This window comes from Eleutherodactylus coqui, chromosome 13 (assembly GCF_035609145.1).
Source record: "Eleutherodactylus coqui strain aEleCoq1 chromosome 13, aEleCoq1.hap1, whole genome shotgun sequence".
NCBI lineage: Eukaryota > Metazoa > Chordata > Amphibia > Anura > Eleutherodactylidae > Eleutherodactylus > Eleutherodactylus coqui.
In genome coordinates this window covers 58,951,331-59,095,509 of record NC_089849.1, presented here as the reverse complement: position 1 = coordinate 59,095,509, position 144,179 = coordinate 58,951,331, and the positions used below count along the sequence as shown (strand labels likewise).

General features: G+C 42.8%; 2 protein-coding genes across 3 annotated transcripts; one reads left to right on the top strand and one right to left on the bottom strand.

Annotated features, from left to right (window-relative positions):
* The first annotated feature begins 43,837 nt into the window (after nucleotides 1-43,837).
* On the top strand, nucleotides 43,838-92,316 carry MYH7B (myosin heavy chain 7B). Of its 2 annotated transcripts, none has more exons than XM_066587678.1 (43): nucleotides 43,838-43,897; nucleotides 49,538-49,700; nucleotides 50,033-50,136; nucleotides 51,809-51,952; nucleotides 53,540-53,696; nucleotides 54,523-54,550; nucleotides 58,047-58,143; nucleotides 60,097-60,120; nucleotides 61,459-61,551; nucleotides 61,819-61,882; nucleotides 62,162-62,260; nucleotides 62,464-62,567; nucleotides 63,971-64,109; nucleotides 65,189-65,307; nucleotides 66,356-66,505; nucleotides 67,809-67,979; nucleotides 69,431-69,610; nucleotides 70,256-70,388; nucleotides 71,188-71,264; nucleotides 73,644-73,731; nucleotides 74,852-74,969; nucleotides 75,198-75,321; nucleotides 76,681-76,817; nucleotides 76,907-77,162; nucleotides 77,356-77,598; nucleotides 77,689-77,865; nucleotides 78,234-78,379; nucleotides 79,060-79,150; nucleotides 79,709-80,098; nucleotides 80,206-80,332; nucleotides 81,528-81,646; nucleotides 81,739-81,935; nucleotides 82,025-82,374; nucleotides 82,746-82,870; nucleotides 82,986-83,101; nucleotides 83,825-84,017; nucleotides 84,180-84,383; nucleotides 84,646-84,771; nucleotides 84,987-85,157; nucleotides 86,171-86,275; nucleotides 87,599-87,694; nucleotides 87,837-87,974; nucleotides 92,173-92,316. In XM_066587678.1, the coding sequence occupies exons 2-43, from the start codon at nucleotides 49,601-49,603 to the stop codon at nucleotides 92,203-92,205; spliced, it is 5,853 nt and encodes a 1,950-aa protein (XP_066443775.1). In that variant the 5' UTR covers nucleotides 43,838-43,897; nucleotides 49,538-49,600; the 3' UTR covers nucleotides 92,206-92,316. The 2 variants fall into 2 exon arrangements, with proteins under 2 accessions (XP_066443775.1, XP_066443776.1); XM_066587679.1 differs by lacking the exon at nucleotides 92,173-92,316 and adding an exon at nucleotides 89,334-89,519.
* On the bottom strand, nucleotides 90,513-129,945 carry TRPC4AP (transient receptor potential cation channel subfamily C member 4 associated protein). The gene is made up of 19 exons (XM_066587681.1): nucleotides 129,766-129,945; nucleotides 123,848-123,976; nucleotides 122,231-122,347; nucleotides 120,535-120,592; nucleotides 115,293-115,348; nucleotides 111,787-111,915; nucleotides 111,104-111,305; nucleotides 109,354-109,542; nucleotides 109,124-109,266; nucleotides 106,854-106,985; nucleotides 106,611-106,669; nucleotides 104,279-104,380; nucleotides 100,577-100,660; nucleotides 97,328-97,418; nucleotides 96,983-97,123; nucleotides 95,177-95,288; nucleotides 94,922-95,034; nucleotides 93,199-93,405; nucleotides 90,513-93,122 (listed from the first exon to the last, which is right to left on the bottom strand). Exons 1-19 carry the CDS (start codon nucleotides 129,871-129,873, stop codon nucleotides 92,985-92,987), a joined length of 2,310 nt encoding a protein of 769 aa, XP_066443778.1. The 5' UTR covers nucleotides 129,874-129,945; the 3' UTR covers nucleotides 90,513-92,984.
* Between the last annotated feature and the right edge of the window lie 14,234 nt (nucleotides 129,946-144,179).

Here is a 144,179-nt window from a genome sequence, read left to right as displayed (position 1 = left end):
ACAGCATGCAAAGGAAGTGATATCACACTTTCCACCATGTGAAGGCCCTGTGGATGCGAAGCGTTTTAATGTTAAAACAGCCTTGCATCGCTGCGGGGAATCCCTTCAGCCCACTGGTTTTAATGGGTGGCAGCAGCGCTGGCCTAATTGAAAGCAATGGGAGAACTCCGCGATCCTCAGCGAAAGCAGCGACAGAGGATTCCTTCATCACCACGGGGAAATCCCTTCACCCCCACCGCGTCTGGAAGGATTTCCTAGCCACGTCTGTAGGGATTCCCCACACGGATGAAGGAATCCCCTGCCGCTGCTGTCCCCTGCGGCAGAGGATCACGAAGTTCTCCCATTGCTTTCAATGGGGCCGGTGCTGCTGCTGGCCCCATTAACTACAATGGGCGATATCACAGGAAGATAGAAAATGCTGCAGTGTGTTTCCCGCATAGCATTGCATCGCGGTGCCATGCAGGAAAACATCACTCATGTGTATAACCCCATTCAAATGAACGGGGCTCATATTTGTGTGTCTCGCAGCGCACAAATCTTGCACGATTTTGTTGCCCGTGTGAAACCAGCCTTACAATGATATGTGTGTAATGTCATTATTCCCAAAAAGTCTTATCTTGGGATGATTTTCCTTTGTCTTCATATATGAGCTTTGCTCATTTATTGATGACAACACAGAGGCCAGTACCTAGATTTCTAAGCATTTTTTAACCCCTTAATGACCAGCTTTTCCTTTTTTTATTCTTCTGTCGGCATGAGTTTTTGTTTTTTTGCAGGACAAGTTCTATTTTTAATATAATGTATTAAAAAAACTTTTAATCCAAGTGGGTTGTAATGGGGGGAAAACACAAAGTTGCAGCATTAGTTTTGGAGTTTTCCTGTAAGGGCGATAACAGTGCTGCAAAAATGACATGTCAACTTTATTCCATAAATCAGTACAAATGCCAAATTTATACAGTTTGTTTTATTACTTTTATGGAATATGAAACATCATTTCTTTAATTTCCTGACTCCATAAGGTTGCTCTTCATCCAAGGGAGTGGGCTCACTCACAATTTTGCTCAAGAACATTGCAGGAATAAATAATGGAATCTAAACATCCTCCTGAAACAATTTAGGGCCCATTTACACGGGATGAATGTCAGGCAGACTACGTCCGACACTCGTCCCCGCAATATACTCGATCTCGTGCTGCTGTACAGGAGCTAGTATCGCTGGCTCACAGAGGGGAGGTTGCAGGAGATTTCACTCCTCTCGCTCCCCCGCCCCTCTCCATTGACTTAACATTGTGGAGGCTGCTATTTACTCTGCTATTAATACTGAACAGCTGCTGTGTGAAGTCAATGTAGAGGGGTGGGGGAGCGCAAGGGGAGAAATCTCCTGCAGCCTCCCAGTTCCCCTGCTGGCGGTCCTGTGAGCGAACCAGCGCTACTAGCCCTTGTGCAACAGCATGGGAACGCGGACACACAGCGATGAGTGTTGGGCATTGTTTACCCTACATTCGTCCCGTGTAAATGGGTCTTTAGTGATGAACAATGCTTTTTCCTGCACCATGTCACAAGGCAAAAGGGATAACTAAGTAGCTCAGTGAACAAATCTTTACATTTTGGGTCCACGGGCCAGGATACTCCCTAGATCTCAATCCCATTGAGCACCTGTGGTCAAATCTCAAAAAGTGGGTAGATAATCAAAAAGAAAGAAATTCTAATAAGCTCCAAGCAATGATTAGGCAAGAATGGGTTACCATATGAGGATATCAGCTTCTGGACCAAATCCTGAATGATGGTAACTAGAGATGAGCGAGCACGCTCGTTTAAGGCTGATGCTCGAGAAAGCATCGGTCTTTTCGAGTAACTGCTTACTCGTCTGAGCACCATGCGGGGGGGGGGGGGAGAGAGAGATCTGTCACTCTCTTCCTTCCCACCCCCACTTCCTCCCGCCACCCCCTCACTCCCCGCATGGTGCTCGGACGAGTAAGCAGTTACTTGAAAAGATCGATGCTCTCTCGAGCATCAGCCTTAAACGAGCATGCTCGCTCATCTCTAGTTACCATCAGTCAGGATTTGGCCCAGAAGCTGATATCCCACATGCCAGAGCGAAATGCAGAAGTTTAACCTCTTAATGGTATAGGATGTACATTTACATCCTGAAGCGTCGGGGCATGTATAAAGGAAGATCGCGGGCGCCAGCTGTTTATTATAATTGACACCCGGCTGCAACAGCTCCGATAAGCCACGCTGGATTTTGGGTGAGGAAAAGCTATGGATTTTTCTGCGGAATTTTCCACTGTGAAAAATCTGAAGCATTTCGGCTGTGTGTGAACATACCCATAAAGATCTTAAACACTGAAGCCGCAAACTTTAGTGAATCTGTCTGAAAACTTTTAGCCACGACTGTACAGCACAGTGCGCTAAAGCGGTTTCCCTCTATATTTAGCATTTTCCCAAAATGATTAGTAGAGCACTTTCTTAGTTTGTTTCTTAGTTGCTGTTTCATTGATAAAGGAGGACACCGGACCAGATTCCTTTTATAGGCACTAGCATGATTACAGTCATCAACTGTAATCTTACTGAGCATACCCATATGTAAGTTTTTAGATTTGGTAAAGTACTATCATTAAACATTTTTATCCAGATTAAACCAGATTTTATCTCTTATTTAAGAGGGTTTGTGTACTAAGAAGACATAGGCCTGGTGGCCTCTTGTCATTTCACCTCTAATAATTCTGATCCTTGTTGATGAGACACAATAGGAGCCCGAATGTACGTCACCATTGGAGGTGTTCCGTAAACCACTTACCTTGATGGAACGATCATCCTCCTTTCATCTTTTTGTGAAGGACGCATCCTAATATGGTCCTCTAATCTTTATTGGGTGACATCCATCCCCAATGGTGACTGAAAAAGAGTGCATTAGAGTGTCTCACGTTGCAGGATACTTCTGCATTGTAATAGAGGTGTCAATTGCATGTATTTTCTCTGGTCCTTTTCCAGGGTTTAAAATTCTTGCTCTGTGTTTGTTAGTTCCAGTTTGTCTGTTTTTTGTGAGGCCCAATCATTTTATATTTATTGATTAATAAAAGTTATATTTTAAGGGATATACCCAGTAAACATATGTAAGTTTTTAGATTTGGTAAAGTACTATCATTAAACATTTTATAGAACTGATACTCTAATTTCATATGTCATTGCAGGTCCTCATTGATTGGAAACCATCATTTGTGCAGTGCCGATGATGTCCAGAAGGCGGTCTGCAGAGCAAAAAAATAGTGCCTTTTTATGTGCTTTAATGGTAAGTGAAATGAGTGTTTTATAAAAGTTCTTACTGTCATACAATATTTTATATGTTCAAAAACGGAAAACATTTTGCCTTTTGAATTGAAAGCAAATTGAATCATTTGTTATTCTAAACGAGCATCTGTCCATGCTTTATTCCGTGCTATCTTATAACATATTCTCTGGGGGGTTCTCAGTTACATTATGTCTCTCAGTCTTGGTTCATATAACATTTGGGCATTATGTTAAGCGGGACTGCCTGGAACGTTTCGCCAATTGTATGCTGCAGACATATTCAACTATGTCCTTCATCTCTGATATAGATACTATTTATGCAGAATCTTTAAAATTGAAATCTAGACTTGCAGCACGAGGATATTCCAACTTGCCTCTTGAGAGAGCTTTTAAGTGGTCTGAGGGGTTACATTGTAGAAACTTTGGAACTGATAATAGAGGGTTAAAGAGTAACAAAAAGAAAGATAATCAAGTTGCATAGGTACCAGTTTAATAGCATTAGGCAGATTCTTTTTAAATACATTCCACCCTGAGGGATGGGATTGACCTTTAGGGTCATTTCTATCTCCTACTCTGTATATGGATAGAGGTTTCAAAATTGGGGCTCTCGGTATGTGGCTGCTATAGGTGTGGTCACAAGAAATGCACAGTACCTGGGTTCAAATCTGTGTTCTTTCACCCGTTATTAATGGATCAATATTTTTTTCTATTCAAAACAAAAGCAAAGAAAAAACAAATGTGTTAGGGCAGTGGAGGCGAACCTATGGCACACATGCCATAGGGGGCACTGAGAGCCCTCTCTGTTGGCACGTGCTGTGTTCGTTACTAGTACTACTAGAATAAAGTGACCAGATGTCCCAATGTAGGTGGGACAGCTCCATTGTGGGACCCTGTGTCCTGCTGCCCCCAAGGTCCCCAAGCAGGACAGCCCTTTTCCCACTTTTGGACACTTTGAAAATAAGGAGGAAGTAAGCATATCGGTTTTAAGGGGGCGCAATTACTACTGCAACTACTGTGGGTATCACTATTACTACTGGGGCCAGCATAGGGGACACTATTATTAGTAAGCGTCCCCTATATCAGCCCTAGTAGTAATAGTATTACTACTTTGGCAAATATAGGAAACACCATTACTACTGAGACCACTGTGGGGGACACTATTACTACTGGGGCCGATATAGGGGACATTATTACTACTGAGGCCAGTCTGCACGTGGCAGCATACCTCGATCTAACTTAGACCGCTTTCACACAGCCGTAAAAATCGCACAGGATTTGTGCATTGCAAGACTTTTGAATGGGGTCATATACAAGAGCGATTTTTTTTTTTTCCCTCTACAATAAAAAAAATTGCAGCATGTCCTATCTTTGGGCGTTCTTTCGGAACGAGCATTGAGCATTGTTTTGCAATGGAACAAGAAAACACATTACACGGCATGTGATGTACAAACGAGTGCGATGGGATGTTTCCCATTGAAAACAATGGGAAACACTTGCTGAACCTCACCGAAGTGATGGGAGGCATTTTTCTCAGAAAAACGTCTTGCATCTGCCGGTACATTGCATGTGCACAAACCCAATATTGCTCTGCCTCAGTATTCAAGTTAAATTTCCGCGTTCGCACCTTGCAATAAACAAGTGGGTTTTGGGTTGCAATTTCGGCACTCAGTCTCTAAGAGGTTCATCATCCCTGTCCTAGGGTATATTCACACAGGCAATTTTTCAGTCCGATTGTCGGACCGAAAACATTTGTCCAAAATCAGACAGAAATATGAATATTAAACAGTTTGAGTAAAAAAATTACAGCATGTGCTATTTTCATGTGATTAGTTTGATTTTCAAGTCTATGGGTGTACTTAAAGAAAAAGTGTGATCCACTTTAAACACATGCAAGCATGGCAACCAAAAATGCAAAAAAAAAAAAGAGAAATAGGAAGCTTTTTCTTATACACGCATGAAAACAACAAGCAAAATTGGATTGCTTTTTACAGATCAAATTTGTAAATGTCCATGTGAATATACATTAAAGGGGTTGTCCCGTGGAAATACTATTAATGACCTATCCTCAGGATAGGTCATCAATAGTTGATCAGCCAGGGTCTGTCGCTCGGGACCCTGACCGATCATCTGTGCAGGCGCATGCTGTCAGCGCCGCAATAACAGAGGTCAGAGCGGAAGCTTCCGCGCCGTCCTCCCATGTAGTGGCCGGCGCTTGTAAGGGCAGGCACGGCTCTCATTGAAATCAATGGGGATATTACTGGATCAGTTTTTTTCACTTTTTCCTTTCTTAGGACAAAACAGGAAAATGAAAACAAAACACTAATTTGAACCCAGCCTAGGTCTGTGCAAGCAGGTGAATGATGATTCTGATTTTGTTACTAATAAACGGTACAGAATACATAGTTACATTAATTGCAGCACCTCTTATGGTATTTATATGGACACATATAAAAGCTGTTGTGTTTCAATAGCTATAAGCATACTAATTCTTGAAGCTCCTTCTTATGTTATGTCATGTATACATTTACATTTCACTTGTTAGGTCAGGGCATGTGTTTTTAAGTGATGAGATTGCTGACTTCCAGCAGGCGATGAGTAAGGCAACATGTCGAAACACGTAAGCCGGACGGGCTGTTCTCTGCATACAGAATTTAATATTGTTACAGTAAAAACTTGTTACTCTTCCATTCCGTACCTGGTGTTGGATTCCTTTTTTTCTATTCATTTCAATGACATGTGATGTGTTAAATATCACATTAAAGTTTGCTATATCTGCACATTGACATAAATTCCCATAAAATTAAAATTATACTGGCAATATATTTTTTATACAATAGTCAGTTACACAATACCAGTTCAATGCATGTAAAACGGACACTCTTATTGACATGTGTGTTGGGACAATTTCCTAGGATATTTGCAGAACATTGAGGCTGAGCTCATATGAGCGGGTCGGATTCCGCATTGCGTGAGGCCCGCAGAGGATTCCATCTGACAGCTCGGCCGGTGACCCTGCGTACGGCAATACCTGCATTACGCATGGAGGCTCGCAGACGGCCATGCGCAGTACAAGTTTTGGGGTTTTTAAATTTGTATTTCCCGCATCGTCGCTTAGTGATGACATGAGTACCCGCAGCCCATACGCAATATCAACTGCATATGAGCTGCGGGTCGGACGCCTCCATTGACATCAATGGAGGTCGTCCATATGAAATCCACGGTAAAATATAGCATGCTGTGATTTTTCTTCCAATTGCGAGTATTCATGAGTGTGAAGAAAAAAAATGGCAAAATACATGCCTTTCACTCCCCGCGTTTTACCGCGGATTGTCCGCAATTCAAATCTGCTTGTGTGAACCTAGGCTTTTAATAGTTTATTTAGTGTTTAGTTTTGCCATATTCTCAGGAATCTCTGGGTTTTCTCTAGCTGATGTAACTAGTAGACTTATTCTGTAATGGCTTTGACCAATTATGTTCATTTTTACCCAGCAGATCATATGATAGCAAATTAGCTGTCTTTTTCTCATAGAAGGACATAGAGCAATGGTCACACATGCTACCACCGCTGTATTTAAAAGGGGGATTCGGAGTGCAATATTCTCGTGAGTCCTTTGGCTCCCAACAGTTGGACCCTAGTGAGCTGACATGTATCACCTATCTTGTGGATAAGCAATAAATGTCTTTAGTGGGAAACTTCTTTAAGAAGGTTCTTGAAAGAGGGACCCGATTACAACTGTTACCAATTTACCAATAGCTATGTAATCCTTTGGTTCAGTCTGTTTGGTACTTTTTGAATAAGGAGCAAAGGATGTTGTAATTTTAGGTGAAAAACCTGTAAAATGTTGTGCATTCCTCAGTCATTCACGTTTGGATTAATTAGCAATCGCACAAACCAGAAGTAATGGCGTGTGACCATGAGTACACCGCTACATCTTCATTAATGATTACCACTTGGACAGAGCCGTTCACAGGATCACTGGTACAGAATCTTGTTTCAACTATATTATAAACAGCATTCACACCTGCAGGCAGAAGCGCAGGTTTGCACATGCAATATTGGTACTGGCAGTGCTGTGACTTCCTGGCTAGTGGCGCTGGTCCGGGGTGATGTGACAATATCAGCCCTGTACCACATGATGGTGCAGGCACAGTGTGATGTAGCGCTAGATACCAGGGACTTAACATCTCTCTTTGGTTTCAGTGATGTTAGGCTGGCTTGGCTGTCATTTAGCCCAGCCAGTCTATTGGGTTCTTTGTTAGGGTATTTTAACCATCTCCTTTGTGCAAAGGATGCTGACTATTCAAGAGACTATACTTCTTGTCTTCTGGCCAGTGCACTGTGTACCTGCGGTTAGCATTTTTTATACTGAGTGAACCAGTACTTAGAGGTTCTATTCTCAGCGGTTCTGTATAAATTAGTTTAGTGCTCGGTTTCCCTACATTTAGTGCCTTTAGTACTCCAGTACACTCTGGCTTGGTGTTCCATAGTCAGTGCTGCTTGTTTATCTCAGACCTGGACTCAGCTTTTTTTCAGCAGTGGGGTCAACCTTCCACTGGAGGGCTGGGTCCTGTTTAATCTACTGTCTATTTGCATTTTCTACATCTAAAATCCAAATCGGGGTCCCATTGACGCTCTCCTCTTCCGGATATCCATGTGACCAGGGCAGGTTGATCCAAATACCTATAGACTATTAAATTGCCTACAGGGACTTTAGGCGTGATGGACTGCCCCATCCTAGGTAGCCTGATGACACCAGGTAAGTCACCTTTATTATAATCTAATATAAAAACAATCAGAAAAAACTTTTTCTTACAGCTGCGCTACACCACCGGCCCTTTAGATGATAAGGGAATAAGCTTCTAGAAACCGCAGTTAATAGCAAGCTAATTTTATTCCCCAAAATAACCATACACATAGAATAGTAAAAGCAATACTATTCTATGTGTATGGTTATTTTGGGGAATAAAATTAGCTTGCTATTAACTGCGGTTTCTAGAAGCTTATTCCCTTATCATCTAAAGGGCCGGTGGTGTAGCGCAGCTGTAAGAAAAAGTTATTTCTGATTCTTTTTATATTACGTTTTCCCCATCTGTTTGTTAGAACTTTTGGAGTACTTTTTTAAGCTGCTGCTCTCCAGGACAGCATCGATGTGTATTATTAGATACACATATATATGTTTTTCTGGATAATACCAGCGACCCTCCAACAAAGAAACCTCTGAAAGGTGAACTCGGATTCCTGGTGCAGGCGGGACACAAAAAGTTTTTTTGTTGCTCCGCCTGACACCTGGTAAGTAGAATTCTCTACAGTTATTTTCTTTCCCCATGGCTATGGCGCTCTCCCTAACTTGTGTTTTTATTATAATCTAAACACTTATATACTTCTTCAACCCAGAAGCATTGCCTTTGTTGTCTATCTTTTGACCTTTTCAATACGGCTGCTCCTGTTGAGTGGCTGATCCAGTTTGGGCAGTTCAGGTGATACAATTCATCCGTCCTCCAGTTTGGCCCTGTGCTTATCTCTGGAATTATTTCTCTTCAGTTGCACCAGGTTTAGTCATATGTGATGTCAATATTTCTTGTCTGTGCTCTTGAATTGTTACAGTTTATCATAAAGACTAAAATCAGCTTCCACATCAATTTTCATATGTCGACTGGCTTAAACAACAGCAGTGATGTGGAGACAAAAATACTTTTGTTTTTTTACATTTTTGTTTTATGCTTTTTATGCTTTTTACATGGCATTTATGGTTCTTCTCTTTCAATTCCTGATCAAGCACCTGCACAGTCTATAATGAAGCATGGCATGTGCACATGTCAAACGAACATCATAATGTCACTGCAGCAATTCCTGGCATGTGTTCTTTAGTTCTCAGTTGTTCTATAGTTTTGATTCGCTCCCAAAGCTTTTCTAAGCGATAAGGTCCTTGTTATAGGTCAGTTTTTATAGCCCCATCTAGTAATGGAAAAAAACAAGAGCTACAAAAGATGCCAGCACTTTGGCCCTTGCCAGATTTTATACAGTGTAATCCCAAGTGATCAGAGTCACATAGGTTGTCTATTACCAGGATTTAAATACACCATCAAGTGAGATTTAGGGATTGGTGGATAAAGAGTTTGACAGGTGAAGTACAACAGCTGAATGGGTGACGTACACTGATTGTCTTTCTAGTTAGAGTAAGCCCCATCCCACTATGGACATGATGATACTTCATCCTGAATATGTAACCTGTGCAGTCAGCATCCATGTATAAATACAGGAAGAAAGGCGATTTAAAGGGAGGACCTAACTTTTGGTCCAAGCTGGTCTTCACTGCTGGAGACTACACTACTGTCCTGTAGTGTGTTAACCAACCATATAGAAATTGCATATACACAACTATATTAATGCTGTTAGCTGTATCAAATACCAAATGTTTATTTATCAGTCCCAAGTTTATCCTGCTTGATTATTTCTGGGGCAAGCTAAAGCAAGATAAAAGATGATTTGTGCTTTCAAATGGCTGAGTCAGAGCCCTGACCTCAAACCAGTCATGATGCTGTGGCATCACCCGAACATGGTTATGCACACAAGGCATCTCAGAAAATATTGATGAACTGAAATACATTTGCAGGGTAGAATGGTTCAAAATTTCTCCTTAATGTTGTACAGCTCTAGTCGTGCTGGCAAGTTTGTAAACCCTTTAGAACTTTCCATATTTCCGCTTATATTTCACCTAAAACTACATCCGATTTTTAAACAAGTCCTTAGAAGTAGATAAAGAGAACCAAATCAAATAAATGAGTCAAAAATATTAGACTTAATCATTTATTTATTGAGTAAAATGATCCATTTTCACATGTCTGTGAGTGGCACAAGTATGTGAATCTTATGGATTTCCGCCCGTCTGCAGGCGGCCTTAGTTGGGTGTTTTCCATCAATGGGAACTTGGAGAAGTGTATCATGGCATGAATAAATGAGATTTCTGAGGACCTCAGAAGAGTTGTTGATGGTTACAAAACCATCTCTAAAGGCCTTTTTACACGCAATGATTATCACTCAAAATTAGTTCCAACGCCCGAAAGTGAACAATAATTGTTACATGTAAACGCAGACAGTCGTGCATTATTTATTCTATTGTTGTTTAGAGATGGTTTTTAGCTGACATAAAAACCATTCCTTGGCTGTTCAAAACATTTTCTTAACTGTGTACTCATAGTGTTTGTTTAGCATACATAATGACTACACTGTTTACTTTGCCAGGAGGAGAACAATGGAATCTGCTGGACAAATGTTTGCTCAGCTGGGTGTGTATTTATATGATAAGCATCGCATAAACACACGCCCAGCTGAGCAAACAACTCATTGAGAAAAATGCAGATGATTAAAGCCATTAACTACACATGTAATTTTATTCAAAAATATCGGCAGTTCGTTCAGTCATGTGGTTGTTGAAGTAATAATCGTAGCTTGTAAAAGGGCCTTAAAGAGTTTGAACTCCATCAATCCACAGTCATGTAAATTGTATACAAAAGGAGGAAATTGAAAGCCATTATTACCCTCCCCAGGAGTCATCCACCAGCAAAGATTACATCAAGAGCAAGGTGTTTAATAGTCTGTGAGGTCAGAAAAGAACCCAAGGTAACTTTAAAGCAACTGAAGGCCTTTTTCACATTAGCGAATATTAATGTTCATGAGTCCACTATCAGGACACTTGATAACAATGGTGTGCATGGCAGGATTGCAAGAAAAAAAGCCACTACTCAAAAAAAACATTGCTGTCCGTCTGTAGTTTGCTAAAGATTACCTGGACAAGCCAGAAGGCTATTGGGACAATGTTATGTAGACGGAGGAGACCAAAATAGGGCTTCTTGACTCACATGAGAAGTTTTATGTTTGGAGAAAGAAAACCGCTGTATTCCAGCATAATAACTCATACCATGTGTGAAACACAATGCTGGTAGGAAGGCTTATGATCATTGATGGAACAATGAATTCTGAATTATACCAGTAAATTCTAAAGGAAAATGTCAGGACATCTGTCCATGAGCTGAATCTCAAGAGAACATGGGTCAGGCAGTAAGACAATGACCCAACGCACATAAGTCAGTCCAGAAAAGAATGGTTAAAGAAAAATAAAGTTGTGCAATGGTCAAATCAAAGTCCTTCTCTTAACCTATAGAAATTTGACTTGATTTGATTTTGGTTCTCTTTATGTATTATTATGACGTGTATAAAACTCTGATGTAGTTTTAGGTCAAATATAAGCAAAACTATAGAACGTTCTGAAAGGTTCGCAAACTTTCAAGCAGGACTGTACATGAAATCTCTGATGGAGATGATTGCTGCTGCAGGCAGATCTACGGGTTAAATTGAAGGGTTCATTTACTTTTTCTTACTGCACTATGGATGTTTACATAATGTATTGAATAAAAGAGATGAACATTAACTGTTTGTAATTGGTTTCGTTAGATTGAGATTGACTATAATTCTAACCTCAATAACAATGAGACCACATTTTATTAGTAATCAATGCTGAAATCCAGGTAATTCCAAAGGGTTCACTTACTTTTTCTTGCAACTGTAGCTAAGCAAATTTGCTTCATGGGAAATGTAGCACATTGCAGTTTCAGATACTGTTATGCATGTGAATAGAGTATTGAGATAGGCATGATTATAGTAAAAATTGGCCAAAAGTTGTAAATATGACTTATACCGACATATATCAGTCACTGACGTTTAATGCTTATATACCAAAGTATTAGATATTATTGTGTCAGAAAGATCTGTGCAGAGAAATATATGAAGTTAGCACTGTTCCTTTGTTTGCCGACCCTGCAGGGAAAGTGTCATTGGAACAAGATGAAGGATTGAAATATGATATGTCTCATTGTCAGCAAAAATCCATGTGCTGGTACAATAGAGGGCTCTCTGGAAGCCACAGTGCCATGTTCTAGATGACTGTCATAGCATTCTCAGTTAGTACCTTTGCAAACTTGTCTGTAGTTCAATGCTCCCATTGTAGTACCATTAAACCCCTGTCTACACTAAGATCCTAGAGTGACCTTTGTATAAGGTCAGAATCATCTTGCCTTTTCTCTACATTTCCATCCACTTGCATCTTCTGTTATAGTTACAGTTGAATGTGCAGTTTTTTTATGAACATCACAAAATCAAAGGGGTTCTATAACAAAAACAAGTTATCTGATAACTTGCTGATTAGTGTAGGTCTGACCACTGGGATCCTCACCGATTTTGAGACCAGGGCTCCGGAGCACTCTTGCATAAAAGGAGCAGTAGTTGCGTTTGAGAGCACCTACAAGGTGAGTGAGTGAGGTATTGTTCCATGTCCCTTTTTTGCATATTACCCAGAGGAGCATGAATGGCTTTATAAGTCTCCTCACTCACTCACCTTCTTGGTGCTCTCCCTGAGGAGAAAAGATAGCGTTCCTAACCCACATCAGAGCCTCTCGCTAGCCAAGCCAGAAACCTACTGCACACTGATGAGCGGCAACACCCCAAAACAGCTGTCTGTGTATGGATTCTGGCTTGGTTTTCAATTCCCAGTCACTGTTACAAGGCTTGTATAAAGAGTCTAACATTGACTTGCAGGAATGCTGCCTTCCAATAGGTGGTGCTGCAGAGCTATTGTTCCATCTCCCTTATTTGCATATTATCCAGAAGAGCATGAATGGCCTTATAAGCCTCCTCATTCACTCAACTTCTATGTGCCCTCCCTAAGGAGAAAAGATACCATTCCTGACCGGCAGTGCTGTATGAAATTTATGTGTGATTGCATGTATCAGAGCTGTGTGTGTGTTGTGAGCATGTACAATGTGCATGCAGCAGTGCTGTGTATGTATATAATGGGAACTTATGTGCTTGCACTATTGACTGAATGGAAACTCTAGGTTTGATAGAAGCTGATTGTTCATTGTTAACCCCCTTTTCCATACTAGAACACCAAAGTTAATGATGGTAGCCCCTCCAATTTGTTAGACACTCAGCCACGTTTAAATTGGTATGAAATATTTTTTCTTGTTTTCTGCTGTCTAAACCTGGAGTGTATGTTTCATAGCCTAAAAATAGGGTACATACAATTACTTTAAAGAGGATCTGTGATGGATAAAGTCAGTTGGCCTCGATATACCTCTGCATCCGCAACCCCGCCGACCCATTTTATTTTATTTTTTCATACTCGCCTCTCTCTGCCCAGACAGGCACTTGTTAGGTCCAGCTTCTGTCACGTTGTCAGTGTGACAGGTGAGGGGTCTCGACCACTCTCTCTTAGCGCCGGATCTAAGAAAAGCCCGTCCGGGTGAGTATGAAAAAAAAAGAGATCTAAAATCAATGGAGCCGAGGCTGTAGAGCCATATAGCTAGCCCCACTGACTTTATCGCATGACAGCCAACTTTAAGTAAAGGCTGTTTTATAAAACCCTAATATAGAGACTAAAATGTCCCAGACAAAATATACTGCTGGAGGCAGGGAAAGCCACCTAAGATCATATTACAACCATATTATGTTACTGCATCTATGTCTATGATGGGCATGGTGGAACTCTTTTACAGTGGATCAGTCTTTATATCATTGTACTGTGTATTTTTGGAAATGACCCAGAAATGGCACAGCATGACATCACAGTCATATTGTTAATATAGCTATGTCATAGCTCATCAACCATTCGATGCAAACTCTGGTTTGTAAATAGCCTATTTGTAGCAAGAGACAATTGAAGATTATATGTGAATCTTTAAATAGTCAACCAGCTGGTCCCGTCTGTAGAGACAATGCTATTGTCTATTTTCTTATTTCACTTCTGGTTTTGCTGCATATCAGAGCAACCAGCTGAAAATATTTTAAAAAAATAATTTTTGTATGGTTTCTGTCAACATGAAATTTTTCATGTAAAAATATAAATCAGTATATCCTGATTCTGTATACCTACCATGTAGCAGAATTATGGTTTTGCAGTTAATTTAAAATACTATGAAAAGTCAAGAAGGGAAACCACTGCTATGTCTATCGGGTATTATTTTATCTTGCCACCACCGGAAGCTAGGGGTTTGACAGCCCTTACATGGAGGAACACCCCTGTCATGCCCCTAACTCCCGATTGGCTGTATTGTTGTCCGGCTGGCCGGGAAGATACTTGTTCGGGAGGGGAAGATACACCTCGCCGCTGCTTCCAACACTGTCCTCCCCCATGCTGTAGTATTGGGGTGACCCCAACGCCGCCGGCCATGCTGTAGCTCCAGTATGCGGCCGCTGAGGGCTACTCCGCTCCCCATCTGCCTCTGAGCAGCGGCGCCAGTGCCAGCTGCTGAAGGGAGAGGAGGCAGGGGAGCGGAGAAGCCGTCAGTGGACGGATCCCAACACTGTAGGCCGGCAGCCCTGTCAATCTCCTCCCTGCTCTGTTGCCACGCTCACACCTCTGTCATCCCAAAGCTCTCCGCGGTCTGTCCCTCCATTGTACAGCCACCCCCACCAACAGTGAAGCAGGGAGTGCACTGGTGGCGGCGGCGGGGGCCACAGTGAGAGCGGCAACAGCAGCACAGAGAGCGCTGACAGCAGCCCTGAGGGCAGGGGTAGTGGCTACACTGACACCGCAGTCGGGAGCAAGCAGAACAGTGGGGGATCTCCTGCCTCAAGGTCTGTAGATGGGAGGCAATCGCTCACTTCCACGCCGCGGAGACTGAGGACCACAGCACATCGCCGATAGGATAGTAGGGCCTGCACAGACCCCCATATACCAGGGCAGGTTCAGGGACAGTGAGCAACTGCATTAGCCAATCAGCTCCTAGGGGTGTCACCGGCCTGTCAAGCAGCCTAAATCTTGTCTCTACCCCACCTCCCTTCCGGTGGTGACAAGATACAATAGTACCTGTCTACCGGCCACCCAGCTGGAGCCTACAGAAAGAGCTGAGCACTCTTTACATGGGCTCTGTTAGTTACGAAAACAGCGTGGCACACTATACTGTGCTATTTCCATAGTTCGCATTCATTTCAACGAGAGCTATGGATGAAAACCTTTTCCAGTATTCATAATAAAAAAATCCAAATGAAGAAAACCAAAACCTATTTAGTATCCCCGCAACCAAAGGTCCAATGTATCAATATGCTGCATTATTTATACCACATGGTGAATGTCAGCAAAAGAAAAATACACAACACCAGAATTGGGCATTTTTTTGCCACCCCATGTCAAATAAATAAATAGATAAAAAGCGAAAAAAAGTTGCATGTACTCTAAAGTGGTATCAATAGAAACCACAGGTCATCGTGCAAAGAACAAGTACTCACACAATCCATCGATGGAAATATAAAAAAGTCAAAATATATATATTTTTTTAAAAGATATTTTATTTTTTAAGAGGAGCAAAGCGATAAAAAATGAAATAAATTTGGTATTGTCATGATGCTACTGACCCACAGAATAAAGTTATCGTGTCATTTTTGCCTCAGTGTGCATGCCATAAAAACGTGACCTACAAAAGATGGTGAAATTACATTTTTTTTCCATTTCAATCTACTTTTGAAATTTTTAATAGTTCTTCAGTACATTACATAGTACCATTGAAAAATACAACTTGTCCTGCAGAAAACAAGCCCTCAGATAATTAGTTTGACAGAAAAATAAGAGTAATGATTTTTTGAAAGTGGGTAGGAGGAACTGAAAATTAAGAAGAAAAAAATGTTTCCGTCCTTAAGGGGTTATGAGGGCTGTCACATGAAACATATTGTTTATAGTTAAATCCAGCCCATAATTATAAACCTCATTTGTATTTACACTTATGGAAAGCAATGTTTCTATTCACAACAGATATTCCAGTACTAAGGTAAGAATAGTTTTACCTGCTGTTTCTATTGAAGAACCTTTCTGTGTCTTGTCCAACTCAGCCAATGTTCTAAGGTGGTCGCACATGCTCAGTCTTGTAGATGATCGCACATGCTCAGTCTTGTAGATGATCGCACATGCTCAGTCTTGTAGATGATCGCACATGCTCAGTCTTGTAGATGATCGCACATGCTCAGTCTTGTAGATGATCGCACATGCTCAGTCTTGCTCCTCTCTCTGCACCATTGGGTTTGTGGAGAGTTTCCTGACATGGTAAGCGGCTGCTTTTGAAGTTGTTGCATCTTCTCTGATGTCAGAAGAGATGCTGAGCAAGCGATAAGAGAATGAGACAGCATTACTGCAGAGAAGCAATACTGAGTAAAACCCTTTATGAAGGTGAACCTGGCACAGAAAATAATTGTAAAAAAGTGTGCATAATTATGGTGTTAATTTAACTGGAAACATTTTTTTTTGTGGGGCAACCCCTTTACCAAAACCTCCTAGTTCTCTATGAATTTTAATGAGTTTGAAGATTTATGAGGATGCTTTATAGTAATGAGAACAATGTGAATCTTTGTTATTCATATTAAAAAACTTAATCCATGGTCACCCAAAAATTGTCTATTCGGAGGATTCTTAGAAAAACCAAGGATATTTTTGGCTGTTTGTTTTTTGCTCTTTTATGATAAAAACCACCTTTTCTGGCTTTTCTGAATGTTTGATTAGCTGCTTGTTGTCGTTTTTTTAAGTAAGACTGACTTCACAAAATTTTGTGAAACCAGTGCTTTTTCTGTCCTGGCTTCTGTCCTCCATGTAAAAACTGCATGGTGAAAGAACCTGAACAGAACCATTGTTTTCCGTCTCACATAGTTTCCATCTCGATCAATCAGGATGTCATCCTTGGCGCATTTCTAGTCAGTGTAAGGGTACTTTTAGATGGAATTATTATCATTCAAAACATCATTCAAATGAGAGAAAGTAAATGATAATCATTCGGTGTAAAAGTGAGTCAACGACGAATGAGAATCATTCACTTCTCACCCATAGTTCATTTTATGCAGACATAAAAATCATCGTTGGCTCGTTCACTTCTTGTTCGGTTTAAACACTGATCGTTTAGGGTTTCACATAGCAAATGTGAAACACTGAATGATACTGAACGATTCTCGTTCAATGAGTCAACAATCAATTTGTCTCTCTAAACATGCTGCATGAGAGCGAACAAGCTAGTGATAACATCACTCGCTCTTTCACTCATGCAAATGAAAATCATCCAGTGTAAAAGCACCCTAAAAGACTGACAGGGATATGATTACAGTACTGTCCAAACATTTTAAAACAGGCATGGAAAAAATGCTGAAAAGTTAGTTAGTTTTTTCAAAAAGTTGTGTGATGTGCTGTGTGTGTAATGTGTGGGGTCAGGATGGATGTAATAGAGCTGTGTGTGTGATATGTGGGGATCATAATGGATGTACCATGTAGCACAGGTGTATGGTGCATTGTGCCACCAGAAACACTGGTACTATAATTTCCTAATAATTACTAGTCTAGTTATAATAAGGGACTGGTTCTGTTCACTCAGTGGCAGATAGAAGTACCTTCAGGAACTCCCTCCCTATTTTAGGATAGTGAGTAGGTGCGCACTGTTGATCCACAATGTGTATAAATGAAATGTGTAAGGAATATACAGTATACCTTAAGGAATTTTTCCACAATGAGTTTTAGACATCTATCAGGTGATTTTTGACTGTTCTGCTGACAGTCAGCGCTTTTTCAAAACACGAAAAAGTAGAAAAGGCGCTGTTTGAAACCAGATATTTGCAGATAAATTGACCTGCCATATTGCTATTTTTGGGTTTGTTGGGGATTGCAGTCTGCAGTATATTTGGAAAATTGTTTGTGGCACTGCCAGATGTGGATCGCCAGGTATTGCTCAAATACAGGATGGCATGGGTCTACAAACAGCCTAAGTTACAGAACACTTATACTGTCAGCAATTTATAGTGTTATGGTATTCTCATCCTGAATACTGACCTTCTCAGACCAATAGATAGTGACAAATCGTTTAGAAAGTGGCAGCGATAATCTGCAATTATATGTTCCAATACGTTGTTTTTTAACTTTATTTTTTTTGTCCCAATTCACTTTGCAATTGGTTTTGACTAAAAATGTCCTTGCAAACTTATGTATATCCATGGCAACCAAAAACTTTTTCCTTATAGTCTGATCCTGAAGTTTTACTCTCTTCCATCTGCCCCTACTTCTTTCTAGGGCTGGGTTTCCATATGTCTGGCCCTCTAGCTTTGTCTTTTAACCTCTGGTATTATAGTGAAATGTCGTAGAGAAACTGATACTAGAATTGATCCCATAGTTCAAGGACGCTGGTGCATCGGTTTTGATACCAGATAATTCCTTACGCTGGACAGAAAAATGTTGTATGCAGTGTTTTTTGTCCATATATTTCCATCTATGAATGCCAAACCAATGCAAAAAGTGAACCAAAGTTGCATTTGTTATGTCCAGTGTAAAAACACTGGCCAGATACAACTAATATATGTGAATCCAGCCTAAAGGTATCTTTACACAGACTGATAGTCGCCGGAATAATCGCTCAAATGAGCGATTTCAGGTGACTATTGGCCCGTGTATATATGGCGGAAGACAGGACACTGAGCGAGAAGTCACTCAGTTGTTGCTAGTCGTTCCTTTTCAGCTCACTGACACAGAACGACTGCTGAGCAGCTTCTTGCTCAGTGTAAATAACAGTCGCTTAATGTTTGAGCAACTGCCTGTTTACAGTGAATGGAAGCAGGCGGGCTGGAATGACCCCTGGCTCGCCCAGCCATCATGTACTTGAGTGACTATCGCTCCTTTCTAATCCAGAAGTGAGAGTCGCTGGATCGGCTTTTTGCGACTTAACACTTTCCAATCCAATTTGTATACTGGTTTTCCTACGGGGCTTACTCTTTTTCTGCTGTTATATAACGGCGCTATATGCTGGCTAAAGCCAGTACTGCATGAGGTGACACATTGGATAGGCTCCGACAGCAGGCAGGCTGGCAATATACAGTAAGAGAACCCCGACGGACGTCTTCCAACATCGGAGCTGTACAGCCTTTAGATGTCAGACAGTGGATTGGAGAGGGTTAATTTGCCGGCAGTTGTCCGGTGTAAAGGGGCCTTGACCTACCAAATGCAGATTAGCATAAAGTTAGGAAACATTTGAAGAAGGAATTATAACTGCACAATCGGGCTACCCAGGGTTTATTATTTGCTGCCATGGAGATGTATAGGTCTGCATAGAAATAATGGGATATTTTTCATCAAGACCATTTGTTTTTCATTATAAAAGCATTGCAACAAAACAATTTGTTGCAACCTCAATTTTATTCCCACTTATGTACAGTAGTACATTATGAGTTGGCTCTTCTTGTGATTTCACGGTTGAATTAGAAATAAGGCATACCGTACAATGACTAAAGCTCAAAAGGCTACAAAGTGACGATGAGAGATCTCAACAGGCTTACAGGGAGTGGACATAATTAATGGATTATCCAGTTAGATTAGTGCTGGGCCACGTTCATTACGGTGCACTGACTGTAACTGAGAAACACATAAGCTATCACAGCCACATCTATAAACTTGCCTGCAATAGATTTATATGTGTGTGGATGTAAGGATTGATAAAAAGAAGTCATTTATAAAACATATAACTTCTATTTTAGCGCATTTTATTATCAATCTATAGAATGAAATGTTTATTACCAAAAATGAAGTTGTCATTATTATGATGTCTGATACTTCTGTATCTTCTATGTGTCTTGAGAGTAAGAGAACGACAAGACGCTGCCGCCTAATAATATCTTTATACATGTCTGAATCTATTTTAAGATAATCTGAAGAAAAACAGACCTAAACCGTCAGGATTAGAGTAACATTTTCCTTCACAATTAGCAGCACCTCTCTATCGGGCTCCCTGCTGGTATCCCATGCATGCTAATCTACAACAACTGACCCTTTTGTACTGATACGGCCACTGGCTTGTGGAATCTGGGCATGTGCTAATGCTCGTCAAAATAACTCCTGGGAGATGGCTGGGGATTTGACTCTTCTTAAACTGCCTCTGAAGAGTCCGTTCCGACCCTGTGTTAGATTTTGATCAAGGAGTGTGAAGGATTAGCTACGCAGTTATAGCCATGTCTGAAGTATGAAGAGACTGGGGGTCTTGTTTGCCTCATTGAGTTTGCACCTTACCATTTACACCTGCCGATCATCTGCCTACAGAGTCCAAATGACAGACTGCTCCAACAAGTAAAATTTATTTTTAGGGACTTGTTGGTTACTGGCTTCAAAAGTGGAGATTCATTTTAATGTTTGCAATTCCTACCAAAGCTTAGTGGGGTTGAGTTTGCTTGGAGGATCATTTGCTCCTAGAATATATTGCATTTAAAGGGGTTGTCTCGCGAAAACAAGTGGGGTTATACACTTCTGTATGGCCATATTAATGCACTTTGTAATATACATCGTGCATTAAATATGAGCCATACAGAAGTTATTCACTTACCTGCTCCGTTGCTAGCGTCCTCGTCTCCATGGCTCCGTCTAATTTCGCTGGCTTCTTGCTTTTTTAGACGCGCTTGCGCTGTGCGGTCTTCTGCCTGGTGAATGGGGCCGCTCGTGCCGGAGAGGTGCTCACCGCGTCGTCATCGTAGCTCCGCCCCGTCACGTGTGCCGATTCCAGCCAATCAGGAGGCTGGAATCGACAATGGAACGCAATGAAGGAGAAGAAAATCTACGGTGTACCATGGGAGAAGACCCACGGTGCACCGTGGGAGAAGACCAGCAGCGCCATCTTTAAAAGAAGAATAGAGGAAGCTGCAGAACGCTGATGCAGGTAAGTGCAATGTGCTTTTTAAAAACTAACCTATGCTTTCTTTTTAACAGGGCAGAATGCGGGGGTAAGTGAAAAAATTTTTTTTTCGCTTTCGCCGCGAGACAACCCCTTTAATTCTAAGTAATCTTCAACACAGTTTCACCGTGCTATGGAAAGAACACTGATCGATACGTGCTCATTTTATTTTTTATTTTACACTGGCTGAGAATTGGATTATGAGGGCAAATGATCATGACTATGATTGTTCGTCCCCATAGGTTGGCTCTGCATCTCTCTGTTCACACAGTAAGATGTACCGCCAATCAGCATTTTTATGCTCCCTGAAAATGAACGATCAGTCGACGAACAAGCCTTCTCTCGTTTGTCAGCTGATTGTTGGTCCCTTTACATGGCCTGATTGCTGGGCAAATGAGCATTTGGTAGAATGTTCAGATCCAATTATCGGTGTGCTAAAAGGAGCTTTACATGTCATAGGGCTGGTTGCACCAACCATGCTGTTGATCCAGGTTAGTTAAACTGTGATCAGCTGTTGAAGTTGGTTTAAGGAAAATTGTTACACCGACACTTTTTGAATTAAGTTTTGCAAAACCGAGTTCATTTGATCTGCTATTAAAAGTCGAGCCTAGAAGAAATGTATTGCACATGCATATCTCCCAACTTCACAGAGAAGGAAAGAGGAACAGGTTAGGTTCTGCCCACAACCAGATCCCTGCTGCCCACACCCAGTCCCCACCCTTGACCACGCCAAATCTATCAGGAGGATGTACCTTTAGGGGTGGGACTCATAATTTTAATAACATGTTCACTGCCTGGATGATTAAATTATGCATGTGAAATGCCCACGATGTAGCACGCCACAGAAAATTATCCCTAAACTAAGGCCTCCTTCCCACGAGCGTGACGGGCTCCGCCGCGTAATATTCCGCAGTGAAGCCTGTCACGGCGCCCCCCAGAGACCCCATACTTACCAGCGGAAGATAGCGTGAAGACGCTTCCCCGCCCACCGCCGTCGCGTCATGTGACACGCCCACCGCGTCACATGACGCGGCCGGCCGTGTCACGTGACGCGCCGGCCGCGTCATATGACGCGCGGCGGTAGGCGGGGAAGCGTTTTTTCACGCTATCTTCCGCTGGTTGCAGCGGTAGATAGCGTGAACGGACGGCTTCCATTGACTGCAATGGAAGCCGTCAGCGCGTACACACGCAGCAAATAGAACATGCTGCGGGTGAGAACGGGAGATTTCACGGTGCGTAATTCCACGGTGGAATTACGCATCGTGAGCATTGTGCTATTAGGTTCAATAGAACCTAATAGCAGGGGGCAACGCAGCGGATTTTTGCCGCGGATTTACGCGGCGTAAATCCGTTCGTGGGAAGGAGGCCTAATTGTCCAATAAACAGTTACAATACCCCAAACATATATTATTGTGATCATTAATAGTAGAACAATTCCTTACATAAATACAGCACCAGAACCAATATTGTAAGTACAGCACCAGAACCAAACTCAGTACATAAATACAACACCAAAACCAAGCTCCGTACATAAATACAACACCAAAACCAAGCTTCGTACATAAATACAACACCAAAACCAAGCTCCGTACATAAATACAACACCAAAACCAAGCTCCGTACATAAATACAACACCAAAACCAAGCTCCGTACATAAATACAACACCAAAACCAAGCTCAGTACATAAATACAGCACCAAAATCAAGGTCTATAAAGGAAAAAATGGTAAATATTCCGCCTTGTCGGTGGACAGGAGGCCTAAGGATGACATATCATGTATACGCAATACGCAATAAAAAGTAGTGAGGTTGAATATAAAACTAACTTGCTTGCAGACGACATCTTTCTCACTTTGTCCAAGCCTCTTAATTCCCTCCCTAACTAGACTCCTTCGCATTCATTTCGGGATTGGTGGTTAACTTGGGTAAAACAGAAGCCCTGCCAGGTCGTGAGGCCAGGGACAAGACCCTTAGAACTCTCTCCATTATCTCGAGGGCACAGAAATCCAGGGATCCCCTTAGCTTACTGACAGTGGATTCAGAAAAAGCTTTCGACAGGGTCCACTGGAGCTTCCTGGAGGCAACGTTATGAAAGATATGCTTGGGAATTAGGGCTAGAGAGTGGATTATGGCTACTTATAAAAATCCTTCGGCTAGAGTGACGGTCAATGGATCTCTTTCATAGCCCTTGGGAATAGGAAATGGGACCAGACAGGGGTGTCCATTGTCACCCACACTCTACATACTCATCATGAAATCCCTGGCAAATGCATCAGGGGATACAGGATGGAGACTTCAGCACAGAAACTAGCCTTGTTTGCTGATGACTTGCTAATTTTTATGACCAGCCCCAGAAGTCAGCCCCCCAATATTCTTAAGAATTTGAACAATTTTTCAGTAGAACCTAATAGCTGCGGGATAACGCTGCGGATTTATGACGCGTTTCACACGGCAGAAATCCATCCATGGGCATTTCCCCTTATGTAGTGGCCTGAAGTACATAGATCTGGCCCCTTCATAACTGTCATACATGTCACGTCTTTTATGTGGATGCTCTGTGCAAATTGTCTTGTCTTTATGTTTAATATGTTTTTCTTAAAGCTTTTATCAAATTTTTACAATAACAAAACAAATATAACAGGTAGCTAGTCTCGCAGGACTGCTGCATTAATATACAGGCTATAACAATGATAAGTCACACCAAAATGTGACCGGACTCGTAGTTGCTCGGTGCTCAACTGACACCCCTTTGGTATTCGTACTTTGGCAGCGAGTCCTTCGGTTACTGAACCCATGGTTACATGTAATCCAGGCGAACCGGAAAATAATAGAATGGAAAACAACATCCAGTTTTTAAATAGCTACGGCGACCAATAAAAAATAAAAAAAAAGGAAAAAACACATAGAAAAGAAGGACACAAGAAAACCTAGAGTACGCGCAGATAATGGGGGAGGGGTAGAGAAAGAGGAGGGAGAGGGGAAAAAGGAGGAGGAAGGGGGAGGTACCGGAAACAAAAAGACTGGAATGGAGAGGGTGCAAGGGCACCCAGTCCTTGTAGGTTAACAATCCAGGGCTCAGATCTGCGTCAAAACTTCCCGCAACCCTGGGGCAACTTGTCGCCTCACCACCCCGTAATATTCTGAAACTCAACTGAGTCACGGAATTCATTCCATACTGCCCATGCGCGCCTGCCCGAGCTCTCGGCTCCAGAGCCCTCATCCCCCAGCTCCTCCATGTACATCAGGTGATTTAGCTCTTGAATGAATTCTATAGTCGAGGGGGTGACGCCGCTTCGCCAGTGGCGTGGAATAACGGCCCTGGCTGCAGTGAGGAAATGTCGCAGAAGACCCTTCTTAATCGCAGCAAAGGGACCAGGGATGATTGAAAGCAGCGCCAGTTGTGGAGTAGCATCCACTGTGCTGCGTGACACCCCCTTGAATAATTCGAAGACCAACTTCCAAAATGGCTGTATAAGCGGACACTCCCACCAGATGTGCAGCATGGTTCCACGCCCAACCCCACATCTCCAACAGTCATCAGGCACCGATGGGAATATGCGGTGAATCAGATCTGGGCATCTGTACCACCTAGAGAGGAGCTTAAAGTTTTTCTCCTGCGCCACGCAGGCCAGGGGTAGTCTGTGTGCGAACGTGAATGCTCTCTCGCAATCAGAGTCCTGCACCTCCGAAGACAAGTCTCTCTCCCACCCCTTGGTGTAATGAGGAAGACCCTGTGTGAGCCTCCCTAATATAATGTTGTATATCTTTGAGAGGACTCGAGTGGGGGGGCTGGTTTGTAAGAATAGTTTTTCAATGGGTTCAGCGGGATCCCCGAGGCGATTTGACCCCATCCGGGCCCTCCAGAAGGAGGACAGTTGGAGGTACTCCAACCACTGTAGTTTCAGATCTGGTCGGGACGCCTGTAAGTCGCTGAATGATGGGAGGCCCGCTGGACCCGTTATCTGACAGCACCTTGTGTCCTCCTCCTCTCTCCAGCCAAGGAAGCTCTGCTTCTCCTGTCCCGGTGGGAATGCGGGGTTGTGGAATATGGGGGTCAGTGCCCCCCTGCGGATTGCAACGCCACCTCTAGCCGTCAGCCTATCCCACACGTCAAGGCAGTTTATGGTCAGGGGTGTATGGGGAAGAGCCTCGGGCCTATCCCCCAAGGAGATCCACGGCAGTATGTGTCAAATTGTCTTGTCTTTAGTTATGTGTATTGCACAGCTGCAGCATGTATGAGGTTAATGTCTGTGAATGTCTGGGATATGTCTGGAAATTGTAACCAATTATCCTGTCACGTGGGTATATAAGGTATAAATAGGAGTGTAAGGTGAGAGAGATGGAGGTCCATTTTCTTCAACAGTAGTGTGTGAAGGGAGAGTTCCGGCCACATGGAGCTACCTTCAACCCTCACGTAGTGAAGAATGGAAGAGAAAAAGAGGCTCCCGGATGACTTAATCCCAGGATCCCTATCCTAGGAGAGAAAAATAGAAGGCCTGCCCTGCAGTGTTCAGACACCTGTCTACAAGTGAGTGTCAGTGGAGTGTTGTATCCGCCTCCGGTGTGTGTGTCCAGGAGCGGAGTCATACAGATAACTTAGACTGTAGGTCCGGTGTCATCCTGTGTCATCCTGTGTCCCGGAGTGTGTGTTTTCCAGGAGCAGAGTCATACAGATAACTTAGACTGTAGGTCCAGTGTCCTCCTGTGTCCCGGAGTGTGTGTTTTCCAGGAGCAGAGTCATACAGATAACTTAGACTGTAGCCCGGTTTCATCCCATGTTCTCCTCCTTGACCTCTTTAACCTGTTCCTCCTGCTGTGGTGTGTGAAGTTATAATCTCTGAATGTAAAGTTACACTCTCTGACCATTTCCAGTGACTAAAGTTGTCAAATATCCGTGTGTGGGCTTTCTTACTTTTCCTGTCGGACATCCTACGGAGTAAGGAACAGTGATGTCACCCGTGACATCTTTATTCAAGCCCACTACACCATTTATTCAGGTAACCGCTGTCATAGCGATGCCTGTAAGAGGCCCTAGCGGTGCCCTGGCCGGGTTTGCATGCGTCCCTCAGGGGAGGAGTTTGGTAGTGCCACCGTGACAACCCTAACAATTACCCCCGCTATCTCCTCAGTGGTGTGCCTCGTGTCTCGGTCGCTGCGCTAACCATCTCCTTTTATTGACTGCACATTGAGGTCCACCTCAGATTTAAAGGGGTTCTGACATGAAGAAAAAAAAATTGTACTCACCTTGCCTGGCCTGGCCCGATCGCCAGGCATGTCCCCTCCAGCCGGCATCATCTTCTGTGCCTTTAAAGCAGAGCAGGAGCGGTCAAAAAGACCGCTTCCTGGCTCTGCTCCGTCCGTCAGGCACTTCCGAGGTCAACGGACGGACCGCTCACAGCAAGCACGTCACAAGCAGTGCTTGCTGTGGGCGGCCCGTCCGTCCGGCTGAACTCCGGAGTGCTGCGCATGCGCAGTGGAGACGCAGCCCGTCCTGACTCCTGTCAGAGGGCACCTCTCTACTGCGCATGCGCGCGATCCCGGAGCGGCGCGGCTGCTGGAGGAAGAAGACTGCCTGCCGGGAGCTGACCCCCCGATGTCAACAACAACAGAAGACAAGGTAAGTGTTATATTTTTATGCTTTAGCAGCCATTAAACCATGGGTTCCCTGGGTCCATTAGGCACACCAGGGGACAATGGCTGCTAAAGCATAAAAAAATTATTCATGTCAGAACCCCTTTAATGCTTTCTACATCTCTAAATTAGTTTGGTGCTTTGGTGTTTCTGTGGGCACCCTGAGCGCAGGAATCTTTTTTTCTTGTCACTGTCATTTTCTGTTTCAGATGGTCCCCATTGCCCCCCAGACGGTTTTTTCAAACAACTGCAAACAGCATTTACTCAATTTGTATGGGGAGGGAACCGTTGTAGGATAGGTTTTAGAACACTTACGAGACCTAGAGGAGATGGAGGAGCGGGTTTACCCAACCTAAGGATCTACCATTGGCCTCCATATTAATGCATTTGTTTGACTGGCATTTTCACAGGGAGTCCAAACAGTGGGTGAGCCTAGAAGAGGATTTGTTGGAACTGACAGTGGGGGGTTTGCCATGGTTGGCATAGACAGCAAGACCTAATACCTATAGAGTGTTCGTCTTTCACAAGAGATTTCCTGAAAATGTGGGATAAATCAGTGATAAGAAGTGGACTGTCCAATAAGAGGGGACCATTAACTTCATTTGGTAACCCAGATTTCCTTCCTGCTATGGTCAATATCCGTGGCGAAGGGCCGGCTCCTCTCTGCACATGCGCCAAGTGGGTGGCAGCCGTCACACAGCGCAGAGAGGAGATGCCAGGAGAGGGTAAGCTGCAGGGCTCTGCAGGGGCACAGGTCCGCATCCCGCTGCAAGAATTCTCGCAGCGAGATCCGACCCGACCGTCTGCAGGCGGCCTAAAGAGAATATTAAAAAATCTAATAGTGTAGATGTCCTCTGGCAAACTAAATTAAAAAATGAGGTAATACCACTAAAATAGTGTAGTTGCCAGGGTTAAAAGATTGTCTTTTATTCCATAAATAACAAAGGGGAGGGTTGGAAAATTAGAAGGGAATAGCTGGACTATATCTTTGGAGAGAAGAGGGGGTAGAAACCTGCTATGCCAGCACTCACCCAGTCGCATACAGCAGAGAAGAGGTCCGTAGACTGGTGTTCCTGATGTTAGAAAGAGCGGGCACGGACTTCACCAGTAGATCTCTCCTTCGACTGCAGCTGCACATATTTCTTTGACTGTCCGGGATCTCTAGTGATGAAGACGCCCACTCCAATTGTGGGGGCCCACTTTCCTAGTGTAAAGAGCGACCATATTCGCAGCAGCGCTCTCCTTCACAGATGTGCTCCTCAGGGACGCCAAGGTTCCTAACTGCCAGCACCACACTTTTTGGAGGTGTCCGTACTCCGTAGCCCTTTGCACCCTGTCTGGTGATGTTGTGTTGCCCTCTGTGTAGTGCTCCAGCTTTATTTTACCCTGCTATTGAGTCTTGCTCTGCATGTTGTGTCAAAAATATTGTGTTCTTCCTACAACAATAATTAATTATTTTGGAAGGCTATGTACAAATAACCTAGGTGCAAAACCACTTGCTAAATGTTATATTCATAGTGTGGTTCAGAAATGGTGCAAAATATGAGGAAACCGAGCCCTCCATTAGTCTTTATTCAGCATCCCATAAGGAGACCCCAGATACCTGACATACGTGGGGAGCTGGGAGGGTAAAGTGATGGCTTGTCATGGCGGCACTTACCAAACTCTTTCCAGTAGGGAACACGCGCAGCCACGGCCAGAGTATCACTGCAGGCCACCGGGGACATCCCTAGGATAGGAAGATACCCACTAAATAGGATAACAGGGGTTGTAGTTGTCACGGGTGATGCTACCATTCCTTCACACACTGGTATAACCCTCGGCAGAGAATAAATATAGCCACAGACAGTTCTTGCATACCACGGGTCTCTAGGAACAGTTAGAGCCCGAAATAAACTTTTCTTCAGAAAAACTTTAAACAGAATACAAGGTGATTCACTTAGAGTCTTTACAGTGCAGGCAAAGCAAAGTATTTAAGGTCAGGGAGGAAACTCAGGATGACACTGGTCCTGCAGTTCATGTTATCTGCTAGGAACCGCTCCTGGAAGGGGAACACTCCGGAGGAGGAAAGAAGTAGGGGTCACTCCACAGGCACTCTGACAGAAGTTAGCTTGAAGTACCTCCACCCAGCCTTGGGGACGCGTGGGTGTGACAATTAAAGGGTGTACCTCTACGCGGTGATCCTAGCTCTGGACGGCCGCGTAGAAAAACTTGAGGACATATTAGTACCTCGGTACTGGCCTTGAGAAGAAGTAGCTACTTACAAATGCTCTCTCTTACTCTTGGAGCTCACTCCACTAACATCCAGAACACAGGCAGCATGGGAGATCTCTCCTCCACTTCCATCTTCACCACAAGGAGACTAAAGGTGCCTCCATGTGGCTCTGTGCTTTAGACTCTCTCCCACACCCAAAAAATGGAACTCCTTTCCCGCTTTCAATCACTCCTATTTATACCTTCTCATACCACATGACATGACAGACTTGATGCATTTACATGCAGGCTTTGGATTTTATTAACAGTTAACCCTTCTAGCGCTGCAGCTGTGCAACATTCACACTGGAAATGACAAGACAGGCTTGCGCAGTGCATCCACATAAGGCAAACACATATGGCATTTATAGAGGAGACCAGAATGATGCACTCGGTCACTACATTTATGTCTTAAGCCATTTGTGGCATTCAGCAGTGAATTGCAAATAGCCCTCGAAAATCACTGTAAAGCCATCCCAGCAAGTTGGGGTATCACAAACAACATATTGATGACTGCTGAAATCTCAGAACCTGAAACCATACTGAATAACATGTGCAGGAACTGAAAGAGCCTAACAAAGCTAAACTTATATCACTGTACGTGGTTGCTGGCTGTGATAGCTTGAGAACGTCTAGACCCATTGCTGTACTTTATGATGGAAGAAGCATGGTTTCATTTATCAGGTCATGTGGATTCACAGAATACGAGGTACCAGTCTACTGAAAATCCCCACCTGACTCATACCACTGTACGACCAGAAAACAGACATTTGGTATGCAGGAACGCGAATAGTGAGCCAATTTTCTTCCAAACTGGGAATACCGCAGTTTATCTGGACATGGTTGAATAGTTTTGCAACCAACTATCACCAAAAGAATGTACTACCTTTCCAAACAAGATGGGACAACATGCCACACCTCCCTCACTGGCAATGGGTTCATGAAGTGTTTATGTAAGAACAAACTGTGAGCAAGGGGTTATGGTACCACGTTCCCTGGACTTGTCCACATGCGATTTTTATCTGTGAGGAAATTTAAAGCAGAAAGTGTATGCCAATAATCTACATACCCTAGAAAATCTCACAGAAAACATCACAAACACTTTCTGCAGCATTACTGTGGAAGAGCTGCAGCCAGTATCAGCCAACATTCTGTGACCTGCCCACAAGTGTATAGAAGTGAACAGGGACCACTTCAAGCATCTGTTATAACATGTGGGTAAATCACTAAAGCTGTGGGAAAAAACAATCCACTTGCTCTCTTTCTTTTGCAGTACACAGTACTGTCGGAGGTAGGCTAGAATTCCATGGCCCACCCTACATATTTTCCCATTCTCGCTTTAAGACTGTCCTATTTCATGACTCTCTAAAGGGGGAGAATTAGAAAGTGAACAGAGGCTCATGGTGATGTTTTTTTTTGTACTGTGTTGATAATATGATTAATTACTGGTTTCGCCTCCACTGTCCTGCAGTGCAGCAGTTTTGGAGAAAGTATTTCAGTCTGCTACATGAGACTATCCCTGTGCAGCAGATACATGAATGGTGTCAGGTTTAGGAATGCTTTGCAGTTGCAGTAACATAGACATTATTCAATAAAGCGAGTTAACAAGGACTTGGATCTGTTTGAATGACGTTTTCCTTTGTATAAAAATACAAAGCTGCACTTCATTTATCTCAACAAGCAGACAAGGACACGGCACCTGTCAAAGTGCGACAGCTACAAAAACATGATCTCACACAGCACAGAAATGTATTCCCTGCTGGCTAGCTGGCATTCTGAGGTGAAATGTGCTCACTTTACATCTTTCATTCTAAAAGAAACATCTGCAACTTACAGTAGGCTTAAGCAAGCCAGCTGTTTTGCTACTACAGATCTCTGCCAATGTGTCTGCCAATGCAGTTAGACTATGTCTCAGCTAAGTTGTTTCAGTATTGTACTATGTTTAATGTGACCTAGTAGGAGAAGTGTATGATGCTTCCAAAACATGCCTAGCTAGTCAGTGGCAGATACAATGGACCATAGATCCTGGGCTGTTGACACAACTTTGGCCTCCCATCCCCGATGGAATATTTTCTGACAAAGCATTTAAATAAGTAGCCCCTGCTTATAATAATAGCGCCCTTAATGTCAGCCGTCATAGTAATAGTGCCCCCAATGTGGCCCCTTATAATAATAATGCCCCCAATGTGGCCCCTTATAGTAATAGTGCCCCCAATGTGGCCCCTTATAGTAATAATGCCCCCAATGTGGGCCCTTATAGTAATAATGCCCCCAATGTGGGCCCTTATAGTAATAATGCCCCCAATGTGGGCCCTTATAGTAATAGTGCCCCCAATGTGGCCCCTTATAGTAATAGTGCCCCCAATGTGGCCCCTTATAGGCATAGTGCCCCAATGTGGCCTTTAAATAATAGTAATAGTGCCCCCAAATACGACCACTTACAGTACAGTGTGGTGACTAGCCAGCAGCGCTGTGTCACATCAAACTTCCTGAACTACACAAAAAATAATGGGTAAATGGCACAACTTTTTGAAGGCGGTATTCAACAGACCAATGAATAAGCCTGATTTCTCTTTAATAAATAACCAGCACATTAATGCATTTCGGAGATGAATCTGGCTGCTCTCTGATGAAATAACCTATACATCGGCAGCATCATGGATGTTTCCGGGCAGGTGGCTCTTTACAGCTTCAGTGCCAAACCCAATGAGTGGCATTCCACCCAGAATTTTTGAAAAAGGAGATGTGTGCTTGAAGCACGTTAATATGCTGATTTCCCCATGGCTTCCAGTATACAGACTACAGGAATGGTCATACTGATCAGTGGGTCCTCACGACTGACCATTTTGTTTGCTTCCTCAAAGCAGGCTAAAACAGCACACATGTCTTTAATCTGCAGCCACTCCAAGTGACTGACCTCCATACAACGCCTACTATGGCATACACTATCTGGTATTCCATGATCACTCTTTGCTGCTGGTTTAGCCTCTGCAATGTATGCAATATGGAATTCCACCGTGTAGATACGTCACACATAAGGCAGTTGTGTGGTAGCCTGATCTGTCACTGTACCTCCACCAGATTAGACACGGCTGGGTGTGAAAACTGAAAGTGCGAGCACAGTTTCCTGACCTTTCCTAGATGTAAACCTGGGTAATTGTTTGGGAATCAGTACTCTACCAGGTTCATCACATGGGCCAGGCGAGGTATGTGTGTGAGATTACCAAGACAAAGGGCTGACAGCAGGTTGGCCCCATTATCACACATGATCTTGCCTGGCTTTAGATTGTGCAGGGTCACTCATGAGTCAGCCTTGGCCTGCAGAGCCGTTGACAGCTCTTCGGCCATATGGCTATGCTCTCCAAGACATACAAATTTTAGGACAGCATTTGGAATTTACCTCGTGCACAATGTGGAGATTGGATTTTGTCACATACGGATATCCGTGCCAATGTGGAGGGTGTTTGAAAAGTTGTATGGTCGAGGTAGAGAAGGAGGTGGTTGAGGAAGGGACAGACTGGGATGAATGTCCCACCACTGTTGGGGGTACCATGAAATGTGGACCACCACTTTTGGCTTCATGCCCCACCTGCGGGCCATTGACCCAGTGCGCTGTTACGGATATGTAATGCCACATGCCATGCTTGCTGTACCATGTGTCCGTGGTCAGGTGCACCCTGCCACTGACAGCATTCTACACCGCATATTATCACTCCCATAGTGTTACAGAGCAGGGATAACTTTTTAGAAAAAGAAACGGCGGCTGGGCATCTGGTATTGTGGGTTAGCACTGAGCGTCATTCAATAAATCTCAATCACATGATGCAGAAAATATCCATGTTGAATTGACTTGCTGATTTTAAATTTGCGGCAAGTTAATTTATGCTATGGATTTTCAGAACACATTTCTTCTCTTCAAATGAGGGCATGAAATCTGTGTCAAAATCTGAACCAAAATGTAAATCAAAATCTCCATGTGACGTGCGATATTGACACAGATTTTAATGCAGATTTTGATGTAGATCAGCACCAAAATCTGCTGTAAATATAGCCTAAAGGGGTTTTAAACCTTTTATATGCGCTACCTTTGCCTTTGAACTAGAGCTATTCGGTTTATGGAGACTGGAATCATAGAATCATAGAATGGTAGAGCTGGAAGGGACCTCCAGGGATGTCAGGTTCAACCCCCTGCTCAATGCAGGATCACTAAATCATCCCAGAAAGATATTTGTCCAGCCTTTGTTTGAACACTTCCATTGAAGGAGAAATCGCCATCTCCTGTGGTAACCTGTTCCACTCATTGATCCCCCCACTGTCAGAAAGTTTTTTCTAATGTCGCATTTGAGTCGCCTCCCTTTCAGTTTTATCCCATTGCTTCTAGTCTTTCCTTGTACAAATGAGAATAGGGCTGATCCCTAGTGAGGAAGAAGTAGGTATGAAAAGAGGTCCTTCATGGAAGGGAAAACAATGTACGATATTTACCAGAATACTTGTATAACATGCGCTACATAATACCACAAAATCTAAATGCAGACAACTCCGTTATTTACATGCAGTCTTCTTTTTTTTTAACAGGCACACTTAAAAGAAAAAAGTTACATATCCTAGAGATGTGTCAGACATTTGGCTCATTGGACCTACAGGTGCTGAAACCCCCATGAATTGCTAAAATAAAGAGGGGGAAGCATTGGGCCGAGTGCTGTATCCCTTCAGCTTTCTCAACTAGATAAATGGAATGTCTGTAATCCCTACATAGCTAGGCTCTCTGTTCTGTAAATCTAGAACCACTAGTGAAAATAATTCTAATTTGCATCCTTTTATAAATAAATCCAGCACTTCTGATTACGAATTATATTATTGTACTGGGTACAATGTGGGTAAGGACAATTAGCTTTAATACAGCCTTAGAAGCTTTGAGCACTTTCTGAAGGGGGCAGGGATTCTTTCCCTATTCCCTATGATGGTGGCTGTTCTCTGGGCAGTGACACGCTATACGTGTCCTCGCCTATGTCACTGGGGGGGCAGTGCTCCATTTCAGTAGTGCTGAAGCACTCTACCTCCGCTCCCCTCTTACTGCCACTTCACTAGCAGGGCAGTGGGAACTCGAACTAGTGCTTTGAGCACCTCTACAACATGGTACTTGTACCCGGCGTTGGCTGAACTCGGTGGGGGCCAGGACTTCTCAGTGGCAGATTGATTGCTGTTACCAGCAACATAATCATCTGAATGGAAAAAAATAATCTATGATTTTATATAAAACCTGATGATTTGTGTTATCACAGCACAGTGCAAAATCACAAAAAGCTGCACATTTTCTTACATAATATGGTGTGCGCCAAAAGATGCAACTATTGTATGCAAATCTGCCCTATAGTAGTGGACTTATTCACAGAAGATAAAACAATATCACCACTGTTTATCGAGGGATCCTCTTAGTTTACGGGGTACTGTCTGCTGGAGCAGGTTATCAAATACACTCTGCTGGCGAAATTTATGAAAACCGTAGCAGATTGAGCTGTCCTTGTCTCCACTTTTCATGGATTTTAGCTCCTTAAAATAATGCCTCAGGGTGGTTTCACATCTGTGTTGGAACCTCCGGTCGGAAGCTCTGTCACAGATCCTCTGTGAATGCCTTTACATGCCGCAATCTAGATAGATCATGGCATGTAGAGGGTTAACTGCGAGGATCCGTTTTCTTATCTATCCCCACTGTTGCAGCGGGAGGCTAGTTATCAGTCACAGAAGTGAGCCCGTACCATGCGCAGGACATAAGTTGACATTGTGTTGCCTTAAGTACCATCCTGCCAGGACGTAAACGTACATCCTGTGGTGTTAAGGGGTTAAAGATAGTCTGCATGCCACCCTTACCAACCACCATGCATGATCTGCGAGGACGCATCATAGAAGCCTTTGCATCAGCCTATCATGATACGCTACAATGTGTATGGCAGGAACCTGACTATAGACTTGTCGAGTAACAAAGAGGGCTCACTTTGAACACCTGGGATTTGGGAGACGTGTTTGATGTTGTGCAACAAAACTTTTTAAATTTTTGCTTCCGAATTTATGTGTCTGACGGTCATTAAACTTGGGTTATGAGTGTTTCGAATCAGAAATTTGTAATACTCCTTCTGCTGCATCGTATCCTGAGTCTGCGTTGCAATAACCATCACCCACAACACACCTCAGTGTGAAGAGTTGCTAAGAGACACTGAAATGGACTAAATTTGCTGTGTTGAGTACCTGTGTTTTTTTTACTTATGTGGACTTTGTACATATGTGTACATGTGTGTGTGTCTGTGTGTGTGTGTGTATATGTATATATATAATCTGCATTCACATATACCATATATCTTTGTGCATATACAGCATATATGTGTGTGTACCAGTATATATAAAATGTATATAGAACAGAGCAGCAACAGCTGAGCTAAACCACGTGTTCCCATTTGCACAGTTGCAATGAGATTACATGGAGTCAGGATGGGGTTAAACATGTGCTGCTTGGTGTTCTTCAAAGGCACTTAAAGGCCGCATAGAGGAGTGAGGAGTACTGTAAGGAATGCAGATATTACACTTCTAATTAAGACCTGCTCGGGCCCCCCACAGGCTCCGGTATAGTGTTATTTTTTTTAGGAAACAACCTGCGTCAACCATCTGCAGTGCTCTGATTGTGAAGGTTTATGAATGAACAAACAAAATGAATACAAAATGGAAAAAAAGTATTTCTTCTTTTCCTGGAATTCCCATATGTAGTATACATCCTGGTATGCAACATAAATGCAGGCGGTTCACTTCAAACTGCTTGTCCAGATGACACTCATCAGGATTAATTCCAAAAATTCAGTATGGCGTTTTATCCCCTTGATCTTCTGAAGCGTTGATCTGCTGCATACTCCCAGTTTCAGATTGCTAAAGGTCCCAACTTTACACATTGCTCAGGACATTGAGTAGGAAGTAGCAGATAAATTATTCAGACTACTTTAAAAGAAATAAGAAAGTTATTTTTCTATGAAATGCAAGCATAGCCACTAAATAGCATTAACTCATGTTCTTTTGTCCTGTGTTCTTTCCTTTTCCTTATTTAGAACCAATAGAAATTGCTATTTTTTTTATTAAAGTAGTCCAATTAATGAACAATATTCCACGTATATCCGACTCATCTACCATTGAATGTTGAAAGAAAAAGTCCAAGTCAGACGAAGATTCTTGGGGGCCACCAGAGAAAATTTATGCGAGGGCACACCCTCCATGCACAGAGAATATGTGCTCATCCACTTTTAATTTCATCCTAGTATGTGAATCACCACATATGAAATGTACCCAAGTGGCAACTGATTGGCTCCAGATTTACATGGGAGCTTTGGCAACAGTCAGGGTGGTCCCCTTAGTTGTTATAAATCCCGCTCTACCCTAAGGAACTTTGTAAGCCCAATTCTATCCTTTTATTAATTAATTGGCGCTGCTGTGCCCGTTACTAATTTATAAGGTGCCACTATGCTCCCATTGTAATTTATAGGTCCCACTGTGTCCCCTGTGTCACTTATAGGCCTCATTGTGTCCAGATTTAAGATCTATTAGGATTATCAGTAAGTTTAAAAAATAACAGTTACACATAATACACTGATCTGCATGTAGTGCACTGAATTATGTAAGGACTAATGAATTGCATTTTAAACTTCTCTTGTGGGACTAATAAATGTAAAAAATAAAATTGTCCAAGTTTAAAAAAGAATTCAAGTATAGAATTTTTTTTTTTTTTTACCAATAAAAGCAGTTTATTATCTGAAACCCCAAGAACTCTAAAAGATGCGTGCACATAGCTCGATCGGTCAAAATATCGAAACGTTATGGCTCCCAATATAGGGTGACAAAATTTTGAAGAGAAAAAAAAAACATTGTTTGGGCAAAGGTTGTAAATAGAGATGAGCGAGCGTACTCGGATAAGCACTACTCGCTCAAGTAATTGGCTTTATCCGAGTATCGCTGTGCTCGGGGCTAAAGATTCGGGTGCCGGCACGGAGCGGGGAGCTGCAGGGGAGAGCGGGGAGGAACGGAGGTAAGATCTTTCTCTCCCTCTCTCCCGCCCGCTCTCCCCTGCTCCCCGCTGCGACTCACCTGTCAGCCGCAGCGGCACCCGAATCTTCAGGGACAAGCACAGCGATACTCGGATAAAGCAAATTACTCGAGCGAGTAGTGCCAATTACGCTCGCTCATCTCTAGTTGTAAAGCATACAAAAACTGTACCATGGTGAAATGGTAAACGCTATATCATCTAAAAAAACAATGTCAGAATTACTGGTTTTAATCATCCCACTCCCCAAACAAAGGGATAAAATGCATGAAATAGTTGTCTATACCTCAAAATTTTACTAATGAAGACATTAACTGATTTTTGCCAAAAATAAGCTCCCAGGCAGCTCTGTAGACAAAGTAAAAAACATAGCTTTCTCAATAGGGCAATGCAAAAGAAAAAATTCTACAAAAATGGCTTTTAATCAGCAAACTTAACAAAATATGACACAATAAGGTTAACATGTGAGTAAGCCACATGGTGAACAGTATATGAAAAGAAGTATAAAAAAAAACACTGTCAGGGATTTGGGGTTTTTTGTACAAGCCAACCTAAAAAAAAACACAATAAAAAGTGATCCAAAAGTTGTCTGTACTCTATAATGATGCCAGAGAAAAAGACAATGTATCCTGCAAAAAAAAAACAACAGAAAACAGCTTTGTACACAAAAAAATAAAAAGTATGGCTCTCTGAATATAGCAAAGAAAAATGCTTTTCTTTTCTTACAGTAGTAAAACGCAAACAAAATGAAACTTCTAAATGTGGTGTCTCTAACAGTACTGACCTGTGGAATAAGGTATATACTGTACAGATTAGGTATTCCACAGAGTCACTGCCATAAAAATGGAACCTATACAACAACGACAGGATCGTTGTTTTTGGCAGCCCCACTCAATAAAAATTATTATGCCATAATTGACTCTGCACAGTTTACATGTGCCCCAGATTATAAATTGTCACACGAGCAAAACCTCAAATAAAACCAACTTTTTAAAAAATCTTTTTTTATTTAAGATTTTTTTTGGTAGTGAACACATCCAAGTGCACATATAGACCTGGCAAACAAATCACATTATATCAAAATAAGTGTCTGTAAAAAAAAGTGCGAGTGTAGATATAGAAATCTTTAAATAGGGATACATAAACAAAACCGTTATTTATGAGATCTTAACCATCCACCACTACTAAAAGAGAAGGAAAGGGAAAGAAATTATCACTTTTTATACCCCTAGATGAAAATCCTAAGAGAGGTAGTTTGCAAAATGGGGTGACTTTTGGGGAGGTTCTGCTGTGCTGGTACTTCAGGGCCTCCACAAATGCAACACGGCTTCTGAAAATTACTCCAGCAAAACTTGCCCATCGTGAAAAGGAAAAATTTGGGATTAGGCCTGTATATTATTGGAAAAATTGCAATTCTTCATTTTGACAGCCTAATGTTAACAAAATTCACAAAACATCTGTGGGGTAAAACCACTCACTAGATGAATTCCATGAGGGGTGTAGTATACAAAACAGAGTCACTTTTAGAGAGTGCACACTGTACTCCTGTGTTTCCCTGAAAATAAGACACTGTCTTATTAATTTTTGCCTCAAAGAGGCACAGTGTCTTATTTTCAGGGGGTGACTAATAATGCTTACCTACCACCGGCAATTCGGTGCTCGTGCTAGTCTCCATTGCTGCTGCAGGCTGCCGAGTCCTCCTTCAAGCCGACAGGGCAGTTCGAGAACCGGAATGCTGGTGGTAGGTGAGTATTGTTTTCTTTTTTTACATGCAGCCTAGCTAGGGCTTATTTTCGGGGGGCTTATTTAGGGGAGGTCTTATCGGGGAAACACAGTTGTACCTCAGGGGCCTCTGAAATGGTACCTGGAAAAAGTCCTAATAAAAGGGAGACCCCAAAATCCACAAGAAGCTTCTTCATTTCTAAGGCATGTGTATTAATCATCTAAAAACTGTGGATCCAGGGTAATAAATAATACATTTTGTTTGTGTTATTGAAGATATTTGTTTAAAATTGATTTTTTTCATTCATGATTAGCCATCTTCCAGTGTGTGTATGTGTATGCAATATATATATATATATATGTATGTGTGTGTGTGTGTGTGTGTGTGTATCAAACTACTAACAACCACTTGTCTGTGAGTATGTATGTGTGTGTGTGATTCTTATGCTCCATCCCTGGTGATACTATCGCTCCACCCCCTGGTAATGTCATTGAAGGTCCTACATCATATGTAAAATACAGAGTCTGACCAACAGAAGAACAACACAGTTAGGGCTCTTGAAAAGGGGAGGAAAAAAATAACAAAATGAGAATACAACTAAACTGCTATTATATCAGACACAACTCAGCAGTCCTGACAGAACACACTGGCCTAACTCCACTACAAAGATCCGGTGGGCTGAAGGACCTGTGGTGATGTCACTGTGGGAGGAGCCAAGCTGTTTGTATCTTGTGTAGTAATTAAGCTACTGTGTGTGTGATGTGTGGGGATCGTAATGCATGTACCATGTAGCAGGGCTGGGTGGCCCATTGTGCCACCAGAAACACTGGTACTATTATTTCCTGCACAACTCAGCAGTCCTGACAGAAAACACTGACCTACCTCTACCACAGAGATCCAGTGGACTAAAGGACCTATGGTGATGTCACTGCTGTGGGAGGAGTCAAGCTGTGTTTGTCTTGTGTGGTAATCAAGCTACTGTGTGTGTGATGTGCCACCAGAAACACTGGTACTATAATGTCCTAATAATTACCAGTATACATATATAAATTACTATTCCCTTAATGAATTATTCCTATCTATCTTTTTCTTCAGATGCTGACCAGCTCAGATTTACTTGGGGTTATGTATTCAGTTATTAGTTTGTTTCTCCGGCTGTATGATGCTGTTACATGGACCTACCACAGAAATTGCTTAGAGGAGGAGACAGGCTCTCCTATCACAGTTACTGATGATGATCACACAGCTCTTGTCACACCGTTATAATAAAGGAGATCATAGCCCGGCCTCCTGACTGCATACTAATGGTCCGTAGATTCTTTAGGTGAATATAGAAGTTAAAACTTTGATGCTAATTTTTCCAAATGTTCTCTAAATTTTAGCTTTTTTTTCTAACAAATGAACACAAAATAAATTGACCATAATTTCCCACTAATATAAAATACAACATGTCATGAAAAAAACAATCTAAGAATCACTTGATAAGAAAAAGAGTTCCAAAGTTATGACCATATAGGGTGACAGGTCAGATTTCAAAAATTAGGACTACATTCTAAAGACCATAATATGCTGCATTCTTAGAATGTTAATGAAAGGAGTTAACAGAATAACACATCTCCATATGTCCTAATGTTGTAATGGAGACTTTTACAAAGGAGCTTCATTTGTTTAAATCCTGTAAGTGGAAGTAACTATAATTGTGTTCAATTGCCTGAGGGTTTAATTTGTTATAAACTCTGCAATCATTTGGGGTGTTATTTTTAATCTAGTTGCAGCAAATAAAATAATTTGTATGGAAATCAACATGACTGTGTAGCGGCACAGAAATAGAGCAAGTCGATCAGCCCTCATTTTATTTCATTTACATGTTTTAATTTGTGGGCCTTTTTTCATTCATTCTCCACCCCCCATCTTTCTCTCTTCATACAGTTTCCATTGCTGTTAGCAGCACATTCCCTGTTTACATAAGGGAATGTGATACCAATGAATGATGATTTATGGATGAGCGTAAATGATGTGAATTCCAGGATAAATACATTTTTCTTTTTAATTTTTTTATTTGGCATTTTCAATTCAGAAAATACCGATATTGCAAACTTGTACAATTCAAGGAAAATGGTACAATTCACCCAAAATTGTGCACACGAAAGTAACCCTTAAATTAAAAAAAAACTAAAGAAAAGAAAGGTCCCTTGTAGAGATGAGCGAACGTGCTCGTTTCGAGCAATTGCTTGAACGAGCATCACTTTTTTCGAGTAACTGCCTACTCGGGTGAAAAGATTCGGGGGGTATTAGGGTGGAGTGTGGGGAGGTAGCAGGGGGGAAAAGGGGGGAGCTCTCTCTCTCCCCACCGCTCCCCCCTGCTCTCCCCCAGCTCCCCCCGAATCTTTTCGCCCGATTAGGCAGATACTCGTTCGAGTAGTTGCTCTAAACGAGTACGTGCGCTCATCTCTAGTCCCTTGCTATACTTTCTGTTAGCACATCGGGACCCTTAAGCAAGTAGATACATACCCTCGTCAAATGTTTTAAGGGGTCCCAATGTTCATTTTAAAGATTCTGTGTAACACCATTAAGTATATGAGAATGGCATAGCTTTATGTTTAATTTCTTGTCTAGTTAGTAATAAGAAATTGCCCGCATTTGCAGGATTTGACAGTGTCATGTTCTTTGTGCTTCTCCATAACCAACCTGTCGATGGTCAGAAGGGTTTTCAATTGAAATATCAATTCAGAAATTTCTGGAATTTTAGGCTGCAACCACTTCCCAAATAGGCTGCACATTTATGTACTTTGAAGTCTGACTTGAAGCTTAGCTCTAAGTCACGCATGCGGGTTGTGCCAGCCTCTCCCTGCAGGCTGCATGCACTAAGTCACAGAGGTGGGCTTTACCAGCCACTTCCCGCCTTCAGCATGTAGATTGACAGTTTTATTCCTTATAGAAAGAGAGGGGTCAGTCAGCATGCTGCGGGTGGGAAGAAGGCGGAGCGACTCATCTTCATGACTCTGTTCTGACTCAAAAGTGTGTTTATTCAGATATGCTGCAGTGTTTCAGAATAAGCATCCACGGGGCAGTGTGCATACCTTTCCCAGGTTAATGCTATTGTTTGGGCAGCATAAACCTGGTGACAGAATCCCTTTAAGGAGGACTACAGTGATCAATTGTTGACTGGTTGGTTGATTTTTTTTTCCCCCCATTGATCAGTCATTTCTTTTGCTCTCATGCAGCATAACCTTTCCACAGTCACTGTTCCAGTGGAGAACATTTACTATAATAAGATCTATCTCACACAACAATCCTTTAAAAACATTGGAGAATAGTTTTCATAGGTTTCAGTTCCTATCTTTGATTGAACATAGTTATTTGTGTCACATGGATACTTAGCTATTATGGTTTTCTGAAATGTTTTACATAATTTTAAGACCTGAGCCCTGGTCTTCTTTGTATGGAGCAATTTGCATCAGTAGCAAAATTGTATAATTAGAAGTTTTTGTGAAAATAAATACTTAAAAGTCTAGACATCTAAAGTGATCGCAGAAATGTAACTGTGTTTTATTAGATACTTGGAGTCATATAAAATATATATGCAAGAAAAGATGATCTTGACACGTTTATCATTAGTGATAGGGCTCTACTGATTCGGTTTAAACTTTGCTAAAGGTTGGGTTCAGCATGAACCCGAATTGGGCTTTTTGCAAAGTTTTAGCCAAAACAGGGTTCTACTGGTTCAGTTCACTCAACACTAGTCCTGAATACTGGTGTGTAACTCAGAGTATTATTCAGGGCTTTTATGACCTTTATGAGAGAAAGATGAAAAAGGAGAGTGGAGCAAGACCCAGTGGGAATGGTGAAATAGTTCTGGAGTGCAAAGTGTTTCAAATGATGGAGGTGCTGCCAACCAGATGACGCTCCACCAATGTGGGCATGAGTATAGCGAAAAGAGTGGGGAAAAATACTGGTGTGAAGGCGGAACATTCTAAGCTACTAGAAGAGTAAGGTCCAATATGTGATAGTGAAAACACTACTTTTTATTATTTAGCAAAAAAAAAACAGCAAGTGAAAACGCGTTTCGGGGACAAGTCCCTTCGTCAGTTCGCCTAGATTAAACACGACAGGATGCCTGTGGGTGACACAATTCCAAAGATTTTTTGGTGTGCCAGAGGTCCTGTATGTGGCAGGGAGACAGGGGAGAAAGAGTGAACTGACGAGGGGCCTGTCCCCAAAATGCGTTTTCACTTGCTGGTTTTTATTTTACACCAGTATTTTTCCACACTCTTTTATGACTTTTAGACAGTGTTGTACACCAGTTTTAGAAGTTTTGGTAATCTTCCAGTTCGGTTCAAACTAATCTGGACCGAACCAAACTTTTTGCAAAAGTTCGGCTAACCGGCTGAACCAAACTTATCAAAAGTTCTTTCATCACTAATTATTAAAACTACGAAGAATAGAAAAGACATAGTTTTAAGTTGAAGAAACTTCATTTTTTTTTTTTCTTGATTTTTTTTTTTTTCTCCTTTTTATTCTTTTTGTTATTTCTTTAGTTATATCTATTAAACCTAAGAGCCATATTAACACTGTGGTTCTTAGGGAATTTTTCTGAACTTTCAATTCGGTTCAAACTAATTTGGACCGAACCAAGCCTTTTGCAAAAGCTTGGCAAACCAGCTGAACAAATATTTTTAAATGTTCGCTCATCACTGATTAGTAAAACAATGAAGAATAGAAAAGACATGGCTTTACGTTGAAGAAACTTCATATTTAAAATTTTTGTTTCCCTTTTAATCTCTAATTTTTTTTAGACTATTTATTAATCCTACAACCCATTACCTGAAACTATTGTCTTTGGTTCCATCAATAAAACCTGCTTCAAAACCACACAATGATATACAAAACCCTAAAACTAAAAGTGAAATTGTGTGTATGGACATTGTATACTGATCCATGAAGCAGTCACTCAGTGCAGTAGCTGCTGTAAAGTTTCCCCCCCAGTGACAATTTGTGAAGTAAAAATAACCTCCCTAAGCAGTGATAAGGTTGGGAGTTTGCCTTTTGTGTCCGTCTGAGCCGAGGGGCCAATGGAGCCGTACGTATCTGACACATGGGAATTTCTCACATATCTGCCCTCTACTGTGACCTTCAGCCACACAATAAAAAGAGGCTTCAGAGTATCTCTCCTGCAGCCTCTGGGTCCTGTAGCCAAGGTTGGTAGTAGTTTGCTTGTTTGTGTGAAGTATACTAACTGTCAAGTCTTGTGATCACTCCACTCTAATAGTACATCCACTAACCAGCACTGGCCTGCTCTCGAATACATTGTTTGACACGCATTAGACTATGTCTAATGCTTAAATAACTCACACATGGCATCTTTGACTATTCGTTTTACTGCATTTATTTTTTTGTCATAGGGATTGCTGATCTAAACAATAGAAATAGAACTCAGATTACTAGGATCATGAAAGTCTGAATTCTTTAGAATTGTAAGATTTGTTTTCTGTTCTCGACTCGAATTCCCAATTTTCTTTTATATAATTAGTCACTTCTTACCATAGCTAACATCAGCTACTTAGGTTATAATGTATGGATCAATATTACTACATTCAACACTTTGTAGCATACGTAATTTATGTCTCATTGGAACTGAAGTATATACCGGTACTTAAAGTAGCTAGACATTTTAGATTCTGCTATTCTGACACTTCAGACAAGAACTGTAAGAGTTTTTAGTTGTTGTGCATTGTAAATGATGAAATGTACAGCAGGTCTCGGCAGGTGAAACCTATTCCTCTAACAGCATGAGCGCTATTTATTTTATTTTATGTAGTTATTTGTATTATTATTATATCTCCCATAATTCTAATCCTTATGTATTATGCAAATATTTGTCTAATGCATGTTATTATGCTACTGTTCACATTGAAATGGCCTGTCTTTACACTTGTGTGTCTTGTAGCTTCTGTTTTTTACCAGAGCCATGACTGATATGATGGATATGATTTGTGAAGAATCCGACTGACTTATAATTGGTCATGTTTTTTAATTACTGGAAAGAATAATGATACATGCTACATTAATCTGGATGTGAAAACCTGATGCTCCAACTAGTCTCATTCTGTCGGGGTTTCATTGTAACCGACTACATTATACTTTTGCCAAAATGGACAAAAACCTGACAGACCTATTATAAGTCAATGGGATTTGTCAGGATTAGTTAGCATCCGTTTCACAATGAATCTATCAAACAGTTATGGCTCTGTTAACTCCGTCCACCTCTTTGACATACGTGTACATCACAGAAGTGAGGATTGAGTATGAAGCAGGCTCAGGACCCTCACCAGCTGCATATTTAGTGGGTGCCAGCTGTTTCAAACAGCTGACACCCGCTGCAAACAACCATGATCGGAGTTAGCTCAGTCCTGGCCGCGTCATGTAAGCAGTCGGTCGGCATGGTTGTGTGATGCGATCCTGGGATATCAATGGTTGGTAGCCTTGGGCCTAGTGAATGCTCCCAAGACTACCATGTATTTAACCATATTAAGCCCTACTTGTGGCCCGTGGCATGGTTTAATATGTGAATGTTAAAAATACAATATGTTGCAATACTGAAGTATTGCAGTAAACTGTAGAAGCAATCAAGTGATTGCAAGTTAAAGTCCCCTCTGGGAACTAAAAAGAATGTAAGAGTAAGTCAAACAAAATTGTTAAAAAATTATTTAAAAAAAAATACTTTCCCATTTCTCCCACATGCAATTTAAATAATAAAAAACATACCACCACCACTCAATGGAAAAAAGGGTTATGGGGCTCTAAATGACAACAAAAACCTTTTTTTTTTTTTTTTTTTTTTTTAATAAAAGGGTTTTAAAATTTTTAGTAAAGTAGTAAAATATTTAGAAAAAAGTCTATAAACATAGAATTGTTATAATGCTACTGACCCAGTGAATGAAGTTAACATGTAATTTTTACCGAACCAGGAATGCCACAAAATCTACACCCTCTGAAAAATGGCACAGTTGTGTTTTGTTTTTTTTTCATTTCACCCCACTTAAAAAGGTTAAAAGGTTTTCCAATACATTATATAGTGCATTAAATGGTACCATTAAATATTACAACGTTAACTTGACAATGCATTAAATATGCAGTTACTGCAACCTTTAAACTATGACTAAAAACAACAAAGCCATTGAAAAAAGCCAAATTAAAGCGATTGTCCAGAACCTTGGGCATTTTTTCTATTGATGATCCATCCTCAGGTTATTTCATCAATAGATGACTGACGGGGATCCACCGCTCAGGATCCACGCTGATCAGCTGATTCCCGACACCACTATCAGTACAGACATCGCAGGAAGTGGATTGTGCCGTCTGTTCCGCAGTGGTCCGGTTCGGTAGCGCAGGCCCAGCTCCCAATGAATTCAATAGGAGCTGCGTCTGCCATGTGTCTTGTGATGCAACAGCTACATATTGTATGGATGCCACTTGTTGGTGTGCATGCGTACCACACTTGACTAACGCACACCATTTTCATGTGAGAAAGGTCCCGAGTCAGTTTCATAATACGGTCGTGCATAAATTACAAGGCATGTGTTATATTTAGTGTCTATACCACATGACATGTTAACCTCAACCCTGCCAGCAGAATCACACTGATCCATTCCTCCTTTGTCAGCTGCATCACTTATGTGGACCTACAAAACACCTCTGTATGGAGACTTTTGGCTCACCCTTCAAGCACTTTCCCTTGAATCAGCCAGATATAGAAGTCATTGAGTTGTCCTCTTTTCTCAGTCTCTTAAAAAGTTTATTGGGTTGCTTTTTGTTGTTGTTTGTTTTGTTTGTCCCCCATCTTTCTTAGAGACCAACAGTATGGTGACCATATGCACAGCATACACTGTATACACAAATCTACCTTACTCTTCATTGATATAGGAGCTGTCTGCCACCCTGGAGGTTTTTTTTTTTTACATGTATTCTGAAAAAAATGTATGACGTAATTTGGCTGTAACTAAAGACTCAAGTTGTAGACAACTGACTGAAGTTGTTTTGGCTGTGCTATACCATAATGTACATAATTAGGATGGTGGTTCATGGGCACCTGTTGTGCAAAGGCACAGGGCACATTGTATATATATTTGACACGCAGAGATCAAGGTCGGGCATATGTTGTTTTGGACATAAACATTGAGTTTAACCTTAGATCACTGCTTGGTCTGCCTGGTGAATGTAGGATTATGTTACACAGTCAGGACCATGATAAGAAGTGGAGGTCTTGGATGGGCCTCAAGTGGCTTACTGTTTAAAATAATGTTTTTGTCGTGCTAGATTACCATAGCACAATGTTGCCATTAACCTCTGTGCCAACAGCTGCTGGAACTTTAGTATGGTAGCCCGGCATTGTACAGCCTGTTAGCTGAGACTCTAAAGATGGCAATAGATATTCGTTAACTACTAGCCAGACGTTGTTTAGCTGGCAGTTATCCCCCCATTATTTCTACTTGGACATACAAGTTTGGCTTGGCCAAGCTTGCGAATTACTTGTTTAGAAGGAAGAAAGAGCATTTTTTTGACACTTTTTGCACCAGTCAATTTGGTAATGAAACAATAAAGGGTCATCATGTAAAACATGTCAAAAGTATGCGGAAACCCCAATTTAATCAGTGAGTTTGGCCATGGGCCATGCAGTCCCTATAGACAGAGTCCTTATAAAGAGCTCAGGGACTTTTAATGTGATGCACTATGGTTTCAACAAGTCAGGGAATCAATAATGTCCCCTGCCAGTACTGTTCTGATCAACTGTAGTTGCTGGTTATATGAAGTGGAAATGTCTAAGAGAAACAATAGCTTTTCAGCAAACCGGTAGAATGTCCTTATACAAACTTCAAGAAGAGGACCATTACTTTTGGACTGCTTGGTGTATAACATTCTCTGTTCTCCTTGCAACACTATCAAAAACTGCATCTGGAAGCATAGTGTATGTTGTGAACTTCATGTGTAGCACTTCCATGGTTGGCTTAGTGCACTTATATGTGTAGCCTTTGATCACAACCAGAATCTTCTCCAGGAGGAAAAGATAACCATGCACAGGCAAATTGTTTCAGAGTTTTTGCCCCTTCTCAGTGGGTTGCTAGCTGGGTAAGAAGAGGTCTATGACTTGGGTCAGACAGACTAAAGTTTTTCCTTAGGGAGAGCAGCTAGTAAGTGTGAGAAGACTTATAAGGCCATGCATGCCCCTCTGGGAAATTCATGCAAATGAAAAGCTGGAACAATGCATCTGCAGCCTGAAATATGGGTATCTTTTAATTCTGGAGAAAACTCTGGTTTTGGCTTATATTTCCAGTCATTGTTAAAAGACCGGTTAAAAGGTCAGACATTAACTTGCTGGAATGCTACCTTTTAATAGGTGGACGTGTAGTTTAATGATTCCATCTTCCTATTTGCCTAACCTCACTAATGCTCTTATGTCGGAATGGATTTAAATTTAATTAAAGGTTGCTTCCAGAGAAACATGTAATTTTTTAATAATGTATGTAGCTATTTATATCTTGTTAGTGGAATTGTTCTTTAAAGGGGTTGTCAAGTTGTAAGCTATTGGTGGCATGTTTGTTGGATAGGCCATCAGTAGTAAATCAGCAGGTTTCTGATGGCCAGGATCCCGCCTTCAGATCAGTCATTCGTTGTGCACTAAACTGATTTCTGCAGGAAGCAGACAGCTCTGTTCCAACTGCAGTGGCCAGGCTTGGTATTGCAGGCTAAGTTATCATTGAAGTTAATGGGAGACACAGCCTGCTATACCTCGCCTGACCACTATAGTAGGAACGGAGCTGTCTGCTTCCTGCAGAAATCAACTCAGTGTAGGAGCACACCAGCTCCTGGTAAACAGATGATCAGTGGGGGGGTCCCAGGTAGCAATCTAACTGCTGATCTGCTTTTAATAGCTTTTTCTAAGACTAAACCTTAATAGCTTACAAATGGACAACCCCTTTTAAGTAAATCTCTTGACAGTTGCCAAAGGTGTTGCAGTGCTTTACCAAATAACATGACCTCTTCATTCATTGAAGTGGGGGGAGTATGTAGCTTACTGACCCCCCCACAAATGTTATTTTCAGATTGAATACCACTAGTTGCTTTTGTACCAATAAGAGAACAGTTTTTATGCATTCTTTTCTAAATGACTTGCTTAAAGAAATGAGACTAAGGCTGGGTTCACACAGGGCGGATATGCCGTGAAAATTCCGGCCGGAATTCTGCTATGGCTAAACCGCCTGCGGCCGCTAATCCCGGTGTTAGCCTGCCATGTGGACGAGATTTGTCAAAAATCTTGTCCACATGGGTTGGCCCATCCTTTGCAGCAAAGCCAGCGCTGCGGCGCGGATTTCCCGGCCGCAGCATGTCAATTTTTTTTTCCATTACGGCAGCACTCTCCTCTATGGGAGAGCCATCCGCAACGGAAAAGCATGCGGCCAAGCCGCTCCAAAACCTGCGGCTAAGTGCCGCGGGTTTTGAAGCAGCGCTTTCCCAGCAGAAATCTCGCAGCCTATGGGCTCCTACCCACTTGCATTTTTTTTTTAACGCTGCCATATCGCTGCGTTTTCTTTACCCCGATTGTTAATGGGACTTTCTAATGTTATAACCGCTTCGCAAGTTTGTGCTTTGCGATTTTTGTGCAATGCGTTAACATTATAAAGTCCCATTGACAATCATGTTAAAAAAAAATGCAGCGATATCGCAGCGTTAAAAAAAAAAATGGGTAAGAGCCCTTAGTGAGAAAGACATACAACAAGAATTTACCTTTTGGAGATTTAGCAGTGGTAGGACTTGTTCACATTTTTTTCTTCTTTTTCTAGGGGTGAGGAGCATCCCTGATATTCCTGTTTCTGCTGCCTTTCTTGCCTCAGTCTTAGTCCATCATGACATCGCTCCGGGATATGTCCGAGTTTGGGGAGGCCGCAGACTATTTGCGGAAAAGTGACGATGAACTCATGAAGCTACAGACGATCCCCTTTGATGGTAAATGCATATGATTTGTGTAATCTACATTTATGCCCAATGTAGTAGTTTACAGAACTATGTTATAGTGGTTATAGGGAGTACAGAACATGGAGTTATACTTTTGTCTCCTGTCCTTTTGGTGCCCACATGTGATTGACCGGACAGTGCTATCTTTCTGTACAAATAAATGTATTTTCATAGATGTGGAGACCATGGAAAGGAGACAAACGTCTCATACTGATGGTTTCTAATTAATGACAAGCATCCAAATGGCTGTTACTGATAATAATAATGGTGTCTTTGTAATTCTTAAACAATATGAACTTCTACATTTCCTTTTCATGCTATAGGTAAGAAGAAGGCATGGATTCCAGATGAAAAGGAAGCCTACATTGAAGTTGAAATAAAAGAGTCCTCTGGTGGCAAAGTCACAGTGGAAACCAAAGACAAGCGGGTATGCTTTATCTATTCTTTTATACCACATAGCTATTTAGATTTAACTTGACTTGTCTGGAAAATTACTTTTTTGCATGAAGCTTCTGCCATTCTTCAAAACTTTGTCATATTTCAACATAGTTTTTCTAGCATTGAAAAAGTCCCTATGCTCTTATGAAGAATTCAGTGAACCTCATGTCTTATTTTGTCTGCAGCTGATATAACACATTCCCTTTTTGATTCCAGTTGGTTTGCCTAGTTCCATGCATTCGGCACTTGCTTTCGAATGATGGGTGACAGAAAAATTGGAGCAAAAATAAGTGGAATGGTCAAAGTGGACAATTCCGCCTAATGTAAATTTGTCCAAATCTGTTTGATTCCAAATTTAGTGCAACGATGACAACTTGTGACTACATTATAAGGGACTAGAATCTGGCCTGTCTTTAGGATAGGAAATCAATTCATGATTGATGGAGGTCTGACTCTTGTAACCCTCCAGGGCTAAGCTGATTCAAGGGTCTGTGACACTCCACAATATACTTCATCTCCTACATTGTTTACATGGCACAGCTCTGTACTTTCAGTACTGGCTGCACCTGGTATTGCACTCAGTGCCATTCACTTGCTGAAAGTTGAACCCCGACTAATCTTAAAATTGATAGCATATTCTAAAGATGGGCCATCAATTTGCTAGTCTTGGAAAACCCCTTTAAGTGCATTAGAGTGCCATTAACAGCACTCTAATTGGGTGATGGTAAGGCAGGAAAATATATGAAAGAAAAAGAAGACAGTAGAGCATCCAGGAAGATCCAAATAGATAATGAGATAAAAGTGTATGCTCACATGTGAGAAGGTAAGGGCCCCTAAGGTACCAATCACCACCTACAAAGAAGAAAGGCATTGTGAGCCATCAATCTTAATCCAGATATATAGCCATAGGTATCAATCAATATATTTGTTTTATATGTTATTGTAATACGGTCCCCAAATGTTTGTGGGTTAGAGAAAGACAGCCCATACATACAGCATTCGTGGGTTTAATTGACCCACAGAAACCACTGTCATCTGTCTTGGCTATATTATTGGAGCACCTGGCTTACTGTGTGGCATCATCTGAATGCCACACACCCAGTGGGTGACCCCCTAAACTTTAAGGTAAGTTTATTTATCTACCATGGTGGCACAATTTGAGTTTTTGTTCATATAATTGTTGGTAAGGCAGGAAAACAAGGTCAATTTGAATTTCTCCAGCCCTTCACTAGATTCTTCCCCTTTCTATATAGCACTATAACTATAACAATATATGTTTTTTTTAATTCAGCTATGTCCATTTGACAAGTTTATGTTAATCTATAAGAATATGTTTAGGTGTTTTCACATGTGCAGCATTATTCTGCCAGGATGCAACACAAGACACAACTTAAGCTGCCGCTGCAACATTGTACGCCAGCAAGATCGGCCCTGCAAATTTTGGTCTGGAACTTACTGCTAGTTGTGGTGTGTCTTGTGGGCGAATTCCGCCCATGTGAAACCACCATTAATAGTGTTTCTGACTAAGAAGTAGGACTAAAAGAATTTAATCACATGTATTACATGGTATATATTATTGTAAGAGTCTTGAGAAGTCTAATTTTAATCCCTGCTGTACACTAAATTAATTGTAAATTTGTTTTATACTTGTCTCCTTTCAGACTTTAACTGTGAAGGAAGATGACATTCAGCAGATGAACCCTCCAAAATTTGACATGATTGAAGACATGGCAATGTTAACTCACCTCAATGAGGCATCCGTCCTTTCCAATATGAGACGTCGCTATGCCAACTGGATGATCTACGTAAGAGAGCCGAAACATCTTTTTCCAATATAAAGTTTCTTGCAAGTGCATGCCATTTGCATAAGATAGACATAATCTATGTAGTAAATTAACTAAAAGTGGCCACACACTAGAGATTCTATTGCTAAATAGGCCAATTTACATTATTTTCTGCCAACCATTGGCACCTTCTTGCAACCTGAACAAGCCTATCAGATGCCAACTGATGATATGTATCTAGCAACAGAAACATGTGCCTCAGCACTCATACATATTTAACATCAGAATAATATTGCACAACAGTCGTTTATACTAACTGCATAAAAATGCAAGGTTCTTAGCACATATTTTGATCAAAACATGTGGGCCCAGCTGCCACGTCCAGGAAAACCTTATTGGATAGGTGCCTAACTATAAAAAAAAACACCTCTCTTAGGCCAAAAGTCTCCAATGGGAAAGATGGGTGGATGGAGTGCAAAACAAAAGTGAGGGCAGCCATTCCCCTACCAATGCAATGCATACAAAAATACAAAAGCGGGCACTTCAAACAAATAAATTGAATGTGAAAGTGCACATAAGCCATGGATGCAGTAAATGAAACACTTTTCCTCAACATTCGTACACATTTAATATCTGAATAAAATTGCACAGCTGTTATTTATACTAACAGCATAAAAATGCTGGGTTCTTAGCTCATATTTTGATCAAAGCATGTGGGCCCATCCGTCACATCCAGGTGAACCTCATTGGACAGGTATGAGTGTCGAGACACATGTTTCTGTATGTGTTGCAGACATGGCTTGTGTGCACCTTTTTACATTTGATTTAATTGTTTGAACTGCCAACTTTTAGTTTTTTTTTTTTTTTTTATATGATGACATGTATCTGTTGTGTTGGATTTTTTCAGTCATTATTGGATGCTGAAGTTAAAAACATGATAAACAACAGATCTGCAACTCATTAATGAAACCTACACTAGGCCACAGATCACAACAGAGATCAATCCGCATTTTGTCACTTTAACATCTGGCATTGCCCAAAACTACAACCTTGCAAGTCCAACAATGTCATTTAGAAAAGTGGTGTCTGAAATCCCTTTAAGTGTGTCCAGTTTAAAGGTTATGAGCATAAACTAATGAATGATTACCTGTCGTTTCGATAACTTTAGTTTCTATCAGCAGTAGATTTAGTATAATGTTCATATGTGCTATAAAATGCTATATAAGCAACAGTAGCTGATTGGCTGTGATCAAATACTGAGAGACATGACAACAGGGGCTGGTAGTGGAAAATCTCTTTGACAGCACATAGCGTAATAAAAAATAATAGGGGTAATGTATCCTAAAAAAAATACCAATTCCAGTTAACGTGGAACAGTCATAACGAACTGTATTGATATTCCAGAGTCTTTATTTGGCAATGTGTAAAAAAAGAATGCTTGTTTCAACCTGTTTTCTGACAGATGATATCCTAACATGGTAGATATTTAATTTAATTAACCATGGAAAGAACTATTGAGGTTCTTGGAAGTGATCTGTGGGCACTTTGTAGTTTATGAGCACAGCTGTTGCATAGTTTAAGGATTTTTTTTTCTCTTTCTCTTCTCAGACCTACTCCGGGCTCTTCTGTGTAACTGTGAATCCATACAAATGGCTTCCTGTCTACACAGCCACTGTTGTAGCTGCTTACAAAGGCAAGAGACGATCGGAGGCTCCACCACATATTTACTCCATTGCTGATAACGCATACCACGACATGGTGCGAGGTGAGTATCCAAAAACTATTTTACCCCCTTCTGGGCAGATATAGGAAACATTTACAAGCCAAATAAGAAAAAAGACAGACAATAGGGGCAGCATTGATGTTTTTGATCTTTTCTTATCTATAGGAAATATGACATTGGTTATGCATTTTGCAAATGTTAATTCCTTTCAGGGAAGCTTCACCTTTTGAGCTTCTTGAAATTTTTTATATTAGAAAATTATATAAATCAGCATTTTATTAACATATATATCTATTACCCAAATTCTTGTCCTTACCAGCTGGAGCAATTTGGGAGATGACACACAGTCATGGTGAAATTGAAACCATGTTGCTACGATTCCATTACCATTCGCAGCGTACAGTTATTGTCACACACTGTCATGTATTGTCTGATTGAATAGAGAAATGTGTTAAAATAGGCTCCCCATGGGGCCTTTCACAGGTGCACACACCTAAAATGCACTTCGACACGGAGCGTAATCTGCTTAACCTGCATTTATACATACAGATTATGGTGTAGAATTGTCTGCATTTTTAGGTGAGTCTTGCAGAAAAATGTCACAAGTGTGAAAGGTCGCTACTCGGATACATGAAATTACCCCATAAATTGACAGCTGAGTGTAATGTCGAAAACTCCTAGAACCTGAAAATGAATATTCTAATAACTTTTACAATCCTCTGTAAAGGAACACAGAATATATACCACATCACTTTATAAAAATATCAGTAAAAAGTAGCAGAGAAAGCACAACTTGTGTTAAAAGTCAGGTAATTGTTTTACATGAATTGAACTTTTTCTGATTATTGTATTATTTGCTTATTTTTAGATCGTGAAAACCAATCCATGCTGATCACGTAAGTATAAATATGCATTTCCTGAATACTGACCACTAAGTATTTCATATTATCAACTGTGTTCAGTAGGGTTCATATCAATATCTGACCTCTAGGCATGTAGCACTTTATCATTCAGTATGGTTTTCTAATGTGTCCCTACAAAATGCTGTCTGTCTGATTTGTGGATAACTCGTCCAAGAAAACCAAAAAATTAGTTTGGCAACCCTGGATGTCACTATCTGGAATTTTAGATTCACACATGACATAATGGGGGAGATTTATTAATACTGTCTAACATAAACACAATTTAAAGATTTTTGGGGTTAAAAGCTATTTTCTGTGATTTGTAACGGAACGATTGCACTGACTATGTAAAGCTGACCAAGATATAGATGCATTAGTCCATCGCTTCCCGCTATTCACGTGACCATGGTGTGGTCACAGGATGATTGGTTATCATTGGCAATGAGAGTTAGTGCCTCACGTCACAGTACTGAACATGCCCTCAGGTGTCACATCATCATGCGACTGAAACCATTTCCCTCTGGCTTGTCAACCTCTGCTCCGTATCCCATCCAGTACAAGCAGAGGAATGTCGATTTGGCAAATCTTAATAGATATGTTAGACACTTATGTTGCAGTTTAGTTGGCTTACTTTAGGCCAGTATTTTGCACTACATTTGTAGCACACAACTTTAATAAATTCCGCACATTTTAGGACAGCCCTGCCCCCTTTTCTAGACGCTTTTGAAAACCATCTTGTGCAAAAACAGACTACAACACAATAAATCTGGTCCACAGAATGTACGCCAGTTTTCGGGTGCAGTTTTCCATTGCCAATCTGTCCCATTGTGTCTTTACAAAGTGGGTCAGTGACATCACAATTCCCTACTTTCGCCTGCTTTCCTTCAGTTTGCAGTTTTGGAAATCTGCTGTATGACCCATTTCTTACTTTATTCCCCTAACACGTACATTGACAATAGCACAGATCCGGTCATCTACCGGCTACGTAATTTCTTTTGTAAAATCTCAAACATCCAGTCATTCAGTAATTTAATGTCCCAGAATAGGTATGATCACTCTGAATATGGAAACTTGTGAGATAGTATTGTATTCCATTAAATCCCACTGCATTATGGACTATGAAGACTTCTGGTTTAAGCCACAAAATAGTCAACGTGAAGCCACAAAATAGTGATACCCTTTATATTATTTTTGACAGCCCAGTTTACAGTACCATTCAGACAATAGAACCGGATAGCTATGTGAATACAAATCGTACATATATAACAGGCATCAAAATTCTAAATTAAGAAGCATAAGAGCCCATCACTTCACTGGATGACACCATTGCCTAATTAGGTAAACCAGAGATCTGGTATTAAAATGCCTGGCTGTTCTCCTTCTGCAGCAATCCTGCTATCATTGTCTGTAGCTTTTGTTATCTGGGACTATAATGCCAGAAGGGCTATTCATAGCAATGAATCACTCCAGAACAATTGGTTGCTGCAGATATGGAGCATAAGTTTATCTTCATTGTTAGTTCCCGTAACCCTACACTACACAAACAGTGCTGTATTAGTGCACACACATCCAAGGGAAATTACATTGATATGACACAGATTAAGATATATAAATATAGTTGGTTATCTCTCTCGATAGATATTTGCATTTATTAATAGTTTTTTTAATAATAGCCGAGCATTAAATAACTCTGGGCATTTATTATTTGCCTTTCACTTATTGCATACAAAGGAGAGGTGGGCACCACCTAGCAATAAGATCTTGCATACCATATAATAAAAGTAATTAAAGCACAAAGAATCTAAGAACTATACAAATGTTTATTAACAATTATAAGCCAGACACCTCAATGCAGCGAACTATTTAAATGTCTCCATCACAAAAGCAAGCACTGAAGTCGATATGGCAGCTCCCATACTCAATAGATCATAACACCAATATAGATTTACAGGGTATATCAAAAGTCAAGGCCACCCATACTATTTTTTTTAAAGAAAAGACAAAAGGTCGAATACTTAGATGGGTGGGGAACATTTTTGGCACTATGGTAGTTCCGGACGGCCATCTTGGTGGCAGGCATCTTCGATTCAGCCCAAGAAACTGTTAGTGTCCAGAAGAAATCGAGAACTGGTCGTCTGAGCAGCATTTTCGATCCCCAGATGTCAACATCTGTGTTAGCTGTCTTCACGAAGTGTCAAAATAAAAGCACCAAGAGATTGGAGAATGGTGTCAAGTGTCAACCAACGGTCGTAAGAACCCATACAAACTGTAGCTGCAATAGAAGTTGTGTGAAGATGACAAGCTAAAGGATCCTTATGACAGTTGGTTGATTCATTCACACCAGTTCTTGACCAGTTTTCAGTTGGCTCAGTTTGTCCTGGATGCTACCAGTTTCCTTGAACTTCTGAATCAGTTTCCTGGCTATCTTTCTGGGTGTTCTAGATTGAAAGCCTCACCCACCTCTTGTGAACTTCTGTTACTGACCCATCAGTATGATCTAAATTCTGCCCTGGATTGTTAATGACATCTTCGGGTATCTGAAAAAAAGAGAGATTAATATTTTACATAGCACATAATTCAACATAACAACATTAACTCAAGATGACCTCATCCATAACTCAAAAATGGTTGCAAGTATTGTGAAAATGACTGCACCTATGACTTTCTGATGAAATTCTAACCTTAAATCATGTGTCGCATGGCCCAATTTCCGCTGTAGTTTCTTTGGCTTAATCCAAGATGGCTACCAATAAAATGGCTGACAGGCACCATCATATTGCCAAAAAGTTTCCCCCACCAATATGTGTTTACAAAGTTTTCTACTTCTATGTCTTTTTGTTCAGAACTTTTGAATCACTGTGTATAATGATTTGGGGGCTTTATTTTGACTGTCTTCCTCATGACTCTCTAAGTAGATTTTATTTAGTTCTCTGTGAGAGTTCAATTATCCAGAAATTTTGATAATCTGGCACCCCCGATCCCATTAATGCCAGATGAAAAGAATTTTACTGTAAATAAAGATGAGGATTCCAGCTTATAGTGATATTGAACGAAATGCCGCATTGCAAGTATATCTTTCCTATAAAAGTCTATGAAAATGAATCGAAAGAGTATAGAAAAATGAGATAGTATGTCAATCAATAATACTTCAATATCAATAGCATGAATCGATGTTATATTAATATAATGGGCAGTATTATTGTTTTTATTTAGTTTTTCTTGTTATAATCAGTTACCTTGGTCTTATATATTTTTTTTATGTTTTGTGTTTTGTCAAATTTTGACTTTACACACTTTATATTGATGATATTTTTCCTCGCTTGTACAAGATCAGAGAGTTGTTTTTTTTAAATAAAGAGCTCCTCTTATTGGTCAGAAGAATATACTATCCACTATTGGTTTCTGAAACAAGCCAAGTGTAATGTTGTATCTGTTTACCTCTAATCATTCTGCCTTCATTCATTGCTTCACATCTTTCTGTTGCCCTAAGCGGAGAATCTGGTGCAGGCAAAACTGTTAACACGAAACGTGTAATTCAGTACTTTGCTATTGTGGCTGCCCTTGGGGAAACGATCGGGAAGAAGAGCGTAAGATTGAGTTTCTTGGCAGAGCTCCCCTTGCCATTTTTTCCTCCTTTTTTCTTTTTTGCTTTTGTTTTTTTCTTTTTGCTTCTTGTCTATCCATTTACCTTTATTTCTACCAATAATACACTGTCATATGTGAGAATCAGTATTACCCCTTAGAACATAATTGGCTATACTGTGTTATAGGTGTGGTTGAGTACACGCTCAGCCCATAGAGGAGGTCCTCTACTTGTGAACCTCTGCTATTTGCCCTAGCTTAGAGTTCATTCATGTCCTAGAGTAGCTCTGGAGGATGGTTGGCAACCATTTAATAAATGTAAATCCACTGATTTCAGTGTTCTACTAGAATAAATATTTTATCTTAGTTTACTTTTACATGCGCCAACAGTTACTTAAGTAATTGCTAAAAAAGGGCGATTACAGGTGACCGTTGTCCTGTGTAAACAGAACACCAGACAGGGCAATTGAGTGACAATGACTCACTTGTTGGAGTCACTTGGTTTTTAGGTGAGCTGAAAACCAAGGGACTGTTGGCCCGTGAAAACAGGCAGTCATTGATCTATGACCAACTGCCTGTTTACTCTGAATAGAAGTGGGTAGCCGGAAGAGATCTCAGGCGCACTCTGCCTCCATTCAGTAAGCAATTATCACTCGAGTGGGAACGATGATCATTGGCTTAAGCACCCAAAGTAAATTTTTCAAACTATCTGGAGCTGAAACTTAAAATTTGCTTCATCATTCCACATTGATTTTATCCATTCCATGTAAATGGGATATAAAATACCCTATTTATTTGCATTACTTGGGGAAAGTGGTCGGATTCTGTCAGGATTTAATTAAAGCTCCCATACACATTAGACAAATACCATGTGAACTGCCCACTTTCGATGGCAGCAGATGTCACTTGATGTCAGGAGAAAGAAGCATCAGGCACGTTGAATTTTAACACCTGATCCTGTCTAGCAGTGGATTTCTCCATTTTGCTATTGAAAAGACATGAACAGCTGAACTGAGCGTTCATGCATATGGAGAAGTCAGGAGAAATAGTTCTCAGCCGAACAAGTGTTCGCCAACAGCTCTTGAAAATGTATGGTCACTTTAAGGTGTCTGAATGTGTGAACATAGCCTTCAAAATTCCTTGCTTTGGTAAATCCAGTGTTTCTGAGAGTTGTTTGTGACTGCTGATTACATGGCTAATTTTAAGGACATTATTAGCAGTGCTGGTGTCAGTATTATAGATAGGCGTTTAGGTGGTTCTGTCGCCCCAGTTCTAGTATTAATAGCCAAAATGATAAAGCAGGAGCAGTTATTTAGACCCATAATTATAGAGATAAGAGTTTACCTGTTAATCGTTTATAGAGTACCAGACAGTGAATAAAGTCTAAGGCCATTAATCTCTTTCTTTATTCTTCTTTTAATCCTTGCCTTCTTTATTTCCCAAACCACTAAATAATACTTTAAACATTCTTTCTGTAATTGCTTTCTTATTTTTTAATTGCTACTTTTTTGCAAATCCCAATTTCTTCCATTTTTTTGTCATTCCCTCAGTCTGTCGGGATTAACTGTTTTCACTCATATTTTAATCAATTTCGATTTAAACATTGAATTTTACTATTTTGATTTTTTTTTTAGCAGATTGAACTTTTTGGCATTTGCTTTACACTTTACAGTTTTTTTTTGGCTTTGTTCTTTTAACCCATTTTGATTTTCTTCTTCGCTTTTTCGCAATGTTTTTTGCTTTATTCTTTTACTTCTTATCTTTAGTGTTGTGTCAATCATCGATGTTATCATTTCCCATTCGTGGCAGCTTTATAAATTGCTTTACTATAACATTTTGGCTCTTCATTATTTTATTAAATGACAGCTTTATGCAGTTTGGAGTTATCTTTAAAAATCAGTTAACCATTCCTGTTACATTTCCTTTACGTTCATTATATTTGCACTCTTTGTTTTCAGCAAGCACCTGCCACCAAAACTGGGGTAAGTGTTAAATGTATTTTAAGTATGCTCTGCACTATAGATGAGCGAGTATACTCGCTAAAGGCAATTGCTCGAGTGAGCATTGCCTTAAGCGAGTATCTCCCCCGCTCGAGACTGCAGGTTCGGGTGCCGGCGGCGGGCACGGAGCTGCGGGGGAGAGCGGGGCGGAACGGAGGGGAGATCTCTCTCTCTCCCTCTCTTCCCCCCGGCTCCCTCCTGCTGATTGCCGCCACTCACCGCTTCCCCGCTGCCGGCACCCGAACCTTCAGTCTCGAGCTGGGGAGATACTCGCTAAAGGCAATGCTCGCTCGAGCAATTGCCTTTAGCGAGTATACTCGCTCATCTCTACTCTGCACCTAACACCATTTTTATTAATTAATGCATAACTTACATTGAGACTATTAAAGAGGGTTATGCCAGAATCCTGTTTTATCACCTATCAATGGGATTTCACTGCTGAGACCCCCAACTGCAGCTCCATTTAAGCTCCTCCTTATGGCAGAGTTGGCGGAGGACATGTGGTGAAGGGGACATGGGACCCTTTTCTCTGGATCAGTGGGGGTCTCTGCAGTGATAGTGATAAAAGTGATACTCGAATCAGTGTTTTATCACCTAGATAGGATAGGTTTGAATCATGATTCTGGGATAAGCCCTTTAAGGTAGTTTATAGGTTTATACATCCTTTTTTTAGCTTTTAATAGGTCTTATTATTTCAGGGGAAAAGAGAGATATACTGTTTATGGAAATAAAGCAGCCACATTTTTTAAAACTAATACAACCCCATTAAAAAAAGGAAAGTGAAGGCACTCAAGTCTTAAGATGCATGCTTAAGGCTGGAACCAAATAACATGAAAAACTGTGCCTCAATTGCATGTGTTTCTAACCCAAATGGGTTATCTACGATTAAAGAGACATCGATGAGGTGAGAAGGTGGAGAGAACTAGCAACGAGGAGCCATAAGGGTCAACCAGTGTGGGCGCCTGAGAGAGGGAAACATTAGGAAGAAGTCGGTTGGAGAAATGACCCTCACACACTCAGGCAGGGAGCCAAGATGGCTCAAGAAGCCAGCTCAGGGGGTGGGAGTTTGTAGTTTACAACCTTTTGTGGAGGAGCAGAGGGTCAAGCAAGGAGGCTGGCTAAGAGTAGGTCTTGCAGTAAAGGTGTAGAAAGTGGGTAGGCCCCATTTTGGACAGATAAAAGATAGGGGAGGTCAATCGGGCTTGGCTGTTTGCCTCACTTGTAACCATTTACTGTGTCAGACTCATTAGTTGCATGGAGAGATAGGCCTACCCATAGATAGATCTGTAAATTTATTATCAATGTTCTGTTCTTCTTTAGGGTACTCTTGAAGACCAAATCATAGAAGCTAACCCAGCAATGGAGTCCTTTGGCAACGCCAAGACCCTAAGAAATGACAATTCCTCCCGCTTTGTAAGTGACTAGTATTTGTGATATATTTTGAACACAGTTTCTTGAACTGAATTGCTTATTGACTGTATCTACTGTTATTCAAGTATACGATGGATTCAGATCCAGGTGCCCATATGCAAAAGCACTTTTCCAGTTCCTGAATTGTGTAGTAATGGTACTATATTGGTATATGGTGGCACACTTCATACAATACCCAACCTAGTTATTGTGTGAGTGATTACTAGTACTAAGCATATCTCTGCATCACAATTACTTTTGTTTGCCTAGGGGAAGTTTATTCGAATCCATTTTGGACCTACTGGAAAGTTGGCTTCTGCCGACATTGATATTTGTAAGTACATTTGCTCATAGAGATATATTGGATAAAGTATTGTATATAGAAGAGGGTACTTGTTGGTTGTTGGTGCATAATTAAAAAACTAAAATAGCAACCACACACAAACTAGACAGCATTTGGGATCTCTCGGCAATGTCATCTAGTTATCTAAGTAAGTAACACTTATGTTGCAGATTTTATAAATACTATTGGAATGAATAGATAGAATAAAACTCACATTCATCCCAGATTTTTTGAGAATTTTTATTTCTTTTTGTGTCTTTGTCTTGTAAGATCTCTTGGAAAAATCAAGAGTGATTTTCCAGCAGCCTGGAGAGAGAAGTTACCATATTTATTATCAGATTCTGTCTGGGAAGAAGCCAGAGCTTCAAGGTAACAAAAAGAAAAATGTGTTCTACGTGTTTATATCTGTATACACTAGAGTGCAACCACCATGTGAAAAAATGTCTCTGTGACAACTAACCACTACAGTGCAATTATATCTAAAATGTTTCAAGGTTTCCATCCTTACATATAAATGTTCTAATCCACTGTATATGTTCTGATCTTAATGATTTTGTTTTGCATTTTAATAGACATGCTGTTGCTCTCCACCAACCCCTACGATTACCACTTCTGCTTACAAGGCGTAACAACTGTGGACAACCTGGATGATGGAGAAGAACTCATGGCCACTGATGTATGTGAAATGAATAATTCCTATGTACAAAAATTATAAGCTTAGCTGGAAGAAATGAAGGTGACGACTTCCATTAAATAAAGTCTACTTTGTGGTTTATTGGCTTAGCAACAAGATACATATCGCAGACATACATCTCATAAAAATTGGGATTGTAGCAGGTTGCTGCACCAATAATTCACACTTTGGACTTTATTTTGTGAATGTTATTGTCTACGTTTCTTCAAGTTCATGTTGTAGATAATTTAGGCAGCTTTTCAAGCAAATTATTACAGCTAAACATGTGTGTATTGATGCAAGGTCCCTATCGTTTGGACATGGTTCAATAATTGACCAAAATGAACATTATTTAAAGGGAACCGGTTACATTGAACATGAAGTCTGATCTGTTATAGAGCAAAAGAAACTGAGCAGATTGATATTTAGTTTTGTGTGAAAATATCCAGTGTAATCTGTATTTACTTCATGCTAGTCCCTGCTCATTCTGAGTTTATGAGTCAAGTGGGTGGTGCTACTCACTGACAGCCCACTGGACTCCTAAGACCAGAGTAAGTAGTTATAAAAATGAATTAGTAACAAGTTATACTGACTCTTTCCCCACAGAACTATATATCAATCTGCTGAGCCTTTCCTTCTCTATAATAAATCAGACTGCATGTTCAATGTGACAGATTCCTTTTAAACTTATAGTGGCATTTGGTGGCAATGTTTTGCATCAATTGTATTTTCTTAGAAATTGTACCAGGGAGGGACATTGGACATTAATGAGATCCTTTTATTCATTCTTTGGACAACTTTTGTGATGCAACCTTGTTTCCTTATATAACGATAAACAGTGGAGGCAGCCATTTTCTTTGGTGCTGCATATCAATTCCGCTTACAGTGCGACAAGTGACATCACAAGTTTTATAAAGATTTAAAAAACTATAAATGTTCTCACTCCACTGGTTATTAAGCGCTGCGGAATAAGTTGGTGCTATACAAATAAAGATTATTATTATTATTATTATTATTCCTAACTAGTATTTTTCTCAATATGTGCAAAGTAGAGATGAGTGAGCATACTCGGTAAGGCGATATACTCGAGAGAGAGCATAGCTTTTTTCGAGTACCTGCTGGCTCGTCCTATAGATTCGGGGGGGGGGACGGGCGCGGGGGTGAGTGGGGGGTTGCAGAGAGGATCGGGAGGGAGAGAGAGGGATCTCTCTCACTCTCCTCCTCGCTCCCCCTAGGCTGCCCGCGCCACCCCCGACCCTTGCAGCCCCTGCGAATCTTTAGGGACAAGCCAGCAGGTACTCGAAAAAGGCGATGCTCTCTCAAGTATATCGCCTTACCGAATATGCTCGCTCATCTCTAGTACAAAGTATTTAATGTGTTTTGTTTGCTTGTGCTTTCTCATACAGCACGCCATGGATATTTTAGGCTTCAGTCAGGAGGAGAAGACAGGCAGCTATAAAATAGTTGGTGCTGTCATGCATTTTGGGAACATGAAGTTCAAGCAAAAGCAGAGAGAGGAGCAAGCAGAGGCCGATGGCACTGAAAGTGGGTACCTTGTCTGCTTCTATCATAAAAGTCCCTTGCACACAATGGAGAGCGCTGTGTTTTCAGTGAAACACCATATTTTTTCAATTTTCTCGCATAGACGCTAAGCTGAAAGTCTGAGAAGGTGTTTTATGTTATGTACATACTTTTACCAAATACAGCCTGTAATATCGGGGTCAGGTTTCACTGAATGAAGCACAAAAGCTTGGAATTAAAGCCAAGTGCACATACTGAATATTGCCATAGGCCTGCATTCACCTGTTGGAGGCTAAAAGAGAGTCCCTTTGGCCTCCATTGGGTAGTATATGTCAGCTAACGGCATACCTTTTTTTTTTTTACTGTATAGGAAAGAGCAGTAGACTGCGCTTTTATGAACAATGGCTCATCTCAAAAAACATACCTTTCAGTATACTTTTTCTTCTACCTTGCCAATGACGTACATATGGCACTGAATAGCTGTGCAATAGCATATATCAGAGAATAATCCTGATGTATAAACCTTAACAAAACATAATAAAATAATTCTCTATTTTATAACTTGCTGTTAAAGCTTTTTTTTTTTGGGGGGGGGGGGGGGGAAACTACTGAAGGGTCATCCTCTGGATCTGTCATCAATAGTTAATCACCCACTGATCAGGATCACCAGTAATCAGCTGATTGCCTGTCTCACTGTCAGTGGGGCCAGACATTATCATTGGGGTTGAAGGAGGAAGCAAGCGTCTTAGGGCGCTTTACTTCCATTGAAATCAAAGGGAGCACTGTCTCCTATTACACTACCACATACAATCCTGGTGTTGGGGCCGAAAATGTAATAGGAGGCTTCAGCTCCCGTTGATTTCATTGGGAGTGAAGCCCTCTATGATGTTTCTGGATCTGACCTTGCTGCACTGATTACCAGGGATCCCAAGCGGTGGGGGTACCCAACGGTTAATTATTGATTACCTATCCTGATCATAAGTCATCAATAGTGTTTGACCGGAAAACCCTGTTAAGCTATCGGGCTTATTCTTGAAGTTAGTGGACTACATATGGTAGAATTTTCAAATTCCTGATTGTTGTGCATCATTTCACTTATACAGGTGCTGACAAGGCAGCCTATCTGATGGGAATCAGTTCAGCTGATCTCATTAAAGGTTTGCTCCACCCTCGAGTGAAAGTTGGCAATGAATATGTGACCAAAGGTCAGAATGTGGAACAAGTAAGTATTTCTAAATTGTTGTTTATAACATATAGGCACAGGTCCTTCAAATCCAACCTACAATCTTACTGTGTTGATTCAGAAGAAAGCAAAAAAAAAAAAAATTCAGTGAGGCATATGCCTCTTAGTGCTGTATTGGAGGTTCCTTTCAGAGCCTCCAACCCAGATTTGCCATGAAATTCCATGCGAAATAGCTATGCTATTTTGTTTAAAATTTCTCCCTGTATGTCAGAAGCTAGTATCAAAAGCTAGTAATCAGAAGTTAGTATCTGTCCGGGTTAGGCATATGCTAAATTTGGGACTTCAGGTTTTCCTATTGTTCGGCTCCGTGGACGGAGCTAAACAATGGAAAATCAGTGACTGCAATGGGAACCTGACCTTATAGAAATTATATATAAATGTAACCTAATGTCCTGTAAGTCCATGGTAGCAAATGGCTAGACAAACCTCGATCAAGATAGTATTTCAAAGCAGTAACATTATAATTCTGTATCATCAGCAAATTATCTTGGCCAACTTTTACACTACATTGGGAGACTTAAGTGACACTTGCATACTAACTGATGTTGTAGTCTGTGCCATTTTTCTTAACATGGCTCATGCAGGTTGCATTCAAAAAGTTGCAGAAAATTGTCAAAGTGCATCTGTGAAGCCCTGACTATTTCTAAGCTTTGCATGTGGCAGCGATTGGCATGCAGACTTCAGAATTATGGCATTTGGCCATGCAAACTGGTTTAAATGCATTGATACATCTGTGTATTTTTATCTGACCAGAGGCGTAACTCGAAGCTGCTGGGCCCCAATGCAAAATCTGTAACAGGGCCCCCAACTATAACGCTTCAATTATATAACCGGTCTCCTTATATAGGGAAGAGAAACCTTAATGGTGCCTTAAGGCTCCAGGGGCCTGGTTGCAAAAGCATCATCTGCACCCAAAATAGTTACACTCCTGTCACTGACATGCAATATGTATGATGGTTAACCCAATAGATTTTCTATAATTTTAACATTTTCTACACTATTTTAATGTGTTTTTATTTATTTACAGGTGATCTTTGCTGTTGGTGCCCTCGCAAAAGCTACTTATGATAGAATGTTTAAGTGGCTTGTTAGTCGAATTAACAGGACATTGGACACCAAACTAGCCAGACAGTTCTTCATAGGAGTGCTGGACATTGCTGGCTTTGAGATATTTGAGGTAATTGGTTGCAGATAAAACTAGATATAAGCAGGCAAAGGGTTGAGAGGTACCGAAAAATAATCTTAATACAAAACATACAAGTATGGTTTCAAAAAGTGGTATTAGATGTTTCCAGAATAGAAAAAAACATAATTAATGCATCACCATACATCCATATACATATTCCCTATGGAGAGGGCTTAGCAAAAAGCAAGTGGGTTGAGCTCTAGAGGAAAGTCATAGTTGTCAGAGTCAAAATTATCTTTTCTAGTTGCCTCTATCCATTTGTGTCTACAGCTCCTATGCTGAGTTACATAAGGTAGATTAGCAAGAAATACCTAGTATGATTTTTCAGAATTTATGTGGATGCTTGAAATATAAGCCCTACTCAAAAAATGAGCCCTAGTTAGTTAATAAAAAAAAGTCAATTCAAATAGTGTCCAGGCAGCTATACATGGAAAAACAGATAGAAGAGAGTTGGGAGGGAGAATGGTTGAAGAGACATAGGTCTGTTTAGGAGCTATAGGGTAGTGTCATGGCTCACTGACAAATAATGACATCACGGTGTCAGCCTTGTTCCACGTGACCCTCATGCTTGCACATGCTCAGTCACTTCATCATTGGACACTGACGAGGACACTTCTCTGGTGTATGGACTAATTGATTGGCGGGGAGGTGGCGTTCCAGATGCCCAATCAGTCTTTAATTTGTGTAGATTTATTCCAGCTCCTCCTCACAGAGGAAGCTGATTATACTCTTCGTCTAAAGACATTTCTGGTCCTGTTGGCAGCTACTTGTCCTGACCTGCATTTCAATAAAAGTCTGCTGGATTCTCTTTAATTCATCGGGGATGTTTGACCTCTTGTTCCCTGTACTTTGCTGGTTCAATATTTATTGAGTGACCTTTTCCCTTGCCACTGTTCCTGTTATCATCTAGGGAAAGTCAGGGTCACCCTCATCAGGGTGAGCTCTCTGCTGATAGGTAGTGGCAGCTTCCCCCGTATTCCCCATTTTGTGTTTCCTTATACATTTTTGTGTTCTCCGCATTTATACTCAATATGTATATATTCATTCCTTAAGGACTCAGCTATATAGCCAGGTCGGGCATAATAGGTAATTTTAGTCCGGTTTTAAAGTTGCTTTATTTGGGGGTCTATAGATCTGTCTGGCATCTGTGCAATGGGAGCTTTCTTGGCGCATACCACACACAGTCACTGCAAAACACGGTGTGAAAGCAGCCTTAAGTTATGTGCAACTGTAGCTCAGTACGACTGCCATACACAAGTATTGTACTTATATTTATCTGTATTATCCCCTTCAGTATAACAGCTTGGAGCAGCTCTGCATCAACTTTACCAATGAGAAACTGCAACAGTTTTTCAATCACCACATGTTTGTCCTGGAGCAGGAAGAGTACAAGAAGGAAGGAATTGAATGGGTCTTCATTGATTTTGGACTTGACTTACAGGCTTGCATTGACCTTATAGAAAAGGTATTACTATATATGATGTATGATTAGTAATTGCCTATATTTCTTTAATGCTGCTGATATTTTAGGATATTGAGAAAGCTCCTGGTAAAATGGATAAGAGCTCTATATGGGTATGTTCAGATGATGTGATATTGTTGCAATGCAAAGGATCAAATCTGCTTCAAATCCGTATGCACACTGTCAGATTTTGCCATGGTGGAAAGCATCTGAAATCACCCTATAGCATACACAACTTCTAATGGAGGAGTATTTATTTACTGTACTATTCAGCGAGGTGGACCCCTGTTTAGTAGATCGTACTAGGTTTACCTGGCCACTTATAATTGAATATAGTGAACTAGCAAACTGCCCTAATGTTTAATATGGCTTCACCCATGACTGACTGCATCACAGCATTCTAGATCAGAAGGGTCATGCACTGCTGGCTTCGGTAATAATTTTGCCATTCTTATTACACAGGTCAATGCGATGTATATCTGAATGTAGTAAATCTGAAATAAACAGTAAAACACTTTGCCATCAAAAGTATTTGCGCAGCCCTATCAGTAAAATCGATTGTGTCTTATTAGCATGTCACGTGTTCTGAAGCATGCTGACCCCTGGAGGTGTCATCTATAGTTTGTGACGGGAACTGCACACTAGTGGATATATGGGTTATGCCGCTGCACACAAGCTGTGCACCATGAAGTGCAATGCATTGGACTTCATGGTACAAGGAGTATTCTTATTGGATAGTTGAGCAATGGAGTGACGAATCAAGCTACTCCATGTTCAAATCGGATGGATGTACCTGGTGTGGAGGATGCTTGAGGGACGTCTTTTGCCTGAGTGTGTTCTGCTAAGTACAGCAAGTCTTCCGTTATATTCTGGGCATGTTTTACATGGCATGGTCTCTCTCCATTGGTTGTAGAGCCATGACTACAGCTGTAGAACTTGACATTCTAGACAATAGTGTGCTGCTGACAACGTGGTAATACTCTGGGAATAGTCAGAAACACTTTTAACAAGATAACGTGCCTTGTCACAAATTCAACACTGTTTTACTTTGGTTTGAAGATAGGGGTGTTCCATGATTAAACTTGCCTGCATAGAGTCCTGACCTGAACCCCAATGAACATGTTTGGGAGGAACTGGAATACTGGGTTAGGAAATATGAACAGCTTCCTTCTTCTTTGAGAGAACTCAGCAGAAGTTTGCAGGATGAATGGAAGGAAATAACAGCTGAAGTGTATCAGACATTAGTAGAAAGTATGTCACAGATGTATACGATGTCATTAGGGCCAAAGTAGGCCCCACTAAGTATTACCTATATAAATTAATACTACTTTAGTTGCACGTGTGTTCATTTTCTTTTGGTGAAATAGTGTATATTAATAATTGTAGGAGAGATAGTGAAATACTTTTTATGTGTGATATCAGCATACATATTAATGTGTGATTTTTGTTTTCAGCCTCTAGGCATCCTTTCCATCTTGGAAGAAGAATGCATGTTTCCTAAAGCATCAGACATGTCCTTCAAAGCAAAGCTTTATGATAACCATTTAGGAAAATCTCCCAATTTCCAGAAGCCAAAAGTAGATAAGAAGCGCAGATATGAGCCTCATTTCGAGCTTGTCCATTATGCCGGAGTGGTGAGTTTCAAGCTTCATAATAAATCTATTCCAAGCAAACGTGTGCATTTGTCATTCAAAAATAGGTGATGGGTTAAATCTATACAATGATAAAGAATTCGTCCTGTCTATAGGACTTAAGCCCCATTTACAAGGGAACAAATGTCGGGCAAATGATGCCCAACACTCGTCCCCGGCATGTACTCGCTCCCGTCCTGCTGCACAGGAGCGGGTATCGTTGGTTCGCAGTGGGGCAGCTGGAGGAGATTTCTCTCTCCCGCCCCTCTCCATTCACTTAACATAGCAGCCATTCAATACTGAACGTCCGCTGTGTTAAGTGAATGGAGAGGGGCGGGTGAGAGCAAGAAGTGAAATCTCCTCCAGACGCCCTGGCCCCCTGCTGGCCGTTCTGTCAGAGAGCCAGTGATACTCGCTCTTGTGTAGCCGCACCGGAGAGAGTATGTGCGGGGACAAGTGTTGGGCATCGTTTGCCCGACATCCCGTGTAAATAGGGCTTTAATAGGAAGAGGGACACTTATTAATTCACTCTGTCAGTGCAGATTGTGTAATTATTTCCTGCTTTTCCATATTACATGCATCTGATTTACTAAGGAAGACTTATAATTCTAGTGTTTGGAAACTAACAATAGGTTCTTGCTTGGACAGGTACCCTACAACATTATGGGATGGTTAGACAAAAACAAGGACCCTCTGAACGAAACTGTAGTAGGGGTGTTTCAGAAGTCCTCCAACAAACTGCTGGCCAGTCTTTATGAGAAATACGTTGGCTCCTATTCAGGTAAAAGTCCAATACGTGCGAGGGGGATTGGATGGATAGATAATACCCCCTTGTCCTGAACTAGCACAAAGCTACCTGGTTTGAGAGTACAGAGTAATTGGATTGTTAACGTTAAAAGAAATATGTCATCAAAAAATGATGGGGGGCGGCGGGGTGTAGCGGGGGGAGAGAGAGAGATAGAGATCTCTCTCACTCTCTCCCCCCCCCCCCCCGCCCCCCAAGCATGCTCGGAGGAGAAGGCAGTTACTCAAGATGAGCAGTGCTCCCTCGAGTAACTCACCTTACCGAGCGTGCTTGCTCATCTCTAAGAGCAACCCTAAAGTAGCAGAAATTCAGTATTTGGATTATTCATTTTGTATTGAATCTTTTTGAGCTACTTTTAGGGTTGCTCTTTATTTTTATACCTCTTGACCATTATAGCTTGAAAAAAGATCTACAATCAGAAAAAACTGATTAGAAAAATAGGATAGAATTGAATAGGATAGTTTCACCATCTGTTTTTTAATTAGTAAAAAAATATCCCTTTAAGATGTTTTCATACTAAAGAGGGTGAATCAGGATAAAGTTCCCTACATGTGCATAAGGTTGTTTCTGAGCATCTACAAACCCCAATCAAAAAGTGGTTGCAGTAAGCTCTGCTACAAATCTGTCACATATGAATATATCATTAGGTTTACATGGATAATTAATTAAAAAGAAATAAAAAAAAGGTTTTATTTTGCCTTTTGGAATAAACACAAAAATGAAAAAAAAACCCATAAAGGATCGATAAGGTAATAGACGTTTGTTGATTCTACAGATGAACCTCATAAGGCAGGAGTGAAAGAAAAGCGCAAGAAAGCTGCTTCCTTCCAGACAGTTTCCCAACTTCACAAGGTATTTTCTGCCGTGTAATGGTCATCCAACATAAAGTTCCGATTGTTAAAAAGAAATGGAAAATGTTATCCTTGTCAACTTTACTGGATCCATTTAACACATATTCAAATATGTAGTAGCCTCTAACAAATAGTGAGCACATTGTCTAATCCAATGCAATATAAACAGTAATTGGTGCAGGTTAGATGAATTTTGAACCTTATGGTAAACAGACCCCTGTATCTCTAAAGCTGGGTTCACATATAAGGCCAATTGTTCATGGCTGAGTTGGACACAACTGATGTCATTTCAGTGGAACTATTCAGTGTCCATAGCCAGATGGAAAATAGAAAAACACAACATGCAATATTTTTCCATCTGGCGCATGGAGATGCTTGCCAGCAAAACTGATGCATCAGATGCCATGTACAATCCCATAGAAAACTGTGGGATCAGTTCTGGCATGAGTTTCCCTTTGGTGTTTCACTACAAAGTTGGAGGGGAAGAAAAAGCTGGGTGGCCAGATTTATGGGAACCCAGCCTAGGAAATTCAAGATGGTGTGATCCAGATGGATGGATGTATTTTTAAAATCAAAAACATCTCTACGTAAAAATAAAAACTGCATTCGGATATGGGATGATCCAATGTGTTGGTAATGCATAAAGAAAGGGGCCAAAAAACATCACTATTGTGAGAGTGAGGCAGTTAAGACTTGCAGTGATGTTTAGTTAAATCCATACCTTGAACATCACTTTAAGTCTGTACTGCTTCCCACTCCGGAGCACACAAAGGGGAGATCAGTGAAAGAAAGTCGAAAAAAAGGTAGGAAACCTGGAATGAATGCACTTTAAGAAGCTTTAAAGAGCTTGTGCAAAGTTTAAAACTTTGTCCTTTATCCACAGGATAAGGGATAAGTGCCTGACCGGTGGGGGTCCAACTGCTGGGATCCCATATAACCCCAAAGAAATGGAGCAGTGGTCAAACCTGCAGGCTGTCACTCCATTCACCCCTATAGGATTTCGGGAGACTGCCAAGACCTGCACTGTGCTTCTCTTAGGGGGTTCCATACAATGACTGGAGAAGTGGTGTGCTGCTCCATTCATTTGGGGGTGCAGAGAATTCTAATTCTTGCAATCAATGGTGGTTCCAGTGATCAGACCTCCACTGAACAAAAACGTATTCCCTATCCTGTGGGTGGGGAGTAACTGTCAAACTTGGCACAGTCCCATTAAAATCAATGGGGTTTTTTTTACCTTTAATATATCTTTATACTGTTGGTAGCTCCTTTTTTTTTTTTTTAACACAGAGCTCCGAATCCCCTGCAGTATGTAACACATAACATAGAGGAAGCTCACTAGATACAGTTTTATTCCTTTTTTTAAGCATACCGCTTATGCAGTAAACTCCTACACTCCCTCTAGTGGTTGCAGGAAGCCTGAATGTTACTTTTCTATATCTACACTACGTATTTTAAGCAAGCATTGTATCATATGAACAAACCTCGAACAGCTATGGAGATATACTGAGAACGTAATTGGTGCAGAATTTTTGACCAAGTTAAATAAAAAACAAACAAAAATATCTCCAAAGTCGGGTATAAAGTTTGATCCAAACCCAGGCATGTATTTTCAGATAGAAGCTGTATCTTTGAGACAAATCTTCATTAATGGGGTTGTATGAGATTAGGAACGACAGTCTGCTTTTTTTTTTTACAGGGGGTCAAAAAGTAGAACCTTTTTTTCTAATCTCATAGAAATCTTTAGATTAGAAAAAAATGACCTACATCGGAAACCGATGTGAGCGATGACAATCTGTTCTGCACTGTGGAATATGTTGGCGCTATATAAGCAACTTGAAATAATGAATGTTCTTACTTTTCATATAATGTCTGTGGTTGCAGGTACCCATCAGTTATAGATTCTAATATGTATGCAGTGACACGATGTGTAGATCTAATTATTGTCTTGCAGTTGGAAGCATTTCCAGTAGAGATGAGTGAGCATACACGCTAAGGGCAATTACTCGTGCGAGCATTGTCCTTAGTGAGTACCTGCCCGCTCGGAAGAAAAGATTCGGGTGCCAGCGCGGGAGAGCGGTGAGTTGCGGGAGTGAGCAGGGGGAAGCGGGGGTGGGGGGGGGGGAGAGAGATCTCCCCTCCGTTCCCTCCCGCCGCTCCCCGCCCCCCGCCAGCACCCGAATCTTTTCTTCCGATCGGGCAGGTACTCGCTGAGAACAATGCTCGCTCGAGTAATTGCGAGTATGCTCGCTCATCTCTAATTTCTAGATTTGGAAATAACTAAAAATACTGCTATACAGTCAAAATGTAGAAATAGAAAATGGATACAAAAAAATGGTAACTACTAATATGTCCCACTGAGCTTTTGTTACTTCTCATGCAGGAAAATCTGAACAAACTGATGACAAATCTCCGATCAACACAGCCTCACTTTGTTAGATGTATTATCCCCAATGAGACAAAGAACCCAGGTAAGAAAAACTGCTAGAAATCTGCATTATTTGACAATGATACACAAAAGGATTAAAGAAATTTTACAAGTCTACTAACAAAATAGTTTCATATGACCCTGCCAGACAATTTTTATACCCATCTTATATACCAGATCATCTGCTCTTAATTTATCGAACAAACATATTCCTAAAGCGTTACATTCGTTAAAGGGATTCTTCATGGTCAGAAAATAAGGGGTCTTTTCTTAAACAATGCCACTCTTTATCAAGAACTGTATCTTGTATTGCAGCTCATCCAGCTGCAATACCAGACACAGCCAGTGGACAAAGGGTGGCACTGTTTCTGTAAAAGAAGCAGACTGTTTTCTTCAAATCCTTGTACTTATTCCTACTCTGAGCTGTCACGGCGATTGCATCTCTCACCTCTAAAAGCCATCCATAGACACAAGTTATCAGATAACTCAGTGCATTACCATACTTACAGAAGCCACGAATATTGTACAAGAGGTGGAGGTTTGGAAAAAAAAAAGCAGAAAACATGTTATTCCTTGCAAGACATCTTGTCTCAAAATATCAGATATGGATCTTTTAGCTAGACCTATGATTAAATCCATAAAAGTGGAGATGTACAAGTCCATACGATCTGATAAGGATCTGATTCTTGTTTTAGCTTAAAGGGGTTTTCTCACCTGGGAAAAAAAAATGTCATAATGAACCATTACTAACCCTTCCACTGTGCCTCTGGTCCAGCCCCACTGACCCAGTCCCCTCCACTTTGGCTCTTGTTGAAATAGGAAGCGATGATATAACTTTGCTCACTCACATGATCACTGCAGCCAATCACTAGCCTCAGTGGTCATCTGCAGTTCATGCACACATGACTGCTGAGTGGTGGAGACCAGATTGGTGGTGTTGGACCGGGGCCATTTTATTTTTTATTTCATTCCCTGCTCTGTTTTTAGTTTTTTTTAGAGTCTGAAAAAAACTTTAAAAAATGAATGAAGCAGCTGTACCAAGACTGCACTGTGTCACTTACTGCAAACAGAGCAATTGCAAAATAACAAAATGCTATACATGCATGTGGATAAGCTGTGTAAGTTGTCTGTGACATAACTTAGAAGTCTGTTTTATTCTATAGGTGTCATGGATCCATTTATGGTCCTTCATCAATTGAGGTGTAATGGTGTCCTGGAAGGTATTAGAATTTGCCGTAAAGGATACCCGAACAGACTTCTATATGCAGAATTTAAGCAGAGGTAAGCGAGCTCTTCATGCTTTGTCAACAAAATATAGGTGAAAAGGTGAAAAGTCAGGAGTCGTCTTACACGTCCCGTTGTCTTATATGCCGGAAAATACGGTACATAATAAAAAACAGCCCTAAATGTTATAGAGAAATAAAGGCAGACTTTTCAGCAACTCAAGTTGATATTAATTCAGTATTTGACATTAGTGAAAAAAATGTTTGTAATTTACTTTCTCTGCAGGTATCGGATCCTCAATCCTAATGCTATCCCAGAAGACAAATTTGTTGACAGTAGAAAAGCCACTGAAAAACTACTGGGTTCTCTGGACATTGATCACACACAGTACAAGTTTGGACACACTAAGGTACCAGCCATAACCATTCTACACGTCTTCGCAATCAACACTACCCATCTCTGAACATGAATAAGCTTTTCATTTAAATGCTATGGAAATCTTCATGCAGAAAAAATGATGCACTTATCTGTTTTTTTGCATTGTTTTCCTTTTCATGCATTTAAAAAGCCTCACACTTGGTTTGCAGGCTCTCCTATATTCAAGTTTTTAGCCTGTGGGCATTTCCAGCACTGATCAGCTGGACTTTCTCATTAACATGCATAAGCTTAGCTCCCCCTCCCTTCTCCTCTTTCAGAGGCTGTGTAGCATAACCATACCCACTCAGTACTACACAGCTATCCCTCCATCTATCTCATCCTCTCTCTGAGTAGTTGCTGGTCTTTTCCCCCATAATGCTAATAAGAGAAGAGAGTTCACCTGGAGTGAATTACAGCCCTCTGTCCTCCTGATCTCCTCCACCATCACCCAGCACTGTCATACAGCCCTCTGTAATGGCTCAGGGGAAAGACAATGGATACATGTGCAAAACAGAAAAGCAGGGTAGGGGAGGAACTGTCAGTTTACTCTGATTGACAGAATTTGATTTCAGTCCTCCAGTTTGCAGTGCCCTGGAAAACAACACAGGCAAAGAAATAAAACGATCAAAAAATTTTAAGTAAAACCAATTACAAAAAATCTTCATTTCCAAAACACGTTGATTTAAAAAAAAAAAAAAAAAGAGTGCAAATACGTATACAGATAGTCCCCTACTTACGAACAGGTTCCTTTCCAGGAGGCTGTTCATAAGTGCATTTGTTCGTAAGTCCGTACTGGGGTTTGTATGAAGGGTGGAGGGGGGGGAGAGGGGGGAATTGATCCCCCTCCATACAACGCAAGTTTCGGCTGTTTCTTACAGCCGACACCCACCCACAACAGCCTCGATAAGCCATGCTGCTCATCGGAGCGGTTAACCCTTTAAGTGCCCTGAGCGATGTTTAGGGGTGCCGTATGGCACCCCCGCGATGAGATCACGGGTTGCCGTGTGGTTGACATGGCAGCTGGGGGCCTTCTGAAAGGCCCCAGGGCTGCCATTGCAGAGTGCCTATCAAGCTGTGCCTATGGCATGGCTTGATAGAATGCCTATCAGACCGCGGGCAACTTTTTTTCTATGCTGCTTGTCCGTTCCCAGAAGTCCCTACAGGGGTCACATGCCATTCATCATTCACTGGCCTCAGCGGTGATGTCCACATGAATTGCACGTTACTGTTGAAGCCAATAATTGGTTGTAATGGTAATGTGAATTATCCATTGTTGTATTTATTGACTAACGAAATGTGCACCTCTATTGTCCTCAACAAATAGATGTCTGTAAACATTTTTATTCACAAGGTCTTCTTCAAAGCTGGGTTGCTCGGTCAACTAGAAGAGATGCGAGATGAACGTTTGGCTAAGATTATCACCATGCTGCAGGCTAGAAGCCGGGGAAGACTCATGAGGATCGAATACCAGAAGATCATTGCAAGAAGGTATATAAGTTATGACTTACATTGTAGTTCTGGTGATGGTAGATCAAGAATAGAAATATTTATAATTATTTCAACTACTGTACCTCCAGGGATGCATTGCTGGTAATCCAGTGGAATATAAGAGCCTTCAATGGTGTTAAGAACTGGTCATGGATGAAGCTCTTCTTCAAGATTAAGCCTCTGCTGAAATCAGCTCAAACAGAGAAAGAGATGGCTAATATGAAGGAAGAGTTCCTGAAGTTGAAGGAAGCGTTGGAAAAATCTGAAGCCAAGAGGAAAGAGTTGGAAGAGAGACAGGTTACTCTGATCCAGGATAAGAATGACTTGGGTCTGCAGCTCCAAACAGTAAGTTATCGACACTGTGTTACCACATTTACGCATGGAAACTTTGGATCATTCTTCACTTTGTTTCATATTTGTATTCAATAGCCGTGGGGGAAAACATTTTTACATTATGTAGTTGGCAGTTAGTTGTGTCTGGTTTAAACATTACATATATGATTAATGTATCCCATTGCCTCGGCCCATATTTTTACAGGAGCAAGACAATCTTGCAGATGCGGAGGAGCGCTGTGACCTCCTCATCAAAACCAAGATTCAGTTGGAGGCAAAAGTGAAAGAGTTAAATGAGAGACTGGAAGACGAGGAAGAGATGAATTCTGATATGACTTCCAAGAAAAGAAAACTTGAAGATGAGTGTGCAGAACTTAAAAAGGACATTGATGACCTGGAAATTACACTGGCCAAAGTAGAGAAGGAGAGACATGCAACAGAAAACAAGGCAAGATTAGGATAAGCTATTTCTGAAATTATATAACACTCATCCATCTTTAAGTCATTTGGTAACTGGTTACTTTCTACACATGATTAGGTGAAGAACCTTGTTGAGGAGATGGCGGCTTTGGATGAAATTATTGCGAAGCTTACCAAAGAGAAGAAGGCACTCCAGGAAGCTCATCAGCAGGCTCTAGATGACTTGCAGGGAGAAGAAGACAAAGTCAACACACTCACCAAGGCCAAAGCTAAGCTAGAGCAACAAGTGGATGACGTAAGTAGTTTTAAGAAATAGATTAAGTGACATATCACCGGCAAGGCCCCTAACCTTACACTCACACACACCCCCCTCCCTTCACCCTTACCCCCCTCCGCACATACTGGGGCAGAAACCCAAAGGAAAGTAATTCTAAAAGCAATACTGGACTTCCTGATGGAAGTATATCCTAAAACGTCTGTACTATGCAATTTGATAGACAGCTCAATATAAATGTATGATTATTACTGCAAACCCTGTATGTGAACGGAGATTCTGTTTAATTCGAAAAATGTTTAATAAAAACACATTAAATAAGTGACATATCAGCATTGCTCAGACGTAACACATTAATAAAACGCCAACATAAATTTACCTGTCTGCAGCTGGAAGGGTCTTTGGAACAAGAGAAAAAATTACGAATGGATCTAGAGCGTGCAAAGCGAAAGCTGGAGGGAGATCTGAAGCTCACCCAGGAGTCTGTCATGGATCTAGAGAATGACAAACAACAGTTGGAAGAGAAACTGAAAAAGTAAGCAGTGCATTATTAGGTGCCTGGTGGACACCATAAGTGGCATAACCAGTGTATCAGTTATTACAGTTTAGCTGACTAAGGACTCGGGAAAAGAAATGTTTAATTCTCTTTCTCTGCTCCAAAACGGAACAAAAAAACAGAAGTCTCTAACAGGGGTGTAGATGCGGGTAGGAACGAGCCCCCAATTGTTTGTCAGCAAAACACTGAATAAAACCGTAACTATTGTAAACTGTAAATGGTAAATTCTCCTTAAAGTTGACAATGCATATAATTAAGGCTATGTTCACTACTTTCCTAGTATAGAATTGGAATTTCTCCTGGCATATATGCGTAGCTCATCCATAACCCACAATGGGCCCAAACCTTTTGGTATGCATACCTTTCATTTTTCCTTCTGTCGCATTGGAGTCTGTGGATGACGTATGCAACTATATGCTCTACAATCGACATAGTCCTAAAAATAATTCCTGAGCAGAGCCTTGGCCATTAACACTAGTTCACAACCTAAAGTATTATTCTGTCACTGACTTGGTCATACTCTCTACTATAGAACACTGCAATCTGAATTCAAATATGTCATGTGTTAATAAACTGATTTATTGATTACTTTGAGGCTTTGTTGGTAGGTAGTAAATCTGCATCATTGACGTCCTGGGCTTGTACCTTGTGTTCTTTAGGAAAGATTTTGAGATCAGTCAGCTAAACTCAAGGATTGAAGATGAACAAATGATGTGTGCGCAGTTACAGAAGAAAATCAAAGAACTTCAGGTGATTTGGCAATTTTGTGAATTTATCAGTAAAAATTTGTTTAAGGACTCATTCACACCTTCGCTGGGCGTTTCAGTTTTCTTGCTCTTTTCAGAGAGTAGGAAGCTGACCCCATCCTGGCCAAAAGGATCCGTCTTATGACAGAATCGAACGGCACCGAACGGATCCCACTGACTACAATGGGGTCGGTTCAGTTTCCAGCTGGGCTTCCGGCATTTTATAGGATGAAATAACGCAGCATAAAGCACTATTTCATCCAGTTTTTAATGGAAACCAGTGAAGTGGATGTGAATAAAACCTAACTTGTGTTCGGCAAGTAGTATTAAAATTCAGATCATATAAATCTGTGTTCTGGTAGGCTTTGTTGCAGATCAAGTTGTGCATATGATCAATTGTGAGGCAAGATCTCTGGGTAGCAGATGCAGATCTTGCCTGGAATTTGCCTAAGTGTGTACATGTTGGGGTCCAGGTGAAGAGCCAAGGGGGTAGAGAGGGCATAATTGTAAATCCAGCTCCCGTGAATCAGTTCTAACTGTTTTAATTTTCCCACATCCATAGGCACGTATTGAAGAACTTGAAGAGGAATTGGAAGCAGAAAGAGCCACCCGAGCAAAGGTGGAGAAACAGCGCTCCGAGGTAGCTAAAGAACTAGAGGAATTAAGTGAGCGTCTGGAAGAAGCTGGTGGGGCCACATCTGTTCAGATTGAGATGAACAAGAAGAGGGAAGCTGAATTTTTGAAGTTACGCAGGGATCTGGAAGAAGCCACACTTCACCACGAAGCAACCGCTGCTGGTCTGCGCAAGAAGCATGCAGACAGCGTGGCTGAACTTGGGGAACAGATTGACAGCCTGCAGCGGGTGAAGCAAAAACTGGAGAAAGAGAAAAGTGAGATGAAGATGGAACTGGATGACTTCTCTTCCAACATTGAACAACTCTTAAAAAACAAGGTTAGATATTTTTCTTGGTTTGAGCTGAGCAGATATAAGAATCACTGATGATCTTCTGAGTATAAAGGAAACATCTACACAATCTAGAACTTTATGTTGAATTGTAGGGGAATGCAGAGAAGTTGTGTCGGACGTATGAGGACCAACTAAGTGAAGCAAAATGCAAAGTAGATGAACTGCAACGACAATTAGCAGATATGTCCTTGCACAGAGCAAGACTACAGACGGAGAATGGTGAGATGATAGTAAAAGGAATAATCCAAATGTAACATTATTTCTAATCATGAAAGTTCTATTCCCACTTTTGCCGATCATGGTCGAGATGTAGGAGGAGGCTGGGATTGAATGGGACTCATGGTCGAGATGTAGGAGGAGGCTGGGATTGAATGGGACTCATGGTCGAGATGTAGGAGTAGGCTGGGATTGAATGGGACTCATGGTCGAGATGTACGAGGAGGCTGGGATTGAATGGGACTCATGGTCGAGATGTACGAGCAGGCTGGGATTGAATGGGACTCATGGTAGAGATGTAGGCGGAGGCTGGGATTGAATGGGACTCATGGTAGAGATGTATGAGGAGCTGGGATTGAATGGGACTCATGGTCGAGATGTAGGAGTAGGCTGGGATTGAATGGGACTCATGGTTCGAGATGTAGGAGTAGGCTGGGATTGAATGGGACTCATGGTCGAGATGTACGAGGAGGCTGGGATTGAATGGGACTCATGGTCGAGATGTACGAGGCGGCTGGGATTGAATGGGACTCATGGTCGAGATGTATGAGGAGGCTGGGATTGAATGGGACTCATGGTCGAGATGTATGAGGAGGCTGGGATTGAATGGGACTCATGGTCGAGATGTATGAGCAGGCTGGGATTGAATGGGACTCATGGTCGAGATGTATGAGGAGGCTGGGATTGAATGGGACTCATGGTCGAGATGTATGAGGAGGCTGGGATTGAATGGGACTCATGGTCGAAATGTATGAGGAGGCTGGGATTGAATGGGACTTACGGAAACAGTATAGCACATCCTGCTTGGCTATTTCTGCACCGCTGGCCACTGCATACAGCTAGGCAAGGAGGGGTTCAATTCTTTTTTTTTTTTTTCTAGTTCACCATATTTAAACGTTTTTTGAAAGTTTTTCAATAAGTTATTTAATACATTATATGGTACATTAAATAGTACCATTGAAAAATACAACTTGTCCTTAAAAAAAAAAAAAATCTCATACAGCTATGTTGATGGAAAAAAAATAAAAATCTTGAAACACAAGGATGAAAAAAACAACAAAAATATCAGGTCTTAAAGGGGTTAAATGGGATAAAATACATAAACCATTCATAGTTCTTAAAGCTGAAATGAAAAATGGGGTGCACAGGCACTTTATACCTGAAAGCTAATATTTCTTCTATCCATATGGCTCGTTAGGAGAATTCTCCCGCCTTCTAGAGGAAAAGGAGTCTCTTGTCAACCAACTGAGCAGAGGGAAGGCTTCTTTCACTCAGAGCATTGAGGAGCTGAAAAGGCAACTGGAAGAGGAGACAAAGGTAAGGATGTGATGCGGACAGCAAAGACTTTTAGATCCTTTTAAGGACATCATAACAAAATTGCTACAGTAAAGCCCACTTGTGTCTTTCAGTCAAAAAATGCACTAGCACATGCACTACAAGCATCCCGTCACGACTGTGATCTTATGCGAGAGCAATACGAAGAGGAGCAGGAGGCCAAAGCAGAATTGCAGAGGTCTCTATCAAAGGCAAATGCCGAGGTAGCTCAGTGGAGGAACAAGTATGAAACCGATGCCATTCAGAGGACAGAAGAGCTGGAAGATGCCAAGTATGTTTTAATTCAATCTCACTTTGCCAAGAACTTCATTTATGTTCAGACAGTTATGTAATATAGACTTATTTTGCTCCCTTTGTCAGGAAGAAGCTAGCAGCACGTCTTCAGGATGCTGAGGAAGCAATAGAAGCTGCTAATGCAAAGTGTTCTTCACTGGAAAAGACCAAGCATCGACTCCAGACTGAAATTGAAGACTTGGTTATTGACTTAGAGAGGGCTAACTCTGCTGCTGCAGCATTAGATAAGAAGCAAAGAAACTTTGACCGGATCCTGACAGAATGGAAGCAGAAATACGAGGAGACCCAAGCTGAGCTGGAGGCATCCCAAAAAGAGTCCCGCAGCCTGAGCACTGAGCTCTTCAAGCTGAAGAATGCATATGAGGAGTCTCTAGACAATCTAGAGACAATGAAACGGGAGAACAAAAATCTGCAAGGCAAGTCCACAAAAAGATCATGACATGAGCCTAAAGTGGTTAGCTCACCACAGAGAGAGCTGCAACATCAACAGCAAGTGGCTGATTTTGTTCAAAAAGTTGCTTTTGGCTGCACATTACACCTTTAGTAGCCGACACAGAGGAAATGTACTATTGCTATTCAATCCAATGCTCCGTTGCGGCTCAGAGGGCGTTCCAAACTAGTCCCTCTGTGACTTCCATATGCCCCAATAAGGCATGAGGAAAAACCCTTTAAACTCATTTTAAAACCAATCCGTCCCTGCTTTCTACAATGAAACTCTTTTAATATTTACCATATTCACTGTTACAACTACAGCTTCTTGCAATAATTATCTCTTTCTCTACTCCAGAGGAGATTGCTGATCTCACCGATCAAATCAGTTCCAGTAGCAAAACTATTCATGAACTTGAAAAGGTGAAAAAGTCCCTAGAAAGTGAGAAGAGCGAAATTCAAGCAGCTCTTGAAGAAGCCGAGGTGAATATGAATACAAGAGTAGACTTCTACCTTGATTGATCAGTTTACTTAGAGTTAGAACATGTATTGGATTGCACTTCTGTTCTGGTCCTGATAATATAGTAATGCTTTACAGGGAGCTTTGGAACATGAAGAGAGTAAGACCTTGCGCATTCAACTTGAGTTGTCTCAGATTAAAGCTGATGTGGACAGGAAACTGGCAGAAAAGGATGAAGAGATAGAAAATCTCAGGTGAGGCTAACTGCTGAGTTAAAAAGATGGTGAGCGGTCTGAAAACAATGTTCTATGAAGAATCATTAAAGGATCTGGGAGTGTTTAGCTTGCAAAAAAGAAGGCTGAGAGGAGACCTAATAGCTGTCTACAAATATCTGAAGGGCTGTCACAGTACAGAGGGATCAGCCCTATTCTCATTTGTACAAAGAAAGACTAGAAGCAATGGGATGAAACTGGAAGGGAGGAGACACAAATTAGATATTAGAAAGTGAGGGTGATCAATGAGTGGAACAGGTTACCACAGGAGGTGGTGAGTTCTCCTTCAATGGAAGTCTACAATTAATCCTTAATGCTGTAGCTCATATTGTTGTGTAGGTGTTTGGAACTTTTGAAGGGCAAGCCTCCCGGTCTGCATATTAAAAATATTGTTGGAGAGGAAAAAAAAAAAAAATCACTCCTTTTCAAAGACTGTCTAGTATTGCGACTCAGCCATAATCAATTGAATGGAGCAGAGCAGCAATACGGACACAGATCATGGGGACAGAAGTGATGCTGTTAGGAAAAAAACCAAAACCCTATTTCCTTAGACAATCTTTTTAAGTTTACTCCTTTAAATCATAAATGAACATACAAGGAATATAATGCTTCAGATATGTCAGTGACTTTTCATCTACGTCATTAATTGCATTTACAGTTTACAAAACATAAATACCTATTTTAACAACTCTTTGATTTACGTAGGCGTAATCACCAGCGTGCTATGGAGTCCATGCAGGCAAGTCTGGATGCAGAAGCCAAAGCCAGGAATGAGGCTATTCGACTGAAGAAGAAAATGGAAGGAGATCTGAATGAAATGGAGATCCAACTCAATCACGCCAATCGCCAGGCGGCAGAGTCCCAGAAAATGGTCCGACACTTACAGTCTCAGATAAAGGTCAGAAATTTATCATTTGCTCACTTTTCTGAAAGATATACGGTATAAAATGTAATTATTGATAAGTCAGACTACTAAATTGTGTTCCATAATTGATCATTTAAATATCAAAAGATTGAAAAACCTATTAAGAGAAATGCGTCTTTTATATTTGTCTCACAGGATCTGCAGATCGAGCTGGATGACACCCTTCGGCACAACGATGACTTAAAGGAACAAGCTGCAGCCCTTGAGAGACGTAATAATCTGCTGATGGCTGAAGTAGAGGAATTGCGGGCAGCGCTGGAACAGGCTGAGAGGGGAAGGAAACTGGCAGAGCAAGAACTACTGGAGGCTACCGAGAGGGTCAACCTTCTGCACTCACAGGTGCGCTAAATGATGACTAAACAGACACTGCTTGGTAAAGAGCAGACAGCCACTTGAGACAATAGTATATTCTTTTTTTTTTTCCGATAGTGTAAATTCTTAATATGGTGCCACTTACATCAATTTCTGTTCTGTGCCTAGACTACATTAATGATTGACCAAAGATCCTAACAAAGAACCATTGACTTAAACCCATATTTTTATGTTTAAAAATAGCATAAACGATAAGAGTAACATATCTACCTTCTGTATTACCTACCAGAACACCGGCCTTATTAATCAGAAGAAGAAGTTGGATGCCGATATCTCACAGTTGACCACTGAAGTAGAAGAAGCTGTCCAGGAATGTCGGAACGCTGAAGAGAAAGCCAAGAAAGCCATCACTGATGTAAGAAATAGCTCATTTTTAGTTCTAGTATATTATACAAGCACTATGGAACATATTTTGGTTGATCAGTTTACACTGCCTCAGATTATCATGTGAAATGTTTACTTACACTACAGAAGATTGTTTCTATGAATTATGACCATACAAAAATGATAGAACTAGGGGTTTTATGTGAACAAGAATGTTCTAACAGGCTCTATATGCCACCCACATAGGCAGCAATGATGGCAGAGGAGCTGAAGAAAGAACAAGACACCAGCGCCCACCTTGAGAGGATGAAGAAGAATATGGAACAAACCATCAAAGATCTGCAGATGCGTCTAGATGAAGCTGAACAAATAGCTTTGAAAGGCGGGAAGAAACAGATCCAAAAACTTGAAGCAAAGGTACGGATCTTGTTAAGGAAAGTTTATGCTTATTACGTTTTGAGATAGCAGCGTTCATACACTGTTACGTTGCAGATGTTTGCAAGGAACATCCTAAAATAATAATCATTCATAACTTCAGAAGGGGTTGTTGATCCAGGATTTCTCCGATTGCCAGATTGAAGTCCAGAAGAATTTTTTTTCCCCCTTAAATGGGGAAAATTGGCTTCTACCTGATTGGAGTTTTTTGCCTTCCTCTGCATCAACATTCAGGGGTAATAGGATGGACACGTCTTTTTTTGGCCTTACATACTATGTTAAAAACATCCATGATTTTGGTCTTCTAAAAGAGCTAAAAGTTATTAAAGCGCTATCTATTTCCTTTTCATTTGAAAAGGACCAAATCTGTATTCGATACAGCATGGTGCACTTTGAAAATCTACAGCACCTCCTAAAAATCGTGCAGATTTTTGGCGCAGCATGTAATTGAGATTTTGAGAATCATCTTATGGTTGCCCCATTTATGAATTCTGTTTTCATGTTCCGTCACGAGAGCAGAAAAACAATCCATGACTGGAACATATCCATCCTGTGACAGAACCGAACAAACCCCATTGACTTTAATGGGGTCTGTCTGGTTTCAGTTATGCTCTCTGGCATGCGAACCAGTCCCAAGGATGAAACATAAGTCCTATGAGAGTCAAACTCTAGAACAGTGAATTTTCAAGAAGTCACTATTATTGACACAACATGCTACAAGAATCTTGAAGAGATGACCCTTCTCAGGTGTTGTACGCATTTACACTGTTAAAAGGGTCCTGCCATCAAGGACTTGACATGCCTGTTCTCGGGATTGGTCCCCACAAACCTGATTTGTGATTACTCAGAATGCCATGTATCTTTGGTGGTAAAACCTTTTTATAGGCATTTCTACATTTACAAGTCGAAATGCCTCAATACAATATGCAATGCCAACATCCATTGATGATAAACCGTACACCGGGTATCATCCTTTCGATTTATGCTCTTACCAGGTGAGAGAGTTGGAAGGAGAACTTGAGATCGAGCAAAAGAAGAATGCCGAAACTCAGAAAGGAATAAGGAAATATGAGAGGAGGATTAAGGAACTCACCTACCAGGTAATTTCTGCACATCTCAGCATTGTACATGTACCTTGTATATTGTACTGGATGATGAAATAGTGTAACACTTATGGATACACATGTGGAATAACCTAAGAATCTGTAGACTGATAAAGAGCATAAGAAACACACATTCTTCCCCACGGCAAGTGTCTATATACAATACACTGATGTGCCAAAAGTAATGGGATAGCCGTATGTAAATCATAAAGCGGACGCTACTTATCTGGTGAGGTTGAACAATGGGCAGGCGACATGAATTCAGAGTTTGAGACTAGGCAGTGGGTGTCTGACTGATGGGACATTTGCATTTCCGAAATTGCACAGGCATTTAACATTCCTTGATACACAGTGTCACGTTTACCGGGAAATCATAAAAGGCATTAGTACCCACAGTAACTGTACACAGACCCTTGCTGATCACAACTGGCAGCATCTGTTAAAAGTGTACATGTGGATAGACAAGTGACTCCAGCATAAATCACATTCAATGCAGGGGCCCCACATACATAAGTGCAGCGTTCTTTAGCTTTCATGGGATATGGGAGCAGAAGACCCACCAGAATGCCTCTGTTACCACACCAGGCACAGCACCCCACCTGCGCTTGTAAGGATACTACCTGGACCCTAGAGACCTGGCAACATGTGGTCTGTTTAGTTACAGTACCAATTGTTTGGGGTTGATGGTAGGGTTCGTGTGTAGTGTAGACCCCATGAAGCCATGGATCCCAGTTGTCAACAAGGCATTGTGCAGGCTGGTTGTTGGGTCCATCTAAACACGTCATTAACAGGTGCTACATTTCACTACTTGGTAACAATTTGCAGCCCTTTATAGACATCATGTGCCCCAACAATGATGGGATATTTCAGCAGTATAATGCAAAGTGCAGTAGAGCCCAGGTTGGCCAGAACTGGATAGAGCAGCATTCTGGAGAGTTACTACAAATGGTATGGCCTCCATATTCACCAGGGGGCGGCAGGGTAAAGCGGAGGGGAGAGTGAGAGAGATCTCTCTCTCTTTCCCCCCCCCCCCCCCCCGCATTTGCTCGGATGAGTATGCAGTTACTCAAAAAGCAATGCTTGCTCGAGTATCTGCCTTTACCGAGCGTGCTCGCTCATGTCAAGTATTTTGTATTTGAACAAATTTGCATGGAGATCCCCTATGAAAAATATTTCGGCAAACTAATGAAAAAAAAAAAAATCATCGATCCATATTAAAGCAAATGCAACACTGTCATTCACACCTCAATGAACAATAGTTGCTCCATGTAAAAGGTACCTTAACACAACTCCACAGTGACATTGTGCCGTTTCTTACAGACTGAAGAGGATCGGAAAAACCTGGCCCGAATGCAAGACCTGATAGATAAACTACAGATGAAAGTCAAGAGCTATAAGCGCCAATCTGAGGAAGCTGTAAGTAACTATATAGATAGATCACACTAATGCCACAAGGCAATACTCCCATATTGCATAAACATTTCTGAGAAATTGTGCAATTACTCAGCATGAGGGGAGTTGATGACTTAAGTGCAATCTTACCTTCTCTCTGCTACAGGAGACCCAGGCCACCTCCAACCTACAGAAATACAGGAAGGTCCAACATGAACTGGATGATGCAGAAGAACGTGCAGATGTAGCAGAATCACAAGTCAACAAGCTGCGTGCCCGAACAAGAGAAGTTGTTTCTTCAAAGGTAATTACTGTTTTTGGGCATTGATGTTTTTGGGGATTGATTCACTGCATGCTGAAGACCTGCAGCATTTCCATTAATCTACTTAGTACACCCATATAAAAAGTGTAAATTAGAGTTTTAAAAGCAAGATGGAGAGGGGGAGGGATTGCCCCTGTAGGGCTTCTGCACCTTTCTCCAAGCTGGTCATGGTAACCACAATTCCCTACTATTAGTTACCTACTTTACATTTTGGCTCTTTCAGCAAGACTCATTTTACAGTGTACTAGAAAAACTCAGAATCCAGGATTTGGATCAGGGGCCGTGCAAGTTTACAGCAGAACTGCACTGATCCTACAATTAGAGAAACCGATAACGACAAGGCAGCATCATTTTTTAGAATTCAGTTTAGGCAAAATCTTAAAAAAGGGTTGTCTCATGAAGACATAACCCTGTCCATGTGCTCCATTAGGGATGGATTCAAACCGTTCTTGTATTGTAAGGATGACCATTCACATCGAAACCCTGTGTGTTTGCCGAGAGTGGGACCCAGGGCGATCAAACTGATTGCCTCAAAGGCTGCATTTTGAATGGGACAACCCCTTTAACAGAATATCAGACAAAATAGGACAAACTGGGGCACATTTACTAATATGGTCTAAACGTTAGTGCAAACTGAAACAGTCTTAAAATGCCCCATATTTGGCAGAGCGACATGCGCTGAATCTAAGTTTATACCACCTACGAGTTGGCTTAGTTTACGCTGAAAATTGCACCAAAATTTCAGCACAACTATGGCTATATCCCCTTTTCAGAGAAAGTTCGAAAAAATGTCCAAAAGTGCTTAACACAGCAGTGTTAATGTGGCGCAGTTTGAGCCAGGAAATAATTGTATTTTGACAAGTAAAACTGCCCAATTGTATGCCTAGGCCAGGGCTTGAGGGGCTATAGCATGGCACAGGGATTCAAAGAAAGCGAGAGGCACTCAGGCAAGATAAGGGTCCTTTTACACGAACCGATCATCGTTCTGCTTTTATGGGTTGCATAAAATGGACAGGCCATAAGTGAACAAATGTCGTTCGATCATTGGCCATGTATACACTGAATGATTATCAGTTTCACATGTTCCAACTATTACCAGAATGATAATCGTTCCATTTAAAAGGGCCCCAATACCGTATCTGCTCCGCCCAGTGTTCCTTTCAGTGTGCTGAGGGTTAGAGAGTCAACTTTGTAAGTCAACAGTAGCTTATGGGTTTGTAATATATTACTGTTAAATATCTGGAAAGTGATGAACAGCAGCTTAAAAGCATCTAAACATTTTGAGCAACACAAGTGTATGTGCACTGCGTAAAGCAAAGCTTTTTTTCCCCCTCATGGCAGCATGAAGAATGAACAGATCAGAAGCTACAATGGTTTCCCAGACAGCTGCAACAGCTGTGCCTGATCCTCATAGTGTCTGATCACATCCCACCCCTTGACATTTAATAAAATCTACTGAGGCATAAAAGACTGGCATCTGTTATTGTCTGGAATACGCTCACAGGACACTTCAGGAGAACCAGAATACAAAATAGTCACAAATAAGTCATGATGTCATTTTCAAGAACTCCTTAGAAAAGCAATATGGCCGCCACCCAGGTCTAACAGTTGGGCAAGTCTACCCAACTAGTCCAAAGTATAGGAGAGATGCATGCCTACATAAGCAAGTAGCTTTACCATTTAAGAGAATGGGGAATCTTGGTTGTATATTCCTTGTGAATACACTTGTGGCAGCCATACTGGTTTTGCCTCACGAACCCTAGAAACCGAAAATACATTATAAAAAGGGGAATGTGCTATAAAAAAAGTGATTGTATAGAGTATGTTAAAATATCTAAAAATCCCTAAAAAGGTTCATTTTAGCTGTCACGATCTATAGTTGAAAGCAATAAAAAAAAAAAAAATCCTGCAGTTTCACACTGACCACCAAGCACACTGGGCTTTCTGTTTTGTAGAGAAAACTTAGCAGTCATTTCATTATCAGAGGTAGGATTACAATACAAGGTAATATCTATATGTAGATAACGTAGGATGATTGTCACAGCTTACCTCCTCCACCTCCCTGGACAACAATCTAGTCACAGGTCATGCTTTACAATAAAAATCATTGGGTACCCCCTGTCCCTTGTGTGAATGGCCCATGAGTTGATCAGAGCACATTTAAATGGCCTTTAAAACAAGGCGATGCCGGCCGCATGGGGAATGATGAATATGATCGTTAGTCCCCAATACAGTATCATCGTCAGCAGCACACTCACTGTTTACTCAGGAGATTTACTGCAGGCGATATTTGTTTTCTGCAACATTAACGACCTAAGCATTGGCTTGTTCATAAGCGGAGTGGCATCATATGTACACAGCCTGATAATCGGGCAAACAAATTATCACCAGTCTGTCGTAAAAGGGCTTTTAGTACCAACTTTATCCATGAATTACATAGTTGTGTTTTTTCTCGGTAGCTCGAAACATTTGCATTAGTCAGACAAACATCAGACAAAAAATGATGACAATACTCAGGTAAACACTTAAATTAGAAGCATCTCTTTATTTACACCAGTTCTAAGTCACAAGTAATCTCTCTATATATATATTTATATATCAAACAAATACCTGGGGTCTGGAAAGAAACCGTAAACATAAGGATGAGTGGATGAAATGTGAATGTGCGGTCCCTTAGCAGATAGACAATGTTTATAAAACATTAATATAAGTCTTCAGAAGGGCCACGCACACTGCTCTATGGGAAACTGCGGGGCTCACCAAGTATTACACAGTAACTGACAGCCAATGTTCACCATTGGAGGAAGTTAAAATTACAGCAACATCAACTGCCGCTGCTCTGTAATTGGGACGACACCTCAGGTTCATTGCCAATAACAACCAGAAACTTTCAATAGGTTTAAGAAGATTTTGGGATAGACTAAATGTATGGTCTACAGGTGGTTACTGAACAGGTGATGTTAAAGGGGTCGTCCAGGTGTAAACTATTGGTGGCCTATCCTTAGGATACCCTATCAATAATAGTTCGACAGGGGTCCGCCACCTGAGACCCCCTGCTGATCACCAGGTCAGTGCATTTGGGCGTTGAGCCGAAGCAGGCAATGTCGCTCTAGCTGCTGCAGGGGCCAGACTTGCAGGCCATTCGTTTCAATGCAAACTTTGATTGTAATACCAAACCTGACCACTGCATTGGGAACGGCACTGTCTGCTTCCTGCAGAAATCAGTTTGGCGCATGAGCGGACTAATGGGGGTCACAGGTGATAGATTTCTGCTTATCTACTATTGATGGCCTATTCTGCAGATAGGCCGTCAATTGTTTACAACTGGAAAACCCCCTTAAAATGAGAGGGGCAAGATAAAAAGGAGGGATTTTGTATTTTAACTCACACTGAAGGTTAAAAACATATAAAAGGACTCATTTACACAGTCATATTTGATGTCTGTGTCATTACCTGTATTTGCCAACAAAAGGACAGCAGGAATCGCAATTTCATTCCTTGTACAGGGACCAAACCCTATTAGGCAGTGGAAGAGAAGGCGCAGATATATGTGGCAGATATGGCTGTGTAAAAAAGCCCTTATGTGACGGCAAAATAGTCCTACTTGATATTGGGCCTCTACAGTACAATAAAAGTGTACATCTGCGTCAAGTAATGACCGATTATACATAATTTACATCCTCAGCAGGACACTGTAAAAGTCCTCCTGCTCCACACATTGTACCGTGATAGATCAAGTAATAAAAAGCCACACAAACTAAACTTAAAAATTAAATTCCCAATGTAAGCATATTAAAGGTGTTGACATCGCTGTTCCTGAGTGTTACATAGCAGTAATAGATGTGTGAAGAATCATTAAAATCCTGATAATGGCAAATGAACCTGGTGGGGTAGACCCATGAATTTATATAGAGGGGAGCAGATGAAAATAGGGGGTGACCAGTAATGTTCATCGCAAGCTCATTATAAACCCGGCAAGCACAACTTTCAAATCCGATAACAAAACAGACATTTATTACAGTAAATTGGGTCATGGTCCCCCTAATGACTTAATTTCCATCATATGCAGATTAAAAACAAGGATTTAACCACCACTGTCAGCGAGTTAATCTATTCAGTTTATAAATAAGGTTATGGAGGCAATAACTGGAGTTGTTTTTGCCATTTTCTCTATCTTTAGGTTATTGCTGGGTTCCCACAGTCCGCTCCTTGATAGGCCAGTGGGAATGGGAAGACTACAAGTCGCCGGAGAAGAAGATCCTTGATGGCTACAGTGTTCTGTTTGTCCTTTTCACAACATCTCATAAAAAAAGAATAATCAAAATTGATGAGTTGAATTATTATGTACAAACTGCACAAGCATAAAAGGAAATGGGAAGATTAAAACCTTAAGTCAAAAAGACAAAACAAAAAGGTCAGTTAATTGATGACATCCCTGAATGTATTGCACAGACTTAAGGAGTAACTGCACTTTTTAAAAACTTTTGAAGTGTGAGAGCGACATGTCAAAAGTTTTGATCAGTGGGGTGCCGAAACCCCCATTGATTGTTCAAACCAAGGGGCTGTAGCACTCACCCAAGCACTGTGCCCTTTCGGCTGTCTTTACGGCCCTTCGACTCTTCTTGACAGCTGAAGACTGGTGCATGGATATCTATAGCGGACTTCAGCTGCTGAGAAGAGCTGATGGAGCAAAAACAGCCGAAGGTGCACAGCACTTGGGTGAGCGCTGCAGCAGCTCCATCTGAGCAATCAGTGGGCATCTTGGCTCCCCATTGAGCAAGATATTTCATACGTCGTTCTGACAAATAAAAACGTTTTTAAAAAGTGCGGTTACTCTTTAATATATCCTGGAAAGTGGCATCAATGGTTACTGCTGGGCACATTAACTCCTGGGTGTAATTAATGATCCAGGATCACAGCGCGCAGAAAGTCCCTGGATACTTGAAATATCATCTGGAGTATCTGTCCATACAGCAAGTTCCCAATACTGGGTTAGTCCTCCAGAAATTCCTTGTCCACATCCATATATGCCTCATCGATGTAGCTTACTATGGCACACGGAGATGTCCTGTCTGGATTTAACAATACAGATACAGTCTCTTTCCAGTAGCTGAAATTGATACAAGAGCTCTGAAAGAGAAAGAAGTTACATGTTACATTATAGTATCTCCTTGTAACCCCCAAAACCAGGAATGGGTGAACTCACATTTTCTAGACAACTGCTGTCTTTATCCTTGTTGAGGTAATGCTGCTGCCAAAATCGCAGGAGATTGTGAAAATTGTTGAGTATGAACCCGGGGTATTTCTCCATGCACTCCATGTCTCTGATCGTCTGCAGGTAGCACGGTAATCGGCTTTTCCTTCGGGCCAACATTAGGATAACAAGGCTTGTATTCAAACAGCTGACATTCTCCTGTTTATTGGAAGCAAATCCCACAAATGAAATAACTCCCCTTTCCTGATTACTCTTCTAAAGCAAGGATGGAGGACTCGAAATTCACGACTTTAATATCAAGTGCTTAAAAGGGGACTTGTAACTAGGCTCATAGTTTCAAAACCACGGGCAGCATGAACCCAGGGACAGATATGCTCATTCGTGCCACGTAGGTTTTATTCTGCGATGCTGCTGTGTTTCAGATTAAAACACTTACAACTTTGTGACTTTGAACTGAGTTCTCTTGTCAAAGAGGAAGCCAATGCCGGGCTCTTCCCGCTCGGGTCATCAGCAGCGACAACTCCGCTCCCTGCTTGTGCATAGGGAAGGGGCTGTCAGTCTTGGGGGAGCGGAGCTCAGAGTCAAGCTTTTAAGTAGGTTTTTCCGAAATGCAGCATGAAACAAAACACGGATGCACATATCTGTCCCAGGTTCATGCTGCCCATTGTACGGGCAGCATAAAACTGGTGAGGGGTTCACTTTAGAAGAGTATCTGCACTTTCACAAAAGTTGTAATAGGTCAGACGTTCTGATACGAAGGGGCAGGAGCATGCAGCTGAGCACTGTGTGCCCCTTCGGCTGTGACGGTCACTCCTCGGCTCTACTTGGTAGCTCTATATGGACTTCCACATATGGTAAGTGTGCATCAGGTCAATGAGAGTTGTGCCCAATCCTCTCAAGAGCAAATTGCACATAATGTAAGCGTGTACCCGGCCTAAGCCTGTCTTCAGCTAACAAAAAGAGCCCAAGAATGACCATTAAAACCAAAATAACAGCTCTCCGTCAAGAATTTCTGCCCTCCGTGTGAGCAATTGCTGGGCATCTCAGGACCCAGACTTGCACTAATTAAGACTTTGGATGTGTCCATGACATGTCAAAATTTATTGTGAAAGTGCAAATACCCTTTAAAAACTGTTCAATGGGACTGGAAAGAGAGTGATAAAGGTTTGAAACCCAAATAAGAAAACCGTAATGTTTATGGCCATTTACTTGCAGATCTGATAAATTACTAAACAGTAAGCCATCTTAAAAGGGGTTTTCCAAGCAGCACTTACAGTCAGTGTTGGGAAACCCCAGAGTCTAAGTGGAGGCCACTGCTTTGACCCCTATGTAGTGGTTGGTGCAGCTCTCATTAAAATCAATAGGAGCTGTGCCTGCAATTACAAACGCAGCTCCCATTGATTTCAACGCGAACCATCGGTCCACTTGAAGAACCATCAATCCGCATAGCCCCATAGGCTATCATTTCAATGAGAGCTCTACATGCAATTACAAGCATAGCTCCCACTAACTTCATCAAGTGTTACAAGCTCCAGCCGCTAAACAAGGGACGGAGCAGTAGCTTCTGCTCCGACCCCATGGTATCCCGGCACTGACTGTGGGCTTCCTTGGAAACCCCTTTAAATGTCGGGTTTGTCAGAGCACATTGAGAGTTGGTAGCTACTATTCTGTATCTGTCTATAGATACGGATTGCTCTAGCCCCCAAAGACTTACCTGTGTTAGTGTTTGCACATGGATAATGTTGATAAGCCGAAAGAGGAAAGACATTCGAACAGACCCCTGAGTCATGTAGGATAACAACCGACATTCAGAGAGAACTTCAGCCACTGTGTGGGGAAATACATACAGAAACCAAAATTACTCTTTACCAAAACATCCGTACTGTCCTAAAATAATTATTTGGGTATTACATAAATGTGCGTTGTCAGCACCAGCTAAGTAGAGTGAAGACCAATACCGTTTCCTCACCTTTGATATCATCTGACTGGCTTTCAAACCGGTCCAGAGACAACGCAATGCATCTCACTAGCATATTGGAGTCCACTAACGAGCTGTTGATTTGGTTCAAGAAAACCTGGAACTAAAGCAGAAAAGGAATAATCACAAGTTGCTGTGGAATGAGAATGAGTCAATACGGACAGCACAACTTTGTCAAAGATCATGAATACCAGTTTGGGAAGGCACACACAGTCTATACGGCTTTATAGTACAGGGCCGTAGGCACTCTGTATACCATCGTACGGTGTAACCATACAGAAACATAAAATGGAGGCGAAGTGCTCCAGGGCTGAATTTCTCCTAATTCTGCATCCAAAATGACGTGCCATGATTTTCATATCTCGCGGGTACAAAATTAATTTATGGGATGAGGACCCTCATATGAAACCCAAAGGCATATAGAGGCAGAGCACGGGCACATACATTTCTATAGGAGCTGTAGTATAGCTCCACATAAGACGAATTGACAAATAAAAAGATAGGTAGAATATTTTTTAATGCTTGATATTTATATTTTATGCAAAAAATGGTTAACACAAGCTTTTCTTATTTGTAGACAATGTTTCGGCTACATACACCTTTCATTAGACATATGTTTCAGTGGCTGAAAAAGGCAAGACCTGCCTAAGGTCCAATTTTATAGACTGAAACCTGTAATGCTGAGCTTGTCTGTAGCCCACTTCCTGCTGAGACAAGCTTAGCACTGCAGGTTTCAGTCAACAAATTGGGGCCTTGGCCATGTCTTGTCTTTTTCAGCCACTGAAGCAACATTGGCCTGATGAAGGGTGTATGTACCCGAAACGTTACCTGCAAATACAAAATCTTGTACTCCAGGGGTATTAAAGGGACACTCCAGCGAAAACACATTTTTCCAACCCTCACAGATGTCTGCTATGTATACCACAGTCACTTCTATGCAGTGCAGCCTCTTGTCCGATGCTGATCTGGCACCATCTTGATGGTAAGACTTCTCCCCGTTTTCTCTTTCACTATTCTGTGCTAGAAAATCCATGATGCATCAGTACAGAATCACATAACCAGCTAGAGTCTGTACAATCTCTATCTGCAGGGAGGACAGTACGATGAACACTACTCTGAATATCCACCTAAACAAACTACAGAACATAAATTATACAGTCAGGAGGATGAGATGTTATCACATTATAACTGTATGATAGGAGCTTATCATCAGCAGTAACTGTGATACGAATTCCCGTGTCTCCTCCTAATGGGAGTTGTGTGGTAGGGTCTATAACACAGGAAGTATGCTGACTGGAAAACTGAAGCCTTGAGGGAACATAAACCCAAGTAATTCCCAGTTGGTCAGAATGAGATCACATGACCCACCTAAGGAGAAGGGCTTCAGGAAGTTTCAGATGGAAGGGAATAACTTACCAAGGTAATACTGGCCGACATATATACTGGGGGCTTGCTACACAATGAATGGAAAAACTAAATTCACTGGAGTGACCCTTTAATTTCTGGATAAAATAAAAATCACAAGCATTAGGAAATATTCAACCCATGTGCTGTTCTCTCCCTCATTGCTGTCAATTGGTATTGTGTAGGCAGTGATCAGCCCTGTAAGGAACGTGCCCCTACATATCCGATGTATAGGAGCTGCTGTGCTACCCGAGACTTGAATCAGAGCCGTAATAGTCATGAGAATGAGGCCCAACAGTGTGGTACATGGGAACAAATTAAACTAAAAGCTACTCAAAATGCCATGTCCTCAGTCAAGGAACGCGGACAACATGCAACATTTCTTTCCTTTACCTTTTCATCAGTATTAATGTATTTGTTAAATTTCTTGAAAGCATCTATGTTGAACTTCATGAGTTCCCCAAGGAGGTCAAAATAGCTCTGAAGGACGTCTCTAGATTTGCACTCGCTGTCCACAATACAGTACAGAATGTGCTATGAAAGAAGGAACACTACGTTACCCATTACCTATAAGTGAAAACCCATCAGTTCAGTGCACTGAAAATAACAGGGAAAACCTTCTCTGTAACAATAACCGGACAGAATGCAGAAAAAGTACAAAATATACTAAAACTGACACTAAACTAGTGGAAACTGCAATGACATCTTTCATTTACATACAGTTTGGATGAAACTCACCTCCAACAGGCCTCTCTTTAGAAGAAACATCTGGTCAGCGTATGACGTCACACCACGAAGGAAGCTTTCCACCGCTCGGGCTTGCCAGAACCTACATGTAGTAATGATGGGATTGATCATGCATACAATATATGCACTCATGCTCTTCAGGCAACATTTTACCAATGCAGCTCAACGTACTTAAAAGGCTCATATTAGGGAAACGTATTCTATGCATTCATTGATGGACGTCAGTTGTACACATGCAGCTGAAGCAGAGAAGCCACATGAAAATTCTCAGCCATGTCAATAAACTACAAGCAGTGTACCCAAAATACAGTAACTATAAATTCTGCTCTTCCATATTTACACCACTGACAAAATTATTAAAGGGGTTGCATGGGATTATTTTTTGTGTGTCTGTAGAGAGCGCCAATCATGTTCGTTTGCAGTGTCTGGCATTACAAAAAAGGCCATTCAAGTGAATAGGGGTGAACTGCAACCAGAGGATTTTTGTTACTTACTGTAAAAATCCCTTTCATCACATTCATTGGGGACACCACAAAGCAATAGTCCTAACTACCAGTTACACCCCTCCTGCAGGCACTGAACTAAATCAGTTTGTACATAAGCAGTAGGAGAGAACAAATTAACAGATGATCAATACAGATCATAGTCAGAAAACAAACATAAACCAGGCCACATTGATTATCCCATTTAGGAACCACAACAGCAGGAACAAACAACTGGGTGGGTGCAGTGTTCCCCAATGAACGTGACGAGAATGGGATTTTACATCAACCAAAATCCTGTTCTCTCATCCATATCATTGGGAGACACAGCGAGACCATGAGATGTTCCAAAGCTGTAGCCAAGTGTGTGGAACAAGGAAAAGGTAATGTGTGCAGCCTGTTGATCCTAGTGGGTGCAAATAAGAGACAGTTTCACCGACAGCTAATAAGTAATGTTTTCTGTAGGACTCAGAGATAACTAAGTTTGGAAAACGTGCCCATCACTAGGAGATGGCGATTGAAGTGCTTACAGATTTAGCAGAGCGATTCCTTTGCCCTTTAACAGATAAGACATGCTGAAAACAGATATGGACCGAATAGCCGGCGGCAGGTGCCATCAGTTCCCTACGTGCCAGAGACAACTGAATTCTATAGGAGCAGAGGGAAGGGACAGAGTCGATCAGCAAAGAAGTTGGAAAACTGTTGAGAAATGCAAAAGAGGAAAGTACTGTGTGTTCGGTGATGTGCTACTGGCAACCCCTGCCCCCAAAGACACGGCAAACCACAATCATGGCTGAACCAATGGAGAAAAGGAGATGACAATCTCTTCAGAATAGCAGGACCCATGCCATGGAGCATTCTGTTCTCAAGAGTTGATAATGGCCCTCCGGCTGCCGGATCTTGGACAGAGTGGGCCAGGGCAGCTATGTTGATGCTGGCGTATTAGCTGTCCACTATTGCATGTGAAAAGTAAGGAGAAGTGCAACGGAAGCCTCAGTTCACCACAGAACACCGAATGCTGACATGGCCATTAAAAGGTTTTCTGTTTTACGTGTGCCACCAGTTGGCTAGGTAGGCCATTACTGCAGTCTGATATGAATGGTGAAAGTAGGGAACAAACTAAGTAGTGCAGGTGTCTGAAGGACAGAAGAGTACCAAGAAGAATCTAGAAAGTGATCCAAAGGTAAGATTCTTGAAGGATCTATCTTGAAAACGATAGAAGGCAATGACTGGAATCTCCTAGGAGGGGCAATGGTCCCATTGGAGCACAAACCGCGCTGTACAGGGATGAGATTCAGGATGCTTCAAGCTTCTGTTGTCGTGTCCCATCCAGGCAGACCGGCCTCCCAGAAGAGGAGAGTTGCTAGGTGGCTCATACTCGTCCATTTGCTGATAAGGCAGGATGAAAGGCTATGGAGCAGGGGGCTGCAGTGAGGAGGCCCAGAGAAGGAGATACAGGTATCCTACTAGCTCCCACCTGAGGTCACTATGATTAACAGAGGCACACTGGGAAGGAGGAAATCAGCCATTTGCAGCCTGTACAGGGGAAGAGAAGAGGAGGTCACAGTGATGGAATGCTTCTGTAGCCGACCAAGCGATGCACTGGGGAAGAGAGCGTGCTGTGGGTGGAAGTCCCACCCATGTTGCCCGTAACATGTAAACCGAAACTTCTGCCTTCCAACCTCAGCCTGTATAAGCCCAAGAAGCTGGGGACTAAATTATAAGTGCTGGCTGGTCAAGCAGGTCAGTGCAACATCTAGGAGCCCCAGAGACCAGTCGTGTAGGAGGAAGAATGCCCAGAGGCCATGGCTAAGAGGCTGTAGGGCACAGCGTCATGGTGGCCCTAAAAAAATGAAAAGTGTTGGAGAAGCTCAGAAGCCCCTTTCACCCTTTAGAAGGGACTAAACTATCTCTTTGCCTAGTGGTAGGAGCTATACCCAACATCTTCCTGTGTCCCCCAATTACATGGATGAAAAACCAGAGACATACTAATGACAAGTGGCGCTGTTTCTGGGAGAGTTATACAGTCGCTTTAAAGACCTGAAGATAAAGTAAAGCAAAGGCATCATCGTATAAAGGGGTGAATGGGACTTTACTGCAACGTCTAACACCACCTGGATAAATGTAGCCATGTTCTTCTAATCCCATACAAACCCTCTAAAAAACTCATTTCAGTAAAAAGTATGCTGAACATAAACGGATCTCACAACAAAGCAAGGATAATGGCAGGCTGGGAAAAGGGCTGGTCATTTTTTTTTCTTGGTCCGTAAAGAGGATTTCTGCACAGACGCACCTCTTCAGGGATGCATACCGCACTCCCTAAACAAACCCTTCTGTACACCGCCTGATAACATGTTCCCTGACCTACTAACTGCAATCCCTGCTAGCCATCATAAACCGCTCCTGTAGTCATATTGATCCTGCCGTCGCATAGCTAAATGTCTGACTGTTGTCTGTATATAGCATCCCTCACTCTCCAGCACGCGATACAGTGCACATCTCCAGCCCCTTTACCTTCTGTATCACCCCATTACTTGTAGTATGTAAGCTTGTTGGAGCAGGACCCTCACCCCTATTGTTTCCATCAGCTGATTACGATTGTAACCGTGGTTCTGTAATTTTTTGTACTTTTGTCTTTCTGTATTTCCCCTGTCTATGTAAGCGCTGCGGAATATGTTGGCGCTATACAAATAAAGATTATTATTATTATTATTATTATTAGATATAAACTGTCAAATTTCCATCCCATCATACGTACCTGAATGATGACTCCGCCGGCTCCTTCTTCATGACCTGCAGCAGTCTGGTTAATAAGCCCTTCTTCCCATCACACACCAGGTTCCTGAAAAAGGAGCAATTCACTGTTAACACTGAATATTCTTCTAAAAGGTAACACCTATATGTAGATAGACACAGGATCAAACATACACAATAAGTGATAAGCTGTGACCATCTATTCCCCTCCCTGCACAGCTTACAGATCATGTCGAGAACAGTCTCCCATACAAGTCAAGGTGTCAGATTTTGTCCATTGTGTGAATGGCCAATGAGTCTGCTATAAAACAACTCTCTAAATGCCTATACATAACTATGGGGGCGGCCATCTATCCTTAGCTAAATGTAAAGCAACAGAATAATAAAAAAAACAAAAACAAAAACACATTCTATAAAAATTGGTAAATGAATATAGATAGAGAAATATATTCCTTTTTTAAATCTGGTTTTAACTAATAAAAAAAAATAATTTGGTAATATATATCCCCTTTAAGCAACTGATGGTCATACAGTGTAAAAAGGACTCTTAAGAGATTCTGTCACCAGGAGATCAAAAATTAGCAGGCACCACCACAGTGCCGCCGGTCACATGGCACACAACAAACATATTTGTGTAGGAAGGAAGAGCAGTAAAATAACTTAAACTTTTATGCTTTGGCGCCCCGTATGCAAAATGACTCGCTTCCAGGGACAGAGACAAAACGCCAGCACCCCAAGTCACATAGTCCTGCCTTTGTTCACACCACTTCCATCGCTTGGCCACCTGTAACCACTGATGTCAGTGCAAGCAGAGGTGAAATTCCGTACTTGTGCCATGTGGCACTGTACTCCAATCAGAATAGGCACAGAGGTCAAGGTGCCTACGCTTCGACTTCAGTGACGCATTACGCATGTGCTGCAGCACGTCGGTCGCTCCAAGAGGCAATACTTGGGAAAGCTGCCCAGCTAAAGTGCGGTACTTCACCAATGCTTGTGCTAATGTCTGCGGTAAGAGGAGACGGCCCAGAAAAGACCATCAGCCGCGCATCAACCACGGCCGTCACCCACAGGCGACCGGCGGCACATCAGCCGCGGGCGGCCAGCAGCACACTGGCCGCTCCAGCAACCGCGGGGGAGACCTCGCGGCGGCCGGTGGCACATCAGCCGCACACCAACCGCGGGGGGGGGGGACATCGCGGGCGGCCAGTGGCACATCAGCCGCACACCAACCGCGGGGGGAGACATCGCGGGCGGCCAGTGGCACATCAGCTGCGGCTGCCCAACAGCTAGACGCGGGCGGCCGGCAGCACAGCAGACAGTACGGGCGGCCCAGTGGCACATCAGCCGGGCGGCCCAACAAAATGGCCGCGGCCGGTCGGTAGTGCCTAAGCCGCAGCCGCCCTGGGAGCGGGCGGCCGCCGACAGCACATCAGTCGCGGTCACACTGCGCCAAGTTTAAAAGGGCCGCCGCCGCGGCACCTAAGCCGCGGGTGCCCACCAAACAGCCGCGGGCGCAGCATAAACATCGGCGCTGCGGGGCATAAGCCGCAGCCGCCCTGTAACAGCGCAGCAGGCGGCATAACTAGCAGCGCAGCTAACAAGCAGCGCAACGGGAAACAAAGAAGCGCAGCAGGCGCAACGCACATCGGGCGCAATAACAAAATAAACCCACATACTTACCTCCTTCGTGAGGTAGGTTGGCTCCCGGGCTCCAGCAGAGCTTCTCCCCATCATCGCCTGCCTTTGGTGGGGCAGTGGATGCCGGACCATAAATAAGGGGGGCTCTATGGCTGGCGGGTCACACTCAGTTTGGTGGCCGAGTGTGCCTCTTTTTCTTCAGAGGGGGCCCGGCAGACAACAGAGGGTTACATATCACCTCTGTTCGCCGCCCTCGGTGGGTTAATGGGGAGAGTCCTGCCTCCGCGTTATGCCCTGGCCTTCCGGGAAAGATAGGAAAAATTGAAAAATGCAAAAGAAAGAAAAAAGAAAAAAATAGTCTCAGCAGGAGAGACAGTCCTGCCTCCTAGACACTAAGCAAAAAACTGAGCTAGCATGCTGCTTGCAGGAGGGGTATAGCTAGTGGGAGGAGTTAACACTTTTGTGCTTAGTGTCGCCTCCTAGTGGCAGAAGCTATACCCAAGGTCTTTGCTGTGTCCCCCAATGATAACAGACGAGAAAGAGGGGGTGTGTACAAAGGCAAGGCCGTGTGACTCAGGGTGCTGGCAGCCTCTGACTTGAGGTGGGTTGTAAAGAATAAAAATGAGTTTTTAAAGTTATTATACAGCTTTTCCTTTTCACCCAGATGTTTATGTTGTGTGCCATGTGATGTATGGTGCCTGCTAATTTTTGATATTCTGGTGAGAAAGCACTAACAGTTCACAACAGGGTAAATAATATATGGAAACATGGTATTGCCCAAGAACTAGCTGTTCAACTACCAGACTGCAGTGGAGATACAGAAAAGACTGGGAGAAAACGGAGCAGAGAAGAGCAGTAAACAAGTGCCACCGGTTGGTTTCCAGAGAAATAAAAATCGGGCGGGGGTAGGGTGGCGGGGGTAAATTAGGTATAACCGAACCATTTAGGAGTCATCCACATACGCCAGTCCCAAGCCCGGATAAATGGGGAGGGTTAGGGAAAGACCTGGCGACGTACCATGTAAAAACTTCGCCTTGGAAATCCTATGGAAGAGCTCACAAATGATTCAGATATGGTAGCCGATGGCAGGCCCCCCCCAGGCCAAAGGATTCTCTAAGTGCTACTGGGGAAGAGCAAGGTCTGATTACAAGTAGTCAGCTGATGAAGAAACTATTGAGGATTTTTATGCAGACGTCCAGAAAACTCTAAATGAGATGCTAAAGAAGGACATCATTTACATTATGGATGATTCCAATTTCAAAGTCGGCAGCCAGCCAGAAGCAACCATCACAGGAAGATTTGGGTAAAAGAAATGAAGCCGGTGATAACCTGGTACAGTTCTACCAAGAAAAGGGGCTCAGGATAGCAAAGACATTGTTAATGCAACCCAAACGCCGACATCTCCCAATGGCCTCCATCGAAATCAGATTGATTATATCCTGTGTAATCATCGTTGGTGCAGTTCAGTCGTTGCAATAAAAACTTTTCCTGGCGCCGACTGTGGCACTGATCATGAACTATTATAATGATAGGTTCATCGCGGAAAATCGCAGCACGCCGCGATTTTTAAACGCCAGTGGAAAATTGTGATGGATTTCCCACTCGTGTACATCGGGCTGCGTTTTCCATAGTTATCCTATGGAAAGTGCTTCAAGCGTGAACCACCTGCGATTTATCGTTGCAGATCATGCTATGAACTATTGCCCATGGACAGTCAGCCTTATACTTGCTCATTGATAAGGCATACAAAGGGTGCCAGTCAGACGTGTGTATTGTACCATGCAGGATTATAACCTATAGATGACGTAACATACGATTCAGCCCTGCAGGTTGTCCTGTATAATGCTTCTCCACATTAGCCGACAGCATGCTGAGAGATGTGGTGTTTATACCTGCTTTTAGATCAGTATACCAGCAAGTATGGCCGCCTGCTACGATTTTTGATTTGATACGTCCTTTTTCTGCGATTTGTTATTTCCACTTTGGCCTGAATATTATATATATTTTTTTTACCATTACACATACAAACAAACGTTTTGCGCCAGGATCTCAGCCAGACAACTCTTACCTATCTGTGTTTACCACAGCATCCAACTCAGGGATATTCGCTTTTAAGGATATGGCACTCAGTTCATTTAATTCTTGGCTGTTCAAAAGCAAATATTTGTTCCTGCGATTGGGAAAACACAAAATTAGAACCAATACCAGTACAAATCAGATGGTATGTAATAAACAGTAACATCATGGCAATAATGAAAGACAGACTGTCTGCTTGGCGATGTATACTCACGGGTCTAGTGTCGGAAGGTTACAATAATACACCTACAGTATGGAGGATTTTGCCCAGTAACTTCTATGTTCCAATATCTTACTTTAAACTACAATGTACATCATAAAGGAAAACAGTTAAGCCTTCCTCACACAGGCGTCTGCAGAAACGCAGCGCTTTTCAACGCTGCATTTACTGCAGATTCAGCCTGCCTTCAGCAGCGCTGGCATGCGTTATGCCAGAGTTTTGAGCACAGCTGAAAATGCAGTTAAGGATGCTGGGGGGGGGGGGGGGGAATCAATACTCACCTGGCAGGTGCTGTCGGGGTCCACACCGCTGTTTTGGGAGCTACGGGCCGGCTATTTGTCAAGCCGGCAAAGCATCTATTGCTAGTGACAGGAACTGAATTCCCCGCCTCCCAGCAAGAGATTGCTCTGATTGACAGCCCTCTCAACCAATCACAGCCAATTCAGACAATCAGAGCAATCTCTTGCTGGGAAGCGAGGAATTCAATCCCCGTCACTAGCAATAGATGCTTTGCCGGCTTGACAAGTGCCTGGCAGCCGGCCCGAAGCTCCAGAAACAGCGGCGGAGACCCCGACAGCACCTGCAAGGTTTTTTTTTCTCCTTCTCTCAGCTAGTGTAGCTAGGTCGCTACGTGCTGCCAAAAACGGCAGCGCTGAATCCGCTGCCCATTCATTTCAATGGGTGACGCAGGGCCAAAAACGGCCAAAGATAGCACATGCATCGCTGTGTGAGCAGTACCAGTGAAATGAATGGAAGCGATGTACAGCATTTAGCGCTGTGCTGAAAAAGCAGCGCTAAACGCTGTACAAAGACGCCTGTGGGAGGGAGGCCTTACCAAGCTTGCTGACAATCTGGATGCCTATGACTGGCTACAGGAAGAACTTAGTTTTGCATCCCTTACCTTATTGGCATCTACCCTCTGGACTATTTATGGGCACTGTACTCACTTCCATGCAGTGCAGCCTCCTGTCTCATACGTCTTGATTTTAGATCCTCTCTCTTTCATGTCTCTTCCGTTACTCTGTGCTAGTAATCCCATGATGCATCAAAACTACATCATGTGACCAGCTATAGCCAGTAGCAGCAATACCTGCTGGGAGGACACTAATCATCATTATCCTCTATATTCTTCTAAATAAGCCAAGGACCATAAGTATACAGCCAGGAGGATGAGCGGTGATTATCTTCGTTACAGCTGTATGACAACAGCTTCTGAACATCAGCAGTAATGCGATAGCAATTTCTGTCCCCACCCCCTGTGAAAAGCCTGTGTGGTACAGACCATGTAATTTCATACAGAAAGTTCTGGTAGTGACTTCCTTGAGAACAGAAAGACAATTCCCAGGAGGGTTAGCATGAGATCACATATCTCAACTGAAGGGAATGAGTGAAAGCAGTAACTAAATAAGGAAATATTAGCTGACAGGTAGGTATACACTGTGTGACTAGTTACACAATGAATGGGCAGGGGGAAAAAAGCTGCTGGACTGTCCCTTTAAATTAACCATAGCTGAACGGCTTGTAGCCAGTGGCTAACAGTTAAAGTAACTGGTCCCTTCAACGACATATTTTCTGCTTGGTTGAATACGCCTATTATAAGATGAGTGAAGGTCGGCCTGAGAACTGTAGCGCTGGTTACGTTGGTGGAATACAACAGGAATAACACTGGCAATACTCAAGTTTTGAAGCAAGCATAACAAAGTGGCAGCATCTATGGGCACCCGTATAAATCTGATGGTCCACAATTCAGTTTACTCGAATAGGCCGAGTTACATAGCAAATATGGAGGACTTTGCCAGGCTTCTGGCTGCCATGGAAACCCACTGGTACCTTGCGACTAAACTGCAAAAGCGCCGATGGGCAACAGGAAGAGGCCCCTCTTTGTGCCATTTGCTTACATGCTGTAGTTGCTATTGATTGCGGCATGTAAGGGGTCAAACTGCCAGGATCTGAGGCTACTGGCTGTAAGAGCAGGAGCCTGTCAGTAATTAGTCAAGCCACACTAAAAACATGTATGTGTAAATTTAAAGCCCATTAGTGAGGTCAGTAAAAAGGCCTATTGTAGTTACAAGAGGGTTAAAGTAATATAGTTTACTTCACTTACTCATGATGGTCACTGAAACTCTGGAGCAACCTCAAAAACTGAATCTTAAGTGATATATCCTAAAAGAAGAAAAAATATATATATATCCATCAGCAATTACATTAGTGAGATGTACAAAAACAAAAAAAAAACCTGCAAGATCACAGACCCATAACAAATACTACACCGCTACCAAAATATAGTAAAAACATAAACAATGTAGAGTAAAATATCAAATCTTGTAGAGGAAATATCAGTACTTACAGGGCTGCAGTCACAGTTCTGGTTGTGGCCATGGAGAACAAGCGCAGACGCAGAATGTTTTCTCCAAATCAGCTTGTCAAAGAGATTATTAAGCCCTGGGATCAATTTAAACTCTGCTATCATCTTATGGACCTTCCAGACAGAAAGAAAAAGTGTAAAATAAGCAAATGCGTATAAAAAAACCCCAAAAAACAAAAACCTTATAATTAAAAATCTCATGCGACTTAAAGGGAGACCATCAGCTTGAACTTTCTGTAGGCAGGATATTATAGAGCAGGAGGAGCCGAGCAGATGGATATATAGATTTATGGGGAAAGATTCAGTATAACTTGTACTTTATTCATTTCAACCTTGGTGCTTTTTGGGTTGAACAGTCCAATGGGCGGTCCTACGGTATCACTGACTGACAGCTATCTTAGTATGTAGTCATTCAAAAATGGTGCTCAGTCACTGATAGGACCGCCCATTAGACTTCAGTTCAGAATAAACAGAGATGTAAATAAATAAAACACAAACTATACCGAATCTTTCGCCATAACACTATATATCAGTCTGCTCAGCTCCGCCGGGTCTAGAACATGTCGTCTGCAGTTTGGACAGCATGTTGCAGCTGACAGTTTCCCTTTAAATGGTTACTGAAAGCCTGCACTCTACTTCCTAGTCAATTTTGATGACAAGAGGATAGTGCAGTTTAAAGGTATTTTTGAGTCTTCCGGCTGCACTCCCTTCGTGCTTACTGGTGATCTCTGGAATTTTAAGAGCAGCTGCACTTTTCCCAAACTTTTGATCCGTCATCAAGACATGTCAAAAGTTGTGATTTGCAAGAGAGAGGGGAGCGTCCTGCTCCTTAGACCCCTGCGGATTGCTAGAACGAGGGAGATGCAGCGCACACCATGTACTATTCCTCTTTGACTATCTTTGCTGCTTTTCGTCTCCTACCAGCAGCTAAAGACCACCATGTAAAAGGTCTACAGAAAGCTTCTATAGTCGTCTATGTAGCAGTCCTAAGCTGCCGGGAGAAGGTGAATAGCAGCAAAGACAGCTGAAAAGGGCACAGCACTTGGGTGAGCGCTGCAGCCCCTCTTTTTAGCAAACAGTGAGCGTCTCAGCTGTGGGACCCCCACTGATCAAAACTTTTCACATGTCTTTCTTGACCGATACACTTTAAACACTGGTAGCCAATCCTGAGTACTGGCCTTGAATATTTGTTAAGACAAGGTGCACGCTGTCAATCAGCACAAAGTAGCCTGCAAGCACCACTGCCCCTTCATTGTTTACACAGGCAATCCTTTGTACTGACAGTTGTTCACTCTCATTCACTTGAATTGGTCTGACCTGCAAGACTCACTACAGGGCTGTGACCACTTGGTTGTGCTAATGAGCAGGGTTACCAGGATTTGGCCCCCATGATCAAACTTTGATGTCCTTTAACTAGTGCGGTGCTCCTTCATTCTGAAGGTGGTGGGCATCCTGGACACCTCTCTTTTGGGAAAACAGGCAGAGTGTTGTGCTTTTGAGAACCCAGTGATCAACTGTAAAATATGGAACATGGCAGCATGCGTTCAGTTTTCCTGTAGTGCTGCTAAACAGGAAAAAAAATATATATTAAATTTGGTTGCCATTTAAATAAATGAGATGTCCAAGAAACTAAAAAGGCCAGGTGCTATTGAGTAAGGGCCCTTTTACAGGGAACAATGGGTCGAGTGCCGATGCAGATAGTTCTAGCGATCATCGTTCCTGTGCTACTACACAGGAACGAGCATTACTTAGTGAATGGAGGTGACATAGGCCAGGGATCGTTCCGACCCGCCTGCCTCCGTTCACAGTAAACAGGCAGTCATTTACAGATGAACAACTGCCAGTTCACATGAGCCAATATATTGTTCAATTTTTTTGCATGCAGAAACTGAACGATGAACGAGAAGCAACCGAATTCTTGTTTGACGTTCAGTCCGGGCATGTATTTACACTGAAAGATAATTGTTCAGATTCTCGCTAGATGTGTGAATCTGAACGATTTATTGGCCTTTGTAAAAGGGCTGTAAGAGAGGCTCTTTGGAGCCATTCTCCTGGGATAGATTTTGGCCTTGAACATAGATCGTCCCCCACTTTATTAACTCAGATTTCCCTAATAGGTATACTGAAAATTGTCTTTCTAAATCTGGCTACCCCCTCATATAATAAACCGGCAGTCCGAAGCGAGGCCTTTTGATTACAAATACTGCTGAGGCTGTATCAACAACGTAAAAGATAATCTGAAGCACACTGACCTGATTCCTCTGTCGTCCCATCAGCAGGACACAGAGCACATACAGAACCTCTACTTTGTACATGATTTCATGCATGATCTTCATGGACTGTGTCAACTGCGTTCTGGAGGAAGGATTAGCCAAACTGCCTTCATCGGAGGATTCTGAAAGACGGGTAATAACTAAGAATTCGTTTCACAGGTAACATCTATAGAAAAGCATTCGATTTCTAAACCCATATAAAGTATTACCGGTTCCACTCTGCTCCGTTTCCTCGTGAGCCACACGCATCAAGGCATCTAACACCAAGGCATTGTCCAGCCACGTGTACCACTCCTCCAGTTCCTGAAAGATGATTGCTGTGCCTGTAGATTCAGATACTTTACGGGTAGCAAGCTTGCATAGTCTTTCAATAAACCCTGGGATGTTCAGGAGAGTGGCTGTAGATAAAAGCACAGAAAGAGACATTTAGAGGAAATCAAACTTATTTTTATTATTCTTGAATACACGATGATGGACTATTGATTGTATTTCCCCCTTATAACCTCACTGTCCAATCCTAACCCCGGAATTTGCTTAATAAACTAACGGGCAGTTCTGCAAACTGAGCTAGGGACTGAGAACTGTCAAATTTGGTAGAAGGAACTTGCAGCTGAAATGTGTGCTATTTCCTCTCCACTCTTGGGAACATAGACATTAAAGGTAACCAGTCATGTTTGATCCCTATAAATTCTGTTATGGGGTACAAAGATGAAGGAATGCGGAGCTGTGCTAGATACTGAATGGCTGCCCTGTTCCTGTGCTGTATCCCCCACATGCATGCGGTGTGACTCACTTTCGCCCACTGTGCCCTCTGCCATTCATCTCTACAGTAGAGCACACGCACCTAAGCTAGCTGAAAGAGAGTCCGCTGTGTATGGGCAGCAACTTCAAGGGAAGACAGTGCAGGAACTGCCGAGTATCAAATAGGGCTGCCCATGCTCCCCATAGCCTCACGTTTGAGCCCCATAACGTAGTTTATATGCCTAGAAGGTAATGACAGGCTTCCTTTAAGAACTTCTGTAAGTTTTAGATTTCTGCATTTGTCTCTTTGAGGCTGCCTGTCCACGAGTGTTGCCAAATCCCACGGCGGATCTCCGCAGCCCTGGAGCAGTAGCCAGCAGACTGATCTCCGTAGTGAGCCTATCTAAAAGATAGGCCAACCATGGAGAATCGTGGCAATCCGCAGCATGCTGCGATTTGCTGGCTGCGATAGGAGGATCGCTATGATTCTCTGCTCGTAGACAGGTGGCTGCGCTTCCCATAGCAACGCTATGGAAAGTGTTCACTGTGTTCCCCGCGGCTGGATCATCGCCGTGGAAAACGCTGTGAAAATTTGCCAGTGGACAGTAGCCCTTACTTTCATAACCGTTTTGTAATTATTGTAGGTCACTTATTTGGTCTCTCTTTTTTGTAAACACTGCATGTTTTGTATTAGTGAAACAAAGGATAATATTGGAAAGACTGAACAAGCGGTGCAAGTCTACGATAAAAGCTCTACAGACCAAGATTAAAACCAGACTCCTTTATTTAACATAAAATCCTGTTTTTTAGGTTCATTTTACACAAAAACCAGCATATTATGTTAAATAAAGAGGAGTCAGGTTTAATTGTGGTCTCTGGAGCCTTTGTCAGTTGCGCCACTTGCCCAGCTGTTCTGATTTTACGTTTTTTATGTAGTAAACTACGTTATTCTATAGTCTGAATGTAACCAAAATGAACGCAAACCTTGTCAAAATGCACACCAAAGTGATGTCCATTTCACGAATGATAGTGAATTGTGTTATTTTGTTCCATTCAGGGGTTCCATTTCAGTGCAGTTTTGGGGACCTGTGGCGTAACCCCCGAACAGAATCCCATAGTGCAGTGAAATATACTGTGGGATCACTACCCAAGTTATGTGAATTCTCAGTTTTTCTCTCTTCATTGATAGATAATTAACAATCCCAACACTTGGCTCACCTTGGTTTATTTCTGCTCTAGAGGGACTCTGGGTCTTCTTCTGTTGAGCATCTTTAGCGAGTAGGGTGTATTTATCATCATTGCCTGTATCCAGCTCTGATATGGTGACAGACAGGATCCTACAGAAGTTTGCCAACTGTTGCTGATCAAAGCTTGACACCAGACTTCCAAGATTGGCTATATCTTCCAACTGGATCATCTCCTGAGAAACGGATGTTGCAGGTAAAATCAGAATGCAGAGGTTTATCTTATATTACAAACTACATGGAAACATGCGGGAGGTGTCACAGTTTTCTCTATGGTCTATTATATATATATGGAAACTAAAACCTCTTAGGGTATGTCTACACTGCCGAAATGTTGCAGATTTCTCATAGTGGAATTGGCTGCAGATGACCTGCAGCATTTTACAGTGCAGGCAATGTGGAGGAGTTTTCAAGAAATCACAGTGACAGGTTAAGGAGACAATCTCCGGCATACATTGGTTTGCAGTGTGGATTTTAGATCTGCAGCACGTTAATTTATGCTGCGTAATTTCATTACGATTTCCAACTCTTCAACTATGGCGGTGAAATCTGCATACAACCTGTGGGTTTTGATGTGGACCGGCTTCAAAATCCACAGATTTCCCACTGTGGAAATTCCACCTTATAAACGGACCCAATTTCATCAGTTAACGCTACCTTTTTAACGCCCAAAATATCTTCTATGAGAGTTGCTGTTTGTAAGAAGGTCTTCTTGTTGGTCATAAGTGTGAACAGGAAAAGCACAAAGTCATTCCGTTCCGCCAAACGCTTGGTGACGCCTTCTGTCTATGGAAACCGCAAAAAAAATCGAGAGTTAGTCGAGTACTGCATACCGAGAAATGACGTAAGTAGTGTAAAAACACAACTTTAACAGAATCTTGGCTTGGTCCTAAAAATATCTGACCAAACACCCCAAAAACGTAAAAACACCCGAGGCTACACCGGTTTAGAAAACCACGATTACATTCAATATCCCACACGCTCCACCTCCACAGCGAGGCCATGGACTTCATCTGAATGGACTGCAGTTGGTAGGGAAGGGGGGGGGGGGGAAAGAGAAGCTCGTTAGAAGATTAAAGGATAACACGCAAATACACAAATATTCTGAAGATCCAGACCCTTTTCTCACTGGTTGAGCCATCTACACAGAAGATAAGAACATGCTAGATAGATCATGAAAACGAGCCGAACTTCTTCACAAATATATGACATTGCAGGAAATCTAGATGCAACAGGTAAAACGACTTTACAATTAAAGACAACAGTCTTGACACCTATTAATAGGTTTGGCCCTGAATTAATGAGATTAGGAACTACAGAAACTGCCACTGATTCTAAAGATGTGTCAGAATATTGATGAAGTGCTTTCCAGGTCCGGGTCAGACAAAATACAGAGATCAGAATGAAACTAGAAGTGTGCAGAGGTCTAGCAAAAGGCTAAGCAGAACTCAAGAGTTGGTGTGTATACTCAGGGTGGGTTAGATTTTCATGTTGGAAAAACCTCTAGAGAACATCACAGCGCACCCTCCTTGCACACGCTCCTATAGCTAACGGCACAGTGCACCCTCCTTGCACACGCTCCTATAGCTAACGGCACAGAGCGCCCTCCTTGCACACGCTCCTATAGCTAACGGCACAGTGCACCCTCCTTGCACATGCTCCTATGGCTAACGGCACAGCGCGCCCTCCTTGCACATGCTCCTATAGCTAACGGCACAGCACGCCCTCCTTGCACACGCTCCTATAGCTAACGGCACAGCGCGCCCTCCTTGCACACGCTCCTATAGCTAAAGGCACAGCGCGCCCTCCTTGCACACGCTCCTATAGCTAACGGCACAGCACGCCCTCCTTGCACATGCTCCTATAGCTAACGGCACAGCACGCCCTCCTTGCACACGCTCCTATAGCTAACGGCACAGCACGCCCTCCTTGCACATGCTCCTATAGCTAAAGGCACAGTGCCCCCTCCTTGCACACGCTCCTATAGCTAACGGCACAGCACACCCTCCTTGCACATGCTCCTATAGCTAAAGGCACAGCGCGCCCTCCTTGCACACGCTCCTATGGCTAATGGCACAGCGTGCCCTCCTTGCACACGCTCCTATGGCACAGCGCACCCTCCTTGCACACGCTCCTATAGCTAACGGCACAGCGCGCCCTCCTTGCACACGCTCCTATAGCTAACGGCACAGTGCGCCCTCCTTGCACACGCTCCTATAGCTAACGGCACAGCGCACCCTCCTGCACACGCTCCTATAGCTAATGGCACGGCGCCCCCTCCTTGCACACGCTCCTATAGCTAACGGCACAGCACGCCCTCCTTGCACATGCTCCTATAGCTAACGGCACAGCACGCCCTCCTTGCACACGCTCCTATAGCTAACGGCACAGCACGCCCTCCTTGCACACGCTCCTATAGCTAACGGCACAGCACGCCCTCCTTGCACATGCTCCTATAGCTAACGGCACAGCACGCCCTCCTTGCACATGCTCCTATAGCTAACGGCACAGCACGCCCTCCTTGCACACGCTCCTATAGCTAAAGGCACAGTGCCCCCTCCTTGCACACGCTCCTATAGCTAACGGCACAGCACGCCCTCCTTGCACATGCTCCTATAGCTAAAGGCACAGTGCCCCCTCCTTGCACACGCTCCTATAGCTAACGGCACAGCACACCCTCCTTGCACATGCTCCTATAGCTAAAGGCACAGCGCGCCCTCCTTGCACACGCTCCTATGGCTAATGGCACAGCGTGCCCTCCTTGCACACGCTCCTATGGCACAGCGCACCCTCCTTGCACCCGCTCCTATAGCTAACGGCACAGCGCGCCCTCCTTGCACACGCTCCTATAGCTAACAGCACAGCGCGCCCTCCTTGCACACGCTCCTATAGCTAACGGCACAGCGCACCCTCCTGCACACGCTCCTATAGCTAATGGCACGGCGCCCCCTCCTTGCACACGCTCCTATAGCTAACGGCACAGCGCACCCTCCTTGCACACGCTCCTATGGCTAATGGCACAGTGCATCCTCCTTGCAGACGCTCCTATAGCTAACGGCACAGCGTGCCCTCCTCGCACACGCTCCTATGGCACAGCACGCCCTCCTTGCACACGCTGATAAAAGGTACCCAGCTAGGCATGTTCAGGCAATGTGAGTCCTAGCGCTGCAGTCTTACTGTACTGATTGGAACAAAATTTCGACAGAACCCTTTGAACAGCTACATTATATACGACAGGTTAAACAAGAGGTTAAACAGGCTAGACTACATGGACATGGTCTTCATTCGGCCTTACATACTATGTTATATAATTCAAATATATTGTCCAAATATTCCCTAGGCAATATTTGGACAATTTTTTTTTGCTCTGAGAAATCTAAACCCCATCCATCACAGAGTATACACACACAGCGACTTATTAGGTTCTGCATCACAGCTGGAGACGTCTGAACAATCATGATCACCCTGTAGTGTCCAACATAAAGGTGGTCACACAAGTCGGTCAAGTATTCCTATGTAACCCCGACGCATATGCTTTTTAATAAGGAGAGAGGAGTAAATCGATGTTATACATATGGGCAGCGGCTATTCTTCCTTCAGATCTGATTGGGCATGCTGACATTAAACAATGGCTAAATGTGCTTTCTACTGGAATCTGCTGTGGAGGAGGTTGGGACACCTATATATGTTAGATGGTTAGCTGGTCTTGTTGAAATCAATGGATTCAGCAAACATTGATCTAATCTGCATGGGCCTGCAATGAATTTGCCTGAAGATCCCACTAATGAACAATCAGTGCTCTCTGTAAAAGCTTTCAAACAACAGTCATTCGAACGCTTTAACAACGGTTTCCAGCAATTATTTCAGCAATAGTTACTCAGTGTAAAAGGTACCCAAACCTAATTCTCTGTCTGGAACATGGGATATATCAACCCTTGCTGAAGTTCGTAAAACTTTTAGCACTACGCTTGGGGATCTAGAATTAATCCCCAAATCAATGAGAAATTCACCAACTGTCATAATAGCCGACAAGAGCCAAGAACTTTCCTGTATTCACTTGCTATAATACAAAGCTCTATTCCAAGACTTTACAAGATTTGTGCGACACTTCATTTACTGAAGAAATAAGACCTGAGTGCATCGGGAAAGGGAAAGGTTCTTACACATATGCAGGTGTTGTACAGGATGCTCAGGCAGTCCTTTATCAGCTCGTCACTAACTGGAAAACAAAAAGGTAAAGAAGAGATTTCAGTTAGATTCTTGCAGCAGAGAACGGAAGAGGCGGGCAGACGGATATAAACACATTGCTAAGAGTTACATAAAAGGGCTCAAGACGGTAGAAGAGAACTATAAGGAAGCTAGTCAAGGTGGAAAAGAACGGATCGTAACACTGCAGCAACTTATAGGGAATCCGTCACCACTAGAGATGAGCGAGTATACTCGCTAAGGCACATTACTCGAGCGAGTATACTCGCTAAGGCACATTACTCGAGCGAGTATACTCGCTAAGGCACGTTACTCGAGTGAGTAGTGCCTTAGCCGAGTATCTCCCCGCTCGTCTCTAAAGATTCGGGGGCCGGTGCAGGTGGCAGGTGAGTTGCGTCGGGGGAGCGCAGGGGGGGGGGGGGGGGGGTAGAGAGATCTCCCCTCCGTTCCTCCCCACTCTCCCCCACCGCTCCCCGCCCCCGAATCTTTAGAGACGAGCGGGGAGATACTCGGCTAAGGCACTACTCGCTCGAGTAATGTGCCTTAACGAGTATACTCGCTCATCTCTAGTCACCACCTTTCTGCAGCTGTCACACAGTAGCAGAAGGTAGTGTCCAGCACACAGCGATATGTCTGCTGTGGGCATCTATGCAGTAGTTTGGGAGAAACTCACATTTTATTCCTAGCAGTCACGCAGAGAACTAGTTGTGCATATTCATGAGCTGCAGTTAGCCACGCCCACCTCAGAGCCACCAATTGGGAGCGGTTTCTCTATGTGCATTAATAGTCAGACAACTGACAATCAGTGACTTAAGGGTGGTGTGGTTGGAGCTGGCTGCTGTAGTCCTATGTGTGGTTGCTACTAATAAAATGCAAGCTTCTCCCAAACTACTGCACAGATGCATACAACAGATGTATCACTGATCGGCGAGCCTGTCCTGCCTTATACGGACCTCAGAACTGTGAAAAGATGGTGACCAAGTCTCTTTAATGATAGTGCAACTATACGGATAACAAATATACAGAACACTGCGTGACCCGGGGGTGTACAATACAAGGTTCAGGTGGCGGTTTTACTGCCCTATTTTTTTCTTTTAGCTATGAAAATTATTTTTAATGTGTTTTATTTTCCGTAACATATAGGGCGATTTTTAAAATATCTTTTTTACTGATTTTCACCCCTTTTTTTTGTTTTATTGGGGGTAAAAAGCTTAAAAAAAATTTTTTTACATGTCTAGTTATTTTTTAAAAAAAGTATATTAGCACGGATTCCTCATTTTGTGTTGGACGTCTTGATATATAATATGCATGGTTTTGGATTACAGGGCACTTATAATGTCGGTTTTGGGTTATTCTCTTTCTTATGTATGTATTGTTGTTTTATTCTGGAATTTTGTCATACTGATGTATGCAATTGTGTTTTTAACTATCTATGCCCCCCATGACATCATATAAGACCTCTGTGGGACATTCACACTTTTTTTTCATTTGACATTTTCCCACTGTAGCTTGGGCATCCATAAGAGCCCCAGTTACAGGGGAAAACAACCCCTGTAGTGATAGTCACTGGCAGAGCTGGCCAGGGTTTAGTATGACCCTCCAACTCTGCTGTAGCAGGGAACTCTGGAAGTCACATGACCCCCCGGGCTCCCATAGTGAAAGTTACACTGTACTTTCACTTTCTAGTACACAGTGCTCATTGAGCGCTGTGTACTCAGGGAAGCAGAAGGCAGAAAGGGTTAAATACTCCTCCTGCTTAAAGCGTATAATTTTCCATACGGCTAAGCTTTAAGCCCAGGACCAGGCGCCGCAAATATACAGTGCCTGGTCCTAAACGGGTTGAAGCTGTGTCATACACCATTCTCTCAGGCCCATGTTTTCAGTATCCTCTATTAACCCCTTCCTCTTGTTTTTTTCCCTCAATTTTCATTTTTTCCTCTTTTAGGCTGGGTTCATACAGGGTGGGTTTGCCGCGGAAATTTTGTCTGGAATTTCGCCGCGGAAATTTTGTCTGGAATTTCGCCGCGGGAGACCCGACTGCGGACGCTAATCCTGGGGTTGGCCAGCCATGTGGATGAGATTTCTCAGAAATATTGTCCACATGGACGGCAAATTCGTTGCGGCAAAGTTGGCAATGCGGTGTGGATTCGCCGGCCACAGCATGCCCATTCTATTTTTTTTTTTTCTGTTGCGGCTGCGCTCTCCTCTATGGGAGCACCGGCCGCAACGTAAAAGTTTGCGGCCATGCAGCTTCAAAACCCGCGGATAAGTGCCGCGGGTTTTCAAACAGCGGTATCCCGACAGAAATCTCACGGTTTTTCGCTGCAGCCAAACCGCGAAATTTCCGACAGGAATACGCTGTGTGAGAACCCAGCCTTATAGTTCTGGCAACATACCTACATGAGTGCATGTTTTCTTCCAGGATGCGTTGTATTATGCAGTACTTCAAAATATTGTTATCATCGTTTGACCTCCATAACGGTTTATTTTTCCATTGATGGGGTTGTGTGAGGGCTTGTTTTTTGCAAGGTGACCTGTAGTTTTTATCAATACCATTTTGAGATGCATACAACTTTTTGCTTTTTATTTGGTAAGAGTGACAGAAAAAAAAAAAAAAGGAAAAGCATAATTCTGACATTACACATTTTTAATTCTGTTGTATTCATCATGCAGGATCCAAAAAAGTAATTTTTTTTAATTAAGTTGGCTTTTTTCAGATGCAGTGATACAAATTTCTATTTACTCTTTATGAGATGACTGGGAATTTTTTTTTTTTTTTTTAAATCTTTACCTCACTTAATTTTTCTTTTTTTCTTAGTCCCTATTATGGACTTGAACTTACAATTATTTGATCGCTTATACAGTATACTGCAATATTAAAGTATTGCATTCTACTTTATTTTTATTGGAAATCTATAGGAAAACATCCCACAGGCATGTCTTGGTAGGCAAACTGTTAGGGCAACTTCAGGTGCCTTCAGAAAGCTCCAGTTTGCTATGAGACCCAGATAGCAACACCATTATCTCATCAAGGGGATGGGGGGCATTTGGGAAACCGGAATGCTGATTGGGACACTCAAATACTGCTGTCAACTGTCACGGCTGTTGAGGATGTGTCAGCTGTCATTTCCCGAGCCAGCTCCATGCACTGACATCAAAAATTCACTGGACATGTACTGTTTAGTGTATATCGGGAAGGGGTTAAGGAAAACTGGTCCCCCGAAGGGGCTGGTCGGCTTGGACACCCTTTTTGAACATGGCAGGCACACTTCTAAGTAACGAACTGGTGGCCTTGACGGTAGGAGCCCAGTGATCAACTGTCAGCAGGGGAACTGCAGTTCAAATGCTCATTTTTCCTGGCATTACTGGATGCACCTCTTGGCTTTTGCTAATAGAGAGAAGGACCTTATAGAAATAAGGAAGACTTGTAAACTCTCCTAACATGTCTATTTTAGTAAATACTTGGTTATTTAAGGGGAATTCTAGTGTTTTGTTGTTCCGCTTATTCTACTTAGAAATTAACGAATAGATTAACAATTGGGTGTTACTAGTTGGGGGTGTCCCTACCTAGTCCAACTTTGTACAAGTGCTAACAGTATAGGACCATAAAAGGGCCACTATGAAACAGTAACACCCATTTGTCAGGCGGTTTAGAAGTTTCTTTAGGGAATAACTGAGGAAGAGCTTTCAGCAAAGATGCTTCAGAGTTATTTCATGGGGAATACAAGTATTTACTGAACCACTCGTCATCATGTGTGGAGACCGGTCTCCATTACAGGAGTTGTCCAAGATTTAAAAAATAAAGCAGCTTTCTTTCAGACACAGCGCCAACCCTTGTCCATAGGTTTTGTCCGGCATTGCAGCTCAGCTCCCATTCACTCCCATGGAGCTGAGCTGCAATGACACACAAAACCCTGTAAACAAGGGTGGAACAGTGTTAGAAAGAAAGCAGCCATATTTTTCTAACCTTGGAAAACCCATTAAAGGGGTTGCACCAAGTTTACAAGTTGAACCCTATTCACAAGATAGAACATTACTTGCTGATCAGCGAGGGTCTCATAGCTGAGATCCTCTTCGATCTCAAGAATGGGAGTCTGTGATCCCCTTTGCCTGTCACTGTGGGGGTTGCTTTGCCTCCCGTAGCGACGTTAGAGTGAATGGAGTGCTAACCTTCGGATAGGGGATAACTTGTAATATTGGTACAACCCCTTCAAAGGGTTGTCTCATGAAAACAACCCCTTTCAAAAGGGAAGCTGCCATCTGCCAGGGAAAGCCACTGGCGGCATCTCACTTCTTCAGTATTCATCACTGGCACATAGGGCATATGGTCAGGTTGCTGCCATGCTGAGACAAAAGCCTTAAATACCACGCCAGTGAATTAAAAAAAAAAAATTCATTATGTAACTATCCCCCAGTATATAAGTGAGCTAGTGTCCCTACGTTTAGTTCTGTCTGACACTCCTGCCTCTTTTTTCTCAGATGGTCATGTAATCTCAATTCTGACCAGCTCAGATCTGCTTGGGTTATGTATTCATTTTTTAGTCAAATTCTCAATATGTGTGATGCTATTACATGATGCCGACTACTGAAACTGCCTGGAGCGGCCCTTGAAAATGCCCGATGAAGACAGCTATCTAAAGTCAACAACCTGTTTAAATCCAAGATGGTGGTTTTAAAGTCACTTTTAAGATGAACTACGGAGTCCACTGACAGACTAAAAACATTATTACAAATGTGCTCCATGTAATGCTAGAAGGAAATTCAGCACGGCTCTCTCTTCAATAAAAATGCAGCCGCGTACGATACCCGACACGTTTCAAGCACCTGGTACTCTTAATCACGGTTGATTAAGCTAACCATAAGCTATAATTAAGAGCACATGGTGCTGGAAACACGTCAGTTATTTTACGTGTTGTTTTATGAATCCATTTAAACAAAGTTCTGTTTTTATTGGAACGTGTGCAGCAGCGCCGGATCGCCTATCTTTATGTGGGATGATTTCGGCATCTCCGGGCACGCACCAAACCAGTTGCATCGCGTTGAGGGTGCTGCAGATCCGGTGTTCTTGTGCTCTTTGGATATTATAAAATGTACAAAACAAACGCATCTCTACAAACTTACACCAACTAAAATAAATCGGTCAGAAATCAACAGCTCTTTGGTAAGTCAAGACATGTCTGCCTAAAATGAGTCACTCACTTTTGTGCTTCTTCTTCTGAGGAAAGAGGCTCGGTCGCATGAGGATCTCCACCAGCAGCTACAGGGAGACAAAGGGTTATATAACATATGCTTGGAAAGCGCAAAAATAAGCTATTGTATGGCAGCCCTTAAAATCCATCGTTGGCAACTGCTTTCAAAAATATAGAAGAATCCTCATTTATTACATCAACTTACTTCACATATAGATTATTATTCAGAGCCTTCTTTCAAAATACATGATGAAGGACATTAAAGAGGACCCGTCCCATCCGCTGATCAACAGTGCTGGCTGCATACTGTTCTGGCTGTGTCCCCGCTGACTTCAGTTTGCTTCTAGGCCCTTGCCAGTTCTTGTTATGTATAGAGCCCGGCATTGCGAGTCGCACCTAAGATTGTGGGGAGCAACTTGCATCAAACAGCACATGGACACTCGAATCACATGCTGTTCGACAAGCGGGGACAGTGGACATTGTATGTCCTACTCTCATCCACAATACGGACCAGAATAGGAGATGCTGCTATTGTTCTGCACCAAGGACCACTGGTCCATGTGAAAGCTTGCACATTGAAATAGCTTCACAAGCAAGAACGTGTCCATGTGTTGACTGTGAAATACATGGACAGCACATATGACCTTGTGAATAAGGCCAAACAGTATGCAGTCTGCCCGGCTGATCAGAGAACATAGCAGATCCCTCTTTAAATTGATCCTCTGATATTGGAACAAATGTTTGTCCTGGGACTGGAAGGAGCAGTTATTTACCTGTTAGGCTTCTGCATTGATGCCCCTCTGATCTGCTTGTTCCAGGTCCCATTTTCAGCTGACCAAGAAGCCAGACACAATCTTCGGACTACCTAATGGCCACATTGCATTGATAGTGATCGAATACCAATACACTATACCTGCTCTTTGATTGGCCAGCACTGATCATATAAGCAGTGCTGGCCAATCAGTGCACAGTGTGCATTACATAACTAGAAAATTGTGGTAGCCATCTTGGAGGACAGAAAACAGGATCCTAGAACAGAGGATTGGGAGAAAGTGACAACGTAAGCAAAGCAAGCCGATGACGTCGCCACTATCATTTTTCCTCCCGGTGGTATAGAACGCTGCATTCAAAAACACGGTAAGACGCTGTACACAACATTCTACCGCGTTTTTGACAGCATTGAAAACACTCCCCATTCATTTCAATGGATGATGCATTACATTTTAAAAAAAGCCGAAACGCCTGAAATAAAACAGACAGCGCTCGAAAAACATGGCGTTAAAAACAGCGCGATCAAAGCGCTCATCTGAGGAACCCCAATGGAATTAATGGAGGCATTTTAGAGCGTTTGAAACGCCGTGCTACATAATGCAAGAAATGGCCTTAGTGGGAGAAATATTAAACGTGTAAGAAGTCGTTAGATAAGTGCAAAACAAGTAGGCCTGTAAATATTAATTTTTGCATTTTAGTAACTTGCTAGAAGAGGTCGCCTCATGGAAATATACTGATTATATACATAATTTGTGACAAGGCCAACTAGTTAGCAGCTCTTTATCTTATGACAATGCTTTAGTGACAATGGAATGGTCTGCTGCACATTTGTTGGCTAAAACCCAACATCTGCACAATGTGACATTGACACATAGCAATTTACAGAAATAACAGCGACGCAATCAAATCTGATTAACAAACAACACACAACTTACATCAACACCTCCGAATAGATCAAAGGTGTACGTGTTCGGAAAGGGAAACTCAAGACCGGACTTCTTTTCATCGGTTACAATTGCCATCGCTTCCATAGAAAGTAGAGGAGAAATTTCCTGCATGTTGCAAAAAGATATCACTCAGGTTTAACAAAGCAACAACTTATAATGACACGGGTTCATCTAATCCCACCACGACTCATCATTTGCATATCTGCCTGAGATGGAACTGCATGCTCAGTTTTGCAGCAAAAATGACAACTTCTAGGTGCTTGATTATTATTTTTGTTTTTTTACAACGAGCGTGCATCAGTAGACGTCAATCATTGGTGAGGAGATCATTGGGATCGTGAAATACAGAGAGACTACAACTAGGATTCCTGGATCTATTCTTCTTTGCACCATATGTATCTATTGACTCGGGTATGATAGAGATGTCAGAGTAATACGCTGTACCATAGTCTGATGGCAGATAGACTTGGATGGGATTTTTAGCTTTGGAAATGCAATGACATGACCAAAGCTAAACTTTGGTTTAGAGCGTACTCGTTAAGGCGAATTACTCGATCGAGTATCGCCATTTTCGAGTACATGCCTGCTCGTCCGAAAAAATTCGGGGGCTGGCGGGGGCGAGTGGTGAGTTGCAGGAGTGAGCAGGGAGAGGGGGAGTGAGAGATCTCCCCCCGTTCCCCCCCGCCGGTCCCCGAATCTTTTTGGGAAAGCAAGCATGCACTCGAAAATGGCGATACTCGCTCGAGTAATTTCCCTTAACGAGTACACTCGCTCATCTCTAGAAATAACTTTTCAATAGGGCACAAGTCATTTAAATCTAAACAGGATATTTAGAGGGGTTTTCTAGGACTGAACTATTAAGGAGCTGATGGGCAACGGTCCATTACCTATGACCCCCTTCAATCACCTGATTGCCAGACCACGGATACCGACTACAGGGGTCCTGGGTGTCGGGACCCTGCTTAATTATTGATGACCTATCCTGAGGATCATCAATATTTCAGCCCTAGGAAAACCCCTTTAAAGAAAATAAGTGGTGATGAGCAAACTTTTTAAAAGTTTGGTTCGGTTGGTTTGCCAAACGTTTTCAAAAAGTTTGGTTTGGAATTAGTTTTAACTGAACAGGAAGTTCACCAAAGTCCCTAAAACTGGTGTATAACAATGTCTAAGAGCCATACATGTTACAGCTCCTAGTGTTAGAAACTAGTGTTCAGGACTAGCGTTGAGCGAACCGAACGTACCCAGTTTTGGGTAGAACTTTGCTAAAAGGGCAGTTCCAATTCGTGCTGAACATACTTTTATCAAAGTTAGGCCCCAAACAGCGGTCTACTAGTTTGATTCACTCAACTCTAAAAACAAGCTGAAAAATTCTTACACGCTCCAAGGCACACGATAAACCAGTGAGATGTGCCAACTGTATGCAGTAAATATCTAAAGCCATTTAGCAGAGGATATTAGAGCAGTTCACGTTTTGTAGCGCATCATTATGCATCAAATATTGGCTTTTATGACTGTGACTAAATAGCAGTTTATGAGAGATGATACATTGTAAGTTCCATTCTGCAAGCTGCATTGCAACGTGATCAAAAGGAGGAAAGTCTGTACCTTCAGGATGGCCTGGCACTGGGAGAAGTCGCTGTTGTGGTGGCTGCTTTGATACAACTTGTGCAAGAATAGAGGAATACTGTTCCACTTGGCCTGTTTGTCTCTTTCCTTCAGAAGATCTTCAGTAATCTACAAATAAAGCCCAACCCATGAGAAAGAGTTCGATCCCACAGAGCTATACATATGACAATACGGGTTCAGATACATTGTGGAAACAACGGGAATAATAAACATGGACTACATCACTTATAAACCAATACCAATGCCGAGGGGACATTATAAGAGTAGGGGTCAGTAGGTGGGGGCAGAAGCTACTGATGTTTTAGGCTTTTCAGGTTCCTTTTAAAGGGGTTGCCCCGCGCCGAAACAGGTTTTTTTTTTTTTTCAACCCCCCCCCCCCGGTCGGCGCGAGACAACCCCGATGCAGGGGTTAAAAAAGAACACCGCACAGCGCTTACCTGAATCCCGGCGGTCCGGTGTCTTCATACTTACCTGCTGAAGATGGCCGCCGGGATCTTCTCCCTCGGTGGACCGCAGGGCTTCTGTGCGGTCCATTGCCGATTCCAGCCTCCTGATTGGCTGGAATCGGCACGTGACGGGGCGGAGCTACACGGAGCCGGCATCCTGCACGAGCGGCCCCATTGAGAAAAGCAGAAGACCCGGACTGCGCAAGCGCGTCTAATTTGGCCATTAGACGCCGAAAATTAGACGGGCTCCATGGAGACGAGGACGCCAGCAACAGAACAGGTAAGTGAAAAATTTCTTATAACTTCTGTATGGCTCATAATTAATGCACAATGTACATTACAAAGTGCATTAATATGGCCATACAGAAGTGTATAGACCCACTTGCTGCCGCGGGACAACCCCTTTAAAGCGCTCCCAGGTGGTGGAGAGTCTGGTTATGGTAGCGAGCTCCAACGTATGGGGGAAGCACGGAGGAAACTTTGGAGAGGATTGTGTGTAGAACACACAAAAGGAGGTCAAAGAAGATCTTATGAGAATCTGAGGTGTTGGGAGATTAAGTCAGACATGTCAAATGTATTCCCTGGACAATGGGCAGCCAGCAGAGTAGGTTGGGATGGGGGGGGGGGGGGGTGGATTAGTCAAGAGTACAGAGTTAAGAACGGATTGGAGGGGTGCAAGAGGGGTGGATGATAGGTCGCAGAGAAAGATGTTGCAGCAGTCTAAGAGGGAGATGATGAGGGCATGTACAAGTGATTTAGTTGCCTCTGGGCTGAGGAACGGTTATATCCAAGAGAGGTTTTTGAACTGGAGGTGGCAAGAAGAGGCAAGATCCTGCATGTGCAATCTGAAAGAAAGGGTGGAATCCATGGTTATTCCAATACAGCGGATGTGTGACAACAGTAGAAGACTGGAGCCATTATAGGCGTTGCCCGATGATTTTTTAAATTTTACTTATGGCTATATGTGTGTGAAAATAATAAAACCCCCTGTACTTACTGCTGCGGCCTGAGGCCAGGCGTCAATCTCCTGACATATCCGATCATAGCAACTGCGCCAATATACCTGGAGAATGACACCTGGCCGCCGCAACGTCTGATTGGCTGCAGCTGTTCAACAACTTACATCCGGAGGACCACGGCCTGCAGCGCCGGACTGCCGGGACTGCATACGAGTAAGCACAGCTGATTCTTATTAACACACGGTCAATCATAAGAAAAAAACATTAACTGGACAACCCCTTTAAATGTGACTGGCAGATACAAGTTGTCACTCAAAAAACAAGCCAAGACAGCTACGTTGATGGATAAAAGTGATTTTTTTTTTTTAAAGTGGCGAGAAAAAACAAAAATAAAAAAAGGGGGGCCGCATCCTTAAAGGGTTAAAGAAAAATATTGAACTTAAATATGATCATTGAATGCTACTTGTTTACAGGATACCGAACACCAGCACTTCCTGCAAGCCGCCCCAGGGCGGAACATCTGCTCCACCATTGTTGTGCCTCTGATATAATCCCAGCTCGTGTATACACATCGCATCACAACAGACTGCGGGGCGCCGTGTCCTTCCGTACCGTACAGCACTATTTCTTGCAGCAAAATGGCGGACACCTCAGCGGAGCCAGACGGATGTCAATAGGAGTCAACCCCGCTCACAGATCTGTCACAACGTTACAGAGAACATCCACAACACGGACGAGAACGGAGCCTTAACGCACATTTACACGGAGCGGCTATCGCTCAAATAGCCGCTTATATAAGTGGTTGGCGCGTACGAGCGGCGGTCAATCATTCCTTTTACACAGAGCGATGACTTCCATGGGTTGTTTGCTGAGATCTCATTCATAGAGGCACCGCCATGCTAATTCATTCAAACACGAATGACTGACTTACACCTGAAGATTTCTAATCAACTAGTGACTACTTTTTAGGTAAGCTGAGATGAAATGACCAGCGACATATCAGTCGGCGGCGGCCGTGTTCACAGGAACAACTAGCACTTAGATTTGTTCTTTCAATAGATAATTAGTTCCCATGTACAGGACCGTGTTTTCACGGGAGGGGTGGAGGGCGGAATAATTTGTTTTCGGCATTGCTGTATTCACATTTTTTCCCCTCACGGATGGGGCTGTGTGTAAGGGCTCATTTTTTAGGTGACGAGCTGTAGTTTTTATTAGCACCAATTTGGGGTACATTTAACTTATTTGTTCACTTTTCTTTTACTTATTATATGTGCACAAGGCGAGATTAAATAACGCTTGTGTGAGCCCGCCATTACCGTACGGTCATTACAGAGGCAGCAACAACAAACAGCTTTCTTTTAAAGAATGCAAAAGAGTTTCTTCTTTTTTTTGCTTAGAATTTTTTGACTATTTTAATTTTTTTAGCTTTTTCTACATCTCTGTAGGGAACTTGAACCTGCAATTTTATGATTGCTCAGACAATACAATTCAGTACTTGTGTACTGCAGTGTAGTCTCTCATGTATTAGCAATCCCAGCAATGTCGGGTGTCCGTGTTGCCTTGGCTTGTGGAGGGCCGATGATGTCACAGGTAGAGCTTACGTCCTCCGTTATCCGGTTACATACCTCGATCAACATTGATCGCAGTATGCAAGGAATACATGGCGGGGATTCTGATCACGGCTATAGCAGCACGATCCTGGCTGCCATTTAAAGCCAGCTTCTGCTGTGGATGGCGCTGGCACCATCCCTGAGCGACTAATGGGACCAGACAAGGTGCTGACAAATCACTTAGCAGTCGCTTCATTTCAGCTAAATGAAACCAAGCTAGTAGTGAGCAACATCTCGCTCGGTGGAAAAACACTTAACAGTGATTGAAGAACGGCGGCCGGAAGTGATCTCAGCGCCCGACTCCATTCACTAAACGACCATCGCTCCTGTGTCAAAGCACCCGACACTCATAAAGTAGTCCTTAGGGGCTTGACGAAGATCCCGGTTGGGATCGAAACGTCGGTCATATCTGCATGTGGACCATGATGAATGAAGAGCTGTAACGCTGGTAACCAGCACCCTGGATGCTGCCTTTGTTTTGTTAATTGGACTGGACTGAGGATCAAGATCCGATCCCGAGGTGAGGTTTTGCAGGTTTGATGTTAAATGATGGGCAGATAATAAATCCCAGCATGCTCCATTTTACTGCGGATCTGCTCCATCCATCACTATGGGAGCTAACGACCCGCAGTGCATCTGCACATACATTTAAATACATCTGCGGATCTGAAGGTTAAAAGCAATTAGGGAGGTGGGGAAAAGGCTGGGAGGTAGGGATGCCGATCTTTTCGTTGCGGATGATTGGCAGTGCATACATGCGGGGAAAAAAAAAATCTGCAATATCCCGCATGCAAAAAAAAAAAAAACTATAAAAAAAAAAAAAATCAGTTTTAACCCTTTCCAATCCATTGTCTGACGTCTAAAGACATTCTGATTGAAGGCTGTACATCCGGCAGGGTATTCTTACTGTAGATTACTGGTCGCTCTGTTGTCAGGGACCTCTCCAGCATATCCCATACCGCAGTACTGGCTCTAGCCAGCAGATGACGCCATTGTATAATGGCAGAAAGAGAAAGCCCCTAGGAAACTCTGAATGAAAAATTGGATTGCAAAGGGTTAAGATGACCCGCAGTGGAAACCTGCATGAAACATGCCCGCGTGCCGTGGAGATGGCGCCTTATTCTGCAAATGGCGCTAATTCTGCCAGCAAATGCACCAGAAACTCAAAAAGAAACCCCATGACCGGCACTTTAGTCCTCCTTCACACGAGGGTGTACATTTTTGGTCATTTTGGCTCCGTATGTAGGTGCTTTTTAGAGCGTAAGGCCGGCTGCAGGCCAACAGGTCGGATTGTGAATGCGGGCCCCCAGAGCGGAATCTGGCCCCGCGCCCGGTCAGCACACAAGCCTAACAGTTTTTCTCGGTATTGCTGATGGACACGTGCAGTACACTTTTTTTCTTGCTTTTCCTGCATCGTCGCTAGGCAATGCCGTGGAATCCGCAACCTTTCCACAATGTCTATTGCGTTAGGGCTGTGGGACGGACGGCTTCCATCGACTTCAATGGAAGTCATCCGCGCGAAAAGAGAACATAATGCGATTATTTTTCTGTGAGCAGAAACCGCAATGTCTGTCCGCTCGTGTGAGTGAAGACGCAAATGTTCTTGCTAATGGACGCAGAATACCGCAGATCATCTGTGCGGGCGACAATCACGGATACCACAATCCAAATCCGGCCTAAGTGCTTCTATCAGCGGCCCAACTGATCTCACTTTTTCCCCACCGCCTCCTAGCAGCATGCGCAAGAAAGACGCAGCGAATACGCCTGGAACATCCGTTTTTCACCGCGCTTCTTTACTCTTCCATAGAAGATCATTTTAATGTGCGATACAACCAAAATACGACACGCAGTCCGTGCATAAAACATATCTAAATATACTTTTTTTTTTTTTTTTTAATTCCGCGGCCGTGTATTCAGGCGGTAACGAATACGAACTGAACACAGCCAGCAAATACGCCGTACGAACGGATCCTTAGATGAAGCGTCGCACGCGACTCACAAACCAACATGGCTCCCGTTGTAGACCGCAGCGGGGTCATTCACACTGGGGAGCGAAAAAACGGAATCTGTGGGCTTAATAAACCCATCTTAACACAGAAGTGAATCGTGAACGAACCGCGCCGCCTACAACGGCGTCCGTTCAGCTTCCGTCCAGCATTTTCCTGCACAGATTAGCGCTGAGCGCTGCGCCGTTATTTATTTTTTGAAGGAAGCGACAAAAGGAACTTTACAGCTGCCATAAACGAAGCCTCGGCGCTCGCTCCCGCGGGTGTATGTTGTCCGCGGATCGGCAAACACACACGGACGGCTCTTTCGCTGGATTATCGGTCAAAACAGAACCCATTGAATAGGTTTTTTTTTTTTTTTTTTGCTCGGACGAAAAGTTAAAAAAATAAAATAAAATACAAAAATTAAATCCCAGCGCGCCCCGACCTCGTCCCGCACCGACGCGCTGCGTCCCGCACATCGTAAGGATGTCTGTGCGCCGGCCGATCCAAGTTACCCCTAAGAATCTTGGACACAACTTTTTTTTAAATGGCCATGCGCGTGCGTTTATACACAAGCCAAGCGCACACCTCGCACGTGCTGATGGCGTAATTTAAGCACCCATAGCCGATACGTGCGTAATACACAGCGATATAGGGCGCGCTACGTTTTTCCTCCACGCAAGTAAAAAACGGACGGTTTAACGTAAATCAGCAAAGCAAAAAAAACCCACAAAACACGAGCGACTCCTGTTAGCCCGCTGACAGCAAATCTGTCTAATTAGGCATTAATTACCCCGGCGGAGGCAGATCTGCGAGGACTGGCGGATGGCAGCAGCTTTACCACAGAGGAGGAACAGATGACAATATATATACAGCCTGTATGCCCCATCTCACCTGAGACCCCCGGGTGAGGCCGCACCCCGTCAGCTGTCCCCGCCGGACCTGATGTAATATATTCTCCACCCGGCCCAGCCGAGGAAACGCAACCCCCGCAGCGGCCATGGATCCGTCCACTACCGAACAACGGGAAGTCAGGCTGTTGTTACTCCGGATACAGCGCCCCCTACTGTCCAGTACGACGGAATCCAGCGCGAAGCATGCCGGGAAATGCATTCCTGAGATGTGACTGGACGCGCACGGACGCCATACAGGAAGTGAGTCGCGGTGCCTTCTGGGTACTGAAGTCCAGTGCGTCAGAGTGCGTGCCGCTGCAGAGAGCGCCGCCATTGTATTGGTTGGTCTCTCATGCTAGTGTAGCCGGCTGTGATATCAGACAAATAGTCGTGGAACATGTTAGCTGTGTGATTACTAGGCCTGTCTACAGACTGCTGCTTCATCCACCTATACTGTAGGGCAGCCTGTGCGATAGACCAGCATTTAGACATCTGGATTCACATGAGTGTATACGCATTTACGGAATGGTTATTGCGTATTTGCGCTCACAGCTGCGTTTTTTACTGTACTTTGTGGGTAAAAAAAATCCGCAACAATGGTGTCAGCCATTGAAATGGCCAATGGCTTCCAAAATGTTCTCTTTCCCTGCGCTAATGAAAAATAAAATGTGGATTTTTTTGCACAATCGAAATGCGCGCAAAATCTGTGCATGTGAACGAACACATTAAAATCATCGGGTTCTACTTTGTGCGTTTGCGTGTGAATCCGGCCTTAAGCTATTTTTACACGGGCGAGAATGTAAAAGGCTGTGAAACTCGGCCCGATATCGCGCTCGCCAACGTGCGACGTACCTGCAGATGCGAGGCGTCTGTGCGTCAAAAACTCCTGCCATCAGTTCAATACAGTCACAGTCCTCCGGCGCAGCTGGTTTTCAATAAGAAACCTGGCATCACACTTGCGTGCACCCGGGACCCGGCGCAATGTGTTTTCCAGCCCCACTGAAAACGATAAGTGAGGCGATCCGAGGGAGGGAATCCAAGGCATCAGATGTAGCATATATCGGCCGTCCGTGAAACGCTCGTGTGAATAAGCCCTAAATTGCATACAGCTGGTGATAAGGGCTCATTCACATGTTGCTTTTGTCATCTGTATTTCACGTGGACAAAAAAAAAGTCTCCTGTTCATTGCACTGGTTTTTACACTCCCATAGACTTTCATGGGTGTCCCCCTATTCTCTTCACTGAAGAGGTGCCCCTTCCACCCACAGTAACATCGCAGTGGATGAAGATCGCCAAACACATGCAGTCAGTTCTCCATTCATTTCATTGGGTGAGATGGAAATAACTGAGCGCTTGCTGGCCACCTGTCTCTGCAGTCCCATTAACCCTTTCCAATCCAATTTGTATTCTGGTTTTCCTAGGGGACTTACTCTTTTTCTGCCATTATACAACGGCGCTATCTGCTGGCTAAAGCCAGTACTGCATGAGGTGACACATTGGATAGGCTCCGACAGCAGAGAGACTGGCAATATACAGTAAGAGAACCCCGACGGACGTCTTCCAACATCGAAGCTGTACAGCCTTAAATCATAATGTCTTCAGAGGTCAGACAGTGGATTGGAAAGGGTTAAAAATGAATGGAGTGACCTGTGCAACCATCATTCATTCATTTTCCTCACTGCTGGGAGTACAGTGAGGAGATTGGACCCCTGTTTCCCAAAATGGTTGGGTGCTCAGTGGTGAGACCCCCATTGATCAGCAAGTTATTCTCCATCCTGTGGGATACTTGTCATTCTGATACAACCCATTTAAGGCTAGTAACACTTGCGTTTCAAAAAATATATAAAATCGGTTGTATTTCATCCACTTTGTGTCCCTTCCTTTTTGATGTCTGCAAAATTAAAAACAAAATTTGAAATTGACCCAATTTTTTTTCTGCATCCCTTAAAAAACCTGGCTGCACTTGGTTGACATCAGAGTGCTGTCCGTTTTTATCTATCCCCATTGAGTTTAATAGACGAGTCTTGTCCATTAAAGCCAATAGAATAGTGCAGGTAGTTTTTTCCTGCAGTCCGTCTCTGCATGTAATAACACTGTGGTTGGTGCGTGTTGCCACATACAATCCCCATTCTTTTTTTCATTACATTTTACACAGCATCCCAGCTTTCTTGCAATTGGGGTTGTAGAATAAGAAGGGTCTGTGTGCTGCCCCTGTGAAGTATGTTTTTTATATCAGACTCCACATGGACAGAGGAAAGCACTAGTGTGCTGGGAGCCTTAACCAACCATTTACATGATTGAAAGATTGACAGTTTTAGCGATCGTTTAGCATGAAGTGTTAATGGACACTGATGTCCATTAACACTTTATCAGCTTCATTTGCGTGTAAAAGGGCTTCCTGGAGCTGTTTGCAGAGCACAGCATGTGGTCTGAGCTCCGCACACAGCTCCATTGTTCTTGCACAGGCTGTCAGTAGAATACAATGTAATCTCTGACTCCTGTGCAGAACACAGCATATTCCTGTTATCTCTCTCCAGCTGAACGATGGATTGTAAGCTCACCTTAAAATCATCATTCAGCCAAAAAGTGAACGACGGCAGTGTTTACACGCAACAATCATCGCTCCTATGCCATCTAATTTTGAGCGTTAATTGTGACATGTTAATGGGCCTTTACTTTAAGGCCTCTTTCACACAGGCTACAAAACGCATGTATGTGAAGCTCATGGTTTTCAATGGGTTCTTATAGGCTACAAAACATCTCTCATGTGGATGAATCCATTGGAAACCCTGGGCTTTACATACATGTGTTTTGTAGCAATGATTTTATAGTGAGATTTTGTAGCTCATGTGAATGAGGCGTAATGGGTCAGTGTACTGTCCGTAGTCAGTCAGTAAAAAATAGACAGCACACAGACAGAAAATATGCCCACATGAAGGGCCATAAGTGAGATACATAGGTGGTGTTTGCAAGGGGGAAAAAAAAAAAGTCATTTTAGTTTTTTTTCATCCCCGCTTTTCAGGAGCCATAAATCTTTGGTTTTCGGTCAAAAGAAGGGCTGCCTTCTGTATGCAGTACAAGTTGTATTTTTTTAATGGGACCATTTAACCCTTTCCAATCCATTTATTTTTTCTCATCCATTCTCCACAGCTCCAAATAAATTGGAGCTGGGGACAATGGATGAGAAAAAATAAATTTTCCCTTCACCCTCCTGATCTGACAGAGTTCAGGAGGGGCCAGAGAGGTTGCACGTGAGTGCAAAAAAATGCATCAGCGCTGCTTACAGGGGTCTGTAATCGCACAAAGAATCCACCGAGTAGTAATACTATGCTTTTTGTGTGCTTGACAAAGTCTGTTTAGACGAAACGCGTTGCACTGAAGGACGTGTGCGTCCTAATAAAGAATCCTTTTTTTGTTATTACTACTCGGTGGATTCTTTGTGCGATTACAGACCCCTGTAAGCAGCGCTGATGCATTTTTTTGCACTCACGTGCAACCTCTCTGGCTCATCCGCAGTGGGTACTATTTGCCAATAGCACCCACCATCATCAGCAGCTCTCCAGACCCAGCCCCCCTGGATTGGCGCAACGAATCCCCACCACCTATTTATATATACACCTGCGTATATATATATATATTACTACAGGCTCGCTTGGATGTGGAGGTGATAGTGGGGCCAGTCCAGTCCTCACTTATCACCGGGTAAGTCGCATATATTCACCGGTTTACCCACCCTTATTATTGTGCATTGGTTTTCGGCTGGAGCGCCCTCCTGATCATTATTTTCTTCAGAGTTCAGGAGGGTGCAGGTGGTCACTGCACCGTGGGGGGAATGCAGAAGTAATACTTCCGCCATCTCCCTTCTGCCTCCCGGCTAGGTGATCATGTGACCGCTGGGGTCAAGTGGCACCCAGCGGTCACATGATCGCCGGGCAGAATGCAGAAGTAATACTTCCGCATTCTCCCTTCAGGCTTCTGGCTTGGCATTCATGTGACCGCTGGGGGTCAGGTAACACCGGAGGTCACATGATCACCGGCCGGAATCTCTCTGCATTACATAGCGCTAATTGAGAGCTATGTAATGTGCAAAGGAGAAGGCAGAAAGGGTTAAAAACCCTTTCTGCCTTCTCCTCGGGGGTCCTTGATGAGGATCAGTACAGGAGTGCATCTGCACTCGATGTGTCTGATGATCGGGCGCAGATGCACTCCTGCACTGCAGTGTCGGGCCTCTCCCGGCATCGGAGCTGTGGAGGGAAATGATGATGTCGGGGCAGGCCCGACATTGGATTGGAAAGAGTTAATGTAGAATATGTTTTGAAAAACGTAAAAATTGTGTAAGGCCGGCTTCACGCAGCCAAGTAAATAACGTCATATTTAATATTATAATAATCTTTATTTGTATAGCACCAACATATTCCACAGCTCTAACACAACAGGGTAGAACAGATACAAAAAAAACAAAAGATACAAAAACCACTCTAACATAAAGTATGGAAAGAGTAGGGGTGAGATTCCTGCTCCAACGAGCTTACATACTACAGATAATGGGATGATACAGAAGGTAAAGGGGCTGGAGATGTGTACGGTATGGTGAGGTGAAGAGTGAGGGATGCTATACACATAGACAATGGTCAGACTTAAAGGGGTTGTCCCGCGGCAGCAAGTGGGGGTATACACTTCTGTATGGCCATATTAATGCACTTTGTAATATACATCGTGCATTAAATATGAGTTATACAGAAGTTATTCACTTACCTGCTCTGTTGCTGGCGTCTCCGTCTCCATGGTGCCGTCTAATTTCAGCGTCTAATCTCCCGATTAGACGCGCTTGCGCAGAAGGGTCTTCTCCCTTCTCTTGGGTCTCGGCACGAGCGGCTTTCTGGCTTCGCCCCCTTCTACACGTCATCGCGTAGCTCCGCCCCGTCACGTGTGCCGATTCCAGCCAATCAGGAGGCTGGAATCGGCAATGGACCGCACAGAGCCCACGGTGCACCATGGGAGAAGACCCGCGGTGCTTCGTGGGTGAAGATCCTGGCGGCCATCTTGGTAAGGTAAGTAAGAAGTCGCCGCAGAGCGGGGATTCGGGTAAGTACTAAACTTTTTTTTTTTTTAACCCATCCCTTGTGTTTGTCTCGCGCCAAACGGGGGGCCTATTGAAAAAAAAAAAAAGCCGTTTCGGCGCGGGACAACCCCTTTAAGCCGGTATGGCAAAGGTGGAAAGTGAGGAATGCTATACACATAGACAATGGTCAGACTTAAGCCGTATAGTGGTTGAATTGGCATGACTGCAGGGGTTGGTTGATTACGGCTAGCAGGGTTGCAGTCTGTGGGACAGGGAGCATGTTATCAGGTGGAGTACAGAGGGGTTTGGTTTAGGAGATATGGTATGCCTCCCTGAAGGGGTGGGTTTTTAGAGCACGTCTGAAGTTTTGTGTGTCAAGGATTGGCCGGATAGTTTGGGGTAGCGCATTCCAGAGGACCGGTGCTGCTCTGGAAAAGTCTTGGAGGCGGGAATGAGAGGTTCGAATGAAAAAGACACTTAATCTGATTTCAGCAGCGGACCGGAGGGCACGGGCTGGGTGGTGAATTGAGATGAGGGAGGCAATGTAGGGCGGTGCTGTGCTATGGAGAGCTTTATGAATGAAGGTAGTGAGTTTGAATTGAATTCTATATTTGACGAGCAGCCAGTGCAGTGACCGGCACAGGGCAGAGGCGTCAGAGTAGCGGCTGGACAGAAAGAGGAGCCTGGCTTCCGCATTTACTGAGGCGAGTAGAGTGGCGAGAGGTAAGGCGGCAATCCTTTACACTGACTCCTGGTATGCATTTGGCATAGCTCATGATTACGGCCCAATATGGAAGGCCAGACAGTTTTTACCTTAGCAGTACAACCAATTGAGAATGGTGCAGCGGTGCAGAGTCTCATGGAGGCCCTACTTCTACCTGACAAAGCTGAGAGTTCGCATAGATTTCTACACTGGAGAAGCGAGAGACGACACCCTCGCCAACAGCGCAGCAAAGGCAGCGGCCCTCAAGCCGTGGAAGAAAGAAGAAAGGTACTGACAGCATGAGTCAGTGGTAAAAACTTTGGACATTGACAAAAACGTGGACTTTGATATGCTAAAGACTTTTACAGTTACAAGCCAGCAAGGAAGGAAAGAATAAATGGACTAATATGGGAGCAGCAGAAACAGGACCATGTATGGTGAACAGTCAACAGCACTTGCCCACCACAGTTCCTGTATCCTATGATGGCCCAGCTGATGGACGGAAAGACCCACCTAGTAAAGCAGCAATGACGACGACGCTTGAAAGAGGATGGGCGACTTCTGGGTTCTCTGTAGCTGCTGCATCATTTGTCCAGTTTAGCATGATCTATGCCATAGGTGAGTCAGGGCAGAAGTAAATTTGCCACATCACACTTGCCGGGACCACTCTACCCATTTCAGGGATTGCAAATTGACTACGTTCAGCTCCCACTTGTTGGGAAGTATGAATACGTGCTTGTTGTTGTTGATGTCTTTGCAGGTTGGAGGCCGACCCTGTTACCAAGGCAAACAAGTAGGTAACCGCAAAGAAGCTCATGAACGAGGTAAACTGTGAATATGGGGTACCAGAAGTGATTCAGAGTCAGACAGAGGTATAAACTTCGCAGGTGAATGTAACATATCATGTCTGCTCTGGGTGTATCCCAGGCCTTTTACATACTCTTACCATTTTTAGAGTAGTGGAAAGGTGGAGAGACGTAGTGGCACGCTAAAAAGTAAGATACTTAAAAATGACGCCACTTTGAAAAGACTGTCATCCAATAGCCCTATTCAGTGTTAGATATGAACCCAGGGGGGATCATGCATTATCTCCCTACGAGATTGTTTGGGCTAGCCCCAAGGCTAGGTTGCTACTATCCTCAGTAGTTACAATTACAATCTGATGTGTTCACTAAGTATGTGATTTCCCTTGTTAAAGCACTAACCAAAGCCTATGCACAGGTGTTCTCTTCCAGACTCAGAGGCAGACACTGGGACACATATCTTGCAGCCTGCGGATTGGGTGTGCGTCAAGAAGTTCCCCAGGAAGCACCCTCTTGTGCTCCGATTTGATGGTCTTTACCAGGTGCTTCTGACTACTGCCACAGCTGTGAAACTAGCCGAAAGACTTACATGGATCCATGCTTCATACTATAAGAAAGCTCCAGATCCGGGAGACCAGTCTTAGTTGTGCCAAAGACATTACTCTGGTTAGGGCTAGTGAGAGAGAAGGGTGGAAACTGTAATCCTTAGTCGGAAGAATATGAGGGTATGGTTACCTTCTGGTATAACTCGTCCAATGCTCAAGTAGCCACATATTCCTTCGACTATTGTACTGTGGTCCCGTGTCTAGGCGCAAGATCCCACCGCAGGCCAGATTTAGCTCAGTCCAGCTGGTTATATGACTTACATACCCGGGGAATACAATATGTTTGCGCCACTGATAACGTCTGGGGAGAAGACTGCCGTTATTGGGGATTAGTGGGATGGAACGCAGAAACAGACTGGTCCTATAAACCGCGAAGTGCCTTAAATAAGAAAGATAAGAGCGGGAAATCCCTAATTAGTTGTATAACCCTCCTTGAGAATAATAAGGACAGCAGGTATTGAAAGGCTGAACTTAGTATGTTGCTTGGTTTTAATGCGTTTTTTACACTAACCATGGGAGATCCAAGCCCGGGGGACGGGGGGACTTACAGTCTGGGGACATACTGATACGGGAGGACAGATCCCTTAGGGAAGTTTAAAACAAGGGATATGGTAGATGCACCCGAATGGAAGCGTTCACTTAGTCCCGTGCCCATAATTAACCCCCTCCGCCGTAAGATAAAGACCTTGACGAACATGATGATCATAGCTGACCCTACCTTTGTGGACACCTTGACAGTAGCGACTGGCTTTTCTGACCAGAATCTCTGGTTGGAGTTGATGAGGTATAATCCTAACAGGAGCAACAAGTCTAACTGTTGCGTGTGCGGTAGTGCCCGACTACACTCGGGGATGGTCCCCCTAAATCTCCTGGTAGATGCTGAAGAGTGGTTTATTAGTCTCTTCACGAACATTTCCGCTAATTACACTGTCCGTGAGAAATGGAAGAAGGAATACTCTATAATTACTTAAGTGTTTTATAACGGAGAGAGTATTACTGACTACCCTGGAAACTACACCTGCTACGCAAATGGGCAGGGTGGAGGGAGATTCTTGGGGAACTCACTAACGGGTATTGCTCCTCCTACGGTACGATAGGAGGGGAATGGATGCAGAATCAGGTCCAGTCCTTAGGAGACGTTTACTGGCTTTGTGGAGACATGAGGTAGAGGACCCGCCTGGAGGGTAATTGGACAGGGGAGTGTGTCTTAGTAAAGCCCTTATGCTCCTCCACATCCTGTCAGACAGCATTGAGGATAATGAGGTTACCCCCAATAGTTAATTTATCTCGATCCAACTCAGTCTGTGTTTTGTGGTTATCCTGTCATGTTGGTCTATCCTTGTTTTCCGCATAGGTACGGCGGTTCCTTCCAGTCTTGTCACTAGGTAGTGTAGGGTTAGTGCAGGCGGCCTGGACGTGTCCACCATCTGGGCTATCTCCAGGAGGGACATTGGTGTGGGTGAAGATTAGGGAGTCCCAGGCCGTGCGTACCTGTGCACACTACTAGTATTGTAACATTATACTAGAGCGAGAAGAGACACTCCTGGTGGTAGTTTTGATCTACACGTGTACATTGACGTCATAGGATAGCCAAGGGGGGTACCTGACGAGTTTTAAAAATTAGAGACCAAGTTAAAACTAGATTCGAGTCCATTTTCCTGATCATTATGGTAAATAAAACGTTGACTGGATTAATTATGTTTATTATAATTAGCAGCGGTTTATAAATTATACTAGAGATGCCTTATAGGGACTAGTCGACCAATAGGACCTACCTCGACTATGACTTTTCAAAATAGAATGGCCTTAGATATGATTTTGGCTAAAAAGGGGAGTGTCTGTAAGATGATAGGGGAGACTTGTTGTACCTACATCCCAGACGACACGTGACCCGCAGGTAAAGACACAGTTGCCATTAAGAAGCTGACCGCACTAACTAAAAAGAGCTAACCTTTGGGACCAGCACTCGCCATGGATGAGCGGGTGGTAAAGGATCCTGGCACAGACGGGCGTCGCTGTTGTATGTGAACTGATTATCTTTTTCGTTCTAGTCTGCTGTGTTATCCCGTGTCAGAGAGACCTGTGAAACTGATGCTGGAAACGCTACTCCCACAATGAGTTCGCTGGATGCATCCCCAGAAGGAGTGGACAAGTCCTACACCCCCTTGAAGACTCTGAAATGAACCTTCAACGCGCTCCGATTATAGGCTCACACGCAGAGAACTGTGGAAATTTGACGGGAAGAGTTAGAGGATAGACATTTTAAGGGGGGATTGTGATAGACATGATGATTAGTCAGTGCAAAATGTCTATTGATTTGTATAAACCAAATGTATTATGCTATTGTAATGACTTCAGCCTAATGTGGAACTCTGCTGCATAAGGAAAGAGTTAAATCACAGTGTTATATGTTATTGCTTGTGTTTATCTTGGATGTTTCCCCAGCCCTGCCCCCACACAGAAACCTCTCAAACAATGACTGTCGCGAACACAGAAATTCCTTCAGCTAGGACAAAGTCCAAGCTGCATCAAGACTTGAGGAAGGGTGGGCAGAGAGGCGGGAGATTCTATATGATCCGACAAATGAGAATCTTATATGTTACTGATGTAATCTGTTGCACGCCCATTAAAGGGCGGTTATCATGTGTTACAATAAAAGCCTGAGACTCTACACATTTAGGTAGAGACTCTCCCAGTTTTAGACCAGCACTTGTGTCTGATCTGGTCGATGATGTGTGCACACTAGACAATTTGAAAGCTACATAATACCCCGAAGCCTGCTGGAGGAAAATATGATCCAGCACACTAGTGCAGGGGAGGCCAATCAGCGGCGAGTTGCAATAATAGAGGCGGGAGGGGATGAGGGCAACAATCAGTGTATAGCCACTAGCTCGCATTTGTCTCACTCAAGACCTGCCACATCACTTCATGTTACCTGCAAGGTCTGGATGCAGAAGAGCCTCTTCCATGCTAGAGGACCCTGATCGGTGCCAGGAAGACCCTCTGGCACACCATGGACTTGTTTGTGGCCTGCCTGTTGCATGCGGACTGAGAGCTGTGAAAGTTACTGCAGCCCTAGAGCCTTTGGTGTGCACTTACCAGGTTACTGCTCCCACTGAGCCTATCCTGCAGTAAAGTACTGCTGCCTTAGGCTCAGACCATGATGTGGTTTGTACATCCCGGCTGGTCCTCGTTGGGATCCTGCAGAAGGCAGTCAAGGGATATTGCAACGCCCGTGGACAGGCAGTCTATGAGAATTCTGTGGGTAAGTACAATTGCAGATACAGCAAATTTATACTTTTTCACTTGTTATTGCCATATTTTGACGCTGTACATTTATTTTTCCACAAATGGAGCTGTGTAAGGGTGTGCGCCCAGGAAATTGCAAATCGGGCATTCTATTTTTGTGAAGTTCACTGTGTGGCATAAATAATGCAATAGTTTAATAATCTGGACAGTTTCTGATAGGGCAACACCAAGTTTTTTTTATCTTAAAAAAAAAAAAAAAAAAGGGTCTCTTATCAACTTGTAATACTTTTAGACTACCTACACATGTACAAGCCAGATATCGCCCTCACCAGCGTGCATTTTCACATCGATGCGTGGAGTTTTTCTATTAAAAAACGCCTCCCATCACTTCAGTAAAGTAGCGATTTTCCGGCACGGCTTTCGTCCAGTGTTTCCCATTGTTTTCAATGGGAAGCCTCACGTCACACTCCGTGCAATGCGTTTTGCTGTCCCATTGAAACAATGGGCGATCTTTTCTCATTCCTCAGAACTCAGGACATGCAGCAATTTTTTCCCTCACCGCGATGAGGGAAAACATCACTCATGTATGTGATTCAATGCAAAAGAAACGGTTCCCTATTTCTGTGTCTCAACGCCCAAACCTCACACGAGTTTCTTGACCATGTGAAGCCGGCTTTAAAATACTAATTTTTTATGCTTTTCTTTAGTCTCTATACAGGACTTGAACTTGTGATTATTAGATTGCTTGTACAATATACTGCAACAGTTGAGTATATTGTATTTTTAATGTTAGTCTATTAAAGGGGTTGTCCCGCGCCGAAACGGGTTATTTTTTTTTTCAATAGCCCCCCCCGTTCGGCGCGAGACAAACCCGATGCAGGGGTTTAAAAAAAAACAAAAACAGATAGTACTTACCCGAATCCCCGCGCTCCGGTGACTTCTTACTTACCTTGCGAAGATGGCCGCCGGGATCTTCACCCACGGTGGACCGCAGGTCTTCTCCCATGGTACACCGTGGGCTCTGTGCGTTCCATTGCCAATTCCAGCCTCCTGATTGGCTGGAATCGGCACACGTGACGGGGCGGAGCTACGAGGAGCAGCTCTCCAGCACGAGCGGCCCCATTCAGAAGGGAGAAGACCGGACTGCGCAAGCGCGTCTAATCGGGCGATTAGACGCTGAAATTAGACGGCACCATGGAGACGAGGACGCTAGCAACGGAGCAGGTAAGTGAATAACTTCTGTATGGCTCATAATTAATGCACGATGTATATTACAAAGTGCATTAATATGGCCATACAGAAGTGTATACCCCCACTTGCTGCCGCGAGACAACCCCTTTAAGCCATGGCTCCTTTCAAACTGCGTATTTGTCACCTGTTCTCCTGCTTGAAATACCCTCTGAAATTAATATGCAAGCAAATCAATACAAATATTTATAAATTTTCCATAAAAGGCACTGCCTTGTGGTACTATCATTACTAAAAATCATAATGCACCAATATAGCAAAAAAAATCATAAAAGACATTTAAAAGAAATCCGAATACATTTATAGTTTTAATGATCACAATAAATATTCACATTGTTTGAAAAACATCTGCCTTTTATGAGCGGTCCATTTAAAATTGAGCAAATACAAAACGCCAAATACAAAATCATCAAGATGAAATATCCTATTATTTGAAAAGCGTTATAACTGACTAAAGACCAACAAAAAGTTATTCATTTGTGTATAGAGGTTGAGAAGATTCTAGAGCCAAACCTTCTGATGGAGATAGGTACCCACTGCGGGAGCAAGGGCTCCCAAGTCAAAGCAAGTCCTACTTCCTTAGAGGGGATGTCCCGCGAAAGCAAGTGGGGTTAAGTACTTCTGTATGGCCATATTAATGCACTTTGTAATGTACATCGTGCATTAATTATGAGCCATACAGAAGTTATTCACTTACCTGCTCCGTTGCTAGCGTCCTCGTCTCCATGGTGCCGTCTAATTTCAGCGTCTAATCGCCCGATTAGACGCGCTTGCGCAGTCCGGTCTTCTCCCTGGTGAATGTGGCCGCTCGTTCCGGAGAGCTGGTCTTCATAGCTCCGCCCCGTCACGTGTGCCGATTCCAGCCAATCAGGAGGCTGGAATCGGCAATGGACCGCACAGAGCCCACTGTGCACCATGGGAGAAGACCCGCGGTGCATCGTGGGTGAAGATCCCGGCGGCCATCTTACTAAGGTAAGGAAGAAGTCGCCGCAGCGCGGGGATTCGTTAAGTACTAAACGGTTTGTTTTTTTTAACACATGCATTGGGTTTGTCTTGCGCCGAACGGGGGGCCTATTGAATTAAAAAAAAACCCGTTTCGGCGCGGGACAACCCCTTTAAGGCTAGATTTTCAATAGACCTAATTATTTTATTCTATGCCAAGTGACACACATTCTGGTATATTTTATAGTCACTAGGTGTCAGCTTTAACAAAATTGGCAAACATACAGTGTTTGCAAATAGCAGAATGGTTAGAGGTTCTCTTTAAAGGGATTGTTTACAGCAGGACAGCTACTGAAGGTTCCTTAAAGGGGTTGTCCCGCGCCGAAACGGTTTTTTTTTTAATTCAATAGGCCCCCCGTTCGGCGCGAGACAAACCCAATGCATGTGTTAAAAAAAACAAAAACGTTTAGTACTTACCCGAATCCCCACGTTGCGGCGACTTCTTCCTTACCTTAGTAAGATGGCCGCCGGGATCTTCACCCACGATGCACCGCGGGTCTTCTCCCATGGTGCATCATGGGCTCTGTGCGGTCCATTGCCGATTCCAGCCTCCTGATTGGCTGGAATCGGCACACGTGACGGGGCGGAGCTACGAGGACCAGCTCTCCGGCACGAGCGGCCCCATTCACCAGGGAGAAGACCAGACTGCGCAAGCGCGTCTAATCGGGCGATTAGACGCTGAAATTAGACGGCACCATGGAGACGAGGACGCTAGCAACGGAGCAGGTAAGTGAATAACTTCTGTATGGCTCATATTTAATGCACAATGTACATTACAAAGTGCATTAATATGGCCATACAGAAGTGTATAGACCCACTTGCTTTCACGGGACAACCCCTTTAAATCCGTTCTTTTCTTAACTGAATCTAAGCTTCAAGAATTGAGAAATGGAGACACTGTGGCTTCACTAGAGCCCTTCCAGGCCCTTTCACGTAACGCTGTTACAATTTAGCAAGTTATTGGTTCTATGGCCTGACAATCACAAGCATGTCATACTGTGAATGTCAGGAGAGAGGTTGGGGGAGTAGAAAAGATACAAACCAGGCAACTGAGTATGCAAGCAGACCATCCATCATGATCTTCATTAGAAGTCTATACAGCATGCTGCTAATAGGCTTTGAATAGGAAGAATTCACACAGTTATTGCATAAGAATTTATCCCTTCCCAACATTTGGAATACATGGATGTCAGCTCTAGAGTTGAGCGAACGTACTCTGCCGAGCTTGATGCTCGTTGGAGTATTAGCATACTCGATAGTGCTCGTTACTCGAACGAGCATCACGCCGTGTTTGACCCCGCCCCAGTTTTTGGCTCCTCCCCGCTGTGAGGTGCCTGTTTTGGCCCCTCAACGGCAAATTTTTTGGCTGACAGGGAGGAGGCAGAGAGGGAGAGAGGGAGAGAAAAAAAAAAAAAAAGCTCGGCACCCGGTGTCCCACATACAAAAATGCTCGAGTCTCCCATTGTAGTCAATGGGGTTTGTTACTCAAGTAGAGCTCTCGAATTTTACAAAAAGCTCGACTTGAATAACGAGGACCCGAGCATTTGGGTGCTCGCTCATCTCTAGTCAGCTCCCATGTGATTACTGCAGAAGCCACAGCTGTGGGTGACGAGAGCTTCTACAATTACAGCCAATCCCCACCGTATAACCCATTTAAATGCCATTGTCAATGCTGACCGTAGCATCCAAGTAGTTTGCAGAGAAGGCGGCTTCCTCCATGCCCCAGCAGTCCCATCCAGAATG

What these genes read in the sequence shown, in the direction of transcription:
- MYH7B (XM_066587678.1), top strand. Translation starts at nt 49,601, where the DNA reads ATGACATCGCTCCGGGATATGTCCGAGTTTGGGGAGGCCGCAGACTAT. An exon ending in TGGAAACCAAAGACAAGCGG is followed by an intron (nt 50,137 to 51,808) that starts GTATGCTTTATC and finishes GTCTCCTTTCAG; the next exon opens with ACTTTAACTGTGAAGGAAGA. An exon ending in AAGGTCAGAATGTGGAACAA is followed by an intron (nt 65,308 to 66,355) that starts GTAAGTATTTCT and finishes ATTTATTTACAG; the next exon opens with GTGATCTTTGCTGTTGGTGC.
- TRPC4AP (XM_066587681.1), bottom strand. Translation starts at nt 129,873, where the DNA reads ATGGCCGCTGCGGGGGTTGCGTTTCCTCGGCTGGGCCGGGTGGAGAAT. An exon ending in TGTACAACACCTGCATATGT is followed by an intron (nt 111,916 to 115,292) that starts GTAAGAACCTTT and finishes CGGTTTCCATAG; the next exon opens with ACAGAAGGCGTCACCAAGCG. An exon ending in ACAGCAGTTGTCTAGAAAAT is followed by an intron (nt 93,123 to 93,198) that starts GTGAGTTCACCC and finishes TTTCTCTTTCAG; the next exon opens with AGCTCTTGTATCAATTTCAG.